Source organism: Mustela lutreola, chromosome 1 (genome assembly GCF_030435805.1).
Source record: "Mustela lutreola isolate mMusLut2 chromosome 1, mMusLut2.pri, whole genome shotgun sequence".
Lineage (NCBI taxonomy): Eukaryota > Metazoa > Chordata > Mammalia > Carnivora > Mustelidae > Mustela > Mustela lutreola.
In genome coordinates this window covers 182,503,326-182,647,504 of record NC_081290.1, presented here as the reverse complement: position 1 = coordinate 182,647,504, position 144,179 = coordinate 182,503,326, and the positions used below count along the sequence as shown (strand labels likewise).

Here is a 144,179-nt window from a genome sequence, read left to right as displayed (position 1 = left end):
AAATTAAAAACTAAAAACTAAAAAGCAATCCAACACACACACACAAAAAGAAATTGTGATTTTGCAGATGGTAGTTAAGATGAGATTATTCCAAATCAGAACAGGCCCTGGTATCCTTCTAAGAAAAGGAGTGGACACACACAGAGACACAGAGAGAGGAAGACCATGTGAAGAGATCAGATTGGCACAGATTCAAGCTAAGGAACATTAAGAATCACCAGCAATCACCAGAAACAGGGAGAGAGGCATGGGACAGCTTTTCCCCCCGAGTGTCCCGAAGGAGCCAATGGTGCTCAGCACCTTGATTTTGTACTTCTGGCCACCTAACCCGTGACAGAGTAAATTTCTGTTATTTTAGGCCACCTAATTTGTGGTCATTTGTTATGGTAGTGCTAGGAAACTAACATCAGATTTATTATAATTATTGATACAGTTGAGTTTGGGTCTGCCATCTTGGTTTTTGTTTCTTGATTTCCCATCTGTTCTTTCTTTTTCCTCCTTTCCTGTCTTTTTAATTTTTAATTAATATAATATTTTTTATTCCATTTTATTTCCTCTGTTGATTTTTTACCAGTGTTTCTTTGTTGTATATATTTAAGTAGTTGACGTAGGGAATAAAATATGGCTTCTCATCACAGTCTATCCAGAATTAATCTACCATTTCATACATAGTGACTAAATCTTACAACAATATTATATTATCAGCAACTCTTCTCATATCTTATGTGCACCCAGTTTCTGCACTTTCCTCTCCCCAAGCCTTCCATTTTATCTCCCTATTTTCTTTTCCCTTCTTTCCCAGGACCAGATGCTCTAATGGTAAGGCCATATTTTGTGTCATCTTACAGACGTGGGCGTATCTCTTGGTGTTGGATTTTTCCATGAAGTACCTAAGAATTTTCCTAAGAGTTAATCTGTTTAGAGAAGAGCGTGAGGTGATGGCAGCATCACCAGCACTCAGGTCAGGGGAGCCAGGAAGAACTGGATGAAACGGTCAAACCAGGATCACCAGGAACAGAAAGGAAGGTATGAGTGGGCTAGTTGGGGGGAGTGGTGAGGGCTAAGGCTGAGGGCCTTAGTGAAGCCTGAGGTCACTGGACCCCATGGGCCTCCCTCATAAGAAGCTTGTATATTATCCTGATCGAGATTTTTAAAACCACTAATGGAAATTAAACATGATTATTATTTGAAAACTTCACTGGTTGAGCCGTGAAGAGTCTGGCTTGTAAAAGAGTAAACACGGAAGAAGAGAACCAGTCAAAAGGCTGTTTCATTCTCCAGGAAAAGCTGACGGGAAAGATTAATTTCTCTGAACTTCCCTGAAATCCTGTCTCCAAGCTCCCTTTCCCTGAATCCAGCATGTAGTTAATAAGGGAGCCGTCTCAGACCAGGAGATGAAAGAGGAAATGGCCTGTTTGCGCCACAGCTGCAAAGTCAGCTGTCAGATGAAATAAATGGCCTTTACTTAAAGAGCAGAAGGAAGTGGTAGGATGGAAACAAAGATGAGCTACTTAGAAGGGCTAATTCCCTTCTCCCTGTGACCCCTCCAATTGACTTGGGCATGGTTAATGTGGCTGAGGCCAAATATTAGGGTTGCCTATTGGTTGCCTTGGCAATAGCTCATTCCAGCTTTTCTAAAGTTAAGGAAATCCTCTTCCAAGTTGCAAAGGCAATCCTTGAAGTATTTGGCTAAGATGCAAACTGTTATCAAGACATTAGAAAAGCTTTTTGTATGCATTTGAAGGAAAATCCTGTCTCTTTGAAGGTTTGCAGACCTCTTTTATGAATGTCCGAACTGGTAACACCAGACACTTCCCTTTCAGGAACTCTTTGCAAGGGGCCACTCTCATGGACAGAAGCTGGGGGGCTGAGAGAAGCGAGGGGTGACTATGACCATGAGCCCACCCCAAAGATTAGGGGGAGCAGTAATCTGGCAGAAATTGTGCCCCCACTCCCCACTTCCAGACCCTGCTCCCACAGTATATAAACCGCAGACCTGATCTGTCTTCCTGGACCCGCCCCCCGTATCCCAGAGCAGAGAGGCACAGGGGAGATGCTCCTGACATGCGGAGGGGATGGAGCTCATGCCCTGCTGCTGGCCAACTCAGGATGGCCCTTTGCTATGGTTTGTCCACACCACGCCATCTGCTTCACCTCCTTTTCCCCTTATTGCCAAAAACAGCAATGAATTTGACTAGGATTTTCTTTCGCAAGAATATTTCTCTAGATGCAGCCTGAGTTCAACCACCACCTGCCAGGCAGTGGATCTCAAATCTGACTACACCTGAGAAATACTACAAAACACTGATGCTTTGAGCCTTCTGCAAACTAGTTAATTCAGCATCGACAGGGAGAGGGCCCAAGCATCACTATTTTTTACAGATTCCTAGGGGGTCTGATGTGCAGCCAAGCTTGCGAACCAGTTCCCAAGGAGACTGTGTCTCAGTTGGGATGAGTGAGGGTGAGGGATGGCAGAAATACTGGACCAGGGACACCACCTGGATTACAGAGGAGGACTAGGACAGGCGATGAGCCAAAAATCAGCAAAATCAACCGGAGCCTGATTTTTCCCTACAGAAAACATACACGGGTTTGCTCTGCTCCTGATTTCCTTGTGGCAACATTTTTGTAGAAATCCGAGTCTGAGGAATCACTGGGTTCTATGCTTGGAAGTCCTCACAGGGAGCAGAGTTGGGCCAGTGTCTTCGTGGACCAGCAGGCTCCGGAAGGTGTACACAGGGAGCAGGGAAGAGGGAAAGGGTATGTCCCCACCTCCCTGCCACATTCTCCAAATTCTGCCAGCCTGGAGAGCAGGGGCACCTAGTGTCACAGTGGTGTCCCATGGCATCTGGATTTTAGAGGTGGAATGACCTCATGGTTTTGTGGCTCAGTCATTCTCAAACCTGGCTACACACTCGATAATGTAAGACACCAGAAAAGAGAAAAAATATCTCCAATTCAGACCCCAGACCAGCTGAAACAAAAACTCTAGTTGCCCAAGCAACTTTGCTTTTAAAAAGTACCCCATGATTCTAATGTGCAGTAAGAGTTGCAGACCACTTCTAGGCCTGTCTTCTCGTTGTGTAGATGGGAAAACCACAGTCCAGTGGATTAGACAACATGAGGCATTAGATCCATAGATGAGCCATTTTGGAAGAAACAAATCAGATCCTCATCGTGTGCTCTACACCAAAATAAACTCCAGCAACTTCAGTGTAAAAAAAAAGAAAAAAAAACAAAACTCAATCCTTAAAAAAGAAAACCAGAAAAAAAGTATATGTAAATATTCATCTGTTCAAAAAATTGTAAAGAAGTGCTTGACTACATTATTCAGGAAAGAACATGTGAATTCGACAACTGAAATGTCCTTTTTCATATAGTATATTAATGGGATTTTTTTAAAAGATGAATGCCCAGTGGTGTGGTGAGACGGGTGTTCACGCACTGTATTCGTCCTCTTTGTGAACTGTCAACTCATGCCCTCTCGTACATGCCTGGGGGGGAGTATTCACTGCTAAGCCTTTTTTAGTTACTTTGAAAATAACTATCAAAAACTTTAAAAATATTCTAGAGAGAGAATGTCCTATTAGGGTTCTCCAGAAAGTTGATAGAAAGTGTGTGTGTGTGTGTGTGTGTGTGTGTGTTTACACACATAAAGAGATTTATTTTAAGGATTGACCCACACAATTGTGGGGGCTGGTTAGTCCAAAGTCTGTAGTGGGCCAACAGGCTGGAAACCCACAAAAGAGTCAATGCTGCAGTTCCAGTTCAAAGGTCATCAGTGGTCATTAGTGTGCAGACCCAGGAAAGAGCCAGGGGTTGCAATTCAAGTCAGAAGCCATCTGCTACAAAATTCCCTTGCTTGGAAGGTCCAGTCTTTCCTTCCTCCCCTACTCAGGCCTTCAACTCCACATTATGGAGGACAGTCTGCTTTACTTAGAGTCCACCAATTTAAATGTAAATCTTATGCAAAAACACCCCCAAAGAACCATCCAGAAAAATGTTTGATCAAATACCTAGGCACTGGGGCCCAAGCCAAACTGACACATAAAATTAGCCATCAGAAATACATTTTAGAATTAAACCAACCAGCATTTGAATCTCAATTTTGACACTGAGAAAGTATGTGAATCTCAAAGCCTTCTTTCATCTGTAAAATGAAAATAATAATATAGATCCTATAGGATTATGTGAATGAAATGATCTGATGAACATAAAGTGCCTGGCACTTACGCATTTTATTATCTCCAGTCCTAGCTTTCTCTTTGGTATTCTGTGCTAACAAAATAGTCTGAAATATGAAAAAGTTGTATCATCAAAGGTGTTCATTGCTATACTATTCGTAATATTGAAAAACAGGAAATAATCTGAATGTCCAGCCATAGAAGAATGGCTAAAGAAACCAGAGGAGGAGAGAATACTAAACAACCATTAAAACTAATGGTTGCAAAGTATTCTCAATACTATAGAAAAATACACATGGAAAACAACAAAAGCAGGATGTAAGAGTCAGATACATTGTATGTTCTCGACTGTATAAAAAGGGGGCAATGAAATATTAAAAGAAAATACTCAAAATATTGTTTTATGATTTCTTTCTTTATTTTCCAATTCCATGTGCCTTCATGTTTTAACAAGAGGGCAAAATTAAAATAACGTTGTTTAGAAACGTGCCATTTCAGATTGCCCTCAGTGAAGACTTCTCTTCAGTGCGGTAGCACACTGGGGACCAGGAGCACCCTCTCCGTAACCTGGACCTTCTCACTCCAGCTGGGCAGACAAGATAGGCATATCTCAGGCTGGCTGCCAAGGTTCTTTGGAGGGTTTATTGCTAGACTCCCCCCAAGGGAATGCTCCAAATATTTTTTATCAGTTGGCTCCCTCATAGAGTGAGGCCACATTTCCCAGCCTACAGCCTATATAATGGTAGCTCTATTTTCTTGATTTCTTGAGCAAAAGTGAATGCGTGCCCATGCACATTAGGGCTGTCTCCAGTTTCCTAGCCTTGAAGGTGCAGTGGGCAGACAGAAATTTGACATCCAGAGTCCCTGGTAGAACTCTGTGGACATTAGTTCATGACCTATGCGCCCCACCCACAGTGCTGAGGGTCTAATTAGTATGATGAAGGGAGGCATCCAGCTAAAATTACCAAATCCTCCAGAAGACCGTGAACCCAGCACCCAGGAACTTAGATAACTGCTTGCATTGCCTCATCCCATGAGTTGTATGTGATCATAGAAACAAATTACTCACCCCAGAAAATCACAGACTAAGTAAGAGAAGATCAGGAAAGGAGAAAAGAGAAACTTGTGCTCTCCCTGCAATTAAATATGTATAACTAATGCATAAACTAGGATTAAAATTTTGTCAGTGTGACAAAAGCTGAATTTCTGCTTGGGATGGAAGATCAGGAAATGATTTGAGCGGCTTATTAATAATGTAATCGTGATCTTGACGGTTAGCATCATGAATGAGCAATATCCTTTCCCGTGGTGGGAGACCTCAAGCCAAAGAGAAATATGGGAGCGGGCCCCATGGCAAACCGGGTCTCCACATAGGATGGCACTGGGGTTTAGCAGTAGGTTGGTTGACCTCACCAGCAGGAGGGTGGGCATGGCAGTGAATGCTGCTGGCTGCAGGCACAAGGGGAAAGCAAAGTTTTGGGTTATTTATAAATTTGGATATAAGTCCCTTATCAGGGACATTGGCATTTCCTATCTTCCCTACAGTGTCCTCTTTCCTCTTTCGCGTATCTCTTCTCTTACCCTCTTCCTTCCCATTCTGACAAATCCCTCCACCCTTGGTTGCCTGGCACCACTTCCTGCTCAGGGTGTGGCTAGATAAGAGGCTATGTAATTAAAGCATATAGTGTACACAGCTCCCCCCAACAGAGGTATTCATTAATAACTGGAGGATTCTTTTAAAAAAAAACACATTTTTTGGGGAGGAGTCAAGATGGCGGAGAAGTAGCAAGCTGAGACTGCTTCAGCTAGCCGGAGATCAGCTAGATAGCTTATCTAAAGATTGCAAACACCTGAAAATCCATCGGCAGATCGAAGAGAAGAAGAACAGCAATTCTGGAAACAGAAAAACAACCACTTTCTGAAAGGTAGGACCGGCGGAGAAGTGAATCCAAAGCGACGGGAAGATAGACCCCGGGGGGAGGGGCCGGCTCCCGGCAAGCGGCGGAGCAACCGTGCACAAAATCAGGACTTTTAAAAGTCTGTTCCGCTGAGGGACATCGCTCCAGAGGCTAAACCGGGGCGAAGCCCACGCGGGGTCAGCGTGGCCTCAGGTCCCGCAGGGTCACAGAAGGATCGGGGGTGTCTGAGTGTCGCAGAGCTTGCGGGTATTGGAACGGGAAAGCCGGCTACAGAGACAGAGCCGACAGTAAGCTCGCAGCTCCGTGTTACCTTGAACCGGTCGCAGGCTCGGTGAGCTCGGAGCGCGGCCGGAGGTCAGGCAGACGGGAGTAACTGGGCGCTGTTCTCTGAGGGCGCACTGAGGAGTGGGGCCCTGGGCTCTCGGCTCCTCCGGGCCGGAGACCAGGAGGCCGCCATTTGTATTCCCGTCCTCCGGAACTCTACGGAAAGCGCTCAGGGAACAAAAGCTCCTGAAAGCAAACCCGAGCGGATTACTCACCCCGGCCCCGGGTAAGGGCGGTGTAATTCCGCCTGGGGCAAAGACACTTGAGAATCACTACAACAGGCCCCTCCCCCAGAAGATCAACAAGAAATCCAGCCGAGACCAAGTTCACCTACCAAGGAGTGCGGTTTCAATACCAAGGAGAGCAGCAGAATTCCAGAGGAGGAGAAAGCCAAGCACGGAACTCATGGCTTTTTTCCTGTGATTTTTTTTAGTCTTGCAGTTAATTTAATTTTTTCTTTTTCATTTTTTTTTTTTCTCGCCTTCGGGTAAAATTTTTTTTTTTAACTGTTACCTTTTTCTTTTTTAACGATTTTTTACTAGTTTATCTAATATATATATATATTTTTTTACATTTTTCTTAGGTGTTTTCTTTTTAAAAAAAAATTCTTTTCTTTTCTTTTCTTTTTTTTTTTTTTTTTCTTTTTTCTTTCTTCCTTTTTGAACCTCTTTTTATCCCCTTTCTCCCCACTCACGATTTTGGATCTCTTCTAATTTGGCTAAAGCATATTTTCCTGGGGTTGTTGCCACCCTTTTAGTATTTTACTTGCCCCTTCATTTACTCTTATCTGGACAAAATGACAAGACGTAAAAATTCACCACAAAAAAAAGAACAAGAGGCAGTACCGAAGGCTAGGGACCTAATCAATACAGACATCGGTAATATGTCAGATCTAGAGTTCAGAATGACAATTCTCAAGGTTCTAGCCGGGCTCGAAAAAGGCATGGAAGATATGAGAGAAACCCTCTCGAGAGATATAAAAGCCCTTTCTGGAGAAATAAAAGAACTAAAATCTAACCAAGTTGAAATCAAAAAAGCTATTAATGAGGTGCAATCAAAAATGGAGGCTCTCACTGCTAGGATAAATGAGGCAGAAGAAAGAATTAGTGATATAGAAGACCAAATGACAGAAAATAAAGAAGCTGATCAAAAGAGGGACAAACAGCTACTGGACCACGAGGGGAGAATTCGAGAAATAAGTGACACCATAAGACGAAACAACATTAGAATAATTGGGATTCCAGAAGAAGAAGAAAGTGAGAGGGGAGCAGAAGGTATACTGGAGAGAATTATTGGGGAGAATTTCCCCAATATGGCAAAGGGAACGAGCATCAAAATTCAGGAGGTTCAGAGAATGCCCCTCAAAATCAATAAGAATAGGCCCACACCCCGTCACCTAATAGTAAAATTTACAAGTCTCAATGACAAAGAGAAAATCCTGAAAGCAGCCCGGGAAAAGAAGTCTGTAACATACAATGGTAAAAATATTAGATTGGCAGCTGACTTATCCACAGAGACCTGGCAGGCCAGAAAGAGCTGGCATGATATTTTCAGAGCACTAAACGAGAAAAACATGCAGCCAAGAATACTATATCCAGCTAGGCTATCATTGAAAATAGAAGGAGAGATTAAAAGCTTCCAGGACAAACAACAACTGAAAGAATTTGCAAATACCAAACCAGCTCTACAGGAAATATTGAAAGGGGTCCTCTAAGCAAAGAGAGAGCCTACAAGTGGTAGATCAGAAAGGAACAGAGACCATATACAGTAACAGTCACCTTACAGGCAATACAATGGCACTAAATTCATATCTCTCAATAGTTACCCTGAATGTGAATGGGCTAAATGCCCCTGTCAAAAGACACAGGGTATCAGAATGGATAAAAAAACAAAACCCATCTATATGTTGCCTCCAAGAAACACATTTTAAGCCCGAAGACACCTCCAGATTTAAAGTGAGGGGGTGGAAAAGAATTTACCATGCTAATGGACATCAGAAGAAAGCAGGAGTGGCAATCCTTATATCAGATCAATTAGATTTTAAGCCAAAGACTGTAATAAGAGATGAGGAAGGACACTATATCATACTCAAAGGGTCTGTCCAACAAGATTTAACAATTTTAAATATCTATGCCCCCAACGTGGGAGCAGCCAACTATATAAACCAATTAATAACAAAATCAAAGAAACACATCAACAACAATACAATAATAGTAGGGGACTTTAACACTCCCCTCACTGAAATGGACAGGTCATCCAAGCAAAAGATCAGCAAGGAAATAAAGGCCTTAAATGACACACTGGACCAGATGGACATCACAGATATATTCAGAATATTTCATCCCAAAGCAACAGAATACACATTCTTCTCTAGTGCACATGGAACATTCTCCAGAATAGATCACATCCTCGGTCCTAAATCAGGACTCAACCGGTATCAAAAGATTGGGATCATTCCCTGCATATTTTCAGACCACAATGCTCTAAAGCTAGAACTCAACCACAAAAGGAAGTTTGGAAAGAACCCAAATACATGGAGACTAAACAGTATCCTTCTAAAGAATGAATGGGTCAACCGGGAAATTAAAGAAGAATTGAAAAAAATCATGGAAACAAATGATAATGAAAATACAACGGTTCAAAATCTGTGGGACACAACAAAGGCAGTCCTGAGAGGAAAATATATAGCGGTACAAGCCTTTCTCAAGAAACAAGAAAGGTCTCAGGTACACAACCTAACCCTACACCTAAAGGAGCTGGAGAAAGAACAAGAAAGAAACCCTAAGCCAAGCAGGAGAAGAGAAATCATAAAGATCAGAGCAGAAATCAATGAAATAGAAACCAAAAAAACAATAGAACAAATCAACGAAACTAGGAGCTGGTTCTTTGAAAGAATTAATAAAATTGATAAACCCCTGGCCCGACTTATCAAAAAGAAAAGAGAAAGGACCCAAATAAATAAAATCATGAATGAAAGAGGAGAGATCACAACTAACACCAAGGAAATACAAACTATTATAAGAACATACTATGAGCAACTCTACGGCAATAAATTTGACAATCTGGAAGAAATGGATGCATTCCTAGAAACATATAAACTACCACAACTGAACCATGAAGAAATAGAAAGCCTGAACAGACCCATAACCAGTAAGGAGATTGAAACAGTCATTAAAAATCTCCAAACAAACAAAAGCCCAGGGCCAGACGGCTTCCCGGGGGAATTCTACCAAACATTTAAAGAAGAACTAATTCCTATTCTCCTGAAACTGTTCCAAAAAATAGAAATGGAAGGAAAACTTCCAAACTCATTTTATGAGGCCAGCATCACCTTGATCCCAAAACCAGACAAGGATCCCACCAAAAAAGAGAGCTATAGACCGATATCCTTGATGAACACAGATGCGAAAATACTCAACAAAATACTAGCCAATCGGATTCAACAGTACATTAAAAAGATTATTCACCACGACCAAGTGGGATTTATTCCAGGGCTGCAAGGTTGGTTCAACATCCGCAAATCAGTCAATGTGATACAACACATCAATAAAAGTAAGAACAAGAACCATATGATACTCTCAATAGATGCTGAAAAAGCATTTGACAAAGTACAACATCCCTTCCTGATCAAAACTCTTCAAAGTGTAGGGATAGAGGGCACATACCTCAATATCATCAAAGCCATCTATGAAAAACCCACCGCAAATATCATTCTCAATGCAGAAAAACTGAAAGCTTTTCCGCTAAGGTCAGGAACACGGCAGGGATGTCGATTATCACCACTGCTATTCAACATCGTACTAGAGGTCCTAGCCTCAGCAATCAGACAACAAAAGGAAATTAAAGGCATCCAAATCGGCAAAGAAGAAGTCAAATTATCACTCTTCGCAGATGATATGATACTATATGTGGAAAACCCAAAAGACTCCACTCCAAAACTGCTAGAACTTATACAGGAATTCAGTAAAGTGTCAGGATATAAAATCAATGCACAGAAATCAGTTGCATTTCTCTACACCAACAGCAAGACAGAAGAAAGAGATATTAAGGAGTCAATCCCATTTACAATTGCATCCAAAACCATAAGATACCTAGGAATAAACCTAACCAAAGAGGCACAGAATCTATACTCAGAAAACTATAAAGTACTCATGAAAGAAATTGAGGAAGACACAAAGAAATGGAAAAATGTTCCATGCTCCTGGATTGGAAGAATAAATATTGTGAAAATGTCTATGCTACCTAAAGCAATCTACACATTTAATGCAATTCCTATCAAAGTACCATCCATCTTTTTCAAAGAAATGGAACAAATAATGCTAAAATTTATATGGAACCAGAAAAGACCTCGAATAGCCAAAGGGATATTGAAAAAGAAAGCCAACGTTGGTGGCATCACAATTCCGGACTTCAAGCTCTATTACAAAGCTGTCATCATCAAGACAGCATGGTACTGGCACAAAAACAGACACATAGATCAATGGAACAGAATAGAGAGCCCAGAAATAGACCCTCAACTCTATGGTCAACTAATCTTCGACAAAGCAGGAAAGAATGTCCAATGGAAAAAAGACAGCCTTTTCAATAAATGGTGCTGGGAAAATTGGACAGCCACATGCAGAAAAATGAAATTGGACCATTTCCTTACACCACACACAAAAATAGACTCAAAATGGATGAAGGACCTCAATGTACGAAAGGAGTCCATCAAAATCCTTGAGGAGAACACGGGCAGCAACCTCTTCGACCTCTGCCGCAGCAACATCTTCCTAGGAACAACGCAAAAGGCAAGGGAAGCAAGGGAAAAAATGAACTACTGGGATTTCATCAAGATCAAAAGCTTTTGCACAGCAAAGGAAACAGTTAACAAAATCAAAAGACAACTGACAGAATGGGAGAAGATATTTGCAAACGACATATCAGATAAAGGACTAGTGTCCAGAATCTATAAAGAACTTAGCAAACTCAACACCCAAAGAACAAATAATCCAATCAAGAAATGGGCAGAGGACATGAACAGACATTTCTGCAAAGAAGACATCCAGATGGCGAACAGACACATGAAAAAGTGCTCCATATCACTCGGCATCAGGGAAATACAAATCAAAACCACAATGAGATATCACCTCACACCAAGTCAGAATGGCTAAAATCAACAAGTCAGGAAATGACAGATGCTGGCGAGGATGCGGAGAAAGGGGAACCCTCCTACACTGTTGGTGGGAATGCAAGCTGGTGCAGCCACTCTGGAAAACAGCATGGAGGTTCCTCAAAATGTTGAAAATAGAACTGCCCTATGACCCAGCAATTGCACTACTGGGTATTTACCCTAAAGATACAAATGTAGTGATCCAAAGGGACACATGCACCCGAATGTTTATAGCAGCAATGTCCACAATAGCCAAACTATGGAAAGAACCTAGATGTCCATCAACAGATGAATGGATCAAGAAGATGTGGTATATATACACAATGGAATACTATGCAGCCATCAAAAGAAATGAAATCTTGCCATTTGCAACAACGTGGATGGAACTAGAGCGTATCATGCTTAGCGAAATAAGTCAAGCAGAGAAAGACAACTATCATATGATCTCCCTGATATGAGGAAGTGGTGATGCAACATGGAGGCTTAAGTGGGTAGAAGAATAAATGAAACAAGATGGGATTGGGAGGGAGACAAACCATAAGTGACTCTTAATCTCACAAAACAAACTGAGGGTTGCCGGGGGGAGGGGGTTGGGGAGAAGGGGGTGGGATTATGGACATTGGGGAGGGTATGTGATTTGGTGAGTGCTGTGAAGTGTGTAAACCTGGTGATTCACAGACCTGGGGATAAAAATATATGTATATAAAAAATATATGATTATAAAAAATAAAAAATTAAAAAAAAAAACAAAAAAAAAAACACATTTTTTCTATTATGAAAGATAACACTTAACGTTTCTGTATAATTCCTTACATTCCTTACTCTCTGCATGAATTTCATTTGAGTATAGTTGAGATGACACTGCATAAAGGATTGTGAAGCATACTTTGCTTTTTATTTAACGAACATCTTCCCCAAATTGTTATAGACTCATAGGAAAGATAATTTTTAAAGGTACATGTGATATTCCACTGAGTGGATAGACCATAGTTAAACTACTTCTTTGTTGTCATAATTCCTCTTAAGAATTATCTGAACTGGGCGCCTGGGTGGCTCAGTGGGTTAAGCCGCTGCCTTCAGCTCAGGTCATGATCCCAGGGTCCTGGGATCGAGTCCCGCATCGGGCTCTCTGCTCAGCGGGGAGCCTGCTTCCTCCTCTCTCTCTCTGCCTGCCTCTCTGCCTACTTGTGTTCTCTCTCTGTCAAATAAATAAATAAAATCTTTAAAAAAAAAAAAAAAAAAAGAATTGTCTGAACTTAGAAAAGTGATTTTAAGTCCTAGAAGTAATACTAGCAGCTGACATGTATTGAATAGTGACTAGATGCCAAGTATTGTAAGTGTAACAGTGGACACTCTGTAAGTGTCCTGTATGTATTAACTCATTTGATCCTTACAGCAAATCTTACAAGAAGAGTACTGCTGACTTCACTGCTGTTTTGCAGGTAAGGACACTTGGAAGTAGACACGGTGAGTGACCTGCTGGAGTTCCCAGCTAGGAAGCGGGAAAGCAGAATTGGTAAATCAACATGCTCTGACTCCAGAACTTGAGGTCTGGACTTCCATGAGATGGATGGGCAAGGCCAAGGGCTCAGGTCTGAGCTGGACTCATAGGTTCAGAGTTCAGGGATGAGGGCAGAGTGTTCAGCATGAGACAGGGAGAGAAATTCATGGTTGAGGAAAAAGAAAGTGGATGGGGAGAAAGAACGGAGGGGAGGGGGAAAGGGTCAAAGAATGATGTGGGAAAGGCCGAGAGAACTTCCCAGTTGTGCGGAAGCATGAAGTAGGACTTTGAAGAACAGGAGTATCTACAGTGGGTTTTTAGCAACAGCTTTAATGAGATAAAATTGATGTAAACTGTACATATTTAAATCAAACCATTTGAAAAGTTGAAACTATCACCACAGTCAAGATGGTAAATGGACCCATCACTCCAAAACCTTCTATAATCCCCACCAACCTAGGCAACCGTGGATCTTCTATCTATCACTATAGATTAGTTTGCATTTTCTAGAATCTCATGTAAATGAAATCACACAGTATGCACTCTTTTTTCTGTCTGGTATCTTTTAGTATAGTTATTTTGAGATTCATCCATGTTTCAAGGCATATCAATATTTTATTCCTTTTTATTTCTTAGAAGTATTGCATTGTATTGATACATCAAATTTTTTATCACTCACCTGTTGATGAACATTCAAGTTGTTTCCAGTTTGGGATTATTACACATAAAGCTACTCTGAATATCCCTGTTCAGGTCTTTGTATGGGAATATGCTTTCATTCCACTAGTGAAATGGCAGGGTCCTATTTTAGGTTTAACTTTTTTAGAAATTGTTTTCCAAAGTGGTTGTACCAGAAACCAGAATTCCAATCCTTCCACATCCTTGCCAACACGTGTGTTGTCAGTCTTTTAAATTTTTAACATTTGAAATGTAGTAATATTTATTTTGATTGACATTTTTCTAATAAAGTTAGTTGAGTATCTCTTCATGCATTTATTAACCATCCATGTATCTCTCTTAAGTGTCCACTAATATATTTCCCTATTTTTCTTATTGAATTGTTTTATTGAGTTTTGGGTTATTTATAAATTTGGATATAAGTCCCTTATCAGATATGTGATTTGCAAATGCTTTCTTCCAGCCTGTGGCTTGACTTTTCATTCTATTCACTGTTATCTTTTGAAGCAGAAGTTCTTAATTTTGGTGTAGTACAATTTATTATTTTCTTCTGTGAATCATTCTTTTGGTGTCATGGCTGAAAAAATCTTTGCCTAACTCAGGGTCACAAAAGTATTCTCCTATTCTTCTACAAGTTTTACAATTCTAGGTTTTACACCTACTTTTAAATTTCTGATCCATTTTGAATTCATTTGCACACAGAGCAAGTATGGATCCAGCATCATTGGTTGAAAAATCATCCTTCTCCCACCAAATTGCCTTTGTCTTTTTGTCAAAAGCAATTCACCGTATATGTGTGAGTCTGTCTCTGAACTCTATTTCATTGATCCATATGGCTATCTTTATACCAGTATCACAATGTCTTGATTACTTTAGATTTATAATACATCTTGAACTAAGAAATTGTAAGTTCTTCTTCAAATTGTTTCGGCTATTCTAGATCCTTGCATTTCCATATGATGTTAGAATCAGCTTTTATAAATTTCTACAAAACAAACGAAAAAATCCAAAGCCTCCTAGAATTTTGACTAGCAGTGTGTTAAACCCATACATCAACTTGGGAAGAATTGGTATTTTAACAATATGGTGTATATCTCTCCACAAAACAGATTTTTAAGTGTTACTGGTATGCCTTCACTTCAGTACCCAGTTTTTCAGTAAAGTCTCAAAGTTATAAATATATGCTTGCAAATGTTTTGTGATGTGTGTATATGTGTGTGTGTGTTTGTAAACTGTTGAGAAGGCTAAGTTTCATGTTTTGATCAACATGATAAGGGCCAAAGCAACATGCATAGAGCCAAAAGCATAGGATATGGGAAGCAGTGGAGCTCCACAGGCAGCAAAACAGAAGTTATTAGGTTGTGTTAGTATGTCATCATGTTATAGAAAGATATTACCTAGATCTCAAGGGCCAGAAATATTCCTAGTGACATTGGGGTCATAGACTGAAAACCTCTTCCACGAGAAAGAAAGCCCCCTCACCATGTCACCTCAGATCTGGAATGACAAGTGATAAAAATCTAGCCATCACACTTCAGAAAATCTGTTTTCTGATTTCTCCACATGAAATGAGGTTTTATACCATTGGATCACAGCTCGGTTTCCTATCAAGCAATGATACATGTGCACTTAGGTTTGAAAGCTTGCTAACTATGAAGTAATGGAAGACTTTGTCTTTTTTCCTCCTCCCATTTTTCTTTCCATTTATTCATTCATTTATTTATTTATTTATTTATTTATTTATTTTAGAGAGATGAAGAACATGAGCTGAGGAAGGGGCAGAGAGAGAGTGGGAGAGAACCCTAAGCAGGTTCTCTAATGTGGGACCTGATCTCATGACCCTGAGATCATGACCTGAGCCAAAAATCAAGTCAGATGCATAACTGACTGAGCCACCCAGAGACTCCTCTTTCTTTTTAAATTCAGGTCCCTTTCTGATACATCGATTGACATAAAAATCTTGCATTCCCCTAACCATCATCCTTCCAAGATAATGGTGGTATACCCTTGGAGGGTACACTCCTCTCACTTACCATTCACACAGAGTTGCACCAGCTTGCTTCTCAAGCTGTAGAGAGGACTATTTGACTTCTTACAGTTGCTAAATTTTTCCCTGTCTGTACTTTTTTATGTGGCCAGCCTCATTCTCAGCCAGGGTAAACATAGGACAAGAATTCTATTTTATTTTTGGTAATTCCTTTGCCTTGTGAGGAAATTTCTATAGCTACTACCTTCCTTGTGTCCATTAGCCACAGAGCCACAGAATGAGAAAATTTATCCTCCAGTGAGGAATTTGAACCCAACCTTAAGAGAGGAGCAAAAATGAGCATATAGACCCATCAGCCACCAAAAAGAGAACTATCCTAGCCTATCTTCATTTTAGTCCCTTTCTTCTAGGAATGGTTTTGCGTACTTGAAAAGGAAAGCTTTCTTCTTTTCCTGAGTCTTGTGCAGAATAGCCTTCCTTTAGGACAGGTGCTGTGGCATTCCTTGACCGTCCCCCTGCCAGGATCCAGAGCTTAACCTGAAGCCCACAGTGGAGCTGGATACTTGGAGTGCAGACCTGGTGCTTTCTGAACCAAAACACATGAGTTAATTTAGGGCTGTTGTCCTGACTTCAACTTATTCAACATTTGTGTCAGTGACTTGCCGGAAAACAGAAAATCATGGAGTTAGATAGTCAATGTGACAGGAAAAAACCAGTGCTCACCCAATATTTGTTTCCCAGACTCCCCTGAAGTTAAGTTGGGGTCATGTGACTGATTCTGGCCAATGGACAATGAGCTGGGTTCCTCCTCCCTCTTCTTCTTGGCTTGGGATCCCCTTGTTTCCAGTGGCCCTGCTGCAAGACAGAGGGGCAGCCAGACCCACACTGCACTTCATGGAAATGAGAAAGAAACCTTTTTGTGTTAAGTCCCTGAGGTTTATGGTTTGTCTGTTAGGGCAGCTGCCATTAATTTTGTCAGTGTAGTCCAGATTCCTAATGAGAGTGAGAAGCAGTCTCTTGGTGTAAGGCTGCATCAGGACCAGTCGGGCTGTCAGTTGTCAGGTGCTGCTAACTAAACTGCAGGGAGCCAGCAGGGTCACCCTTTTGCCTTAGATTTTTCTTTTTCTTTTTTTTTTTTCCTTCTTTAAGATTTTATTTATTTATTTGAGGGAGAATGAGTGAGAGAGAACATGAGAGAGGAGAAGATCAGAGGGAGAAGCAGACTCCCCAAGCAGCTGGGAGCCCGATGCGGGACTCGATCCTGGAATCCCGGGATCATGACCTGAGCCGAAGGCAGTTGCTCAACTAACTGAGCCACCCCAACGCCCTTGCCTTAGATTTTTCTGAACTAAAAATGACACTGAGCTCACAGACACCACCCAAACAACTATATCCAGAGATAGTGGAAGCAGCCTTTCTGTGAGTAGGTTAATGATATCTTCAAAAAGCATTTCAGGGGCGCCTGGGTGGCTCAGTCAGTTAAGCACCTGCCTTCGGCTTAGGGTCCTGGGATGGAGTCCCAAGTGGGGCTCCCTGCTCAGCGGGGAGTCTGCTCTCCCTCTCCTGCAGCCCCTCCCCCTGCTCATGCTGTCTTTCTTTTGCTCGTGTTCTCTCTCGATTTCTCTGTCTCTCAAATAAATAAATAAAATCTTTGAGGAAAAAACAAAAAGAAACAGGAGTTTCAGCAATCCCTCTAAACAAGATTCACCATGCTTTGGAGTGCAGATATGGCGGGGTAGAAACCTCTGCTGGTCCCCTGGCAGAGCCCAGATAGGCAGGCATACTGGTTTCCCATTCACGCCAAGGGGTGGCATCAAAACCTTTCTGTCACAGAGAGAAAGTGTGGCACTTGCCTGCTCACCACGGACAACCTCCAGCCCACTGCCAAGGAGGAGAGAGCAGCCTTCCTGCAGCAGAAAGACTGGAGGTGGTGTTTATCTGAAGCAGGGTGACATAATACGGTCTCCCTCAGAAATTAGAGCGTGATAGGAATATCAGCGACGCTACCAAAAATAAGTAAAAGAGTAAAGCTCCCCCTGGCTCCATGCTCACCAAGATTTGCCTCACAGCATCCCAAAGAACACATTAGGAGACTCCGTCAGGGTCGGGGTCCTCTTCAAGCGGAACCAATATTCATCTACGGAGAGAATTTGGAAGTTGCAGCTTGACAAGATTGCTCTCTTCTTGGAGCAGCGGTGACCCAATCTCTTTAGAACCAGTTGCTTAGGAAGCAACATAAGCTCTGGGAGAAAAGAAGAAAAGGAACCCTTGAAGAGCACATTAGTCTCAGAGTGGAAAAGGCATCCATGCCGAAAAGAAGGAAAAATACTCAGGACGGTAGTCTGCTCACCTTAGAACTCAGGTATTTTAGAATTCTTTCAGTTTTAGGATGCAAAGAACTTTTGACAACTTAGCTAAAAACGATAGCCTGATGTCACAGGATCAAGCAACAAGGCAGTCAAGACGGCTTTGCAGTTCTGTCTAGCTGCTGAAGTTCCTTATTGCTAAAGGAGACCAGTCCTGAAGGGGTCTCGGTGGTGTCAGAAGAGTGCCCAGAAGAGCATGCTGCTTTCTGCTGAGCCACAGTAGCTGGGTGGCAGGAAGACAGTGGTGGCCATGGCGACGAATGTTCGGGGACGGCCAGGCTTGGCTGTGGCCTGTGGTAATCATGGCAGGCATCCTGACCCAGTCAATCTGCAAATGGCCAGGGCAAAAGAATGTCCTATAATGTTGTCCACTGGCCCAGCCTTCTTAGGCGGTGACCAGGGTACCTCCGCTCACTGTCCCACCCCAGGGTCGCCTGCTGAGCAGGGTATCAGCTCATCGGTGGGCTAAGAAAGGTGGTTCAGAAGTTGAAAGACAAGAATGGCAACAATAAAAAAGGCGTTCCACTGTGTTTCTTTCCAGAACCAATTTTTGTTTATTTATTAGAATAGCTGCAGGTGAAGCTGCCAAAACCTTATAAAATATATTGACAGATGAAGTGATATTCTATCTGGGGTTTGCTTGACAATAAGCAGGGGGTGGCGAATGTTTATAGCAGCAATGTCCACAACCGCCAAACTATGGGAAGAACCTAGATGTCCTTCAACAGATGGATAAAGAAGATGTGGTAAAAATATACAATGGAGTACTACGCAGCCATCAAAAGAAACGAAATCTTGCCATTTGCAACAACGTGGATGGAATTAGAGGGTATTATGCTGAGTGGAATAAGTCAATCAAAGAAAGACAATTATCATATGCTCTCCCTGATATGAGGTCTTTGAGAGGCAGAGGGGGGGATTTGAGGGGCAGGGAAGGAAAAAATGAAACAAGATAGGATTGGGAGGGAGACAAACCATAAGACACTCCATCTCAGGAAACCAACTGGGGGTTGATGGGGGTGGGGGGATATGGAGAGGGTGGTTGGGTTATGGACACTGGGGAGGGTATGTGCTATGGTGAGTGCTGTAAAGTGTGTAAGCCTGATGATTCACAGACCTGTACCCCTGGGGCAAATAATACATTATGTGTTAATAAAAAAAATTTTTTTTAAAGAACCAGGGGATGGAGTAGGGGGAGCAGAGGGATGGCGGAGAGAGAGATGAAGCAGTGATCACTACGAGCTGGTATTTGTGGAAACTGTATTCTTATAGAATGGCCGTCAGGCTCAAACAAGCCAATGGGTGCAAAGTACTCAGCACATAGTAAGTGCTCAATAAACAGCTGCCATTATCCCCACTTCGCACTTGAGGATGTGATGCTTAGAGAGCTCAGAAACCTGCCTGAGGTCACATATCTAGGAAGCAGTAGAGCTGCGTCTCCAGATCACACGTCTGTCCTCCCAAAGCCCGTATTCTTAGCCTTTCTCTTCTCCTTCTATAGATCTCTTTCCCCTCTGCCCTTTTACATGTTTCTATGGTTTACTCCTACTTGGCCCCTTTATTCCCTTGCAAAGTTGCATCGGCTTAATGCCCCCCTCCTCTAAGAGCCCTGAGCGGACCCACATCTGGTTATAAAGACAAGCTTCTCAATAATTTAGTCACCTGACATCGAAGTGGTGGACACAGAATGAGGTGCTAGGGTTGCAGGGGTCAAAGACCCCGCCGTCCAGGAGATTCCAGTCGCAGACAAAGAGGCTAATCGACACAGAGGGAGCACCCACCACGTGCCCAGCTCTCTGGCAGGAGTCTCGACCAGGGCATTCAAGAATGTGGGCCATGCAAGTTCTCTCTCATTCAAAGGAGGATTCCAAGGTAGCGGTGAGCTGGAGAAAGCAGGATGTGGGGTAGTGGTAGGCGAGCCAGGAACCACGAGACATTTTGGTAGGTGCTGTTCCTGTGGTAGAGGCCAGGGCAGATGCTTCAGAAAGCAACGCAGGGACACCTCAACTGAGTCTTCAGGCACAGGAAGCCTGGTGATGAGGATGTGCAGTCTGTAGGGTCGCGTGCAGCAGGCACACTCGAGGTCTGGGGTCGTGCAGTGGGGTGGTGCGTGGGGTGGGGTATGTCTGGAGCCTAACATGTGAGCAAGAGATGGCGCAGTCCAGAGCAAGGTCACAGAGAGCTTCGTCTGCAGTTCTAGGGGCCCAGGCTCTGCCCCGCTGGCCTGTGTGCTTCCCAGGGTGACGGCTGGAAGCTGCTTTCCAAGTCCTACACCAGGCCTACTGCCTCGGTCTCCGGAGGACAGGCTTCGAATGAGCCGCTTTCACAAACCCTCAGGTGACTCTCAGGATAAGGCAAATTTGAAGAAAAATAGCCCGGAGGTGATGTTGGACAATGGAAGAAAGGGACGATCTTCTGTGTCTCCTTCTTGCTCACGTTTTATTTTTCCCTTTTTCTGAGGCTACAAGGGCTTGTGCTTACGATGCGCACCACCAGCTCTGCACTGCCCAGCGCAGGGGTGAGCTGAGCGGGTAGAAGGGGAAGCGAGAATGAGCCTGGAGGCGGGGAGGGGTGAACAGAAGTTTGTACGGGTCAGAAACTGGTGTTTGCAGCCATCTGGCAACCTGCAGTCGAACCTGGCTCTTCGCGGAGACGAGTATGGTCTCCTTCCCAGCGTTCCCAGGAGTACTGGCAAAAGCTTCCTCTGGGAGGCTGGTGAGGGTTTGACAACACGGATTCTATACAGGCTGCGTGTACGTGAGCCAAGGATGAGGGTTCAGAATGCCAAGTCAGTGTTGCTAAAGCTCCCAGTGATGGAAAAATGCTCCCTCTGTTAAGTGTTTTGGCCTCGGACAGTTCAGAAAGGATTAGAAGGGAATTTCACTGCAATTCGTGGTTGATACAAAAAAAGGGGGGTGGGGGGAGGAGCGGAGAGAGAAAAGAGAAAGAGAGACAATGCCAAAAAATGAAAACTCATTTTAGCTCTTCTATTAAAGCCAGATGTATTTTAGGCCCTGTTTCCAGGCAACTGCATAATGGTAATATTCTTGAATCCTTTTTTAAAAGATTCACAACTGTCAGAGTCAGTGAAGGTCAGAAGGTAATTATGAAGTAAGAAGCTGACATTCTTGAGGCAGGATCCCTCCAGCATTGAGCTGTGACGTTTTTGTACTTTAAATTCATCTTCAGGAACTGCAAGACCTTCCCTGACACATTCCCTGGACCATGCCCTTCTGGCAAGACCCCTGACCCGATCAAACTTGAATGTGACAGTGGCATTTAACCTCCGAAATCACCCATTGGGCTTTCAGAACCCTCCTCCCCATGCGCACAACCTTCCATGGGCCATTTAGAGGGTATAACAAACGTCCAAGACAAAGGAGAACGAAGAAGGTCCTTTCCAGCTGGAGATTGCCTGAGAGAAGAGTCCGACAGGCTCAGTCTAAAGATGAGACTGAACCAGAGACAGGAGAGAGGAAAGGAGAGAGAAGGATGTGCTGCTCGGTGAAGCCTCCTATCTAGTGGTGCCTTTTCTTTAGGTTCATTTATGCATTTGAGACGGGGCAGGGGGCACATGAGTGCGGGGAGAGACAAGGGGAAAGAGTCTCAAGCAGACTCCACACTGAGTGTGGAACCCATGAGGGGGCTTAATCTCACGGCCCTGAGATCATGACCTGAGCCAAAATCAAGGGTGGGATGCTAAGCCAACTGAGCCACCCAAGCACCCCTAGTGTTCCCTTTACTCTTCATTATGTGTGTGACCTTGGGACAAAGAAGGAAATTAACATTTATTGAGTTTTATTGTGTATACTATCATTTGAGTTTCATAATAATTGTATAGGGTTTATAGGCATCCCTACCTTAGACACGATGAAGCCAGGGCTTACAGAGGTTAAGTCTTTCTGGCCCCCCAACTTACTGCTTATTTGACCTTGGAGAAGGTCATGTAAGTCCACACCCACTGATGAGAACTGATGAGAATACCACACCTTGCAGGGTACTGTACAAGATAAATGAGGTAGCTTATGTGAACACCTAGCACAGTGCTGGGTGTTTGGTAGGCAAGTCAGAATTGTTTATCTCAAAACCCTCCAGCAGCTTCCATTCCACAGGGAAAAACCAAATCCTTACCATGGCCTACAAGGCCTACACCACCTGGAAACTCCCCTTCTCCACTCATTAACCTTTCTGACCTAGGCCTCCCCGGTCTCTGCCCACTCCCTCGGCCTTGTCTTCCCTGTCACGTTTCATTTCAGAAACCACCCTACTTAAAACAAGGTCCTTGGGGCCCCTGGGTGGCTCAGTGGGTTAATCTCTGCCTTTGGCTCAGGTCATGTTCTCAGGGTCCTGGGGTCGAGCCCCAAGTTGGGCTCTCTGCTCGCTGGGGACCCTGCTTCTTCTTCTGTCTCTCTCTCTGCTTGTGCTCTCTCTTACCCTCTGTGAAATAAATAACTAAAGTCTTAAAAAAAAAAAAAATCAGGCCCTAACCCCTCGCTCTGCCCCACTCAGCACCTTTATCCATCTTCTCTGTGTTATCCTCTCTAAAGCACTCACCATTGAAAAAACCCTATACGTTCATGTGTTTTCCATTTCTCCCACTGAAAAGTAAACTGTAAAGACAGTGATTTAATTGTTTTGTTTTGTCTTTGCTGAATCCCCAGTACCTAGTAGATGCTCAATGAAAATCTGTTAAATAAATAGGTGGATATTACCTCCTTCCCTTCCTTCCTCTTCCAAGGTCACACACTTTATTAAATCAGAAGTCTCTGCCCTTCCAAAGTATGGGGGAAAAAAAAGAAAAGAAAGAAAAGAAAAAACTGTAAGGGACCATGAAACACATTTAAAGGACTCCAAGACAAAAAAAAAAAAAAAAAAAAAAAAGTCCAAACCAGGGACGAGTAATGTTACTGGGGACCCTTTAGCCACACTCTTACTCCTTCCTGAGTTTGGAATATATGTTCACTGCGCATGTGTGTGTTCACATGGCTTGTATGCTGAGCACAAAGACACCTACTTTCCCGCATTTCAGTACCAGCATCTACTGACTGACTAGTATGTTTTAGGCACCGTGCTCTGGGCAGAATGATCCTTGGGACATGCTTATAGCTACAGCTCGGTGGCAGGGCAAAAGCCACCAGCCAATCTCAGTATGCTCTAATATGGTAAATGCTAAGAGGGAACCATTTCCTGGTGGCCCCCATTGGAAGTTCAGAGCACATCCCAGACAGGTCTAAAAGAGCACGAAGAGTTAGCCAAGCCAAGCAGAGGCAGGATGTGTTCCAGAGATCAGGTTAAGCAAATGCTGAGTTACAAAACTGCATGAGGTATCCAGGGAACCACAAGGATTTTGTGTTACTAGACCAGGATCTCAGGATCTCTTCTTGCTGTAGGAAGGGCCTAGACTTCCCTCGTGGAATGTGAAAGATCAAATTTGTTGTCTGATTGATCATCCTAGTGGAGGATGGTTCTAATCCAGGCTTGTTAAAGGTTTCTCACAACTATTAAAGCAAGATTTGGTGAGCTCTTGGATGACACTCCGGGCTTTTTCCACTTGGGGACAGGAAAGGATGTAGACCCTTCAGGAAGCCTTGCAGCCTGGAGGCCATCTTAAAATCAGGCAGACACCCGAGAGAAGCTGGGCCATCTACTCCAGTCCATGGTCAGTGTAGAGGCTCACCCCAGGTCTGGCCAGGCTCCAAAGCCCAGGTACGAGTTGTTAAGTAACTTGAACATCAAATCCACTGAAAGAGACCTATGTGGACATGTCCGAGCATTCTAAGTATAAAGTGTTAATCATCTAGGACTCAGCCAGCCCACTTCTCGGGCTCTCTAGACCAGAGTTTGTGAAATGAGAATCCACTCTTCTGCTCATGGCTTCATTCATCCCATACAACATGAAAAATAAACCAAACTTTAAATCCTCACAAACATGTAACAATCAGGAGATTTCACATAAGAACTTGGGTCCCAGCTTCTCTTGGGGGAAAAAAATCTGAAAACACCAGCCTGTCTTCCTATTTGGCAACAACTGGCTGGAGAGAAACAGCAGCTGCTGCCCACCCCACACCCCGGGTCTCTGTTCCCCCCTGGACCGGACATGCCTTCATATGCCAGTCCCTACATGGGGCTTGCCTAGGTGACCAGAAGCATTCCTCATCCAAAATCATAGCCCCGCATCTCCAGGCTGGTTTATCAGATGACCGAATTAGCAAATTCTTTCAAGACTAACAAGTTCCAATAAACTCTCTCCTGTTAATTACTCAGTGATAGTGTTTGGCTGGATGTGGAAGGCATCTTGGAGAAGAGGGACATACAGGTACTACAAAAAGGGGCCGACAGAGGAAAGGGCAGGGTCAGGTGAGGAATTAGGGGAGGCCGAGCACCCCTGAGAATCAGAATTCTGCTTAATATTACCCAGCTCCTTCAAGACCACAAGGCTTGAAGGAGATGTGTAAATGTAAAATGTGAGAGGGGGCAGGGCATGGCAGGGGGAGGAGCTAGAACGGAATTAACATCTTGGCAGGCCCTGTGAGTCCAGTAGGGAGAGACTCCCTCTCCATTTCAAGCCTCAGGGACAAGTGTCTAAAAGAAAAACATTCATAGCCACGCACTTCTAAATTTTATTACTAATTAGAACTTAACATGCTTGGAAGTTTTGAATGAGGTGTTAAGTGCAAAGTATGTTACCTTGGGCAGGGGTGAGCTTTTTCTAGTTCCAAACTACAAAAAAGTGAAGAGTAATGGAATGTTTCACCCAGATGGTTTGGCTCTTTGATATCTACAAACATTTTGAGAACACTTAAAATATTTTTCAACTTTTCTGTGCAGTTGCATTAGGTGATGACTGTTGGCTTACTTATTTCCTGTTTAGCTTTCCCTTTGCTCTCTCTCCAAACAACTTTTGGTTTGGAAGACTCGTGGGTTTAGAGTTGGACTTGCGGCATAAAAAACGTTGTGTAATAATGGAGACACACATGAGTGCCAACAGGTGGTTTCATAATCGAATGCCTTGTGGTAAGTTCTGTTATCCTGCTGCTTGGCATGTATTCTGGGCTTGAAAATGGGTATTTTGAGGTGTGCCCATGAGCCACATCAAGATGAGGCTCCGACCCCCCAAGGACAGGGTTTCTTGGGGGCTCCGGCAGAGCTCCAGGGCCGTGCATGATTCCCCCACAAGTGCAACCAGCTGGTTGGCTGAGAGCTGGTGCAACAGTCAGATGAACATTTTTGTTGCTGGTAGAGTAAGAGAAAACCAGGAAAGTCTGCTTTCTAGGGCCACGCTCTCTTTGCCCTGCACAATAAAAAAGAAACCTCAGTATTCTGAAGGTCTGGTCATTGAGCACTACACCATGCAGGACACATAAGCAGAAATCAGGAGAGGCGGGCACTGGGTCAAAGCATGCCCACCCCCCCACCCCCCGCTGGGTACATGAACACTTGATTTTCGGTTTCGTGATACTGGGCAGCAGTCTCACAAGAAATAATCATCTTGCCCTTCTGCAGAGTTCAACTATCTGGCAAAAGTAACAAAGACTTAAAAACACTTGAAAGTTTGTCTCCTCATCATCCTGATAGGAACTATAACCTAATAGGACTTTAACCTTGGAAGCTGTCGATGGTATAGAACCTATCTATCTGCTTTGCTTTATTTAGTTTAGTGTCTCATTTAACATAATTACGCTTATTAATCCAAAGCTCTAACCCCGGGATTTTCTCCTCTCAGGAGCCCCTGCTATTTTATCCCAGAAACCTTTCGGGGAAACAGTGGTGGGCAAGCCAGAAAGCCTTTTTGTAGGAGAGTCATTAAAAAAATTCAACTAGGGACACCTGGGTGGCTCAGTTGGTTAAGCAGCTGCCTTCGGCTCAGGTCATGATCCCAGGGTCCTGGGATCGAGTCCCACATCGGGCTCCTTGCTCCGCAGGGAGCCTGCTTCTCCCTCTGCCTTTGCCTGCCTCTCTATCTGCCTGTGCTCGCTCGCGCTCTCTCCCTCTGTCTCTGAAAAATAAATAAAATCTTTAAAAAAAAAAAATTCAACTAATATTGACTGACCACCTACTATGTGCCAGATACGCCTCAAGGCATTTGGAATATAACATGAATAAAAGAGATTGGATTTTCCCAAACCCCCTCCCCCCAGCAACCTGGGGATAAAAATATATGTTTATAAAAAATAAAAAATTATATTTAAAAAAAAGAGATTGGATTTTAATAAGAGGGAGGAGCTGTCACTTTTGATTTTGTAATTCAAATCTGATCTTAGGTAAACTACATCAGTTGAAATTCCTGAATACACAAAATTCCTTTCACTTGGTTGTACAGGACACAACTCAAAACCAAGTAGCCAGAGGATGCTACTTCCCCAGAGCAGAATTATGTTAAATGGAACCCTTATGGGATTATTAAAATTTTCTTCAAAGTGTTCTCTCTCATGCTGAAGAAATGGTTTCTCTCTCATGCAAAATACAGCCAATGACCATACTTGGAAAAAGTCAGATTGGGCTACCAAGAAATAAGTAAAAAAAATTTTTCTGAGCTTGATTAATAAAATATATTAAATTTCAACTTAGTAGGAGACAGGTAAGCTGATATAGAGTGCTATTCTCCCATTCAGAACAGGTTTCCATGTGGCAGTGTGTTTTGGAGTATTACAAGGAGATGTGTGGTTTGAAAGAACTGATGTTGCTCTAAAAAGTAAACAAGTTATATTTCCACTTTCAGCGACAGGTACTTTCCTTCTTTTACTTTTGTGAGAACTGCTCTTTATTTTTTTCTTTCAATAAAAAGGCATTGAGTTATCTCCAGCCCACATTCATAACTGTATTGTTATCTGCTTCCTTTTATAGTTATTACAGGCTGGAAATTTTCAACTTGTCGCTACTTCTCAAGGACTTAGCCATGGACTGTTTCTCTAATGTAAACAATTATAATAAAGCACTTTCATTTGAGTGCATTCATCAGATGGGTAGTTAGGCTTAAGATTACTCCCTGTATACATCTACTTTTTAAAAATAACTTCTAAATGGGTAATCAAAGAATCGAGCCCCAGACTGCCATTCCTACGTAATAAGAATTCCACCTCTGGTTCATTACCCACAGTCACGATTTTGTCGAGAAGTGATCATCAACAATCACAGTTTTACTAACACTTTCTGTGACACTCCACACAGTGCTTTATAGTTAAAAATGTTTACATGCATCATCTTTTAATTTAAGTAACTACACAACATTGTCCAGTGGATCTCATTACATGGACAAGAGAGTAGCTCGGCTGAGGTACTGGGCATAATTAGCTCTACTACCAGCTGTGTAACCAGAGGCTTGACTGCCTCAAGAGGTCTTGGTATTATATAATTTTGTAATAAAATTGTATCATATCCTATGAATTATAAAGGATTCTCATACAAATACATGGTGAGCACATATCAAAGATTTATTTAACTCATTAATGAGGGGACCAGCAGAATGACAAAGCTGGATCAAAGAAGGACCTGAAAAGCAAACACACACATACACGCAGCGGGAAAGAGTGCTGAAGGAGACTGCCCAGGCAGCCGGAGGACAGGATGAGACCCTACAAGGCAAGACACCATAACTCTCAGTTACTTTTCTACCAAAAAACAAAACAAAACAAAAAAACCTTTGCAACTTAACAATCTTCTCTAAGGTAATTAACATCTAACTTCAGATGGGGCACCACGGGGCTCAGTCGTTTAGAGTCTGACTCTTGATTTTGGCTCAGGTCATGATCTCAGAGCCCTTGGATGGCTCCCTGCTTCTCTCCCTCTCTGTTTGCCCCTCCCCCTGCTTGTGTGCACGTGGGTACTCTCTTTCTCTCTCAAGCAAATAAACCTTTTTAAAAAATAGTCTAACTTTAGAGGGACTGGATCCTAATCGCGAGTAAGTACTAAGTCAAAATTATCTTCCCTGGAGCCAGGGTCAGCAAACTTTTTCTGTGTAAAGCCCGACAACAAATATTTTAGGTGTTGTAAGTCACCTGTCTCTGTCATAACTGCTCAACTCTGCTACTATCAGATGAAAGCAGCCCGCGGCAGTAAGTAAGAGATGAGCTGGGCCGCGCGCCAGTAAGGCTGAGTGACCTAAAGCAGGTGGGCTGGATTTGACCTACAGGACAGTCGGCTAATGCCCCTGTCTCAGAGCATCAGGTGATCCTTGGTGCCCAGTTAGACATCCTCCAAGTACCACTTTAAAGTGAGCTGCAGTAGTAATCTTTTTGCTTTATTTTTAAGGTTTAGATAGTTTTTTTTAAACAGTCCCCAGGTCTTCAAACAATAAACCCCATGCTTTTCCCTCACAGCAAAGGAGAGCTACTTTGCTATCTCTTCGAGGTACACTCAGTCTTTGGAGTTCAGTCAAGAAATCAAGTTAAGACTCTATTAAAGATAGGACATTAAAATAAAAATATTAAGAAGAATGTGTTTCTCACTTTTCCTCAGTCTTTGGTTTGCTTGGTTTGGGAAAATAGTCTGTGAACTAACTATCCCTTTTCACTGTCTTAAGGAATCCTCATTAGGACCAACAGAAAGCCTGACGCTGATGGGAAATCACTGAGGCTTTGCGAAATACATGATGGCAGACACTCCCCAGATGGAGAAGCGCCCATCTGGAGGCTTTGTCATGATGGTGTCACGTGACTCAAGGGGCCAGAGACCATGTACCGCCTATAGGATCTCAGCAACTACCTACCTGCAAGATCCAAGACCAGCAGAGAGACCTGACTTTAGCCCATTCAAAAGCTTTTTCATTCAAGGTATGTTTAAAAAAGATGACGAGTTGAACAATCCTTCTTAATACAGTGGAAATTATCTGATCTCTCAGGAAAACCGGTGTGTCCTGATTTCTGTTCAAGTTGGAGTTAAGAGGCAGGCTCAGGACACAGGCCCATATTGAGCTCATGTGGTCTCATCCGTAACGGGAGATTGCCACAGAGCAAGACACTCCTTAGAAGACCAGGTTTTGTTTAACTCAAGTATTTATGATATACCTACTGTGGGGCAAATACCACCATAGAACCGCAGTTATCAAGACGAACACAACCCAGTCCTTATTCTGAAAAAGCTTTGTCTTATCAGGGGACAAATGTAGTAAGTGCTGCATGTAATAAGGCTACGTAATGCCAAATGCAGGAAACGCTGTAAAGGGCAGTCTGAGGCCTCGCCTCGGGCAGGTGAGGGAGGGTAAAGACTACTGGGTGAACCACGCTGAGGGGTCATGGTTTCAGCAGCGGCTCATAGAGGGAAGCAGAAAGGCATGAAGGCTCTGCTTAATTTTTTAACATCAAACCATGTCTAAAAAGTAAATGACAAATCCTACATCCAGGTGGTAAGATGAGCAGATGAGAGTCAAAGGAAAAGAGGAATGAGGACAATGATTAGATGATTTCTTACTAAGTTTCCGCAGGAGTAACGGGTCTCACTACAGAGACCTTTCCCATCCACTCCACTTCTCAATGGCCTCTGGTAGATTTAAATGGTCTTTTAACCCCGTTTCTGTTCTGTAATAACCACTCTGTGTCTGCAAGTGATCATGTCTTCCTCCTGCCAGCTGGTTTTCTAATTTTTAAGTTTCTAGAAACTTATAAACAAAAGAAAATCTGATAAAAACAACTTGATATCATGCGATGTGTTGACACATGAAAGGAATCCTGTTGTTGCTTAACCAAGATCATATTTCTATTCTTAAATATTTCTCTAATAGGAATCAAAGTTTGTGTATAATGTTTGAATACCTTTGAACAGTTTATACCTAGAATAAAGTTTCATGTACTATTTTTAGAATGTGCATAAAACACATTATTTCTAGTTTTTATAGAGTGGTAAGTTAGCCTATAAATAAGAAATCCACCTAACAAATTCTGATCCAAAATGTGGTTTGCCACAAAACTTCAGGGAGTTTAGGAGCAGGAAAAGCAATTAAAAGAATTGTAAAACAAGAAGAAAAAGATGAGAAAACATATAATGAATCTAAGTTCCCCCTAAGAAAACAATTTTTTAAGCGAAATATAATTATTCTGATAAATGCTAAATGACTAGGATAGAAACTACACAGATCACCATAATATTAAAATAGTCATTAAGAAAATAAGAAAGTTGTCCTTTAAGACAAAAATTAGACAATATTTTCACTGTGAAAGTTAGGCAAAAGGATTTCAAAATTCTTCGAATCATTCACATGGAAAACTAATTCAGTAGCTCTGAATTACATATGTAATTACAGGTTGGTTTTATTTGTGAAAACGAAATACAATATTAAGTGTTAGCATGTAACCAACAATTATACATACTATTATGCCAAAGGAAGCTGCCTTTCTTGATGGCAAAATGCAGAGAAATGTTAACTAAAATTACACAGAATTGAAAGGGAACTCACCATTATTCTCTCTGATTTTAACCAACTGTCAGGAAGAAAACTATTGGGAGTTAGAGAAGAAAACCAACGAACCATCATAATAAAGAATACAGAAGAATCTTTCAAAATCAATGTAAGAGCAAATTCCAGGCCTTCTTGAAACGTTCAGAACACTCAGAAGGCCAGTTTTCTCAGGCAGTAATGTGCCAGAAGCTAACCTCAAAGTAATGGTTACTGTGGTGGCTTTAAAGCACGTCTGCAAGTTCTCTGACACACACTCTTCAAACGAGGGGCCAGACTCAGTGCCTCACTGCTCATGAGAAGAGAGGCAGAAGTGGTGCTGTGTGACTTCCAGAACTAGTCACAGACAGGATGCAGCTTCTGCCTGGCCCCTGAGCAGCCCCGCAGGGTGCTGGCTCTCGGAAACCAGGCCCCAGCTGTGAGGAAGTCCAGACACTTTCACTGGATCACAATTCTGAAATCTTTATTGAGAGGCAGCGATAGTCTTTGAAATTAAGCGGTTTACTGAGCAATTAGTTTTGTTCATTTAATTATTGCTGTTGATAAGATATTCCTAATTTCTCTAGTTTCAGTCTGAACACGAAACGTGTAGTAAGAAGATACGAGTTCTAGTACGTATTTTCTCATTTGTCCTATGGCTCTAGACAAGCCATTTTTGATCTCTGCCTTCACCCGCATCTAAAAGGGAAAAATAATACCTTTTTTAAACCAATCTTACATGTAATTAGGAATAAGATTAAGGTGAAAATATCTTGCTAAAGTTGTTAGACAAACATAAGGTAAAATATGTAAGGTTCTATAATACTAACTATTTTCTAATATTTGATTTGCTTTTTGTAAGTGAACCAAAATAACAGTTGCATACTTTCAGAACTACAAAATGCAACAGTTATGTAAGGTCAATTAAAGTGGTAAAGCTAATCATAATAACAAACCCCTTCACCCATGTTCTCATGTAATTACATTAAGAAATAATAATTATAAAAATAGGTAAAATTTTGTGAAAATATTCCAATTCTTTCTGGCTTAGGAGTTCTTGCTCGCATCCACGGCTTGTCTGGCATCGGCCACAGCGTCAGGTACTCGAACTGTCATATTGTCCATAGCCTTTGTCAAATAGATTTGGCAGCCCAATCGAGATCTGCATAAGAGGGAGAAATTATGGTTTAGGACCAAGTGTGTTACTATTCATAAGGCAATGCAGTCGACCAGACATTTTCCTACCCAAAGCAATGAGGGATTTACTTACCTTTGAAATCTCCATTACATCGAAAGACATACCCAACCCTTTCAAAACTAGAGGCTACACGGAAATACAAGCGTGAGACGGAACAAAAAGCACAGTGTGCCAAAGCATGTTCGTCTTCAGTTTCTAGCATCTCCTACAACTACTGTGTTTCACTGAAAGGGCTGACAAGCAATGAAAATATCAGAAGGCACGACAGCGGGAAAGAGAACAGAGGTTTGAGCAACACCAAGAGAACGATTCATCAATTCCCCCCACCACCACCGTCCTCGAAACCATACGGACGACAAAAGAAAGGTACCCTTTTTAAAACCTTTAAAACAAATTTGAAATAAATACATGGACTTAAGTCATCAATTATCAGATGCATTTTTTTGCCACATTTTTAATATCTCTGAAATGGACATGTGTCTTTTTTTTTTTTTTAAAGATTTTATTTATTTATCAGAGAGAGAAGGGGAGAGAGCAAGCACAGGCAGACAGAGTGGAAGGCAGAGTCAGAGGGAGAAGCAGGCTCCCTGCAAAGCAAGGAGCCCGATGTGGGACTCGATCCCAGGACGCTAGGATCATGACCTGAGCCGAAGGCAGCTGCTTAACCAACTGAGCCACCCAGGCGTCCCGGACATGGATCTTAAAATCAACAGCATCTTACAATCACAGCTGCACTGGGAGGCGGCAGTCACATTGGAGCTGTGGGCTCAGTGACACTGTTTGATGGGCGTCTTTTCAACTGAGTTGTGGGAAGGGTGTTCATACTACAGGTGTGAACTTAACTACCATTCAAAATAAGTCCAAAGAGACTATGAAAGTTAAGAAACATACATAGGAGGACATAAATTTGGCATTAGTAAAGTAAATATTTGTCACTGGAAGAATATAATTCCATTTTCCTTTTTTTTTCTTCAGAATTACTACCAATTTTATTTATATTTTACTTTTTTAAACAGTGACCTACAAATATATGTCTAAATAAGTATAAATAGCTCTTTTAATATGCACAAAATGTCAAGTGATAACTTTATACCGGTATTTTAATCAGCAGTGTTTTTCTCTGTGAGGCACATAAAAACAATGTATTAGTGATCCAGTCAAACTGTCTACACTGTGATGGAATTCGGCATGCAGGTCTTGGTCTCATTCCTGTATCCATCCAGCACTTCCTGAGCATCTAAAGGCACCCACTGAATGTCAGTGGGTGTGCAAGGAAGAGCACCTCACGTCCCTCACTGAACACGCTGACGTGCCGGGGGCTGTAAGGAGGCAGCATCGGCTTAGAGCCGACCAGGCAGGGGTCCAGAATCCAGCACGGCACATGGCCCGTTTCCTAATGCCAGACATTAGTCTCCTAACCTAATCCTAAAGATGAAGAATAAGCAGGGTCCTCACAGAACTGCTCTGGGACTCAACTACCAGTGTCAGTATGAAATAGTGAACTTTCAATCAATCAGAAGAGATGAGACACATTTACAGATAATTAACATGTGAGATCGTGACCGATGCCACAGAGAGAGAAAGCCAGAAGGTCTGAGAAGAAAGAAGAAAGCACTTACTTCTGGCCAGAAGAGATGGCACTTAGAATGGGCTTTGAAGGATGGGGAGGATGTAATACTTAATAAAAGATAAAGTCATTTGAGGCAAAGGTAAAGGGATTCAAGGCATATTTGAGGCCATATGGGTTTGCAGCCTGGCTTGGCTACTATGCAGGGAGGGTGATGGGCTAAAACAGCCACCAGGCCACAGAGAGCTTTGAACACCAAGAGTTTAGGCTTTAACTAGTGAGTAATAAGGGACCACTGGGAAGTTTCTGAGCAAGGGAGTAAGTTTAACCAGAGGAAATACTGACTTCTGATAGAAATAATCCCCTTCTGCCAATAATTCATATTTGCTGATTACAAATAGCCTTGACCGTACTCAATTATGCCTTGAGCTCTGTCTGCAGGGCAGAAAATGTGTCAAGCCAATGTAGACCAATTCGTCTGACTGTGGCGAGTCCTAGAGAGACTGCTGGTTATTCCCAGTGTTCACATACAGACAAGATAATGCTAGTCTCCAAGGCACTTTTAATTTAGTAAGCAAGGGGCGCCTGGGTGGCTCAGTGGGTTAAGCCGCTGCCTTCGGCTCAGGTCATGATCTCAGGGTCCTGGGATCGAGTCCCGCATCGGGCTCTCTGCTCAGCAGGGAGCCTGCTTCCTCCTCTCTCTCTCTGCCTGCCTCTCTGCCTACTTGTGATCTCTCTCTGTCAAATAAATAAATAAAATATTAAAAAAAAAATACTTTAATTTAGTAAGCAAGACAGAGATGGAAACAGCTGTCAGTGAAAAGGGGCAGCTTACGGGAAGCGCAGTAAAAGGACAGAAGTGTGTTATGGGGACCCAGGGATGGTGGCTCCATGAAGACAAGGCAATGGTGCCTGCAGCTGTTTTCTCCCCTCTCTCCTCTACCTTCTTGCTCTAGGTCTACCCAGTGGACAAAATGTCTATACCTCCAGACCAGGAGACCAACTGCACAGTGGCCTTGATTTCACCCAAAGTTCCACAAAATTCTGACACTGCACAAACCTTGACGGTATGTTCTCCAGTCCCCTTTGCCATATATACGTGACAGTGGAAATACACTAGAGGGTGTGTTTACTTTACTCCTAAGGGTTGGTCTTCGGTTCAAAGAAGTAGAAGTTCAACAACTTTGGGGCCCAATATAACTGATGCAAATCAAGGCTCTGTCATTCTCTAGATGTGCGCGCAGCCTTAAGCAAATCTCGTAAAATTACACCTTATTTTCCTGCCTACAATATGGTGATGATACTGCCTAACCCTGGAGGTCAGAAAAATCATTGTCAAGTACCTAGGCATGATAGTAAGTACCCAGCACATAAATTGATATTTTTACAATTACAATGCTAAAAACTATCTAATGACTGCTTTCTCCACCAGACACTGTTCTAAGAGCATCACACAACAACCCAGTGTGGCAGGTACTATTATTATCCTCATCTTCCAACTACAGACACTGAGGCCTCTGTGTCCACTACCCCCTGGAAATTGGTGGCACCAAGCAATGACTATCACCAAATATGGACCCACAGGTAATTCCTGAATTTCTCTTTTTATCGACCATTAATTCCACAACTAGTTGAGTGATGCCCTATGGTGAATCAGGCCCTGGAGATACAGGAAAAAAGCGACCGGTAACCATTACAGTAAGTGCTCTATGAGCCCATGTATCACCAGTCCAGCAGTGATCACAGTGAAGAAGACTCTATAATAAACATTAAAACAACGGCGTTTTATCTTAAGAAATAAAGACATTTACACAGCACTTAACTTTAAAATACATACAGGAACCGAAAGAATTTCTTTGTTTGTTTTGGAACATGTGGTACCCCAGAAATTGTTTACATGTGGCTACTGGCTGTGAGCAAAATTATTTTCATTCCGGAGGTGCCCCAGTGTCTTATAACTGCTACCTGTGAGAAGCATTGTTCTCTTTCCCCGCAACAGTCACTGTGTGCCTTCTGTGCGCTACTCCCCAGCAAAAACAGGGGTCGACAGAGAAGATGGCACCTAAAGATGTGAAGGGGGATGGGGATGGGGCAGCTACCGGACACTTTGCTCTGAAGAGATCCTGTCTTCCCGGCTTCTCCTGCTGGGAATCAGTCTCACTGCCACCAGCAGGGAAATGAACCACCAAAGGGAATAAAGGGATTCGTCACCTCTAAATAAATACCAGTGATCTAAACATTTTTGTGAGGATTAAATAATATGGTTGACATTAAGGATTTTACAAAATTATGGTTATATAATATATACAATTTATGGCTATTATTATTATTACTATTATTTTTAATTTCTTAAACAGTGATTTTTCATGAGGGTCACCAAATTATAGTTAAAACCAAAGGCCACCTTAATTGAGTAATCCCTTATGATCTTGCCCCCCTGAAACAATAACGTAACTAACTAGCTCCTCTAACTCCAACTCAAAGGCTAGGTAATTTCTGAAAATCAAGTATCACTCAATATCACTTATTACTATAAATCTGACTACTTTAAAGAGGAATTCTACCTATTGTTAATATCAAGAACAAGCTCTAATTAAATCGAAGTGTATTAAGATACACTTAGAAACAGAACTATTCTTTTTAATATAGTTACCATTATATATTGTTTCTTTAAAACTTCTGTTCTTTCAAGTAGGTTAAACTTCCCATGATAATTTCATCCAATTATCAAATCTGTCCTTCAAGAACACCATAAAAAGCACTAAATTGAATCCCAACTCATTAAGTTGTGATAAATATTAATCCCTGGCATAAAAATAGATGAAAGAAGATTTATTAGGATCTAGAACTTATACCTCCTATACCTTGAATGGATTTTTTTTTTTTTTTTTTTTTTACTTTAGCAGAAAGGAAAGTTTCATAAAGGCAAAAATTTTAAGAGTGAGAACAAAAAGAAATGTCACATATTTGATATTCAGAGTTTGTGGCCGTTATCTATCTGTGCCTGGAGATCACTATTACATGTGTGCGTCTGGTCTCAGATAGATACAAACTACTAAAAACTTTAACTTCCCAGATTATTAGTATGGCTGAAGTAGTCCTATACTCTTACCTATCTGTTAGTCCGTAGGCCAGATCGAGCATGTCATTTTCCTCATCCGTGACTGCTTCTAGCTTCTCAAATATGTGCTCTTCAAAGATGAGGTGACAGGTCGAGCAAGCCAGGGTTCCCTCACATGCACCTAAGAAAGCAACAGACATTGAACACACTCCCCTACATTACACACAATTCAGATCTAGCTTGAACTGATTATGTCTAAATTTTAGAATCAGCATTAGCATACAGAAATGATAGGATCTTATTTCTGAATAATAATGAGATTTAGAGACAACCCTTTCCCTTTCCCATCCCCTCCGACCCAGGTGCACCCACACACAATTTGAAATCTTTCACATACGCTTTCAAAAAGGTTCTGGGCTAAGTGCTGTGAGGGGAAACACAAAAATCCACAATCTTAATATCAAAGAGCTTACAAATTAATAAACTCAGACATGCACACATACAACAACGTGTGCATTTTTAAATTTACGTAGTAATTTATATAATAGCTATCGAAGTTATTTACCTTTATTCTGGAGAACTCAACACAAATTTATGAAGCCTTATGCTATATGAGAGGAATGAGAAAGCAAGTAAACCCAAGTCTAAATCAAATTAAATATTCCTCTCTCTCGATCACTCTTTAAAACCAAGATAGAATCAAGTAAGTCATTTTAAGAATCATGTTGGTTTTAAAATAATGAGATAAGACTATTTCTCCCATCCTGTTTTTTTTTAAGTCATGAATTTGACAGTTAGTTTCTGAGTGCCTCTTATATGCCAGGCACTGTGAAAGGGAACTGAAGAGTCACGCGATCCGAGGAAACCATGACTGGCTCTGCTCCGCAGCATCCCGGTCCCACGGGTTCCCTAGCGTCTGCAGGATGGCCTCCCAGCAAAGCCACGCTGCGTAAGCAGGTCGGTCACGCAATAACTTCTGCTGCTGACCCAGGTCGAGCCCACACAGTCCCGGCCTTCTTTTCTCGCCTTAGCTATGTTGAAGCGTAACTGACCAAACTTAAGCTACGGAAGTGTGCATCGCGGGTTCAGCTCCAAGTACACAACATGGAAGGATTCCCCCCACCTAAGTCATTAATACACCCATCTCCCATATAGTTATCACTTTTTTTTTGGTGAGAACAGTTCAGTTCTATGGTCTTAGCAAATGTCAGTTCTATGACACATTATACATCAGTTACAGTCACCACGTTACACGTGAATCCCTCACACCTTATTCACGTACAGCTGCAAGTCTGTGTCCCTTCACCAACCTCTCCCTACTTCCCCAACTCCTGGCACCCACTTTTCTACTCTCTGTGAGAATTTCATGAACAGTTTATTTACTAAATCTTTCTGCTAAACAATAGCTTTCCATATATTCGAGACTGCTCTTCCCTCTCCAAGCTTAGCTACTTCAAGTTTGACTCACATACTAATACTCTAAATCCCACCCCCGGTCTGGCCGAGCTTATCTTCCAAAAATGGGGAGTCCAAAGGAGGATGTGATGAAACGGAACCATGCAGGAGCATGTTCTGGTTAAAATCCACCTGAAAATATTATTCTTGCTTGTTTTTTAAATAATTTTGAAGCCTTTACACAACCGTAAAGATTATAGGGTCCTAGGAGTAAGTTCAGTTTGATTTAGATTCTCTTTGGTCAATAAACAATACATAAAACATGTAACTATTATCAGTAACGCGTAACCTGCTTTATTTTCCCTTGAATGACTTAATAATCTTAACAAGAGTTGTTCCCTCATAATTTAAACATTTGTCATTCACACTTTATTATAAAAAAAAATCAAGAAGGAAATGAGAGACTTCCTTAAATGTTCATTTCTACTAAATCTGATTTAAAGCAGTAACAGGACTGAGTAGAAGGAGACCACACAGTGAAGCCCGGGAGTCCCAGGCGGGCTCTGGAGCCAGGCTCTCAGGCTTGCATCCCTGCATCCCCTTGAGCTACTTTACCTGCCACACCTCAGTTCCCTCAGGAGTGACCCTACCAGCCTCACACGGCAGTTGCAAGAATTACATGTGAGTGTTTACTTAATATACGTCCTTGCAACCATGACATACAGGTAAGTACACTGTTACCGTTATTATTATTAATCTTGTATTAATATTGTTATGTATTAATACTATTATGGAAGTTATAAGGAATCTTAAATAACTCAACTTCCTCTTTAAATACAATAGGAATTAAACCCAAGAAGTTAAATGAATAGACTAAAGATCATATTGCTAGTTAGAGATGAGTCACGGCTTCAAGTAAGTTTCCCAATGTTGAAGATAACTAGTTCCTGTGACTCCATAACCTAAGTCACCTTACTTAAATACTAAGTATATATAATCTAATAAACATAAATACAGGGGTGCCTGGGTGGCTTAGTCAGCTGGGCATCCAACTCTTGGTTTCAGCTCAGGTCAGGATCTCCGGGTTGTGGGATCAAACCCCGTGCCGGGCTCCACGCTCTGCATGGAGTCTGTTTGAGTTTCTCTTTCCCTCTGCCCCTCCTCTCCACATGCGCGTGCATGCTCTCTCTCTCTCTCAATATAAACACACACACACACATACACAAATTGGTTATTTGAGCAAGTAATTGACTTTTCTATTTTTGTGTAAATTTGGAACATTTCACACAAAATGTAAATGGATATATTTTACTTAAATGGGGGCAGGAGAGATATAGATAGATCTTTATCTGTATCTCAAATTCAAAAGCACAATCTGTAAAAGAAATTCATTAAAATTAAAAACTTGTACTCTGCTGATGACATGGTCAAGAGAATGAAAAGACAAGCTACAGAGTGGGATAATGTCCAGTAAAGGACTAGGATCCCTAATATGTAAGGAACTCTCAAAACTCATGCTAGAAGAAAAAGCAAACAACCCAATTAAAAAACAGGTAATAGATATGAACAGATGCTTCACCAAAGAGAATACAGAGATGACAAATAAGCACATAAAAATATATTCAAGGGCAGCTGGACTTAAACGTGTATATATGCACAACTCTAGGCCATTCAGAGCTTTCTTCGAGTTGTACAAGAGAAAAATTAGGCCATTCTCCTAGTTGACTTTGGAAAAAATGATGGCGATCCCTCCCCCCAAAAAAATCCCCAGATATTCAACATCTTCAATTTTTGGAGAAAACGCTGGTGAAAACCACAATGCAATACCACGATATGCGCACTAGAAACAAACTGTGCTACGTCCACACAACGGGATGCTTGTCAGCAGTAAGCAGGAATGAATTATGGGCACGAGACCACTTGGATGAATCTCAGGCCTTATACTGAGTGAGAGAAGCCAGTCTCAAAGGTTACGTACTGTAAGTTTATATTTAGACAACATTCTGAAAAAACTAAACTATAGGATGGAGACTCCTATAGTGGTTACCAAGGGTTAGGGATGGGTGAGGGTGTGACTCCAAAGGAGCAGCCCAAAGGAATTTTGGGGGTTATGAAACTGTTCTGTATGGTGATTGTGGTGGTGGTTACACAAACTTATACTGTGTTAAAATTCATACAGGTGTTTCCCAAAAAGGCAAAAGTCAGGTGCTTACTAGTTGGGGGACTACCTTTAACTACAAGACCAAGAACCTACTAAATTGGAAGAAATAACCATCATGAAATATTTTTTCTATGAGCTGAGAAAAGAACAAAAGAAAGGAGTAACTTTTATGAAATAGCCTCTTGTTGTTCTCACAGTTCTAAGCTCTTTTTAAAAAGTTGTGTATTTTCCTACGAAGTACTTTTTTCAGAGACACATCTTCACTAGTTTCTGTAAGGTCTTCCTGTTTTTTTTTTTTTTTAAATAGGACAGATTTTTAAATCTAAAAAAAAAACCTCCTCAGACTGTCTTATTATCTTGGGGGTCTTAAAGGATTGTTTCTTCTAATCGTGATTCATGAGGTCTTATGAATTATAGATGCAGAATTTTTTTTCAAAAGTGACACTTAGAGCACAATATGACCGTTCTGTTTAGTACAATGTTAGCCGTCTTAAACAGGCTGAGTTGATTTCATTCTGCGTCTACGAGTGTCTGTTATATTTGATTTCCTCCCAGTCCAAGGAATAAGAAAAGCACACCTGTTGACAGACAAAGTTTGGAAGGAACTGTAAAATATGGGGTGATCACGAATATAGTGCATTGACGTAAAGAGTAAATATGGGACTAGAATGTATTATAGGAACTTAGCTTGCAGGAACCTAAAGTTTAATCTTCTGCATATACTCAACGTTTGTCAAATGCTTGTTAGAATCCTCTTCAGCTCTGAGTTTGGCAACTTAAGCAAGATGTGGAAACAATTGGCAAGTTTCCTGAGAGGGCAATGAAAATTATACTAGAGAATGAAAATAAAATCTTTAAGAGAAGGTTAAAAGAATTCAAGTTTCCTAGGGAAAAGAGTTGAAAGTGTATGTATGAAGAGCTGGAACATGGCTGGTGACTCTTCGTTTCATTTGACCAGGTGGTGCAAAAAGGAATGTCCCAGTTTTTCCAGAGGGATTTACTGGGTATATGAACTTTTCTCTCCTTTCCAAGATGACTGAGACCATATGTACGCACCCTCCTCTTCCCTGGGCTTTTCTCACATTGCACCTTTCTGGCACGCTCTCTACCATTTGAAACATTCTTATTTTCACTCCCTTTCTAGGACGGGATCTCTCTCTACTTTCTTCCATCTTCTTACCCTCCCCCTGGTGAAATCCCATGGTTTCTGTTTCTGTCGTCCCCATCTCAAATCCCTCCTTCACAAAGCCACCAGTGAGATCGGTCCAAAATAAGACATGCTGCATCACCTTCCTGCTCAAAATCCTTTAGCAGCTTCCCGTAACCCATTGCAGAGGTTCGCAACCACCATCTCTCCAGGGGCTGGACGTGGGCGAGGACAGGTGGACAGACAGGTGTCCATAGCCCCTTCGCCACTCTCATCTCTGTGGCAGCTACCATGAAAGACAGTTGGTTACCTGAGCATGTGAGTTACCCACCAGTGTGTTTTCTTCCTGCCATTCCCCCTGCTTATGCTCTCTCTGTCAAATAAATAAAATCTCTTAAAAAAAAAAAGAAAGAAAAGAACATCCTCTCTTCATTAATTGCTTTCATACCTTGGCCATAGCTACAAACTGGAAACAATCCAAATATCCCTCAAGGGATGAAAGTGTAAACAAAAAGTAGAATATCCATAAAATGGAATATGAGTATTATTTGGCCCTAAAAAGGAATGAAGCACTGATATATGCTACCACAGAGATGAACCTTAAAAATAGGATACTAATCATAAAAAGTCAGTTACAAAAAAAAAAAAAAGAAAAAGAAAAAGAAAAAAAGAAAAAGTCAGTTACAAAAGACAACTTCTGATTCCACTTACATGTAATATCCAGAATAGGCAAATCTATAGATAGAAAAAGATGTGATAGTTTAAGGGACCGGAAATGGGGGTTTGGGGAGTCATAGCTAAAGGGTATAGATAGACTTTCCATTTGGAATAATGAAAATGTTTTTAAAATTAACTGTGGTGAGGGACTGAGTGCAGCAAAATGGACAACAAAGATGGGCCTCGGTCACACCCCACCCTCCACAACAACTTGGCACTGTCCACAAAATGCCTCTGTGGGAGCTGTGGGATCCAGTTGGGGCTGACACTCCAGTGCAGCCTGAGGATGAGGAGTTGTTTCAAGAAGATGCTGCCAAACAGGCCTGCTTCCCTCGCCTCATCCAGCGTGCTGAGTTTGAACTGAACGCTGGAGGGCAGCACGTGGCAAGGAAGTCAGCAGTCAGGGCTCGGAATGTATCAGAGGGATGTGACTCTTACTAACATGTGCTCTAGCAGGAGGCCCACTGAACACTGGGGATGCCTCACCCCCAGATCTACCCAGCTCATGCATAGATACCTCAAGCAGTCCACACGTCTCACCCACACATCTTCCTTCTGACCCTGTGGCCAACTCCCCAAGCACACTCCCAAGGGCATCAAGAGTGAGCTTGTGCAGATGACCAGGAAACATTTTCATGAAGCCAGCCTGCATCTGTGGGCCTGGGACAGGCCGCCCTTGGAAAAGGGAAGTTGTGAGCACACAAGCTGGCTCTGGAGAATCCAGAGAAGGCACAGAAGTTTACGACTGTGCCACAGGAGGAAGCAAGCGTGCAGGTAAATCGACTGAAGGCTCCCCAAAGCCTGAGAATCCCTAGCAGGGCTGACAAAAACTTCCCTCCCAAAGTCGGTCCACGAAGAGTAGAGGAGGTGACTGCCACTGCAGATGTGAAGACAACACCACGAGACTTTGTAGAACATGAAAAATCAAGGAAACACAATGCCACCAAGAGAACACTAATTTTCAAGTAACTGACCCAAAAGACAAGAACGTCTGCTATTTACCTGATAAAGAATTCCTAATAACTGTTTCAAGGAAATTAAATGAGCTACAAAGAAACATAGAAAGACCATCAGTAAAATCGGGAAAATGACGCATGAACATGGTTAAGTATAACAAAGAGCCAGAAATCATAAAAGAGAACCAAACAGGAATTCTGGAGCTGAAGAGCACAGTGAAAGAAATGCAAACGGAAAATGCGACAGAGACCATCCACGACACAATGGCCCAGGCAGAAGAAAGACCGCAGATTAGAAGATAGGACCTTTGAAACTATCCAGAAGGAAAAATGGAAAAAAAAAATGGAAAAGAGTAAGAAAGCCTATGTGATCTGCTGGTGTTTTGAACATCAAAACAAACAATCCACAAATTCCTGGGGTCCCCAACGGAGAAGAGAGGGAAAAGATGGCAAAAAGCTTATTTTAAGAAGTAATGGCTAAGAAACTTCCAAAATTTGGTGGAGTTGGACATGCAACTTCATGAAGCTCATAGGTCCCCAAACAAACTCAACTTCAAGAGATCTTTTTCAAGAAACAATATAATAAAACTGCCAAAAATCAAAGACAAAGAAAGAATCTTAAAAGCAACAACAGAAAAGCTTATAATTTTCAAGGAAATCCCAATAAGGCTAGGAGTGGATTTCTCAGCAGAAACCGTAGAGGTGGGGTGCCTGTGGCTCAATCAGTTGAGTGTCTGCCTTTAGCTCAGGTCATGATTCCAGGGTCCTGGGATGGAGCCCCATGTCGGGCTCTCTGCTCAGTGGGGAGCCTGCTTCTCCTGCTCCCTTTCCCTCTCCTGCCGTTCTGCCTGCTGTGTGCACTCCCTTTCTCTGTGTCAAATAAATGGATAAAATTAAAAAAAAAAAAAAAGAAAGAAAGAAAAGAAACTATAGAGACCAGGAGGCACCAAGATGACATATACAACATGCTGACAAGAAAAACTCCAACCAAAACATTCTGACAAAGCTGTCCTTCAGAAATGAAAGAAAGACAAAGACTTTCCCAAAAAAGTGCTCTCTCCAAAATAAGCTTTTTTAAAAATAATAATAATAAAATACACTTAGGTGAACAAACATTTCAAATAAAACTTTTTACATTACTATGTCCACCTTTCAAATAATCGAAAATATGATATATTTAAATATATATATAAATATACTTAAAATATGATTATCATAGATGATAATCAGACTTAGGGACACATTATAGCCATACTGGTATTAGCCCCTGGCACCAGCACTTTATCAGTCATCCTTGCCTGGTTATATAACAATTTTCATGAACTTCAAGGTATGCACACTTCAGTGCTGCTTTTATTTTGGTGGCACTCTGGCTACTGATTAAGAGTTCTCCTAAATTAATAGTAATACGTATCATGACAGATTTTTGGCTTTTATCATACCTTTTTGTCACATCTAAATTCTATTCCAAAATAACTGATTTTCAGATGCATTTTTCAGCACTAGCACTTAATGAATGCTTGGTTGAAACCGTTATAGGCTTTAAGAAATATTAAATTATAACTAGAATTTAAAACATCACCACTATATATAGTCAACAAAACCACACCAACATTCTGATTTCTACAAACAGCAGTCTACATGATAGTGACTGAAGATGGCATCACTTTAGCTACAATAACAAATGTAAAATTAACAGCTGACACAGCCTAGCTCCTGGAAACTATGGGATTCTTGACAAACTTTCGGTTTTCACAGTAATTCTGATTTTACTAGAGTAAGACCCTTAACACCGTTAATCTACAAAATTTCATTTCAAGTTCACATAATTTCAAAATTACCTTAAGAATAAGTAAGTATGGCTATTGGCTAATCTCAAGATTGGTAATAAATAAAATTTCTCCAGACTGAGTTTGGGTTTTGTTTGGTTTTAAGCGGGGGTGTGTGTGTGTGTGTGTGTGGAGAAAATCTTAAGCAGGCTCCAGGCCCAGCATGAAGCCCAACACAGGGCTCAATCCCACAATCCTGAGAACATGACCTGAGCTGAAACGAAGAGTCAGACACTTAACTGACTGGGTCACCCAGGTGCCCCTGGCTTGATTATTTATTTAACAAAATTCTTGCCATAATATTAACTCCCAGAAAAAAGAGATCTACAGACTATTGTTCCTTTTTTTTCATGTAATTTGTGTGTTTGCCAATAGGAAAAAGATCATTTTGCGTACATATGCACACAAATGTAGCTTAAATGACTATTTTGTGGAGATGATGCTAACAAGAAAGACTGCCCATTCAACCTAATCCCTTTCCCCCAAATTTCCAGAGGATAACTGTACTATTATATATTAAAAATATGATATTATATATTATATTAAAAATATATTAAAATATATATATATAATATTATATTAAAATAAAAATATGTAAGTATAAAATCTAATTTCCCAGAGTAAAGTTTGATCTGGCATAGCCAGTAATGCAGTATAACAATAGGGAATCAAAAAACATGATAGGAATACACATAGATTTATGTGAACATGATCAGGATCTCCAAATTTGAATAATTTCCCTCAAAAGAAACATGAAGGAAATAGATAATATAGCGGGGGGGGAAAAAAAACCAAGGTTTGAGGTAATAAACGAGGTCTGTTTGATCAGAGAGGTATAGCTGCCCCCTAGTGACGAAATATTATAATATACTCTGAAAACCAATCCTCCAAGAAATATAGATCAATATAAAAGTTGGAATTAACAAAAAAAAGTTGAAAATACACATGCTTATAAGTGTGTTACTTCCAAAATTTACCATTTTTTCCTTTTTACTCATATATGCTCATTACTTCATACAGTGAGGAATAAAACAGGAATGATTTTATCCTCCATCACAGGCTTTGAGGAGGAAGCAAATGAAGGGACAGACACTTAACAGGTTGTGATACATGCAGTGAAAGACAGAAGATGCTGTGGCAGAGAATAAAGGGCTCAGGGCAGAGAGAGGAGTCCGACTTCAGCCTGGGTGGTTGCGCAGAGCATCATTGAGGAAGTGACGTAAAAACTGAGCCGAGGCAGATGAAAATCCCGTGTACAGGAGAGAGGAGAGAGGGGGTGTCCCAGGCAAGAGAAACATGTAAAGTGTGTATGATGTCTCAAAGCAAAATTTCTGGATGAGGTCAGCTCTTGAGAAAAGGCCAGTGTGGCTGCAGTGAGAGAAAGAATAGTGAGAAATTCGGGAAAGGAAGAAGGGTAGTGGGGCTTCCTAGGCTGGGGTGAGGAATGTGATTTGTATCCTACGTGACACGGGAAGTTACTCATGCTTTGCCGTCAGGGGACGTGCCTGGTCACCCCAAGTGCAGGGCTCAAGAGCAGGAGCAGGTCCACACAGTTCCCAGCGGGCAGCGGCCAGCCAGCCCCAAGCCAGTGACCGCGGGGAGGCGGGCAAGTGTATGTTGGAGGCACAGCGGACAGCGGCTGCTGACAACACCAGAGGCAGGGGGCAGGGGAGAAGGAAGAGCCAAAGACACTCTCCAGTTTCCAGCTGAAACAGCTGAGTGATACTCACGGATGGCAGGTGAGACCTGAGGAAGAACTAGTTTCGGTGGGGAAGAAAAAAATCAAATGCTATTTAGGTATGCTGACTTTAAAAGGCCTGTGCAATTTCCAAGAAGAGATGTAAGGTAGAAAGGTAAGTTCCAGGCTCAGTGGAGGGGGAGCTAACAAGGTAATTGCAAGAATTTATGGACATCAACATGGGACTTAGGGTCACAGAAGGGATGAAATCACCCAGGGAGAAACTGTAAAAAGGACTGTGTACTTGGTCAGCCTCCCCTGAGTTGAACTACAAGGGCAACACTGAAAAAATCTCCTTATTCTACGTTAGGAATCAACCAAATGGCTGCCCCAGACTTCCTGACCTCATTTCCTTCATCTTTATTCTAGAAAGTGGCTTAGGCTTAATTCTATCTTTAGTGAACCTGGTTTAGCTTACCATAAGTTTGTATTTACATGCCCAAATTTCTGGACATGTTCAGGTCATGGATCTTTAAAGTTTCTCTCCAGAGACCACATAAGTGAATGCAGAATTCCCATCAAACTACTAAAGACTGTGGCATTAAATTTTCTATATTCCTAGAGTAGCAAGGGGGAAGATTCTTCAGTGGTTACCTCAGCGGGGTGGGAAACTTTTTTTTTTTTTTTTTTTAAGATTTTATGTATTTGAGAGAGAGGGACCACAGTGGAAGAATGGGTAGAGGGAGAAGCAGGCTCCCCGTTGAGCAGGGAGCACGATTTGGGGCTCAATCCCTGATGATCTGAGCTGAAGGCAGACACTTAACCGACCAAGCCACCCAGGCATCCAGGGAAACCTTTTTCAATGTATTCTTGAAGTGCTCTGTAATGAACAATGAACCTGTATTAATAACCATGATAACTACAGTAGCTAATGTTTACTTTAAGCACTTGCTTTGATTAGCTCATTTGATCTTTCCAGAAGTCTCATGAGGTAGATACTAACATTATTCCCACTCTACCCTCAGTAAAACAAGAAGTTACGTACATAACCCTGGGTCACAAAGCAGGTTACTTGACAGAGCTGAGAATCAAACCTACGCACAAAGATTCTATTCTTACCCAACCAACTAATGGCCTTCAAAAACAATTTTTTTTTTTATTGTGACTCAGTGTGAACTTCATTCTACACCATGACCCAGCACACATATACTTTGTAAAATAGCTCAACAAACAGTTCATGAAATAATATACCTTTGCAAAAGATCTTGTGTTTTTATATATTCTGTTCTTTCTGATTTCCTTAAAATGCTTGTTGGGAGCTACTAAATTGGTTTCACGATCCACTAATACTTGCAACCTGCAGTTTGAAAATCAGCATACTGCAACACATGGTCAATAATAATGATATATCTTCAAATTTTTAATTTTTTTAAAGATTTTATTTATTTATTTGAGAGAAAGAGAGATCACAAGTAGGCAGAGAGGCAGGCAGAGAGAGAAGGAAACAGGCTCCCTGCTGAGCAGAGACCCCGATGCGGTGCTCAATCCCAGGACCCTGGGATCACAACCCAAGCCGAAGGCAGAGGCTTTGACCCACTGAGCCACCCAGGTGCCCCCCTCCCCATTTTTTTAAAGATCTTCAAAATTTTAAAAGATACCTTGCAGTATCTTTTAAATACTTATGTTTTTACTTATCTTTACAATACTTATGCTTGCTTTGATTTAGAAGGAATTAATGGAGGGCACCTGGATGGCTCAGTGGGTTAAGCCGCTGCCTTCAACTCAGGTCATGATCTCAGGGTCCTGGGATGGAGTCCCACATCGGGCTCTCTGTTCAGCAGGGGGCCTGCTTCCCTTCCTCTCTCTCTGCCTGCCTCTCTGCCTACTGTGATCTCTCTCTGTCAAATAAATAAATAAAATCTTTAAAAAAAAAAAAGGAATTAATGGAAAGCAACTCAAGAAAATTATCTACTGCAAATAACACATTTATAATGCTTTGAGAAAAGATGTGGCTTCAAGTAACAGAGGTTGCAACTCATTTAAGTAAATGTTTAGTTTTCTTTTTTATGATTTTTTTTGCTAACCAAGAAAACACACAATACCTCATCAGAAAACAGGCAAATAATTTGAGCCATTTATAAAACAAACTCTACTAGGCAATTCTATCCCTAGAATTTATTGTGAGATTATAAAACATATACATAAAAAGTATTTCTGAGGATGTTCACCTTAAGTTTATTTTGAATAGTTGAAAATCGGAAGCCACCTAAATGTCCAAAGAAAGAGATGGATAAGTCATGTCATATCCATATAATAGAAAAATATGCATTGTATTTATTTTTTTAAGATTTACTTATTTTTTTGAGAGAGAGTGTGCACAGATGCAGGGGCAGGGAGGGGCAGGGAGAGGGAGGGAGATAATCCCAAGAAGACTCTCCAACGAGTACAGAGCCCGATGCGGGGCTCAATCCCACGACCCCGAGATCATGACTTGAGCCAAAACCACGAGTCGGACACCCAACAGACGGCACCACCCAGGCGCCCCCAAACTTTCTAACAATGTTTACAAAAGAACACTTAATGTCAGATATTTTCTCATAGAATATGCAATGAGGAGAAACCCAACGCGTTTAGAACCAATCATCTTTTTTTATGCAAGGGAGGCATAGAACTCAAAACTCCAGCCGAAACTAACTTTCTCAGAGAAATGAAGGCCAGGAGCGGCAGGGCAGGGGGGCTGGTCACTCAGCCGACCAGCAACACCTGCTGCAGATGCCGCATGGCACACCCAGCGGCACGCCCGCCGCTCTCACACCTCCTGATTTCCAAGAGATTTTTCTGAGCTTAAAAATATTTTTTCGGGGCACCTGGGTGGCTCAGTGGGTTAAGCCGCTGCCTTCGGCTCAGGTCATGATGTCAGAGTCCTGGGATCGAGTCCCGCATCAGGCTCTCTGCTCAGCGGAGAGCCTGCTTCCCTCTCTCTCTCTGCCTGCCTCTCCATCTACTTGTGATTTCTGTCAAATAAATAAAAAAATAAAATCTTTAAAAATATATATATATTTTTTTTCTTTTTAAAATCCTATTTTCCAAGCACTTTGGCTTATACAGTCTTTACTCCTCGACTAACGGCCAGGGCGATTGTTGACCATCTTAGGCATTAGGTCACGTTCAGCTTCCATCCCACAGTATCCAGCCTGGGGGTGGATTCCAGCACCACGCCGTCACCTGGTGAGTTAGTGAGCACTGCTGCGGGATATTCTGATTTCCATTTTTTTCCAACAGTCTAACAGTACCAAGTCTCAGTGCTGCTGTCAAAGATCAGGAAACGCTTCTGTTTACCTGCTCACGCGGCAGCCCCTCGTGGCTTTAGCACAGAGACGGGTTATAATTCACCACGACTGTCAGTTTTTCAATTAAGTGAATCTTTTTTTTTTTTATTTAAGATTTTATTTATTTATTTGACAGTCAGAGATCACAAGTAGGCAGAGAGAGAGGAGGAAGCAGGCTCCCTGCCGAGCAGAGAGCCTGATGCGGGGCTCGATCCCAGGACCCTGGGATCATGACCTGAGCCAAAGGCAGAGGCTTTAACCCACTGAGCCACCCCGGTGTCCCAAATTAAGTGAATCTTAAAAATGTGGAGACAGTCACACAATTTCAAACACTGTGTCGAGTACGAAACCTCAATAGTTTCATATTGCTCTTATTTTATCTAATTTATGTCTGCAAAAAATGTAACCACGATACAGGTTTTAAAAAGCATAGCAATGTCATTAGTGGTTGCAGAGATTAGAATAATGGGTGTATTTTCTATTTTACATGCTTATTAAATTTTCCAACATTTTCTACAATGAAATGCACTGATTCTTTAATCAGAAAAAAAAATGTTATTTTCTGTGTTTACACTTACCCCAATTTTTTAATTGTAGTAAAATATACATAACATAAAAAATCTACCATCCTTAGCCATGTTTAAGTATACGGGTCAGTGGCACTAAGTACTTCATTAAGTTGTACGACCATCACCACCAGCTATTTCCAGAAGATATTCTTCAGCCAGATTCTCTCCTCCCATTAGTCTCCAGCAACTTCTGTTCTCCCCTGCCTCTCTGAATTTGCCTCCTCTGGGTAGCTCACGTACGGGGAGTCCCAGAGCACTTGTCCTTTTGTGTCCAGCTTACGCACTTAGCACAATGTTCTCACGGCTCATCCTGTTGCAGCTGATATCAGAACTTCAGCACTTCTTATGCCTAAAGAACAGTCCAGTCCACATATATACCACATTTTGTTTATCCACTCATCTGCTGGTGGACATGTGAGTTGTTTCCACCTTTCAACCACTGTGAACACTGGTGTACCAGGATCTGAGTCTCTGCTTGCAATTCTTCTGGGGATGCCCTAGAATAGCACAGCTGGATCACACAGTAACTCTGTTTCCCTGAGGACCGGCCAAACTGCCGTCCACAGCAGCTGCACCGTCCCCGTTCCCAGCAGCCCCGCAGCAGACCCCCACTTTCTCCTTCTCCCTGCCAACACCTGTTCTTCTCCCCTTCTCCTGACAGAAGTCATCCTGATGGCCCTGAAGTGGTATCCTCATCACATACACAGATTTTTATATAATAAAATAGACTAGTGCAAATATTTTTAACACTTCCCTAATGTCATAATATTCTGAAGACATAATATTGACTTAAGCATTATGAAAGTCCTATGAGGGGAATACTATTATTGCCCTCATTTGATTTTTAATGAAAGTGAGGCACAGGAACACTAGTGACTTACTCAAGTCACAGGTAGTAAAGTAAATCACTGCATTTACTTGGAGCAGTTAAAATAGAGAGAAGTAGAATAAAGATGAGAACCTCACCATCAGATCCAGAAGCGACAGCCACACTGTCTGGCTGAACATCCTCTAGGACCTTTCGCAGTGCATTCTGAAGAATCAAACGCAACTAAAAACATTGTGTTTTCCACTGATAAGCATCTACCTATGTGATTATACACTGTAAATGCTACTTCTAACAGACACATACTGTACTTTAGAAATGCCATTGCAGACTTACAGAGTTCCTGTTGTTAGATCTTTAGGTTGTCTCCTCTAAGTTTTTTCTTACAGACATTTTTAAGACACATAACCCATTCACACTGTCCAAAACTCAAAAAGCATAAAAAGTTGTAGAATGAGGGACACCTAGATGGCTCAGTGAGTTAAGCATCTGCCTTCAGCTCAAGTCATGATCTCGGGGTGCTGGGATGGAACCCCACATTGGGCTCCCTGCTCAGTGGGGAGCCTGCTTCTCCCTCTACCCCTTCCCCTGGCTTGTGAGTACTCTCTCTCTCTCACTCACTCATTCACTCCCTTTCTTTCTCAAGTAAATAAATAAAATCCTAAAAAGAAAAAACGTTATAGAATTAAAATCTTCCTCCTACCAACAGATAAGCACGGATATTTGGTTTTAAGACTCCTTCCAGAGACTTCTTTTCTTAGAAAGAATATATAATATCCCACTGTATAACTTACACACCAGCCCTCTATTGATGGGCATTTGGTTGTTTCAAATCTTTTGCTGTTACAAGTATCTCTGCAGTAATAGCCCAGTATATAGGCCTAGTGCATATGATCAAATTTGTGCAGAAATTTATAAAAATCAATTTACAGATCACAGGCTCCACATTAGCTTTCTCAGAGCTCTCAAAAGTTCAGCTTTCTCAAGGGCACGAACGTCCATCATTTCATTTACGTGTCCCCACTCAGAGCAGCAATGGCCTCCACACATTCTGATGTGAAGATGCCAGAAAACCTCCATGTCATTTCCCTCAGCATTCTGAACTTCTGTAACAGCTGGTGTAACGTCTTTGTCCGGTAAGTCTACCGCCTCGGCCTCCTTGGGGGGAGCTTCGAGTGTGGGCCACACTCTCCCATTTCTTTTGGTGCTTGAACTTTTTTTACTGAAAGTGGACACTGGAGATAACATGATGTAGCAACTGTGGAAATGAAGGTCTCCACCCTGTGACCCAGGTTTGCTGTTGCTCCTGGGCACTTTCCTGTTCTAATTCTCTCAAGTCTGTCTTCCTGGTTGTGTGCACCACTGAGGTCTCTGCTCAGTTAGCTTAGTGGTCAGCCAGATGCCCGAGCAGGGTGTCCTTCAGAGCTTGGACCAGTGAGTCTTCTACCCTTTGCCGACAAGCTTGGTGTGTGTGTGTGGTGTGCTCCCTCGACATTCAACTAGCCTACACGTCTGTCTCAGCCCTCACCGTGCAGGACCTGACGGGGAGCCAGGGTGAGAGGCTAGGATGCTGTCACGTCCTTCTTGGGCACGAGCAGGGTCCTGCACGTGTGCATGGCCCTTCCAGATCCCCAGGGCATTTCAAAGCCCGCTATGGACATCTTGTTCCCCACATCTTCCTTCTAAATGTTTGGCCGGGCTCGCGCTTGCCCAGCTGGTGTGTGAAACAGCTGTAGGTGATGTTTCAGACTAAAGGCACAGGGACAGAGCTCCCTGCACAGAGCAGTCTCGGAGGCAGGCCAAAGAACGATGCCCTGGGATGGAGCTTTCCTGGGAAGCTGTAGGACTCATGACCGTGTTCTGGAGATGGGACTTCCCGAGGAATCCAAATCCCATCTGCCCGGCGGCTGCGAGGCTGCTGGGCTTCACAGCTCCTGTAGCTCTGAAGCTGCGGAGTCTTAAAGTGACTGCAAGAGTGGGGAGAGGATGAGGAAAGGCCAAGTTAAAATGCCACAAATGCTACTATTCTTACCAGGGTCAGCGCTGGGCTCAGCACTTCACTTCCGATAGCCCTTTGAATCCTCAAGAGCCCCGTGAGGCCGGAACCTTTATAATCCTTTCTCACAGAAGAGGAAATTGGGGCATACGGATTTTTGAGTGGCTTGCTCCAGGTCTCACGGCCAGTAAGAGATGTCTTAGTGCTGGTTTGTGAACCATAAACTGATTCCCCAGTCTATTCTCAATCACTGTGTGCTGTACCACTTTTCATTTGTGAGAGAAAAAATCAGAGAAACTAAGTTGAGTTAAAAGCATAGCTGAATGCGGGGGTGCCTGGGGTTGCTCAGTCATTTAAGCATCTGACTCCTGATATCAGCTCAGGTTATGATCTCAGGGTCGCAAGTTCAAGCTCTGTGTTGGCCTCCATATGCTGAATGTGGAGCCTATGTGAAGCCTACTTAAAAAAAAGAAAAAAAGAAAAAAAAATTTTTTAAGATGTTACTGAATAAACTCATGAGGAAGGCGAATTATAAATTTTATAGAATATATATTTTACATAAATTACCAATGAGTTCTTTCCCTAAATTAGTCATTCTTTTTTTTTTAATTTCTTTTCAGCATAACAGTATTCATTGTTTTTGCACCACACCCAGTGCTCCATGCAATCCGTGCCCTCCCTAATACCCACCACCTGGTTCCCCCAACCTCCCCGCCCCTTCAAAACCCTCAGATTGCTTTTCAGAGTCCATAGTCTCTCATGGTTCACCTCCCCTTCCAATTTCCCCCAACTCCCTTCTCCTCTCTAACTCCCCATGTCCTCCATGCTATTTGTTATGCTCCACAAATAAGTGAAACCATATGATAACTGACTCTCTTTGCTTGACTTATTTCACTTAGCATAATCTCTTCCAGTCCCGTCCATGTTGCTACAAAAGTTGGGTATTCACCCTTTCTGATGGAGGCATAATATTCCATAGTATATATGGACCACATCTTCCTTATCCATTCGTCCATTGAAGAGCATCTTGGTTCTTTCCACAGTTTGGCGACCGTGGCCATTGCTGCTATAAACATTGGGGTACAGATAGCCCTTCTTTTCACTATATCTGTATCTTTGGGGTAAATACCCAGTAGTGCAAAGGGTATTCATCCTTTCTGATGGAGGTATAATACTCCAAAGTGTATATGGACCACATCTTCCTTATCTATTCATCTGTTGTTTGGAGACATATCTTGAAAGAAGTTGCTATGGCTGATATCGAAGAGGTTACTGCCTATGTTCTCCTCTAGGATTCTGATGGATTCCTGTCTCACGCTGAGGTCTTTTATCCATTTCTAGTTTATCTTTGTGTACAGCGTAAGAGAATGGTCAAGTTTCATTCTTCTACATATAACTGTCCAATTTTCCCAGCACCATTTATTGAAGAGACTGTCTTTTTTCCACTGTATATTTTTACCTGCTTTGTCGAAGATTATTTGACCACAGAGTTGAGGGTCCGTATCTGGGCTCTCTTCTCTGTTCCACTGGTCTATGTGTCTGTTTTTATGCCAGTACCATCCTGTCTTGGTGATGATCACAGCTTTGTAGTAAAGCTTGAAATCAGGTAACGCGATGGCCCCCAGTTTTATTTTTGTTTTTCAACATATCCTTAGCAATTTGGGGTCTCTTCTGATTCCATACAAATTTTAGGATTATTTGCTCCAGCTCTTTGAAAAATATTGGTGGAATTTTGATCTGAATGGCATTAAAAGTATAGATTGCTCTAGGTAGTATATACATTTTAACAATGTTTATTCTTCTGATCCAAGAGCATGGAATGGTCTTCCATCTTTTTCCGTCTTCTTCAATTTCTTTCATGAGTGTTCTGTAGTTTCTTGAGTACAGATCCTTTACCTCTTTGGTTAGGTTTATTCCCAGGTATCTTATGGTTCTTGGTACTATAGTAAATAGAATCGATTCTCTAATTTCCCTTTCTGTTAAATTAGTCATTCTTAACCACAGTGTAGATCTGAACCCTGTGCAACTATTTACAAGTCTACCTGCACAACTTTGCCTCTCCCTGTACTACTTAGGATGGAAGGCAGACGTCTGCATTTTTCAAAGTTCTGTAGAGGTTCTGAAACTCAGTCCCAGCCAAGAACCAGAGCATTCAACTAAAAAACTCCTTAAAATTAGAACTGTATCAATTCTTTCTGGGGCAGGTATTCACTCAGGAAGGACATCTCTTAGGGAAAACGGTAGAAAGGCAAAAGGAAAGGGAAAAGCAGAGGTTTGGGGGTGAGAGACTTGAGTCCTAGACCTCCTAACTGCTCCATGTATGACCCCAGAAAAATTAATTTCCCCGAACCTCATTTTCTTCATCTATAACATAGAAGGTTTTAAAAGACAAGTCTACTTCTTAGACTTGTTACAAGAACAGAAAACGTATGCTGGAATGTTGTTTGCACTCAAATGGCTGTTGTTATGATTAACCTGAACTGATGTTAGATGTAAGAATTCAGCAAATGTGACGCACTGTCAATTCTGAACAAAATCTACTCTGTGAGGCACCTGAGCAAGAGCTCGTAATCTCATACGGGAGAGGGGAATCCTCCCTAAAGAGGAAAACCGTGATGAGTATTAACACAGGCATATTTATTACACGAAGGGAAAATGGAGGAGACATAATTCTGATCTGGAAGGGCTCTTAAAAGTGCAGAGTGAACAATGCCTTGAATGAGTCATAGTCAGATATACTCCTTGGGCCTTTCCTGTGGACCAGTGGTTCACAAACTTTAACATACATCAAAATCACACAGAGGACTGTGAAAACACATTGCTGGGCTCTACTGCAGCCTTTCTGATTCAGAAGGTCTAGCACGGGGCCTAAGGATCTGCATTTCCCAAGTGACATGAAGCTAATGGTAAAAGGAACCCCCTTTGAGAACCATCTCTCCAGAGAGAGAGAGAGAGAGAGAGAGACAGCGCTTGAGCAAAACTCCCAGGTGAAAGAACTGTGTGTCCCTGAGCCATAGGAAGGCAGTTTCTGGAACATCTGCTTTGAAGGCAGTTTCTGGAACATCTGGAACATCTGGTAAAGAATACAGTCAGAGCAAGACATAAAAACTTTCTAACTAAAACATTTCCTTCTCTAACAAGAGGTAGATAAACTGCCCTTCCAGGCAGGGGAACAGACATTCAAGACCATGTGGTGATGCAGGTTAGCTGGACATGTTGCGGTGACTATTTTGTAATACATACAAATATTAAAACAGTATGTGACACACCTAAAACGAATATAAAGTTAAATGGCAATTATAGCACAGTAAAAATAAAATTTAAAAAAGAAGTAACTCCTTAACTCACTTAAAATAATGCATTAGCTCTATCAATACAAGAGAGCAGCAGTCAAACCCAAACTGAGGGACACATTTTATAAAATAATGTACCAGTGCTTTTCAAAAGTACAAGGTTGTGAAAAATAAGAAAGGACGAAAGAAATGTCACAGACTGAAGGGAATATGGACATATAATACCTAAATGCAACGTGGCCTCCTAGATTGAATCCCAAAACGAAAGACAGTTGGGAAAAAACAGGAAAATTCTATTAAATCTCAAGTTTTTGAGTAACTGAGTCAACATTAACTTTTGCGTTTTGATTACTATACCACAGTAATGTAAACTTTAACATTAGGGGAAGCTTAGTGAGGATTATATAGAAAAATTCTAAGTTGAAGGTATTTCCAAATATAAAGTTAAAACCAAAAGAATAAGTCAAAACTACTCCTCTGTGATATGACATTCATGACCTCTAACCTAGTGTCTTTCAACTCCAGTTGCTACCCCCAGCTTAGTGGCACACAAATCATCATCAGTAAGGGAATGAGGCAACAGACTTCGGGGCACATGGTTAATTCAATGTACAAAGAAGAAAAATGCAGTATCACTCATATTCTTTATAAATGAGAATTTAACACTAACATGTCATGAATTTTAGTATTTTACTTAGCATGCTAAAGGTTAAAATTCTACAAAAAAGCCCCCAAAAGTTGAAACCCATTTAATGGTTTCACTTGTAAATTTTAAGGAATGTCCCATACTCACCAAAACCATCAATATCTAGATTATTTTCGATCACAACATCCAGGAGAGAGTCACCAACTTTTCCTTTGGCTGTTAATGTCTCGCCGTCACGGTTTACAAAGTGAACTGTTATTTTATCTTCTGAGCTGGAAAGGAAGCAGTCCTTTATTACTTTTAGTCATTTCAAGGGATACTTTAAAATATTGTTTTCAGGGGCGCCTGAGTGGCTCAGTGGGTTAAGCCTCTGCCTTCGGCTCGGGTCATAATCCCAGGGTCCTGGGATCCAGCCCCACATCGGGCTCTCTGCTCCGAAGGGAGCCTGCTTCCCCCTCTCTCTCTCTGCCACTCTGCCTACTTGTGATCTCTGTCTGCCAAATAAATAAATAAAATCTTTAAAATATTGTTTTCAGGGCCACCTGTGTGGCTCAGTCGGTTAAGCGGTTGCCTGCGGCTCAGGTCATAACCCCGGGTCCTGGGATCAAGCCCTGCATTGGGCTCCCTGCTCCTCAAGGAGACAACTACTTCTCCCTCTCCCTCTGCCTGCTGCTCCCCTTGCTTGTGCTCTCTCTGTCAAATAAATAAATTAAATCTTTTTTTTAAAAAACATTGTTTTCAGAGCCTGTAAGGCCAAAGAAAATAGGGTGTGCGTCCATGGAGGTGCACCCACGCACACAAATATGTTTTCTATAGTATTTTCTTTCCTTTCCACAGCTTATTTGAGAAAAAGACATCACAAAGCTGAGGTATGTCTATCTCTCCACCTACCAGAGAGGAAGCTCAACCCACCACCTTAAAGGAAAGAGCAACCACATTTCTATTAAGGCCACATGTTGTGTCACCCCAAGGGTCATGGTCATAGGTCACAGTCACATGACAACATTTAGCAATCCTCATCAGTCATTAAATCTATGTTGCTCTCCCACAGCCCTCTTAAAAGCAATGTCTCTATGTAACATCTCTAAAAGATGAGAGCTTGGTCGTGGAGCACTGGAAAAAGGCCCTTCGTTCTGGGGTCAGTACGACACCCGTCACGCAGGTGTCTGGTAGGCCCTGTGGCTGTGAGGCAGCAGTCCAACTGTTTCCTGAGCATTTAAACATCCTCATCATGTACTCAAAAATCAAAGGGACTAGTGTAGATCTGTGTGTGTTTGAATCCATGAGAGGATAAATAAAATGCTCCTTACGCGTTTCATTACAGGATATTATGGTACCCACCAGAGTTAGCTGACTGACTTAAAGCACTTTCACTTCTCACAAACATCACTGAACAATCTGGGAGAAGAAATTCTGTTAGAACTAGAAGCCTGTCATCCACCGCCGGTCATTTTTTAATTTTTGCCTCACAAATGAAAACATGTACTTCAGCTGAGAAGAATTAGTTGCAATTTTCACTACCGCCAATAGATGGTAATAATCCATCAAAGAAAACTTTTGTGTAAGAAAAACCCTAGAATTATAGAATCCCAAATTTTCAAGTCCAATGATCTTATTTAACACATGAGGCAACTGAAAGCCCCTTTCAGATAATGCCCTCCCTGATAATTCAATGCTGAAAAAAGAGAATTGTATGAATTAAAAATTATCACCTGTGTATGTGTGTGTGTCCAAGAGAGAGAGATAGAGAGAGAGAGAGAGAGAGAGAATGTCCCTCCAAAAGGGCCAGTGCTCTCCAACTTCTCTTCACAGTCAGAAAGTACTTTTGAAGTACTCCTGAACGTTAGTCCTGATTTTGAACTAGGTAACCGCCACCTCCCCAAGGCAGAGTGGCTGCGAATGAGGATACAGGGCGGACTCTTGGGGTTAATCCAAGAACACAGACAAAGAAAGAATGTAGGAGAACTGACCTCAGAGATACTCAGGACACGGAAAGAGAAGGTTCTGTTGACCATCTGTACAAGGAAGACTGAGAAAGACGGAAGAAACAATATTAAGATCTGCAGCTCAGAAAAGGAGGGCTCTGGTTTAACCCAGAGTTCACAGTGGTGGAGCAGCCTTGGGGAAGATGGAAATGAGGTCAAGTCTACACCTGTTTTAATTGAGCTAAAAGAAAAGAACCAGAGAAGACTGTCCAGAAGCCAGATGGAAATACGGGTCTGAGCCCAGCACCGCAGTCTAGGGATCTGAGAAGGACAGATGCCCGGGAGCTAAAGGCTGCAGGAAGGACAATAGCAACAATCCCATCCCCGACGTGCACCACTGTAAGCCAAGGTTTTACCACTGCTGCTCTTCTGGAGCATTCTACAGCTAAGCTTACAGCACGGAAATGTGACATCAGACTCCTCTTCTATAAAATCAGGATAACATGTAGATTCCAGTTTTAACAACGGAGGCCAAATACCTAACACAGAGGAGCGCTCAACAAACACAGATTCACAACTTTAAGACCTCAGTCCTTTTGTTGCTGAAAAGCCTGAAGGGCCATGTACTAAAGGCGTATAGTGCACAGAAAAAACCGCAGAGTGAGAGCAATGAAAGGTCTGCTGAAGGCTCGGAAAGGAAGCAGAAATGGGAGAGGAAGGGTAATCTGCAGTTGACAGAGCCTGGAACCCAAGAATCAGATGTAGGCTACCTCTGCGGCTCTGACACACGCGCGTGAGATGACCGTGGGAAGCCGCCCACTTCCTTGCTCAGGGACAGGGAGATGCAGGCAATAGTGACTTCAGCAAGCAGCTGAGACCATTCAAGGAAAGTCTGTGGAAACTCTGGTCCTTAAAGCACCATACACATGTACGTTACCCAAATACCTCTTTCCGACTGCTATTAGTCATTGGTATTGGTGGGTTTTATATTTTCCCCCCAATTCTAAGAACTCGCCAAAAGCCCTCAGCTGTTCCTCAGGGTAAGAATTCACGCACTGAGAAATATGGTCCTTCTAAATCTTCTACCATCGTCAATTAGTCAGTCAGCACCACACGCATCTCTTTTCTTCATTTGTTACCTTTTCCTACTGCCATTTATTCTGCTCGGCCACAGATGTTTTAAGGAAACTGTGAGGGGTGGCCATGGTAAGGTCGTGACAGACTTCTCCTAGAGAGGGAAGTGATTGGCTGCTGCCCACCTTTTTACCATGGTGGTGGGGGGGCGGGCTTGGGGCATTTGGTCCCGGGAAAGAGCCCCTTTTAGGGCTCCCTACTTCCATAGCCACCCTAACTCTTCCAAATGACTCCTTGGGCTAAAGATTTCTCAATTCTTATGGTGTTTGCTAAACACCTAGTTTGCCAGCTACTTAACATGAATTTGTATCCCCCACCCCACCTACCTCCCAGGATTTTCTTGAGAGTGAAGTACAAGTTTTGTGATAGCCCTTTGGAACCAAAATCACAACAAAATATGAAGTATTGTGTCAGGGTATTTTGGAGCAAGAGGAGTTTTTCAACTCTGTTATTGATAACTTAGCTACACGCGCAACTTCCCAAGACGGAACTACAGCCTCTAGGCTGCTCTGTCCAGTGGAACAGATCTGCACCAGCAGAGATGTTCTGTACCTGCGGCGTCCAATACAGTAGCTGCTGGCCCCACGCAGCTGCTGAGTACTTGACATGTGGCCAGTGCAACTGGAATGCTGAATCTTTTCACTGAATTTAACGTAAGTTATCTTAAAGAGCCACATGTGGTTAGTCATATCCAAACTGGAAAACACAAGCCTCAGATAGCAAGACTTGGAAAATCTAGCTGTAGCTCCAAAGTCTGCAATACGAGGCACAAGGCCATCCACTGAAACAGGGCCAAGGTGGGGAAAGGAGGATTATGAGGGAACAGAACAGATGTGCTTCCTTCTAAGACAATTTGTCTAAGCAAGTTCAAACTTAGTAAGTAACTTAATAAGTAACTCCCATTTACAAAAGCACTCATGTTCCCTTTAAATACTGGTTTTGCAAATATGTTCGATATATGTCCTAATTTATACACGATTTTTCAAGAATGCATCCATAGCAGAAAGCAAGACACACGCATGTAGAGAGGTCAAGGAAACAGGGACAAAGTAATCTGGCTTGCCTTCTCCATTATCTCCCCCACAGTCCACAAAACAAAAATTTATTGAGCACACTCTATCTAACAGGATTAAAGGGGGCAAGATGATTAAGTCCTGGTCTCTGTTCTCCGGGACCTTATCAAGAAGAAACCAGATAGGGGTGCCTGGGTGGCTCAGTGGATTAAAGCCTCTGCCTTCGGCTCAGGTCATGATTCCAGGGTCCAGGGATAGAGCCCCGCATCGGGCTCTCTGCTCAAGTGCGGAGCCTGCTTCCTCCTCTCTCTCTCTGCCTGCCTCTCTGCCTACTTGTGATCTCTGTCTGTCAAATAAATAAATAAAATATTAAAAAAAGAAAGAAAGAAAGAAAGAAAGAAACCAGATAAGGCAGTGGACAACACTCTGCCTCCAGTTCTTGCATCCTGCTGGGGGACAGCAAGGACCTGCATCACACACGGCCCCACCACACTGCTGCACTCTGAAATGATGAGTACATTTTAATTATAGGACATCGCAGGGGGCTGTGTCTTTGAAAAACCAACATGCCCAAGAATATAAAACTTCACCATATTTGGGGGAAATTTTGTCACTTCAACATATAATACACAACACAACACTGTGGGCCTCAGTAGCTACAGTTCACGGGGGGCCTCCCCTGAGCCCTCCCCAGTTTGCGAGGCACAAAACTACCTGTACTACCTGACTTAGTCTTCAAATAACTGTACGACGCCTACACTAGTGCTATGCCCCATTTATAAATGGGGAAACTGAGGCCTACAGTGATGAAGGAAGTTAGGCATTAAGGCCAGTTTAAAACCCTGCCTTGCCAACCCCAAGGCAGAGCCTTTTAGCCCGGAACCAGCTCGGAGAGAGCAGTCAGGGCAGTACCGGGAACAGAGTGGGTGTTTTCCAAACAGACATTCATTTCTCTGCCAGAGAACCGAAACAGAATGTCCCAACAGGGCGGAGGAAAGGCCCAGGACGAAAACTGCTGGCCAGGACATCCGTGGGGAGCATCTTATGAAGGTCACTGCTGGCTCCGTTCAAATCAAAGGTCAGCGCCCAGCCAAACCCCGGGAGCGGGCCGCGGCAAAGCGCACGGTTTTCTGGAGGACCCCAGGAGGTGCGGGGAGCGGGAGAGCCTGGGTCCCGCGGCCCCTATTCCCGCAGGCGTCAGCGGGACACAGGGGAGACAGGCCCGCAGAAGCGCTACGGGCCGGGAGGGCCGAACCGCGAGCGATCGCGGACAGGGCCCGGGACGCTGGCGCCCGAGCAGAAGCAGCGGAACGGGGAAGCCCACGCCGCCCCGCCGCGGCGCCCGGGACCCCCGCCCGCATGCGCACGCCGCGTCTCACCTGCTCCGCGCCGGCGTCGACACGCTCAGCGTCCGGGGCAGCCCCCCCGCGCTGCCGCCCCAGCCGGGGGCCGCGCGGGGTCCGGCGACGAGCAGCCAGCGACGGGCCGCGCTGCCCAGGGCCGCGGAGGCGGCGCGCAGGAGCCGGGCGCCCCCCGCGGCGGCCATAGCCGGTGGTCACGTAACGACCGGAAGCGACGGCAGCGGTCGGCTCGGCGAGTGCGAACAGGCCGCCGCGCCGGACGCCCGGGGTTCCGCGGGGAGGAGCGCGGCGGCTGGGGGTCCCGGCGAGGGCCTGCTCGGTGCGGCGGCCGCGGGCTGCGCGCGCCTTCCGGGTGACCTATAAACCCGGCGGCACCCCGAGTGCAGCGCCTCCCCCTGCCGGTTCCCACGCCTCCCGGGCGGGTGTGGCCTGTCGGGGGCGGGGCTGAGCGCGGGGGCGGCGCCCCTCGCGACCAGGTTGGCCTGCACCTTGCGGCTCCTACGGCGGGGGGCGCGCCGGAAGCCGGAGCTGGGAGAGGCCGGCGACGTCGCACGGGAAGGTACCGTAGAAGGACCGGCAGGTAAGGAAGCCACCGCTGCTGTTTCGCCCTTCTCTCGCCTTCTCCCCGTTCAAAACAGAACAAAACCCAGTGTGGGTGATTATCATCCTGGAGTTCAGGTTAGGGAAAAAAGGAAATTCTGGGCATTGTCAAACGAGGACAGTAGGAAATTTCACAATGCCAGCAGACGTGATACACAGAGGAACAGTTATGATTATAAAGGGATACTGGAGAAAGCCGGTATTAATTCAGGGTCAATAAATGCTCGTTCAGCCCATGAAATCCACGAGTTTGGAAACCTTTTGATGAACTGTGTTTTTTTTAAGGGCTTCTACAAAATGCAAGGAAGATGAACTTAAAAATACCCGTTATCATGATTGATACGTTGTGGTGGAAAGAACGTGGGCTTTGAGGTCAGAAATAGCGATGTTCAAATCCAAGGTCTGCCACTCCTGAGCTCTGAGACCTTGAGGGAATTATTGTCAAGGATCAGAGTTCCCACCAAAACACTTAAACACTGATAAGATGTTCCAGTCTTCAGGGCCATTCTGAGGGTTACAGAAAAAAAAAAAAAAAAAAAAAGTACAGGGAATGGCAAAATGCGTCACAAATTTTAATGTGACAGCTTCCTGGGCCCCCCTCCCTAAAGCCATCTTTAAAGATGCCAAAGGTCAAAGTCAAGCAGATATTGCGGATGTGCTTTACACAATAAAAGATACTTTAAAAATTAATTAAATGAATTAAATAGTTATTAAATATTTTAAAATACTTTAAAAACTATTCAGAACAAGGAAGTCTAGACCTGAGTAAAGTTTCTCGAGACACTGTGTGCTGGGCCTTGAACCTGATGGCAGAGAGAAGGCAGTCATTTGGCTCCCAAATTGCCTAAATCTTCCCTTAAAGAGAGAAATTTTCAGGCTGGAAAGGGACCACAAACCCAGACAAGTTAGTCGGAAAGAGAAGGTTTTATTTGTTTTTTATTTTTTTTTAAAGATTTTATTTATTTATCAGAGAGAGGGCAGGGAGAGAGCGAGCACAGGCAGACAGAGGCAGAGGGAGAAGCAGGTTCCCGGCTGAGCAAGGAGCCCCATGTGGGACTCAATCCCAGGACGCTGGGATCATGACCTGAGCCGAAGGCAGCTGCTTAACTAACTGAGCCACCCAGGCGTCCCAGAAAGAGAAGGTTTTAAAAGAACAGTTAAGTTTTTTTTTTGTATATAAGAGCAAATCTTCAGACTGAGATGAATTCATCTGTAGGAAGAAAATGGGAGGGGCGGGGAGCACAGATATTCTTCTGCCAAGAAATCCAGTTCAGCTGGGTTATGGCACATGTGGTAGTGTGTATACGTTGTTCCTCTTAGTAACCCCCATGCTACCAGCCACAGGGCCTGGAGCATATCAAGTGGGCAGTAAATATTTGTGAATAAGTGAATGTTGTTGTGTAACTTCTGTTAGTACCATCATGACAATTCATGAAGCAGTTACATGAAAATTAAAGATGGAAATAACGTTCTCCAGATTTTCAAAGATGGGTAAGTCTTGATCCCAAAGATTACAAATAGCTATTCAGCAGGATTATAGAGGGGATTTATAAACATGTGGTCTCTGAACACAGATTTAAAAAGCAATATGGAATTACCGAGGAAGAGCTTTTGCTTATGTATTTGTCCATCTTATAAAACTCCTGGGACTCCTGGGTGGCTCAGTTGGTTGGGCATCTGCCTTCGGCTCTTGATCCTGGGGTCCTGGGATTGAGCCTTGCGTCTGGCTCCCTGCTCGGTGGGGAGTCTATTTCTCCCTCTCCCATCCTTCACCGGTGCTTGCTTGCTCTCTCTTTCTCTCCCTCTTTCTCTCAAATAAATATAAATTAAAAGAAAACTCCCATTCCCCCGGGCACCTGGCTGGCTCAGTCTTTCGAGCAGATGACTCCTAATCTCAGGGTCATGAGTTTAAGCATGACCTTGGGCATGGAGTCTATTTAAAAAACAAAACGAGACAAAACAAAAGAACCTTGCATCCTGCCATCTTTCACTCCTGTCATAATTTTGAAGCTCTTTTCAAATTCTGTTTTTCCCATGAAGTTGTGCCTGTTTATCCCAACAGATAATGTTGCCTAAGCCCTCTGTCTGTTCTTGTAAAACTGACAGTACCTGTTATTTCAAATAGAATAACGTTCATGAGGGGGCTTCGCAAACAAACGTGTCATAAAAATTCAGATTCGGTGTTTGTTGAGTACCTGTTCTGCACTTCGTGGTACCGTGTGCCCCATTGCACATACTTTATGGAGCCCCTCTAAACAGAAGTCCCCCCTCAAAGTCAGGATGCTGTCTTAGTCATCTTCATATTCCCAGCACCCGGCCCATTGCCGGGCACAAAGCAGCCATTTAATAATGTCCCCGTTAAGAGTATTAGGAACTTTTACAGTGTGTATCTCATTTCCTGATCACAGCAACCCTGTAGCGTAGACATGCCTTTAATCAATAAGTGCCTTTGATCAGAAACTATTTATTGACATAAGCAGTGCATTGACCACCAAGCTAGTACTAGACACACAGCAGTGAATAAAATCATCCCTGCCCTCTTATTTTACAGACGAAACTGAGGTGCCCAGTGGTGGCTTTCTTGGAATCATACTGCTAGTGAGTTGTAGATCCAAAGTTTAAATCTAGGTCTTCCTGCTTCCTCTTCCCAAGTCCAGGGCATAAACACAAAAAATGATATTTTTATTTTATTATATTTTATTAAATATTCACATATATAATTTTATTGTGTGTGTGTGTTCTTTTTTTGAGACAGAGAGAGAGGGACAGCGAGAATGAGGGGCAGAGAAAGACAGAGAATCTCAAGCAGGCTCCGTACCTAGTGCAGAGCCCGACATGAGCCTTGATCTCATAACCCTGAGATCATGACCTGAGCCGAAATCCGGAGTCAGACAGTTAACTGACTGAGCCACCCAGGTGCCCCACTTATCTTATGTCATTAATATGTATTTACATGTCATATGTAAATGTGACTGTATTCAATAGTAGATGCTTAAGATTCTACACGGTCCACATAATTTAGGGATAAGGTCAGCAGTTCTCTGAATTTTTTAGAAGGAAAATGCGACCTGAGTATATTTCACCCCAAGTAATTACTCTACCCCCAGGTATTTATTGCTAAGGTTGATGATATTGGTGTGTTTCCTAAATTTAAAGATATAGTTGGTATTTAAATTAATTGACCTTCCTGTCTGTAGTCTTGTCTTGCTCTAAAACATCCTGTGTACTGCTCCGAGGCTGATGCCATTAAAGTACTGATTGTAACACCTGGGTGGCTCAGTTGGTCAAGTATCTGCCTTTGGCTCATGTTGTGATCCCAGAGTCCTGGGATGGAGCCCCATATCACACCCTGCTTCTCCCTCTCCCTCTGCCACTCCCCCTGCTTGTGCACTCGCACTCTCGCTCTGACAAATAAATAAAATTATTAAAATGATACTGATATGATTGTGTTACTTTCTTAATGAAAATCCTTGAATGACAATTCATCCCCATCTATTAACAGACTAAAACAAACTGCTCAGCTGGACACACAACTCCCCTCAACCTCTGCCTTCTACTGCCTATCGGTCCCGCATTGTGTCCTTCTTCCCCGCAGGTTCTGTTGGCTGCCTGAACCCGGCTGACTTAGAGCTGGCCTCCAGGACTCCAATCCTTGGAGGAACCATTCTCTGACATAGGTGCCTTTGGGAGCCTTACACACTAGAAATCCCTCTGTCACAGCTTCAACTTTAACTGTTATCTGCAAGTAAGGCTTGGATCAAGTGACTCGGTCAGTTTCCGGTCCTGTTTCTTTGTTAAGGTTACTTTTTATATACTTTTTAACTTTTTAATATGTTCTTCAAATGTTAATAGTTGGTTGTCTTTTTTTTTTTTTTTTTTTTTTTTTGGTCTTTTAGCCGCTTGTGATGAATAATTCACGTGGGGTTGCAAAATACAGGTGTTCTAATCCTGTCATTCCTTCTCCATTGATCACCCATCCTACTCCTATAGACAGATTGGCCTTCATACTCCTACAGACAGATCTGAAGTAGAACCTGTATGGGAAACACAAGATAAATACTTTAATGTTTCCCTTTATTCATCTGCTATACTTAGAGTTTATTCATGTTCTCTCTTTATTCAAAAGCTTGTTTTAAAAAGTTATAATCTTTTGGGGCACCTGGGTGGCTCAGTTCGTTAAGCATCTGACTCTTGATTTCAGCTCAAAATCACGATCTTAGGGCTGTGAGATTGAGCCACTTGTCCGGCTCCACACTGGGCATGGAACCTGCTTAAGATTCTTTCTCTGCCCTCCCCACTTTATTTATTTTCTTTTAAAGATTTTATGTATTTATTGTTTTTAAAGATTCTATTTATTTGACAGACAGATTACAAGTAGTCAGAGAGGCAGGCAGAGAGAGAGAGGAGGAAGCAGGTTCCCCACTCAGCAGAGAGCCCGATGCGGGGCTCAATCCCAGGACCCTGAGATCATGACCTGAGGCGAAGGCAGAGGCTCCAACCTACTGAGCCACCCAGGCACCCCAAGATTTTATGTATTTATTTGACAGACAGAGATCACAAGTAGGCAGAGAGGCAGGCAGAGAGAGAGGAAGAAGCAGACTCCCCACTGAGCAGAGAGCCTGATACAGGGCTTGATTCCAGGACCCTGAGATCATGACCTGAGCCGAAGGCAGAGGTTTATTAAGCCACTGAGCCACCCAGGCGCCCCTTCCCTCCCCACTTTTAAAAAAGTTATAATTTTCTAATAAATAGTATATTTCACCAAAATTTTCAAAATCTGTTGGCATAAACTTTTTCCCTAGTGTTATCTTTTAAAAATTTTTCTGCTATAACTACATTTCATAATTTTTATATTATTTTCTGAGTCTTTTGTATTTCTTATATTATTTTCTGAGTCTTTTCTCTTTGAATAATCATAGCAAGAGTTTGTTTATTGGTCTTCTCAGATAACAGCTTTGGCCTGATTGTCCTGTGCTATATCTTTGTTTTCTAATCTTATCCTTTATTTTTAAGTGGTCTCTACACCCAGTGTGAAGCTCAAATCCGAGATCAAGAATCACTTACTTAACCTACTGAGACTTCCAGGGGCCCTTATTCATTTATCTTTATGATTTGTTTCTTTCTGCATTCTTGGGATTTACCTGTTTTTTCTTTTTCTAACTTCTTCATCTAGATACTTACTTTATTAATTTTCAGTTTAGTTTTTGTAAGAAGTATTTAATTTCTCGACGTATTTAAGTTTCCTCTAAGTAGTGTGTTTGGTTGTGTCAAAGAGTTTGAAACGTCATATTTTCTGTATTACTTGGTTTAAATATTATCAGATTTCCATGCTATTTTTCCTCTGATGGTGAGCCATGTGGAAGTGTCATAAATGTGTAAATATACAAAGGTCAGAGGTCAGTAACACCGCAGAAGCAAAGATCAATGAACCTGAAAACACAGCAATAGAAAGTTTCCAGAATGACATTCAAAGATAAAAAAGACTAGAAAACCATAAGACCATGGCATCATTGGGCTGTTGGATGATATCACATGGTCTAACACACTTCTGTCTGGATTCCCAGAGGAGAGAATGAGACTGAAACGAAGATGTTTAAGACCTTTTTACACCAACAAAAATTAATAGAGCTCCTGCTGTCAGACTCCCTGAACTGCTACAAGGAGGCTGTTTAGTAGGCAGCTTCCGACAGGGCTCTGCGACCCCACCTGCCGGCGTTCCCACGGAGGTGTGACGACCCCCCCCACCGCCCCACCCCCCACCCCCGCCCCAGAGCATGGGCCAGACCTAGTGATCGCTTCTGACAAATAGAACACAGCAGAAATGATGCAGTGTCCTTTGTGCCTTGTGTTTCCAGAGACTGTGAATTGTGTCTTGCTGGTTCTCTTCCTCTGTTGCCTTCCTTGTTTACATGCTTTGGTGAAGAAGCTGCCATGTTGGGGACACTCACATGGCAAAGAACTGACCACAGCCTCTAGCCAACAGCCAGCAAGGAACTGAGACCTTCATCCAGTTATCCAGTCGTAAAGACGGGAATCCTGTCAGCAGCCATTTGCGGGAGCTGGGAGGCAGCTCCTTCCTCAGCGGAGGCTTCATATGACTGTGTACCCACCCAGCACCTCAACCATGGCCTCTGAGGCTCTGAAGCAGAGGGCCCAGCCCAGCCGCTCCAGATCCAGAAACAGAAAATAAATGTGGTTCCTGTTCATTCCACTTTGGAGCAATTTGTTAGGCAGCAATAGACAGCTAATATAGTGTTCTTCGAGAACCGTGAACTTGAAACCAAAAGGAAGGACTAAGAGGCAAGAAGAAATGATAAGCAGAAAATTAGCAATCTTAAGTAATAACTGGTTGTAAAATAATAACACCAACTATGGTCTCATGAGAAGAGAAAAATAAGAGCAAGGTAGAATTCGTTATTGAACCGGCATCTAATCAGCAATAAGACCAAAAGTGTTACCGACGCAATCTTCTCTCCCTTTCTTTTCGGTAACAGGATATCTTGTGTTTTAGCTGAACACATGTCTCACAAGCCAGAGGCCGCACTTCCCAGCTGCTCGTGCAGGTGCGTGTGTCCCTGTAACAGCTTTTGCTAAAGCCCTGCAGGTAGAAGTGATGTGTGCAACCAGGTAGCCTTTTTAAGGGGAAGCTCTGTGTTTTCCCTTCTGTCCATTTTCCTCTCCCACTGGCTGCAAAATGGCAACAACCAGGGTGATCACGTGAGATGCAAACACAGAAGCTAAATCTTAGAGATGACAGACGGTCAGAGCAGGTCTGCCAGCCTGGGTTCCCTGAGACCGCGTGTGGCAGAGTTGCCTCCCAGCATCGGTGCTGCAGCCCCTGCACTGCGAGCCCAGCCCGCTCCTGAAACACTTCACGGGAGAGCACGGGAGAGAACGTAACACCGATGCCGCGTAAGATACTTACTTGAAGAATTCTTGTTACTGCAGCGTAGCCTTGATCCTGACAAATACATCCTTAAAGTTCCAAAATAAAGAATGAAAGAAGGGAGAAAATCATTTAAAGCATGGTTTTTTTTTTTTTTTTTTTAGATTTTCTTTTTTTTTTTTTAATTTATTATTTATTTGACAGAGAGAGATCACAAGTAGGCAGAGAGGCAGGCAGAGAGAGAGAGGAGGAAGCAGGCTCCCTGCTGAGCAGAGAGCCCGATGCGGGACTTGATCCCAGGACCCTGAGATCATGACCTGAGCCGAAGGCAGCGGCTTAACCCACTGAGCCACCCAGGCGCCCTAAAGCATGTTTTTTTTAAAGAATAAAATGAAATCTTGAAAATAAGTCCCAATATATCAGAAGTAAATGAATGAAATACACCAATGAAGAAGTAGACTTTCGTCGAGGATGCGGATATTCTGATTCTATGACATTTGGAAGAAATTTATCAAAATTATAAAAGATATAAAAGGATAAAAAGATACAATCAAAAGATAGTTTGCCCTATTGCTGTCAAATTAAAGGGACATATTTAAATTCAATTAAATAGACCAGGGAAAATGCATTATAAAGGATAAACATGGTCACTAAAAAAATACTAAGCATTTAAATCAATTTGGAGGGCGCCTGGGTGGCTCAGTGGGTTAAGCCGCTGCCTTCGGCTCAGGTCATGATCTCAGGGTCCTGGGATCGAGGCCCGCATCGGACTCTCTGCTCAGCAGGGAGCCTGCTTCCTCCTCTCTGTCTGCCTCACTCTCTGCCTGCTTGTGATCTCTCTCTGTCAAATAAATAAATAAAATCTTTTAAAAAAAAAAAAAAATAAATAAATCAATTTGGAATGTCTAGCAACTCTAAACTTACAAGTATCTAACAACATAGCATATATTTATGAATATAGGTATATTTACATAATAAAAGTATTATATAAATAAAGATACATATTTTTATCTATATGAATAGATAGAAAGTTTCTAATTGGATTTACATATATGTTAACTACCCTGAGATATTTACAGACTTCTGATACTTCAGTGTTGGCATATTTTGTTTTCAGGACTATACTGTAGTAGCGGTCAGTAACATAGACTGGTAGTGCTTTAATCACACTGTTATTACTGAAAAAGACTCACTGCACAATGTTAATTCATTTTCATTCAGTTTTAAGTTGGAGAAAATGGCCAGAAATTCTTTCAACTCTACAGTTTTAAAAAATGCAGTGAAGGATGTTTTTAATTTCTGAAATTTGGGCCAAACTACTTCTTGCCAAAATAGTTTCCAAAGATCTAGTTTCACAAGGCATGAAAGTCCCTCAGTGCACTTATACACCTCTGTGTGAAGCAGAGACAGATTGAGCATTGCCCTTGAGTGATACCAGTGACTTGATTTTCCAATAGCTCAAATCAAAGATCATTTGATTTGCCAATAGCTCAAAAGTCTTCTTTAGCCTCGGGCCTGGACTAAGTCATCGTAAATGTTTGTAGAACAGCAGATTGGCGTATTGTGCACAGGGTCCAAGTCAGGAGAATATATGGTTTATGGAACTGTTCATTCACAATGTGTCACTTTAAATTTTTTAGTACAAAACACTCAGTAAATGGCCAAAAGTTCTATGTCTTTGCAAAAGATTGCTACCTTGATGTAATCTTTTGCAACCATATCAAAATGATTATGTTACTATTCTGTAGGTCAGATTTGAAATGGGACTCCCAGGGCCACATTCCTTTATAGAATCTGCAGGAGAGAATCTTTTCCTTGTCTTTTCTGGCTTCTAGGGAGCCACCTGGAGTTGTTCCCCCCCCCCCCCGCCTTTATTTGAGAGAGGGTGAGAGCGAGAGAGTGAGCATGACCAGTGGGAGGGACAGAGGGAGAAGCAGAGTCCCTGCTCAGCACAGATCCTGTCACAGGATTCCATCCCAGGATCCTGGGATCATCACCTGAGCTGAAGGCAGGTGCTTAGCCTACTGAGCCACCCAGGCACCTTTAAAAAAAAAAAAAAATTTCCCACTTACATTCTTGGGCTCACTTCTTCAAGAAACCAGTCAATATCTGATCAGCTGGTTGAGTCCCGATATCATCACATCCCTTGAATCTTTCTTTACCTTTTAAAACATTTATTTATTTATTTTAAGTTATCTCTATCCCCAACGTGGAGATTGAACTCAGGACCCAAGATCAAGAGTTGCATGCTCTTCAGACTGAGACAGGTGCCCCTCCCTGAACTTTCTTTATCATAGGAGAAATTTTCGCTTTTAACAACTCATGTGATTTGTTGGGGGCCATCTGGATGATCCAAGATAACCTCCATTCTCAAGGTCCCTAACTCTAATCACATCTGAAAAATCCCTTTTGCCATATAAGGTAACAGATTCGCAGGTTTCCAAGAATTAGGGAGTGGCCATATAGATGGACCATTATTTTGCTCCCACATTTGAGTTTAAATATCAAACAATTTCAGCATTAACTTTAACCACTGGAGGAGCCTTTCCATCATCACTCCTAATTTCTGGGCTGATTCTGATCACTGTTCATTAATTAAGGTTTCAAGATTTTCTTCAACATAAAGAAGTAAGACGTATTATGCCTACCATTGTGCCTATCAAAGATTTTGCAGTTACTAAAATGTATTACAAGAGAATAAATATGGTAATAGCTAACATTTATTGAGTGCTTACTCTATTCCAATACTTTTCTAGGTGCTTCACATGTTTTGAGTTATTTAACCTTCACAAAAGCCCTGTGAGGTGGGTATCAGCATCATTACCATTTTACTGAGGAATGAAGTTTGTTGAAGTTTCCATTTAAATTAAATGAAGGTTTAGGGTGTTATCAAAAGAAATGATACCAGATAGCCTTCAGTATAGTGGTTTTTAAAATATACAAATACAGAAAGTGTACCACGTATTTTATATTATGTTCAGTCAAAAATGAACCTTTAGATCTGAGAGAAAAAATAGAATGGAATCTACACATTTTCTTTTCTTTGAATCTGAAAGAAATGCACATGCCAGCGTGTGTGTGTGTGTGTATGCGTGCGCATGCCTGTGTACATGATTATGTGTGAAGAGAGAGAGTGACTCAGTGTAGAAAGGGGTTTCTTCGGTTCTTTTTTATCTTGTTCCTACCATTTTTGCTCTGTGATGCCTGTTCAGAACATTAAATGTGTATTTCACCCTTAGAATTAATAGGCAGATACTAATTTGGAGTTGTTAATATGCTAGTGTTGGGGAAGAAAGATTTTACTCTATCTATCAAGGTTCTTCTGACTGATCTAAGAGTTAAACTGACATGCAACAGATCAACAGGAAAAAGTCAAGTTGAATTTTGTTTTACAGGGAATCCACAAAGACATAAGATTCCAAAGACAGTCAAGTGAGATATATATATATATGTCCTCCTGAACTAAGGAAAAGGGAGTAAGGGGTCTGGAATTTCAGAGGCAAAGAAAGCAATCCACCAGAAGATGAGAAAGAGTAAATTTTTGGGGAACAAATGTTTTTCCAAGGCCATTCAATAACAATGAGACAAAAAGAGGACTTTGACCAAACAGACCTTGCTAGGCTACTTCCTGCCAACCATACCCTGTTCATATGACAACGTGAGTATCTATGGTGATGGTTCTCTTCCTAGAGCAGGTCCACGATCTAAATTCTTTTAGACGGTAAAATTTCATCCTGAGTCTTTTAATGAAGAAGCTTGAAATAATTGGCATGTCACAATGGCATATTTGGGGCTGGCTTGCCCTTCGTTCCTGCACAGACCAGACTAGAATAAAAAACAAGAGTTAAAAAAAAAAAATCAGTTAACAGTATTGTGGGATAGGTTAAAGCTAGGCTCCAGTAGGGCAGCAAGTGATTTCTTTGGATTAAGATTGAGTAACTGGAAAGCAATTGCCAAATTTCTTTAGATAATTGACTTACAGCTTTGGGTTACTAAAAATTTTTATTCTCTTCCAATGTCAGTCATCACTTAACAGGAGTTTCTGAATATTACTGTGCTGTCTAGCCTCAGATTGGGGTCTGCTGTGAAGAATCCATTTCCATCAAACCTTGCTTTAAATTTTGACCAGCTTTTCAACTTCCCAACTCATTTTAAAAGCTTTATCTTTGAGCAGATTAAAATCACTCTGCCTCCCATTTTCTGTAACAGATAAATGGTCTGTTAAATAAAAATTCAACACTTGGGGCGCCTGGGTGGCTCAGTGGGTTAAAGCCTCTGTTTCGGCTCAGGTCATGATCCCAGGGTCCTGGGATCGAGCCCCACATCGGGCTCTCTGCTCAGCAGGGAACCTGTTCCCCCTCTCTCTCTGCCTGCCTCTCTGCCTACTTGTGATCTCTGCCTGTCAAATAAATAAATAAAAATCTTTTTAAAAAAATTAATTAAAAAAAAATTCAACACTTGACAACACAATGTTGGTGAATCCATGGGGCACAGACACTCTGCTATGCTCCTGGTCGGTGTGTAAAATGGTCTGACTTCTGTGGAGGGCAATATGATAATATTCATAATATTACAAAAATCGTTTACCCTTTAACCCACGAATCCCACTCATGGGAGTTTGTCCTGTGTGTGTAGCTATATAATATAAAATGATGTGTGCCCAGTGTTACTTATTAGCATCACTGTCTGTATTAGAAAAATAGAAAAAGTGTCCTTCATTCAAAAATTAAATGAACTATGCTACTACCCTGCAATGGAATAATACGCAGCTGAAAAAAAAGTAAATGAAGCTCTTTGTGTACTGAGGCACAGTGATTTCCAAGATGTATTGTGAAGTGAAAAAAACAGAGTGAATATAATGTATCATCTTTTGTCTAAGAAAGAGGAGAAAAGGGGCACCTGGGTGGCTCAGTGGGTTAAAGCCTCTGACTTCGACTCAGATCATGATCTCAGGGTCCTGGGATCGAGCCCTGCATTGGGCTCTCTGCTCAGCAGGGAGCCTGCTTCCCCCTTTAAAAAAGGGGGTAAGTATTTGCATTCGTATGGCTTGAACTTGTATAGATAAACCCCAGAAGGATAAATAAGAAAAAAAGAAGCAGAACAGTAGGGATAGGGTTGACAGGGTCAAGGAAAGACTCCTCAGTGTGTGCCTCGTGATAGGGTTTTAACTTCTGGACAATGCCAGTGCGTTACCTACTCAAAACAGGGTAAAACAAAGTAAGCAAGTCTTTGAAAAGAAAACAAGAGTCCTCTTTCCATGGTTCACTGATTTTTCTGAGCATGTTACACTTTTTGATAATCTTGTATATGAACTCAAAGCATTCAGAAGCCGGAACAAGGAGAAAAATGCAACATTTCTCCTGTGAGAAAAAATTCAGAGCCAGCACATTAAAGAAAGCTGGATCCAGAAGAGCTTAAAAGGGCAAAACAGCATCATTTCCTAGCCAGCAGGATCTAAATGGTACTTAAACATCTGTATACATTGAGAAAACTTGGACCCCAGATGTTAAGTGACTTGTCACAGTCACTCAGCTAATTTATGGAGAAACTGGGACGAGACTCTCTGGACCCCTAATGAACAATGTCAGTACTTCTGTCTTTACATTGCGATGCTGTCTATTAATTACAGTGATTCCCTTTCTTTTTTTTTTTTTTTTAAGATTTTATTTATTTATTTGACAGAGAACACAAGTAGGCAGAGAGGCAGGCAGAGAGAGAGAGAGAGAGAAGCAGGCTCTGCACTGAGCAGAGAGCCCGATTCGGGGCTCGATCCCAGGACCCTGGGATCACGACCCGGGCCGAAGGCAGAGGCTTTAACCCGCTGAGCCACCCAGGCGCCCCACAGTGATTCCCTTTCTGATGCAGTAAAAATAACGCGTGTCAAGTGCTCTGAGCATTTGAATATATATTAAGTGCTTTGACCATCCCATTATATGATCATAAAGTACTATAGTGTAGTAGTTAAGATCACGGGCTCTGGAGTTAGACTTTCAGGCTCTGCTCATTTCTTACTTGCTGTGTGATCTTGGACAAAGTACTTCTCAGGTCTCTGTTTCCTCATCCATAGGTTGGGAATACAGCCGTCCTCACCTCGGAGGGTTGATGTGAAGAGTAGATGACGTAACACATGTAAAGGACTTAGCCTGGCACCTAATATGTGCTCCCTGAGTGTCATCGTCATCATTGCTTTTATTTTACTGATGGAAATCTGAGGTGGGCGAGAATGGTTGAGTACCTTGCCCAAGGACACAGAGGCTGCAAGCGATGGGTCAAGAATTCAGTCTAGGTTTTCTTACATTAAATCTCGTGCTTTTTCCATCCCTAAATAATTCATAGATTCCATGTACTTGATTTTCCTCTAACTATACCAGTTTTTCCTGCTTTGACGTGCAAATCAGTCAATATGAACCTTTGCACACCAAAGAAAAGGTAATAGCCCAATGTTTTTGGATGGAGAAGAGAAAAAAATCTCATATGTGCAATCAGATATGATTTTGGTGTCATCACCGGATCTAACAGATTATAAATAAATATTAATTATTTGGGGATACCTGGATGATTCAGTCGGTTAAGCTTGTGCCTTTGGAATCAAGCTCCACGTCAGACTCCCTGCTCAGCGAGGAGTCTGCTTCTCCCTCTGCCTCTCCTCTAGTTTGTGTTCTCTCTCATTCTCACCCTTTCAAAGAAATAAAGTCTTCTTTATATATATATATTATATATATATAATATATATATTTATAATATATAAATATATAAATAAATATATAAATATATATATATATATATAGAAGACTTTATTTATGGGGCACCTGGGTGGCTCAGTAGGTTAAGCCGCTGCCTTCAGCTCAGGTCATGATCTCAGGATCCTGGGATTGAGTCCCTCATCGGGCTCTCTGCTCAGCAGGAGCCTGCTTCCCTCTCTCTCTCTCCCTCTCTGCCTGCCTCTCCGTCTACTTGTGATTTCTCTCTGTCAAATAAATAAATAAAATCTTTAAAAAAAAAAAAAAAGAAGACTTTATTTGTATATATATATATAAATTATTTTGTATATACTAACATATTCCTTGATGTCTATTTGGTGGTTAGAAAAGATTTTCCTCACATAAGGAAACCAACTTCATTCAGATATATAAATATATAATATATATTATAATAACATAAATTATGTAATACTCGAATATGAATTATATATATCTGTATATAATTTTATACATATATACTCTATTCTATATACTATAGTATTATATATAATTATATGTTATATATAATTATGTTTATATGTAATACTATGATTATGTATATATAATTTTTATATAACACAGTAATATATCAACTATGTACCTATATGGTATATAGTATATAAATATACATATAAACATTTGTATGTTTAAAATCATCTTAAAATGATTGTGCAGCCGAGTAATATTCTGTTATATATATGTATATACACACATATATATTTATATACACTATATATACACTACATTTCCTTTTTTTTAAAGATTTATTTATTTATTTGACAGAGGAAGACAGCAAGAGAGGGAACACAAGCAGGGGAGTCGGAGAGGGAGAAGCAGGCTCCCCGCTGAACAGCAAGTCCGATGCAGGGCTGGATCCCAGGACCCTGGGATCACAACTCAAGTGAAAGGCAGACATTTAATGACTGAGCCACCCAGGCGCCCCTATCACTACATTTTCTTTATCCATTTATCTATGGATGAATACTTGGACTGTTTCCATATGTTGGCTACTAAAAATAGTGTTGCAGTAAATATAGGGGTGTATATAACTTTCTGAGTTAGTGTTTTCATTTCCTTTGGATAAATACCTAGTAGTGGAATTACTGCATCTTACGGTAGTTCTATTTTTAATCTATGAGGAACCTTCATACTGATTTCCACAGTGGCTGCACCAGTTTGCATTCCCACCAACAATGCATGAGGGTTCCTCTTTCTCTGCATCCTCGCCCACACCTGTTGTTTCTTGTATTTTTGATTTTAGCCATTCTGACAGGTGAAGGGTGATATCTCATTGTGGTTTTGATTTGCATTTCCCTAATGATGAGTAATGTTGAGCATCATTTCACGTGTTATTGGCCATCTGTAAGTCTTTGGGAAAATGTCTGGTCAGGTCCCCTGCCCATTTTGTAATTGGATTACTTGGTTTTTTGGTGTTGAGTTGTGTACGTTCTTTATATATATCGGATATTAACCCGTTATTTGATAAATCATTAGAAGATATCCTCTCCCATTCAGTATGCTGTCTTTTAGTTGTTGATGATTTCCTCACTGTGTGAACACTTTTTATTTTGGTGTAGTCCCAGTAACTTAATTTTGTTTTCATTTCCTTTGCCAAAGGAGACATATCTAGGAAAATGTTTCTACAGCTAATGTCGAGATATTACTGCCTATGTTTTCTTCTAGAAATTTTATGGTTTCAGGTCTCACATTTAGGTCTCTGTTCCATTTTGAGGGTTTTTTTGAGTGTGTTTGGAGGGATTATTATTATTAAAGTCAGACTTCCACTCCATCACTTCATGAGTCAAGGTCATCACTGACCTCCACAGTGACCTTCTCACTGTCAAGTTTCAGTCCTCTTACTTCAGGGTCAGCAAGCAGCATTTGTCATGTCAATATTCTTCTGCAAATGCTTCCTTCTCTTGTTTTCAAGAACACGTTTCTTGGTTCTGGTCCTTCTGTCTCCTTTGCTGGTTTATCCTCATATGCCCAAATCTAAATGTCCCAAATCAGTTTAAGGACTGGTCCTCAAACCTTCTATTTTCCCCTCTTTCTGCTGGGAGATCCCATGCAGGCTCCTGGCTTTAAAATTTATTTACCTAAAATAATTATTTACCTAAAATAATTTATTTACCTAAAAATTATTTACGCTAAAGCGTAAATTTATACCCAGCTCAGTCCTCTGGTTTTCTTAGGCTGAAAACCTTGCAGTTATCCTTGGGGCCTTGCTTAATCTCTCATCCCACATCCTGTCATGTAGTCAGTAAATCCCATCATTTCTACCCCTAGGATGTATTAAAATTAGGCTACTTCTAACCCTCCATCTGCTACCACCCTAGAGGCAAACCACCATCTTTTCTTGCCTGGATTGTTGCAGTTGGCCCCCCATTGAACCTCTCTGCTGCAGTTGGCCCCCCATTGAACCTCTCTGCTTCTGCATCTGCTCTCCCTGTTGTTTCTTCTCAACACAAATTTTATTAAAAATTTATCAGATAATGTCATTCTGTCCCCAGCTAGACCCCAAGGCCTCACCTTTACTTCTCATCTCCACCCACTTTTGTCCCACATTGTTCCTTAAACTCTTCCCAGCATAATGTATCTCTTACCTCAAACTGAGGACCCCCCCCCCCCAGACTCCCCTCCCCACCAAAGCAACCCTGATGGAAATCACAACTATCCCTTCAGCAGTAACTCCTCCCTGGAGGGAGCACTCCAGCAGCCCAGATCACCCAGACCAGTTTGGGCTCGACACCAGACTCACACCTGCCCAGATGGACCATGGAGAGATGGACAGTACTTTTTACCTCATTACCATACTGAAATCTCCACCTAAGGAGGAACACAAGCCTCATTTATATAACCTACAATTTATGCGACTTCTAGGCCTGTATCCTTAAGGTCCTTGTGTGACCTCACACACTTCTCCCTACAATGACTGGGCTCCAGGAAATACTCCTCCTAACCCTACATAAAAGGAGTCACAGGGAGTCACGGCTTTGGAAATTCTTCCCCGGATCCCCTTACTTGATGCAAATATTTTTCTTTGTCCAACAACTCCATCTGGTGTAGTTTCTATATGTGACTCACCAACGAGCTAAATCCTGTTGGTTCTGATACAGTTCCTCTGCTCAGAGTACATGAATGGCTTCCCAGCTCATTCAGTGCAAAAGTAAGATACGATGGCTTACGAGACCCGGTAGGACCTGTCCGTTCTACCTCCCTGACTGCACTTTCTACCTCTCACCTATTTCTTTCCTGCCCCTTTTCATCAGCTCTTCCCTCTGCCTGAAATCAGGCTTTCCCTCCAGACAGCTACATGCCTCCCTCCCTCACTTTCTTTAGATGTCTTTTCAAAGGTTACTTTTTTTAGTGAGGCCTTTGCAAACCATAAATAGCAACTGCCCACCCCCATTCCCTATGTCCTCTTCCCTGCTTTCCTGTGCTGTACAGCATTTATTGGCTGTCTCACACATTTTCTTTTAAAGATTTTATTCATGTATTTGAGAAGGGGAGAGAGCAAGCGAGAGCACAGGAGCAAGGGGAGGGAGAAGCAGGCTAGGGGCTCCATCCCAGGATCCCGGGATCATGACCTGAGCCCAAGGCAGACACTCCACCAACTGAGTTATTTCCTTATTGTCTGTCTCCATATCTACCCTTCCCCCACCTTCCAGAACATACTCTTCAGAAGGTTAGCAACTTTAATGTACTCCCAGTAAGAGTGGAGTAAATCCTCTGATTTAAATAAATCAACGTTTGCCCATAGGAAGCATTTAATAAATATTAGCTGAAAGGATTAATGAACTAAAGAAGCTCACCCCTAGACTTGAGGGTAGAAGTAAAGTGAAACACCCAGAAATGCAAATCCAAGTGTTAGAAATATGTGGAGAGCCTGGTGGACCCAATGTCCCTGGAATAAAGAGGTCCCAGGGACCAGAAAGCCACATAAGCTATGTGCAAGACCCAGGTCAGCCCCTGGGATTCTAATAGTGGTAATAATTATCAATGGCAGTTTGCCAGAAAGGCAACTTTTGCATATTGAAAAGAGTAATTGAGGATCAGTGAAAATCGTTAAAACGACAAAAATTTAACTGAGTAAAAAAAAAAAAAAAATTTAACTGAGTAGTTTAAAAGATCAAATTAACTTTATTGAATGATTCATGAATGGGACAGTAGACCATCTAGCAAATAGAAAGGAGCTCTTTTGAGCTGGGGAAAAGAAAAGGTTTTTAAAAGAGGAAAATACTAGCAAAGGATACATTGTTTCAGGCAATGTACCCCTCCTAAGCAGAGCAGAAGCTCTATCAGTAAATTTCCTAGTACTGACCAGGAAATTCATGTTGGCCAAGAAAGGGTACATGCCTGGGGGTTGAAACTGCAGTTAGCTTAGGCATAGTTAAATCTTGGTTTATGTATTCACATGGAGCCCTTAACTAAGTGACTCCATTTTTTATTAAGATTTTATTTTTAAGTAATCTCTACATCCATGTGGGGCTCAAACTCACGACCCTAAATTCAAGAGTCACATGCTCTACTGCCTGGGCCAGCCAGGCACCCCATAAGTGACTCCCTTTCAAACCTGTGGTTTTCTTTTAAACAAAATGGAAGGTTGCAGCTTCTATAAGCCACACTAGCCAACGTAATTAATTACTATTAAGGGACACTGGGAAAAAAAAAAAAAAAAAGCAAATGTGTTCAGAAGGAATGATCAGAATCCCTTTAAACTCGTTCTGCTGGGAAATAGAGCTTAACAGAGTCAAAACTAAGTACCATGTTCAGGGAAAGTGTATTGTTTCCACTTCATTGAAGATTGTGGACAAAGCTGTAATAGACAAATTTAGGCAGCACTGGTCGTTTTCGTTCAGTAGATGGAGCCAGAGTAGAAAGGAAGCAGTCTAGCAGGTTGCAAAACCGCACAAAGAGGGATTTGAAAGTGGGATTCCTCTGTGGATTCCAGCCCCAGAGCCCATTAGGTGGCCACCTAGGGCTGGCGCCCGTCGCCAGTCAGTTGACCAGGGAGGTGGACAGTCTCTTTCGGAGCCGACGATGTTCGTGCCTCTGCCTTGAACAGCTCTTGGCTCCACTTGCTCATTCTCATGCTTCGGGTGGCAGTGAAGCCTTCCGTGGCTTTCCTCGCAGAGAGAGGTCCTCCTGCGACCCCCGAGCCATGCATCCCGCTTATTTACTCCTGGGCTAACCAACCTCTGTAATTACACTTTGTTTCCATGATTATTATCTGCTTTTCCTGCTGGAATGTAAGTCCTGCATCCGCGGATGCACACCGTCCCCCACCGTGTGTTCAGCACCCTGCAGACAGGCCTCTGCAAGTGGCGAACATTTGGGAAATATCTAGTAAACAGATTAACTGGAATTCTGGGTTGTATGAAGTGCCAAGCACTTTGCCCAGGTTTTCACATACGTTTTCTCCCTTTTCTCTCATGAGAGAAACATTTACTGTGGAAAAACTGAATCTTCAGGAGGGCGTATACTTTGTCCAAGGTCCCATAGCAAAGCTGAGAATTAAAACCAAGTCTTTCCGATTGTAAAATCTCTGCTGGCACCTCAGAACTTTCATAAGCAAACATTTTGTAAAGCAAGCGGTAGTGTGTTACAGTAAAGTTTCCACAGGAGAGCCAAGGGGGTAAAGTAGGAAACGCCAGGCAATTGCCCGCAGCACTCAGTTTTGCAATCCGACCTTAGCTCGTGTGCCAGGCACTGCATAGAGTTCAAAGCGAAGTATGCTTTCTGAGACTGGATGCAAATTTAGAGGAGACGGCGTAGGCTCTTCTCTTTCTACCTTCTCCTCTCCTTCTTTGTCCACAACTCATGCTTCCTTCCAGCTGACCTGCTCCTTTCTTCACTCTCTGGGCACACTCAAGAAAAGGCAAAAAATTAGACTGTGAATATATCATTCTAAGAAGGAGGATCCAGTGTTGGACAAGTGTAAGGTAGTCACACTTATACAAAGAGGGACACATAGAAGGTATGAGAAGTAACAAAGTAGAATGTAAAAACATCCAGATCACCCGTAAAGAAGGATCTGGGATCCTGAGATGGAAGTGTATATGTGGGTGGGAGACAGGCATTCAGGAGTGGAAGAGAGCAAGACTGAACAATAATGACCCACATGTAAAAGAAATCATGTGAAATAGGGAAGCAGCTTGTGACATTAGTGCTCAGGACAAAATGTGATTCAAATTCTCTCATTCCGTCAATAATATGAGTGTCACAATTAAGACGAAAACTAACAAGCGAATACAAAAAAAGACCCAGCTTGAAATCACAAATTTTTAGAAATAATACTCGGTTTGCATCTCCTAGCACTGCTATATAGAAAGTGACTCATACTTTCATGCTTTCAAAGTCCAGAAAGGAGCTGAATTACGGTGCTTTAATGCAAAACAATTACCCTGGCATACTCCAAATTTTCCTTAAATAAGTGGAAAGAAGGCCATGACGGGAAAATCCTCAGCCATAGTCTGCACAGAAGCCCCCCGGGAGGCAATTGGCTAACTGCCTCGAGGTGTAGCCAAAATGGGGTGAAAACGTGAACACGTTGCCCTTGTTTCTTAGGTTCATGTTGAGGACCAGCCAGGCCTTGGTCCCTGGGAAGTGTGATGGAGTCCTAGCTTGCCGCATAGGGGCGTAGCCATAAGGTAAGCTGGTGCCTTGACTGTCTCATCCTGCTGCCTGACTGCCTGAGGCGTGGGTGTTCTCATCAGCCCGGGAGTGATTCTGGGGAGGGGACTCTCTTCTCCATGCACACTCTCCAGAATCCAAAGTGAGCAGAGGCAGCTTCTCTAAAATGATATCTAGTTACTACTTTTCATTTTCTTAAAAGGTTTTTAAAATTCATTCATTTGAGAGAGACAGAGTGCGAGCGCAGGAGCAGGGGCAATGGCAGAGGAAGAGGAAGAAGCAGGCTCCCCACTGAACAGGGAGCCTGACGTGGAGCTTGATTCCAGGACCCTGAGATCAGGACCTGAGACGAAGGCAGAGGCTTCACCGACAGAGCCAGCCAGGAGCTCCTTGAATGACTTTTTAAAGGGAGGAGGAAAACCAGTCTGGCAAGAGGAAGGAAAATTTAAAACAACGAGATTAGCCCCCTTCACATCACAGTTTGCCATCTCAAGCAGCCTCTTAAAATGTCATCGCAGTATTTGTAGCTTCTTCCTATAGGTGGCAGCATCTGCGTTTTAGGGGACACCATCAGTCTGCGGAGCTTGGAGGATCAGGTCAGCAATAGTGGTTGGATGTCTTACTTTTCCTTTTCGTAAGAAAAAAATTCTTAAAATGTCTATTACATTTATAAAATGCATGACTTTGGAAATGTTCCTGAGCATTGTGTTCAAAAAGCAGGTTACCAGTCTGAGGGGATGTGAAACAGGCTGGAGAGAGAATTCTGGCCATGAATGTGGACAATGACTTATCTCTGGGTAACAGGGCAGTTAGTAAGTGAATTGTTTTTCACTTGGTACCTTCCCAGATGGTCTCCAATGAGCATGGGTTTTGTCAAGACCTCTTTCTCCTCCTTGCTGTCAGAGTCCTCGGGCCCTGGGAAGCTGGAGATGGTGGGGCCTTGGGTATCCAGACACTTCTGGTCTCACCAAGCTCTTCAGTGTCTTAACTGTGGAATGAAAATAATGCCAGAGAATGGGACTCTTGAAGCAGAGCTTGAGAGGTAAAGGATCTTTGTAATCCTCCCCAAATCCAGAAGCAGGTTTACTGTGAAGCTGATAAAACTTAGACTTCAAGGCCTGCCCCTCACTGACACTGATCCCTTTCAAAATGTTCTATCCCACTCAAATTCCTGATTTGGAATTACAGGGCCCAGAAATGACCCCGTTACAGAACCTACCAAACCCAGATCTCCCACTGGCAAAGCACACCAAAATACTCTTGGACGACTTTTTTGCTATCCTTGTGTGAAACAGCCTAACTCTTATGCATTGAGGGGGCTGGGGGTGGGGTCCCCATAAACTCCCCACCAAACTGGGAGGCCAAGCCTCAAGCACCCTGTACCTCATTACCTAGCACGTGTCTGGCACATTGCAGGTGTCCGGAAGCCATTTGCAGCACTGTTAAATGGCAGTGAATTTGCACAGAGAAGTCAGAGTCTGCCTAACCAATTTCTTACTCATGGAGCCACTGAGGACTAGGCCTTGTAGAACTGTTTCTGGTGACCAGGAGAAAGGGTGCTCTGTCCTACGTAAACAGGGCCATGGAGATGACCCCCATCCCCAGACGAGCCCTGGGCGCTAGTGAGTGGATCTGCCGAGTGAGTTTTCATGGCGGTACAACGCAGGTAGACTCTCTCCCAGGAAAGGGCTCTGTCTCCCCTCTTTGAAAAGATGCATCAGCATTTTTGTGACACAAAGAAAACAAATCTAGTTATATGACCTAAATCTCTCAAACACAAGAAAGCAAATGGACATGGGTTACCAAATGAGAAGAGTGAAGAAAAACCTCAGCTGCCACATGACCCCGCCCTTTCACTTCTGGATATACACACCCAGAAGGAAGGAAAGCTGGGACTCGGATGGATGTGTACACCACGTTCATAGCCACATCGTTCGTAATAGCCGAAAAGTGCAAGTCACCAGTGTTCACCTGCAGATAAGCAGATAAGCAGAATGTGGGCTATGCATACAATGGAATAGTAGTCAGTCTTTTTTTTTTTTTTTTTTTTGAGTTTTTTATTTATTTAAGTAATCTCTGCACTCCACAAAGTCAATGACCCTGAGATCAAGAGTTGCATGGTGTTCCGACTGAGCCGACCAGGCGCCCTGGAATAGAATTCAGTCTTAAGGGCGCCTGGGTGGCTCAGTGGGTTGGGCCGCTGCCTTCGGCTCAGGTCATGATCTCAGTATCCTGGGATCGAGTCCCGCATCGGGATCTCTGCTCAGCAGGGAGCCTGCTTCCCTCTCTCTCTCTCTCTGCCTGCCTATCTGTCTACTGTGAACTCTCTCTGTCAAATAAATAAATAAAATCTTTAAAAAAAAAAAAAAAAAAAAAAAAAAAAAAAAAAAAAAAAGAATTCAGTCTTAAAAAGGAATGAAATTAACACATACTGCAGTGAACCTTGAGGATATTACACGAAATAAGGCTGTCACAGAAGGACAAATACTGTAGGATTCCATCGATCTGAGGTATCCAGAGTAATCATGTAGAGACAGAAAATGGAATGGTAATTGCCAGGGACAGGGGTAAATAGGGTGTTGTTTAATGGGTTCAGAGTCTCAGTTCTGGAGACGGTGGTGGGATGGTTGCACTACAGTGTGGTTGTACTTGAAGCCAGGGACCGGTACACATAAAAATGGTAAATGTTATGTTATTATATATTTTATTATGATAAAAAAGCCCATGCCGAAAGACCAACCAGATGGAACAAGGAATTAATACTTTTCTTTATTTTACCAATATCTTAACAAGACCGGGTTGATTATCTATTACAGAACTGTTCTCAGGGCACCTGGGTGGCTCAGTGAGTTGAGTTTCCCACTCTTGGTTTTGACTCAGGTCATGATCTCAGGGTTGTGAGGTGAGGCTCCATGCCCAGCAGAGAGTCTGCGAGGGATTCTCTGTCTCCATTTCCCTCTGCCCCTCCCCCTTTCTCTCTCTCTCTCTCTCTCTCAAATAAATCTTTATTACAGAACTGTTCCATAATATAGATGTGAATTATTTGTGAAATGTTAATTGCTAATATCAGATGAAGCCTTACTAAGTGTCAGGAACTGTGCTAAGGGAATTGTGTACATTATCTTAATTCTCAAACCCAGGCTGTGTTGGTACAGGTACTATTTTTATGGTCATTTACAAGTTCAGAAAGTTAAGACTTAGAAAGTTTGAAGGCATTTGCCTGGAAGGCAGGATTAGTGCCTGGTAGACACCAGATTCAAACTTGGATTTACTACTGGGAAGCATATTGCTAATTTCAGAGTTTGGGGTCTATTTGGCTTTTTTTGGTTTGTTTGTGGTGTGTGTGGGGTGTGTGTGTGTGTGTGTGCGTGCACATGCTTAAGAATTTACTTATTTATTTAACAGAGAGAGAGAGAGCACAAGCAGGGGGAGCAGCAAGCAGAGGGAGGAGCAGGCTTCCCACTGAGCAGAGAGCCTAATGCGGGACTCGATTCCAGGACCTTGGGATCATGACCTGAGCCAAAGGCAGATGATTAACCAACTGAACCACCCAGGTGTCCCTGTTTCTTTTTAATAAAAAAATTTTTTTTTTTTACTTTAACACTTGCTTAAAGAATTTCTAAGGAAAGGAATCTGAATCAGGAGACTCCAAATGACACTGATATACCTGGAGAATAGAAGAGTAGAACAGCCCTTCTTTCAGCATTATGCCTGAAACAATGCCTTGAGGGAGCGCCTGGGTGGTTCAGTCACTTAAGCAGCTCACGTCTTATCCTCAGGATTGTGAATTCAAGCCCTGCATTGGTTTCCACACTGGCTGTGGAGCCTACTTAAAAAAAACGTAAAGCGGCCCCTCATATGCACTATGGAGTTGGGGTATTAAAGTCGAAATCCAAGCATGGGGGAACTGGAAAAGCATCGGTGAGCAAATATTCCATTATGGATACAGATTTTTAAACTTTTTTGTTTTCAGGTTTTATAATTGTAATTCCTGACACATTGTTCAGTAGTAAGGTTTTTTTAATAAGCATAAACTGGGCAAAACACTGAGACCAACTAAAGAATTCAGGGATTGTATTCTGGTGATTTATAGAACCGCACCTTCCCCCAAAGGATTGACTGGATGTGTTATTGTATCTTTTTAAGTGTGTGTGTGTGTGAGAGAGAGAGAGAGAGAGAGAATACCTCTCCGACCTTCCACATCCCCATCAGAGTAACAGAAAAGATTCTTTGAAGAGTGAGATAACAGCACAAGAAACAAGAAAAAGCGTCATCAGCAAACCAGAAGTCTTGAGAAATTTCTGAAAGGGAAAAGTCAGATAGATGACTGATGAGAAAGTGTAGAAAACTGTAGGCCTGGGCACAAGAACTGAGCACGTGTCTTCCCAAGGGAGCCCCAGAGGGAGTGCCTGCCCAGAGGACAGGACGAAGATATGATGATGGGCTGTGGGGCCATCATCAGTGGCAGTGGCCTCATTAAGGAGCGGTATACAGCCCTCTGCACAGCTGGGCCCCTTTCTCTGACCTGTGTAAACAGAGCTTCACAGCTGAGACTTTGCCCTCAGGCTAAAAGCCGGCTGTCCTCCGGAAGGCAAGCTATCAGCTCACAGAGCCTTCTTGGTGAGGGTTGTGTGGTCTGGAGGGGATACTGAAGAAATTATTATTACTTTTTTAAGATTTTATCTATTATTTGACAAGAGAGAGAGACACAGCGAGAGAGGGAACACAAGCAGGGGAGTTGGAGAGGGGGAAGCGGGCTTCCTGCCGAGCAGGGAGCCCCTTGTGGGGCTCGATCACAGGGCCCTGGGACCCCGGGACCCCTGGACCCCTGGACCCCGGGACCATGACCTGAGCCAAAGGCAGATGCTTAATGACTGAGCCACCCAGGCTCCCCAAGAAATTCTGCATCTCTGTAGTAAACTCAGCCTGGAAATCACCAGACTTCAAATGCACCTCCACCCCCCAACCTGGAAACCTCTGGGTTCTGGGATCTCGGGCTTGTGCTTTGCCCACAGGAAACCCTGCCGGGAAGCCCTCCGGTCCACAAACTCCACCTACTTAGAAACTGCTGTGTTCTGTTGGAGTGAAATAGCTTAGAGAAACAAATGTAAACCCCTCCAGGAGGAAACCCACATCAGCTACTGATACTAAATTAAGGTGTTTGTGTAGTTCCTCATTCATTTGTATAAAAGGACAGCAGGGAACCTCAGACTTGGGAGAAAAAAAACAATACAAAAGGGAAAGCCTTAGAAAAATAAATAACTGAAGCTGGAGGAAAAAGATAATCCAAGCAGTTAAAGAATAAAACAATAAAAATAACCCTAGTGAATGATGCACGTGTAGATCACTCACATTCTTAACACCTGTGTCAGCCAGTTAATACAATTACTATTTAAAACCATTTCAGTAAGAGCAATAAAAATGCCAATTCATATCAGAAGAATTTATAATCTGCGTACTTTTAAGACAATTATAGTTTGCAATCCGACAACATGAAAGAGTTCTTGGAAAGTAAAAATCAAAATTTCAATGGGATTTCTAAGTGGTAATATAAATACAATAGAAGATCCAGTTGGTTACCGGAAGTCGAAGTAAAATGACATGAAATATGAGAAAAAAATAAGATGCATGGAAGTTAGCTCTAAGAAATCTAATACTTCTCTAAAGGTGATTCCAGAAGGTATAGGGGACCATGGAGAAAATGAAATTGTCAAGAAAATAATGAAATAAAATTCCTGTACACACAAGAGTTTCTAGATTGACAAAACCCACTCATTACAGAGCAGGAAAAGTGAAGAAACAAAAGTACATGTAGGCAGCATGGAAAAATTTTAGAATTTTAAGAACAAAAAGAAAACCCTAAATGCTTCCAAAGAGGGGGGTAAATAATCAGACTGTGATTGCAATTTCTTCTCAGCAATATGAGTCACCAGATCATTTATAAAACTCATGTATATTGAGTGAATACTGTGGGCTAGACACTGTTCCAGGTCCTTGTGATGATGTATCGGGAACCAGAGACCAAAGTCCTTCCCTGGTGGGTCGTTACCAGAATGTTTTCCAGGTTCTAAGGGGGTACAAACAGATCTTTGAATTCTAAATTTTGCCAAACTTCTAATCAAATTTGAGGCCATTTTGAGGCATTCAAGATTCCTTACAAAACAAAACCAAAGCTCAAAGAAGACCATTTTGAGACATTCAAGATTCCTTACGAAACAAAACGAAAGCTCAAAGAAGTAATCCAACAAATTGTAATCCAAGAAAGTAAACAGGAAGGATGCCATCTGAGTATGACCCAAAGGAAGTGAAGAAAGCAGGAAGAGGAGGAAAGGACAGGAGGGAGAAAGGATCTCTTAGTTCTTAAAGTTCAGAAGACTCTCATTTAAGCTGCAGAATTGCAATTGAATAACATTACATTTCCTTCTCAATGGAGGTTCATCCACACTACTCAGTTTTTCATAACAGAGGACCTATGTGCCTGGCACTGTGCTGAGTGCTTTATATAGATTAACTCTTTTTTTTTTTTTAAAGATTTTATTTATTTATTTGACAGAGAGAAATTACAAGTACACTGAGAGGCAGGCAGAGAGAGAGAGAAGGAAGCAGGCTCCCTGCTGAGCAGAGAGCCCGATGCGGGACTCGATCCCAGGACCCTGAGATCATGACCTGAGCCGAAGGCAGCCGCTTAACCCACTGAGCCACCCAGGCGCCCCTGGATTAACTCTTTTAATCTTCCGAAGACTTAATTATAATAACAGAGCCAAATATAAATATAGTAAACCATGACCACGTATATATGGAGAGATGTCTGTGTGTAAATCTATCCATAAAACAAAGACTTAAAAGTAGACCTCTTGGGTGCCTGGGTGGCTCAGTTGGTTAAGCGACTGCCTTCGGATCAGGTCATGATCCCGGAGTCCCGGGATCGAGTCCCGCATCGGGCTCCCAGCTCCATGGGGAGTCTGCTTGTCCCTCTGACCTTCTCCCCTCTCATGCTCGCTCTCTCTCTCAAATAAATAAATAAAAATCTTAAAAAAAAAAAAAAAAGTAGACCTCCTAAGTGACTAGGAATAAGAGCATCTTGTCTAACTAAATAAATCCAGAAGAAGTTTGGGTATTATTTAAAGTTACAAAGAATAATTTAAAATACAGTTTTTAGAGAAATTAGAAATACAACTGAATTATAAATAGTAGAACTAACACAAGTTAGGAGGTAGAGGCACGCATGCGTGGCTCAGTCAGCTAAGCGTCTACCTTGGGCTCAGGGCATGAGCCCAGAGTCCTCGGGTGGAGCCCCACATTGGGCTCCCTGCCCAGCTTCGAGACTGCTTCACCCTCTGCCCCTCCCCCCGTGCTCTCTCTGTCTCTCTATTGCTCTCTCTCAAGTAAAAATCTTTAAAAAATAAAACAAATTAGGAGCTAGAGAAGTTGGAAGTGTAAATATTCTTCCTTATCTCTCAGACAGAAATCAGTAGACACTTTCTAAAGCTGATAAATGGAGAAACAGAACTATAAGCATATTCTTTTAAATTATAGTAGTGACGGCTACAGTAGCTGTTAACAATGCCCGTGTGGAGAGCGTCAGCCTGGGCTACAGGGTATAGAGGTCACATTTATTTTATACTCTTCTGTACCGATAACATTGTTTTCTTATTACATGCGTATAAAACTATAAACTAGCATCGAGCTACTTCAAGAATAGTAGATACAATCATTTTTAAAAGAGTGGAAAAAGCCTAAATGAATCTTTTCCACAACTACAGCAATAATATTTAACACAGCATATGTAATTCAAAGAGGAGTTGCTTAGTCACCATTGCTAAATGTTTACAAAACATTGTAAGGAAAAGTGTCTCAGGTCAAAGAGAGCTTCACATATTAGCTACTTGACTTTTTTTTTTACAATTTTATTTATTTATTTGACAGAGAGATCACCAGTAGGCAGAGAGGCAGGCAGAGAGAGAGGAGGAAGCAGGCTCCCCGCTGAGCAGAGAGCTGGATACAGGACTTGATCCCAGGACCCTGAGATCATGACCTGAGCCAAAGGCAAAGGCTTTAACCCACTGAGCCACCCAGGTGCCCCCTACTTGACTTTTTTAAGTTGAAAAAGTAAAACCCACTCTCCATCTTTTCTAACTGTGAATTTGGAAAAAGTTACCAGTATCATGTGTCCTATCCCTGTTGATCCTACAAATGGCTCGAAAACTGATGAACTAAGGACTTTGAACTTTCAAAAACAGGAATTCATCACTGAGGATTAGTCCTCTGTCAAAGCAGAATAAGATACCATAGTTAATATTTATTTATTGAGCCATGGAATGCAGTGGCGTAGAGGACAGAAAGTCTGTCTTACCCTGCTCTGTCCCCAAGCAGCCTGGTGACCTGGCCAGCACTTCATCTTAGTTCCTTCCTGTGTGGAGAGTGGATAAAATACTCTCCTCGCTGCTTCACGTTGTTGGTGTGAGGGTCAGAAAGGATCAATCAAAGGAAAGACCTTTGAAATATTACGCCACGCACTGAAAGATTATAATGTTGGGCGCCTGGGTGGCTCAGTGGGTTGAGCCGCTGCCTTCAGCTCAGGTCATGATCTCAGGGTCCTGGGATCGAGTCCCGCATCGGGCTCTCTGCTCAGCAGGGAGCCTGCTTCCCTCTCTCTCTCTCTCTCTCTCTCTCTCTCTGCCTGCCTCTCCATCTACTTGTGATCTCTCTCTGTCAAATGAATAAATAAAATCTTTTTAAAAAATTACAATGTCATTATCATTTGGATGATAGACCTTCAAAAATGGAAAGAACTTAGAAACTATCCAAATTTCTTTCATTCACAGTTTCATTTTCTCATCTGTCACTTGCTTAGAACCCCTGCATATGTTAAGTCTTACAGTAGAATTTGAACTAAAAGTATATTTTTCTGAGCTACATCCTCTTCTAAAATTATAAGGAATCATAGGCTCTTCATGCTGCAAAGGGTTACCAGCCACCTCGTGTTTTAATTCCCTTGTTTTAAACATGAAGCAATATTAGCCAAAGAACATACTTGGGCTAAGATAAACACAGGACAGTGAACCCAGACCCAGGGTTAAAAGCCGGTCCCAGATTCCCAGTCTATATCCGTTTCCACGTCACTGCCAAAGCAAGAAATAAATGGCCATTTATGGATAATCACAGTTAGTAAAGGTATATACTGCCCTGACTTGAGTATGCTAATTTTTTCTAACCATTCTCATAATATTCAAAAAGATGTTCCTTTCCTCCGGGCACCTGGATGGCTCTGTAGGTTGAGTGTCTGCCTTCGGCTCAGGTCAGGATCCCAGTGTCCTGGGGTTGGAGCCCTGTGTGGGGCTCTCTGCTCAGTGGCGAGTCCGCTTCTCCCTCTGCCCTCTGCTGCTCCTCCTGCTTATGCAAACTCTCTTTCTCTCTCTCTGTCAAATAAATAAATACAATCTTTTTTTTAAAAAGTTCCTTTCCTCAAGCAGCAACTGTATAACAAACTGAACAACAAAAATGTAAAAAAATGAATGAAAAAAATTTTAAGTAATTATACTTAAAAATAATGTAAATACTCAAATCTATGCTATAAATAAAACTATGTTTGAAAGCTATCAGAACAATTAGGCATTTAATAGTCACGTTAATTACCAACATTTCAGTAAAACTTGCTTTCTTTTTACCCTTCACACAAACCCACAGAGGAGAGGCCGAAGATATAAATGGTTAAGAAGACAGGGTTTTCAATCAAGATATGAGTTTAAGTCCCAGCTCTGCCCTTTACTAGATATATAGATTTTGAAAATGTTCTCAACCTCCCTCAGCCTCATTTCTCTCCTCTGTGTTATGGGAACAGTAATGATTGTTTCATAGGGTTGTTGTAAAGATTAAAAACCCACATAATTCAATAAATGGGACTACTCGTTATTATTTGGGATTTTTACAGGGGAAGAAACTAGAGCTCATAGCAATTGTTTGCTCAGCTAATAAGCAGTGGAGACAAGACAGAAATCTGGGTCTTGCCACTTTGTTATTCCCTGCTGCCCAGCGTCTATACCCAGCACTTTGTGAACCACACGGGAAAAATCCTCCTCTGACCCCACGGCCCGATGCGCAGCTTTTCCACAACCAAGAGAAAGGTTCTCCTCCTAAGTAGGACAGCCCTCTCAGCCAGTTTCAGATGATATGGCCTCCAAACGGATGCGTCTCTTTTGGTGCCTGCCAACGGGAGTCACTTGATTCTTTCAAGTTCACAGCCCTCGTGTGCTGGAGAGGAGGTGGGGTGGGCGTGCCTGCCCATCTGTGTCGCACAAGCCTCTATTATACTCTTGTCCCTCCTCACTCACCCTGTGTCCTGTGAGGAGGACGCACATGCCATCCACTGCCCCCCACCCACCCATGCCAGGCATCTCCGGCCATGATTGGGAAGGCTGAGAGGGTCCTTATCCTTCTTCATCTTGTTGTCTGGGTGCTGGCTCTTCAGCATTCAAATCCTCCCCAAGCACCCTAAACTTGTCCCTGAGGGGCCTCATGCAAATTTGACTTCCCCTGCCCTGGGCATTAGGAGTCCCCATCTTTGTATTTGTGTAGCTCTCAGAGCCCAGGGTGAGCTGAACATTGTTCTCATTCCATGAGTGTTTGCTGGAAAAAAGTTGGAAGGAAGAAGGAGGAAAGGGAGGAATCCGTGGTCTTGTCACACTAGAGTTTCTGGAAAATGGTGTAACAGTGAGGTCACCTTCCTAGTTCCAAAGCTATTTATGGTATTTATATTTTTTAATCTATCTACTTACCTGTATCTGGAAGTATGGATAATAGAGAAATCACTCGGGACGCCTGGGTGGCTCAGTTGGTTAAGCAGCTGCCTTCGGATCAGGTCATGATCCCAGCGTCCTGGGATCGAGTCCCACATCGGGCTCCTTGCTCAGCAGGGAGCCTGCTTCTCCCTCTGCCTCTGCCTGCCATTCTGTCTGCCTGTGCTCGCTCTCCCCCCCCCCTCTGATAAATAAATAAAATCTTTAAAAAAAAATTCTTTAAAATAAAAAAAAATAGAGAAATCACTCTAATTTTAGTCTCAGAAGTCATACTTAAAATTTTGGAGTAAGTGTATGTGTGTGCTTGTGTGTGCGCATGTGCGTGTGTGTGTGTGTGTGTGTGTGTGTGTAAATTGGGGTTGGACCTTAGCACAGTGAGAGCTGAACTGCAAATAGGAGTGGACTCCGGGAGTCGGACTTGGAAATCCAAAGCCCTGAGTTCTTACAGATACGCCTCCAAGCTTCTGTGTAAACCTGGTTGAGTCACACTCACAGAACTGTTAAGACGGAGGCAATTCTAAAGGATGTCACTGGTACAGAACTGTCATGGGCAGTGATGACAATGTGTTCTGAACAGTCGGTTTTTTAAAGACCCTTGAGAGTGATTCATGCACTATCCAAATCTTCTCAATGCTTATTGGTCTTTATGGATCCTGTTGTACCATTTGAGTCTTATCTGTTTGTACTTTATCCCTGCATCAATGAACACTTCTAGAATTCATGACTTACGGCTGTGCTGCCGTTCATTCCCACTAATCCTGTTTCTGACGTGACTTTAGAATCTGTTCCCGGCCTCTCTGCTCACACCCTGACTCCCCTACTCTTTCGATAATTCTCGCTGAGACGCAACAGCCTCCTAACACTTACATCTACATTTTTTATGATCATTCTCCATTATGTCTGCTCTATTCTAGGACATTTAAATAAATTCAGGCGGCCATGTAGCTCTGAGAGCGAACAAAAAGCTCAACTGTTGGCTGTAGCTGGCTTGGCTGTTTCCTTAAACATTCTCTGGTCTCCGATCTCTTGGCATTCTGTTCCAGCTCCTAATACCAGTTGCAGAGACTCCAGGCTTTGATTACCTAGGATGGACGTGATTCTCTTTCATGCTGCATTCTCTTTAACCTAACATCGTTCCCATTCATAAGCCCATATCTGCAACCGAGGCTAAAAATTACTTTCATTGCCCCATTCTGGCTCTGACGGAGTCATTTTAGCCCATCAGCCTACTCATCCTGAAAAGAACAGGCAAGAGTCTGTCGTTAACGTGTTGTTCCAACACTCAGATTGTAACGTGGTTCTCTCTGATTCTAGTGCCAACAGCAGAATGTTAGTGTGGTTGTCCGAGGTTTGTGACTTGGCTGGTATGAGGCACGAAGGATCTTTGGCAACAGAAGGCTGGGTGGGAAGGAAACAGAAGTCAGCTCTTAGGGAACACCCCCCAGTGGGATGGACGGTAGACTGGGGGGAATTGACCGAGCATCGCAGGCTGGCCGTAGGGAAGATGAGATGAGGCACAGGCAGGAGGGCTCACCAGTCTCAGCTACCAATCCAGAAGCTGTTGCTTCTGCCACAGCAGCCAGCCAGATTACACTCTTCAGGTTTTTATCTTAAAAGGCATACACAGGGGGTGCCTGGCTGGCTCCGTTGGTGGAGCGAGTGACTCTTGACCTCAGAGTTTTGAGTTCAAGCCCCACACTGGGTATAGAGATCACTTTAAAAAATCTTAAAAAAAAAAAAAAGCATATATATAAATAAATCCTTTCTAGAGATTCTATTCATTCCTTTGGTAATTAGTTAGGCACCAATTGTATACCAGACATTGAGTAAACAGTGGAAAAGGAAAGCTGGCTTTCCTGACTTCCTTGGCAAGCTTTGTTAAATAACCATTTTTCTTTACTGTCTTATCGATATTCGAATGGGTTTTGGACCAGGAGATGTGTCTTTTAACCAATGCATTTATGCAAACAGTCTCAGATGGGCCACAAATATGTGGCCAAGATAATAACATTACAACCTTCATTCCTGCTCTGGAATAAGGATGCAACCTTTCAGTAAAAGAAATCCTTCATAGACAAATAACAAAATTACACATTGGTGGTTTCTGGATGTTTTGAATTTTCCAATCAGTTTTTTTTCAACTGGTCATCCCTCTATATTCAGTTCAAAAAAAAAAAAAAAATCCCAACCTGGACTCTTGGATAGTTAATCATCACAAGACAGTTTTCAACAATACACCCTTGTGTTTATGCTGTCAGGAATACTCGATGACCCAACAAAAAATGATTACATTTTGTTGAACTCGCGTCTTACAGCAGGACTGATAACGAAACAAAAAACTAGTCTCTTGAGAAGAAACTAGTTCATACCCCTAAGACTCAGTGTCCAGTGAGAGAGATCACTTCCATAAATAAAGAGCCATGTCCTATTCTTGGCTTGGAAGACACACATTGTAAAGATGTCCCTTTTTCCTAAAACCAACCTACAAATTTATTATAGCCCAATAAAAACTCTAGTGGAATCTTTTTGGAACTTGGCAAAGCAGTTTTGGAGTTTGGAAGAATAAAAACATATAAGGAAGATCCAAACACAAGGGCTTTCTGGAGGACTTTGGCAGTCATTGAAACTGCAGTATTTACCGCTGACATATACTGCTTTAGGGACAGGTAGATGATCGATCAAACAAAATGCTGAGCACAGGAGCAGATCCAAACAGGAACAGGATTTGGTTATAGCACAAAGTGGTGAAAAGAAATGTGTTACTCAGACCAGACATCATGGCTAGTCATTTGGGAAAAGAATAAAGCTGGATCCCTGCCTTGAACTTCCAATTGAAATAAGGATTTAAATGTTTTAAAAATCACAAAGCACTGAAAACTCTTTGATGAATGTTTTTATGATTTCTTAAGGGAAGGGGCCTTTAAGCTGACACGAGGCTCCTCACTGCGAGTAGTACTGGTGTGACAGATACGCCTCCTCCTCCTGCAGGAGCTGGGGGCCATAGGTCCTCTTCCAGCCCAAGCGTCATGGCTTTGAGGAGGGGTGTGTGGGGGGAACACCCCGTGACTTGCTGACGAGAGAAGAAAGTGTTCAAGACTGGATCTTACCTGAGACACCCGCACTAGTGCAGCTACTGCTGTGGGTCCACCCACATAGGGAGGGCCTTGAAGGACAATGGGCAGGAACATCTACCCACGGTTAACACTCCAAGCAGTGCAGGGGAGGCTCGGTCAGTGGAGTGTATGACTCTTGATCTCAGGTCATGAGATTCCTTCAAAAATGAATTGATTGTAAGAAAAGAAAAGAAAAATGGTATTCTTAAAAAACAAACAAAAAACTCTAAGGGCATCGTCTTGCCCACCTTCCTGGAAAGAGCAATGGCCTTAGAGTTTAGAATCCAAGGGGACAAAGGCTTCAGTCAAGGAACTCATTCACAATTCCCCTGAATTGGAAAATTAAGTTCTTATCTTGCCATTTTTTTTGGCACACAGAAAAGAAAGTTCAAGTGTAGGCTCGGTGATTAATTCTGATTATAAAGGGAAGGAGAGGTACTGTAGCAAATAGTAATCCCCCGACACACCCCGTCATGATCCCACGGCAGTGTAACAAGCCAACAGGACATGCTTAGAACGCCACATAGCGGGGCACAGGTCCCTTGGGAATGAAAATTTGGGTCACTCCAATGAGGAAAGAGCCCCGACCAGCTAAAAAACAGACAGAAGGCAAAAAATCAGTTTTGTTTTTTCAAGATAGTATGAATGTATTTTGGCTTATGAATCCCAGGAAGTAGATTAACTAACACGTCAGTGTATTTCCATTTTAACCACAAAATCTGCTCGAGGTTCAAAGAGGAAGACCTTTTTGTTTTGGTTATGAGTGGTTCTGCAGGGGAATTCATACCACCTGCGATTTTTCATCTTGCTCTCTCTCTCCAACCTCGTTCAACCCCTGCCTCCGGGCCCCGAGAGCTCTCTCTCCTTGCCCCACAATACTTTGCTATGGGGCCTCTCAGTTGGCCACATGAGTTCCATCTTTATACATACATCTTGTGCTCGTACCCCCCTTCTCCTTCCATGGCTGCTCATCTAGTACTGAGGTACTTCAGGGTTCAGCCCAGCAGGCCTCCTTGAAGCCTCGTGAGTAGATGCCCCATGGAACTAATGGCATCCTTCCTACTTTGCTCAGAAGTACCTAGAACACCCTGTTGGCATTGTGGATTCGTGTTTGTCTCCGCTTACCAGATTTACCACTAAAACCCCAGGGTTTGGCACCAAGAAGAGCATATAGTAGGTGCTCAACGGTACTTGAGAAGTACATGGCTGAATAGTCAGTGTTGGGGCAGGCTGAGAATGAATAGGCTTCTAGCCCAGACTTTATTTATTTATTTATTTATGTTTATGATTTTATTTATTTGTTTATTTGAGAGGAGGAGAGAGCAGAGGAGCAGGGCGGGGCCCGGCCAGGTTGCTCCAAGCTGAGTACAAACCCCACCCAGGGCTCAGTGTCATAACCCTGAGATCATGACCTGTACCCAAACCAAGAGTTGGACGCTTAACCCACTGAGCCACCCAGGCACCCCTCAGCCACAGACTCTTAAATGGAACAAGTATTTCTCTAAATTGATTCTACCTTAAAGAACTAAAACTGAGATACTGAAGCACTTAGAAAGAGCCAGAATTCATTCTATTCTCTAGAGCATGTAAAATGTAACTATTTTTCAGACCCAATATTTAAGGGGGAAAGGTTAGGTTGGCTTCCGGGCCTGTGGGTCCAAAAAGACAACTGGTAACAACCAGTTGGCCTTTTGCCAGCTTTGACTCTGACCACGTGCCTGTCCTCTCCTGGTTAAAGGGTAAGAAGAAGTTGTAGAAACACAACAGGGAACTCCAGTGCATTTTTCAGGATTGGCAGCTTCTGTGACCATGAAGGCTTGGAGGAGTTCCGTATTGTTGGTGTAGGTCACGGTTTGCGTCTGCATTCCAGACTTCCATCACTCAGTGATTGACTTCTTCCTCCCCCTAACATTTTCCCGAGGTATGATAATCTGTTTGTAAACGCACTGTGTATTAAGAGCATGTACAGTTCTGGGAAAGCTCCACCTTCCTTCTTTCTTCTCAAAGGCGGTTTTTTCCAAGGGGCCCATTTTAACCCACCATCGTTGTTGGGGTGTACTGACCATGGCAGAAGTCTTGTGATTTCTCCAAGTGGTCCTTATTTTTCCCTGAGTGTATTTCAGTCATTTTTGTATCCGGTTGGCCTGTCTAATTTGAATGATGATTTCTGCCGGGCATGGGACTACTCATATCCAGCTTTCTGCTCGGGGTAGTGACTCACTGAGTCGGATTTTCATTCCACAAACTCAGAGCAAATTAGGTACCAATGGGGAGCTACATTAAAGCTTTTGGGATAGGAGAAGTGATTTTATGTACTAAAGGAGTAATTTACCAAATGTTCCTTAGTGATCTGAGAAAAAAAATTGCCGAGCTTCTCATAGCATTTGATTTGTTTCCAGGAAGTTAGTCAAAGGGAGGATCTGAGCTAATATGAATAAATGGATGATCTTAGATCTTACCAGTTCTCAAAGCACTGATGTGGCCTAATTCAGTGAGCATGTAAAGAAAATGTGCTCAAAGACACAGACCTGGCTCTCTGAACACTGAAATTTGCTCTGTTTTCCTCTCCGAGGAAAATAACCCAAGGAGAAATTCTGTTTGCCCCTCATGACTTCTCTCGGGGTTAGTTTTTTACTTTACACACCAAATGATAGTGAAAACGTGCACTTTTAATCTCACATTACCACACACCAGGCCTCTCTTGTCATCGTGTACTCCTGAAGCACGTTCGCCATTTTGAACTTAGAAAGTCAGTATTTGTCACGTTGAAAGAGGAGTCCTCTAATGGCTTCATCAGCCCTCCCCACCTCTTCACAATCACCGACAAATCTTCACACAGTCTACAGCCTTAGTGGAATCTCTAGTAATCAATTGCTTTACAATAATCTGAACAGAATGGGATCCACCACAAATATCTCTGGTGCTCGCTGTGTGCCAGGCAGTGAGCCAAACACTGCAGATAAAATGGTGCCTGAAAGTAGCTTCATCCTTACATTAATGAAATTTATACTCCAGCTGGAAAGATGGACATAACAAGTCTTCATATAATAAATGTCTGATCAAAACTCTCAAACATGTCTAATCAAAACTCTGAGAGTTTTGATCCCACTAGGAAACTGAATCCATTTGGATGGAGGTCAGTCTTACTGAGCTTCTCAAAAGTATTTGATATAGTTGATCACCCCCTCCTTTTATATACATTTCTTCAGTTGATTTCCAATTCCAGTTATACTCTAAAATTTGTAATCTCTAAATTCATTCATGAGTCCCACATTCAGTTACAACCCTGGTCATTTTTCTAAATTTGACACCCATATGTCTAACTGCCTACTCGGCATTCCTTCTCAGATGTGTATTAGCATCTCAAACTAAACGTGCCGCAAACTGAATCCCCTTTTCTACTCCACACAAACCTACCTCTTCCCTAGTGCTCACTATTTTGCTAGACAGAACTCCTATGCATTCAGTGATTAGGCCAAATATCTTGGAATTGTCCATAGCTTTCTTTTTCTTTCCTCCTCCTCATTCAACTTAACAAAAGCTCCTGTTGGATTTTCTTTCATCCTATAACACAGTTTCACCATCTCCCACTGCCCTCATCACCACTCTCTTACTCCAAGACACCATTTTCTATCATCTGGATCATTCTAGTGAATTCCCACCTGACCTCTTTGATTCCACTCTTGTTCTAATCTCTGTACAGCAGTCAGAGAGAACCTTGTAAAACATAGGTCTGATTATATCATTTCCTTGTGTATATCCTTTTGATGGCTTCCCGTCACACTTGGGTAAAATCCCTACCATGGCATGTAAGGCTTTATGTGATCTGCCTTTATGCCTTTATGCCTCCCTGCTCACCTTCCCTCCTACTCTTCCGGGTATTCTGGAGTTTGCTCTGTACACTCCTACTTTGGGATCTCGGCATTTGCTTCCGTCCGCCTAGGATGTTGCTCACCTAGACATCACGATGGCTCTTTTCTTTAGTTCAGTTCATGCATGTCTCTGTTCAAATGTCAACTTTCAGAGAGGACTTTCCTTGTTATTAAATTAAACTACTCAAACAGCACTCCCTCCCCATCTCTTTCTGTCAACCCTCTTGACATACTTTGTTTTCTCTCTGGTTCTTATCACCCCCTCACTTTGTGTGTGTTGTGTGTGTGTGTGTGCACGCATGTGCGCATGTATATGTGCTTGTCGTGTGTGTGTTTATTTTGTGTCTCTGTTAGGATGTAAGACTCAAAAGCACAGGAAGTTTTGTCTTATTCACTTTCGTATCCCCGCTGCCTGGAACGATGAGTGTCTGGCACACTGGAGGGATTCTTCACATCTAGGTTGCATGAATGAATGTAATGATGGTAAAAAGGCAAATTGCAGGGGATGATAAGGTAGCATACGTGGACAGAACACAGAGTGAGGCATCAGGGAACGAGGTGGATGCGCATTCTGGAGAGCATTTCTAAACAGAAGAGGCCACCGTGCTAGGGTGGATATCAGAGTTCTCTGATAGTCTCAAGATGGTCACACACCCTCCTTCTGAGCTGACCCGTGGGGGGTAAACATAAAAGCTCTATTGAAGAGAAATGTTTTTCATGTATAATTTGGTTTTACTTTTTCCCAGAGAAATGTGACCAGCAGTATCCCATTTATCTGTGTGACAGATCTGGTAGGTAGTTGGACAAGAGAGATGAAAGGAGCGGGAGCGGAAAGCAATAATGGCACTTTTGTCTTGGTGAAAAAGCCGTGAAACAGAGAGAAGTCTTGTGACATACCCGGCATGATAGCAGCCAACTAGACATGTCATTGATCCTCCTCATTTATTACCGATCTCTGCCTCCAGGCCCTGAGGTAGGGGCGGAGGGGGAGAGAAGCTTCTGCATCTCTGTCCGGAGTGGATAGGTTTCCTGTCTCCTCAGCCCAGACTACCACCTGCCATTCTCCTCACGACTCCCACAGGTCTAAAGTGAGGCAAGCAGGAGAGGTTTAAGGAGAGAGAAGGTGCTCTAGACGTTGAATTGATAAATTAGTTGGTAAGAGAAAAGGGAGCAAGAAAGCAGGTTCTTCTGAGTGAATTCATGTGTACTCACGCCCAGGTACAAGTCCGTGATTTGGGCGTCTGTGAAGGAAAGGAACGCAGTTAATAGCATGAACAGAATTGAAATGTATGGAATTGGGACACAGTCACATGGAGAATTACCTAAGTTTCTCAGCCTTTTGTGTTTTTAATCTTAGTGACCTCTCAACTGTCAGATAGTTCATATTTATGTCAAAGTATCTTTTCTTAAAGACTATGAAGAAACTGTATTCGTCAGGTACAACTTTACTGACATATCAGATTTGATTGTGTCACTTCCGTTTTCCCCCTGCAGTCTGGGCACACGAGAAGGTCAGAAGGACCGTATCAAACAGCACCACTCTGACTTGGCCCACAGCAGGCCTCCATTCCGTCTGTTCGGGGGAGGCCATCCACAGATGTGATGCCTGTGGCTAGAGCACAACATCTCTCATTCCCCCTCTTTCCGCCTCTGATATGCACCTTCAGTGGCCCTCTGTGAGCTTCTCTAGCTCAGTGTCCCTGTGACCGTGCCCTGTTTCACTCCCAGCCCTCTAAACCCCACTCTTCTCTGGACTCCTGCCCCCAAATTCTGAGGCACAGAATGTTCTGCTCTTTTTTTTCTGTAGCCTGCCAGTGTAGCGGGAGGCTGACTCGCAGGGCCTGGACATCCCATTTATGTCATAACACGGCCCAAAGACCCGGATGCTGTGTCCGAGAAGGTCACTCTGCCTTGCTTCCTACTCCTCAGGAAAGATGACAGGTTATGGAAGATAATGGTAAGTGGCTCCTGAAAAGCCTTTCCAAAACCTCCTGTCTGTTTGTGCCTCTCATTCGACAGCCTGAAAGGCAGCATCCTTGCTTTCCATCTTTCCTTGCATCCAGAGAGGCCCTGCAACCCGGTTCTGGCCCATGGGGCACACCTGGGGCTGCTGGTCAAGGGAGAGGGGGTGATAAGAGAAATTCTCTCTTGAGTGTAGAATTGATGGCTAGACCTTCAGTGTCATCATGTAACCAGGAGAGAAAGGTCAAAAGAATCAAGTACATCAACCTGACATCACCAACTTAGAGAACCAAGGCCAGCACTTCTTGTTAAGTGAGAAAAATAAGCTTCTGTCTTTCAAGTGTCTATAGGTGGTTTTCCTGTTGTTTACCGGTGAACGTAAGTACATGGGTGCTGCCTCACCACATCACAGCCCCCTTTACAGGCTTTGTAAGCAGAAGCTTAGGACCTTTTGGTCACCATGAAAGAGCTAAGATGTTTTATTTTTTAACATAGGCTAATTGGAGGCTAGAGCTGAATTATTTAAGAAAAGGGAGGGATCTAATATGGGGAAAGATAAAGAGTCCCAAGATTGGGAAGAATGGGAAACCATTAGATCCTACAAGAGTGGGGCCTCAAGTGGCTCCAACCCAGTGCCTCAGAGGGGCAGGACCTCAGAGGGGTGTTATCTGTGTTACCAAGTGCCGCAGTCCAGAGAGTGAAGATAGGATCGTCTATAGCTAAGTCTGTGGTTAATAAAGAAGTTCATCATAAAGGTATCTGTCTACCCATTGAATGCTTGGAGACAACTGAGGAGCAACTGAAAATGGCATCATGTAGTAGTAGAAGGAGTAAGTGTAGCTCTGGCAACTGTGTAGACTAAGGGCCAGGCCTCCTGGACCTACAGGTTCTTACATTTTTGTGCGATCTGATTGTCTGTGGAGAAGTGATGGGAATCATGCCTGACTATCATTAGACTTTCCATCTGCCCTCAAACATACAGAGGGGATTAAGCTAGACTTCATTTTTTTAACCTATGTCTTTATGTTTAAGTTAAGTTTCTTGTAGATAGTATATTCGTGGTATTCTTGGGTATTGTTTTTCTGTCTAATCTTTTCATTTTATCCAAGTAATTTTTGTGATTTTAATAAGTGTGTTTAGGCCATTTGCATTTAATGTAATTATGATATGGGAATTAAAATTTGCCATTTGTAGTTGTTTTGTTCATTCCACTTTTGTTCATTCCATCTCTTTTTGCCTTCTTTTGGATTCCTTGAGTGTTGCATTTGGGGGAGCTTCATTTTAAAACTACTACAGACTTACTAGTTTTTACCTCCTCTTAAAAAAATGTTAGTGCTTACTCTAGGATTTAAATATGCATGTCTAATTCATAAGTGGCCACTTTCAAATACTGTTATAGGACTTCATATATTGTATAAGGGCCTTACAACAGTGTATTTCCAATTCTATTCTTCCATCCTTTGGGCTATAGTTAGCATACGTTGAACTTCCACATATGTTGCAAAAACAAAATATGTTGATACAACTGATCTTTGTTTTATATAATCAGTTATCTTTTAGAGAAGTTAAGATAAGGAAAAAAAAGATTTTTATATTTACCTTCACATATACCAGAGGTCTTCATTTCTTTGTGCAGATCTGAGTACAAAATAGTATCTTTCTAAAGTCCATAAAAATATTTTCCTAAAATTGTATAAGGAAAACCTTACATCGTCCCAGAGACCGTTTGTCAAGGTCCATAAAAGACAAGAATTGATATCCAAGTTGCTCCTTTTTAATGTGTGTGTACATGAGCTGGCGCACTGCGTAGCTGACCATTTCTCCTCTTCGGAAGAGCTCTTTTGTATGGTCATAGTTGTGTATGTCAAAATATCTATATTCTGGCCTTTCCAAAGTTCAAACTTTAACTCTTTTGGACATGTCATTACTGTCACAAACTGAGTGTACAAATTACTTGGAACACGTATTTTGACTGTACTGCTTAGATCGCCATTTGTGGCCTATTTACATGTTGATGCCAAATTCCATTAAAATGGCCTATGTGCTAAATTAAAAGTCAGTTAAACAAGGCAGAGTAATTTTAAAGTCCTGAAAGTCCCAAGATCTATTGTTAGATATTTAGCAACTGAGATATTTCAACATTATTCCCAAACTTATAACACTTGTTATGTGAACTGCCTCTAGAAAGTACAATACAAGGAGAATGCAGCGGTGTCTCTAATGGAGACCCAGAAGTAGGTCCTTGTCAGCCTTGTGTTCCCTCATTCTTTGGCAGATGGCAGATTTGCTTCCTTGGAATATATTTGAGAGAGAAAGTAGCTCCTTACAGGCCATAATTGTTATGGTACAGTGTTTGCAAATATAGAATTCACATCCTTTTGCATTTATTTGGGTTTTGTGGTTTATTTTCGTGTTGCTTTTGTGTGTCTCCACATAAGTCATCAGTCTTACTTCAAAAGTAATAATATTTGTCAGAAAAGGTATCTATGTATTTTAAAATATCCATGTCCTGAATTAATGGTCCAAGGAGCTGTCCAGATTTAAAGTGAATTTTTATTTCTTTGTCTCCATTTTTGGGGATCTGTGTCAGAAAGGCCAGTGTCCTACACAGAGTTCTCAGATGGCCTGTGCTCCAAGTCCTAGCTCCTGAGCCCCGTCTCCAGTCTGATCCAGTCACGACTTCTGACGATGTCTTGCCCAGGTTTCGATCACAGAATACCGTCCACTGGGTGGCACATAAAAATTAAGCAGTTATTTCTCACAGTTCAGGAGGCTGGAGGTAGAAGGTGGGCGTGCCAGCGTGGCTCTGGAGGGAGTCCTCTTCTGGGTGGCCCACGGCTGCCTTCTCACTGTGTGGCAGGGCCGGGATAGGAAGCAGATTTTCTCGTGAACTCTATGAGGGTACTGTTTCCACTCACGAGGGCTCCACACTTGGGACCTCATCTAATTCCAAGCAGCTCCCAAAGGCCCTATGTCCCAAGACCCTCACAGAAGGAAGCACATTTCAACACATGGTTGGGAGAAGGAGGACACAAACATCCGTCCATAACAACAACAAAAAGTGACTGAGAGCCTAACAGGTCAGAGCTCAGGAGTCCAGTCACTTGTTTGTGTGTGGAAGGGGAGAGGTGCCGTGACTGCCCAGGTCTGGCCTCCACAAATGCCAGGGTTATCTACCCACGCTAGCCCAGTGCATGGGGAAGCTTCCAGCTGGTTCTTTCCATCCCACCCTGGGAGGGGGATACACCTCCTTTACCATCAAAAAATGCTTTTTTTAAAGATTTCACTTATTTATTTGACAGACAGAGATCACAAGTAGGCAGGGAGAGAGAGGAGGAAGCAGGCTCCCTGCTAACCAGAGAGCCCCATGCGGGGCTCGATCCCAGGACCCTGGGACCATGACCCAAGCCGAAGGCAGAGGCCCCAAACCACTGAGCCACCCAGGCAGCCCCAAAATGCTTTTTTGGTGATTGAAAAGGCACTTCTGTTTCCTATCAGATTTTATTTCCTATTAAGGAACGTTCTCAAATGTGGGATAAGCCAGAGGTTGTGGGGATGCGGATATGAAGTAAATGCTCAGTTCTCTCCATTCCCTCCCTCCTCCAAGCTGGCAAGTGGCGTCTGGGAGGCTTCTCGCGTCTCAGCCTCAGGTCCCAGACATTCACTCCGTGCTGCGTTGGTTGACGCGCTGTGGGAGAGGAATGGCCATCTGTGGGGAGTAGGAAAGAGGAGGAGAAAGTGATGTCTGTTCCTGAACGGGAAGAGGTTGGGAGTTTGTAGGACTATCTGGAGAGGGGGTGGCTCTGATCTAATGGCCCACGGTTATCCGCTGCCTGGACACTGGCTCTTTTCTTTTCTGAAGGTCCGGAATATCACCAGCCAGGGCCCTCCAGTCTGGCTCACTGTGACTCCATTATTTCCCGACAGGCTTTTCTTCCTGATTTGATCCTGGGTCAAAAACATATGGCACAGACCACAGTGGCCCTCAGCTACCTGGCTTCAAGTCACCATCGCTATCTCCTGCCTCCACGGCTCATTGTCAATAAATACATATACAGACCATCTCAATAAACAAACTTGATTTGGATTTTCAACTTCAAAAAATTCATTTTCAAGAGCAGGACTAGGTCAGCCGTGCGGAAAGCCCCCGCTGACACTGACACAAATACGGAAAGGAGGATTAGGGTTGAAGTGAAGCAGTTTTTCTGGAGCCAGAATATTCTGGTTGCACACACATGTGTGGATGAAGGGCACAGTGTCTGGGAAGAGCCTGAGAATATGTTCTGAAGATTTGCGACCTTGGGTGATTGAAAGACAAAAAAGTATCTGGCCAGACCTGATTTACCGCCATTTACTGGGCAATTGGTCAGTGACACAGAAAAGAATGTCACGGGGTTAGAGGACACAGAAGAAGCCAGCTTTGCTGAGTCTATAGACCCCTGCTCGTGCAGTCTCCACCCCTACCAACCGTCCCTCCGGCTCTCACTCCACCTCTGGCCCCGAGTGGACAGCAATGCCGGTTCCACCCACAAGTGTTCAGAATGGTGGGCTGTCCTCCAGATTAACCATGAAAGGGAATGCAAAGCCCCAAGCTCGGACTACTGAGTTCCCGCACAGACCTGTGATTCCTGTCTCTAACTACCAGTCCCTCGTCCCTCCTCATTTTCCAGCTCTCTGGGCCTCAGACAAGGTTGTTCACCTGTAAACCCCATAGAGCTGAACAGACCATTTACCTTGAACTTTGAGAAGAGCTTAGTCCCCAGCTCTCAACCACCAGAAACAGCTCTGCCTGCAGATGGCAGGGGTCTCTCTCTACCCACAGCAGTGTTCCCATGGGAAGTGAGAGAAGGGCTCTCACGGCTCATGTCCAATTCTTGGAGTCACAGCCACTTTGTTGTAGCCTCTTACAGCTGCTGCATGTCCCATACTGATGAGGTCTGTTGTCCTTGGGCTGCAGCCACCTCAGCCGCTGTCGCTCCTGGAGTTATCACAAGGAGATGCCCTGTCACTCCCTGTCACATCAGCTCCGCCGGCTCCACAGTGATCACATCTGCCACCATCCCCTCGGCAGCAGTCCCCACCTGGCTCCGGCACAGACTGCGGTTCACCTTAGAGCCTCATCTCCCTTCACACAACAAAATAAATATTTTGTGAGCTAAAGGTGAAGTTTTAAAAAGTGAAGTACAGAAATAAATAAAAAGAGGGGTTTTGGTTAAATATGATAGACTGAGCAAAAGGAAAGACTTACTCCATTCCACCCACCTGCCAAAGACAGGTCTGTCACCAGGCTGCACTGTCATCTCTACAGCCTTTGCTGTCTGTTGCCTGTTTTTTTTCCCAAATAATTGAGAAGTAGAATAACCTCCGTGTCCCTTTTCATTTTTTTTTAAATATTTGATTTATTTTACAAGTAGGCAGAGAGGCAGGCAGTGAGAGAGAGAAAAGAGGAAGCAGGCTCCCTGCTGAGCAGAGAGCCCAATGCGGGACTCGATCCCAGGACCCTGATATCATGACCTGAGCCGAAGGCAGAGGCTTTAACCCACTGAGCCACCCAGGCGCCCCTGTGTCCCTTTTCTAAGAGGAAGGTGAGAGTGTTCAAGTTGGAGGGTTTTTCTCATACTGGATGATGACATTTCTGCATAGGGAACTATGATTTATTACAAGTAAATTATGTACTGGAAACACTTAGATCACAAATGAGGCAACTTGAAATAATAATTCTGATGAGAGGCTCTCTACTTCAAAGACACGTCATCTATTCGACTCTTCTGAAGCATGGGCTCTTCTCAGCTAACAAGATCTGAAGCAGTTTGCCCAGAGGGGAGAGGCTTGGTAAGCGGTGTTTCTTCACTGAACCCCTTCAGGAGGGGAGACAGGCTGAATAACGCCCCAAGGCCCAGGCTCTGGTCAACACTAAAATTAATATTCTTTTCCTTAACATTTTAAAGACTTACTGAATGAAGAATAACTTCTAGAAGTCAGCTGGGGAGGAAAAAAGAAGAAACGAGAAAAGCTGATTGGAAACCCTTCGTGCTGAGGCCAGATTGTCAATGGATGGGCCTCAGCACAAGTAGGGGTGCCACTGTGTCTCTGGGCAGCCCCCCAACATCGGCGGGTGGAAGTCCTGTGCTTAGAGCTGGTCAGTTTCGCAGACTGGAAATCCTCCAGTCTCTGTCTGAAGGGTATATGATAAGCCTGACTCTGCGAATTCTGGGCAATCCCACTAATTATTGTTGAGACTTCAACTTGACCCCCCCAAAACATGCCTTTTTCAGCATGTGGTGGGTCACCCCCACTTTCAGCTATGCCTCGTGTTCCAGAGTTCAAGGCCTATCTGGTTCAGTTTCTCCAGAGAGTGAATTACACCCCCATCTTATGCAGAGGTGAGGGAGGGAGGGGTCCCAGGGGAGAGGACCAGATGTGGCTGTTCCACCTGCGCCTTTCTTCCAACTCTCCTGCTGTCAGCCCAGGGCCACACCCCTGCCTTCAAATGTTGCTGAAGACTGCACGCCTGGATCTTTCTGGAACTCAAGGGCAGAATCTGTTTCACTTCTTTTTACCTTCTCCCTGTAGGCATTTATAAACGATTTGACTGCATGCTCAGGAGAAAAGCCATAAGTCCTTTCTTTTGCTCAGTCTATCATGTTTAACCAAAACCCCTCTTTTTTTTTTTTTTTCCTGTACTTCACTTTTTAAAACTTCATCTTTAGCTCATTAAATACTTATTTTGTTGTGTGAAGGGAGATGAGGCTCTAGGTTGAACCACAGTCTGTGCCGGAGCCAGCCAAAGATGCATCATTTATTCTGCGTCCCCTGTTTCTCTCTTGTTTGTCACACACAAGGGAGCTGAGTGTACTTTGCCTGCAGAAATCAGAAATGGGATCATAAAACATACAACATTTTCTCTCATTTTCTGAAGTGTTCAGGCAGGTAAGGACATGTGGAGGGAAGTTTTGGAAACACCGGAGATGATTCATGGGACCGCATGAAGGGGTGACTGTGGATGTAGAGTGAAAAATAAGGCTGATCAGAAGAGCTTGTACTAAACATTAAAGGACATTTGATGCCGTATTAAAAAGTTGGCCTTTATGTGTAGGACCATCGGGTCACAATATAATAAGGTAAGCATCACATTTTAAGACACCCACGAACCACCTTGGGAGGACCTGAGTAAGTGGCCTCATAGTGGTTTCCTTTCCAGTTATATTTAATAACTCATTTCTTCAGCTTTTACTCTCCCAAGACACTTTTTTGCAATTCTCTCAGTGTCTCATGTGTCTGTGGTTTTTACTTCTTTTTGCATCTGAGTGGGACATTGAAGCATTACTCATCTGCGATGTGCCACGTAAGCTGTCCCCTGACTGACTGGGGAACTACACAGAGGCACAGAGACGACCAGAGAGGGCTCAGTGGAAAGCAAATCCAGGGGACACAGGACAACCGGCCTAGCTTCGATTGTTCTCCTGACCCACCACGGACGGATCAGCAGAGTGTGGGAGCCTCACAGCCTTGGGCAGTTTGACAGCAACCTCTGCCCAGTTTGCTGGCTGACTCCTCGGCTATGCAGATCTCCAATAAACCCTAGGGAGTTAGGCTGAAAGAAATTAAAATTACAATTAAAATCTCAGCAGACATGTCAGCAGCTGCATACTCTGGGGAAAAGAAATTCTGTAGCACTAAAAAAAAATTGTCAAAATTTACAGTTGCTACAACGTATTAGCTAAAATGTCCAGTTTTCTAAAAAAAAAAAAAGAGATGTGCAAAGAAACAGGAAAGTGTGACTCATCCTTGAGAGAGAAAAAAATAGTTGATAGAAACTGACTTTTAGTGAGCCCAATGTAGGCTTTATCAGGAAAAGATTTTGAAGCAACTATAACAAATACATTCGTATAAGTAAAGGAAATATTATGACAACAATACAACTACTCAAGGATATCAACAGAGAAATGGGAACACCAACACACACACACACACACACACACATACACTCACATTCTAGAGTTGGAAAACACCACACTGACGTTTTGAAAAAATCACTAACTGGGCTCAACACCTGACCTGAAGATTGCAGAAGGAGATATCAGCGAGCTCCGAAGAGAGCAACAGAAATTATTCCGTCTGAAGAACAGAAGGAAAAACAGATTAAAGGAAAACAAAGAGAGTCTCAAAGACCAATGAGATAACATCAAATATCTAATAGGAATTCCAGAAAGACATGAAAGACTGAATGGAGCAGAAAAAGATATTTGAAGATATAATGGCCAAAAACTTCTCAGATTTGATGAAAAACATTAACCTGCAGATCCAAGAAGCTCAACTAATCTTAAATAGGATAAACAGGAAGACGTCTATGCCCAGGCAAGAAGAAACTCTTGAGGAAGGAAAACTTACAGAAGCTTTTCTCTTTGTCTCTGTCTTGGTGTGGACAACTTTGTGACACTTCATGTTCAAAGAGTCAAACAGGTGGAAAGCAGAAGAGTGGGAAGAGATACATAATGCAAGCGAACGATTTGGTAGTGGACTGGATAGATCAGTCAAAATATGCCTTAAGAAATGTATTTATGTATTTCTTATGTATTTCTCGTGCCCTTGGGTTGATAAGTGAATCATGATGTAACACTGTAAAAGGATAATATCTAAAAACAGCCCCAAAATGTGTGAAGCAAAAACTGACAGAAGTGGGGGAGAAATAGACAATTCGAACAGCTGCCACTGGAGATTTCAGTGTTCTTCTCACCGTAATCGATAGAACAACTAGACAGAAAATCAGGTGAAGATACAGACGATCTGAACAGAGCCACCACCCAACTTGACCATATTGATATGTTGAGAACGCTCCACAGATGGTGACTTAGAGTAAAATTTAGAAACTGGGCTATATTTCACCCAAAAGGTAAAGCCTAACAACCCACTCGAGACCAATCAACTAAGCAGAAAGGACAGAGCAGAGCAGGACTTGCAAGGCCCAGAGTCATAAAGATTGACTGGGGAGGCGGTGCTGCACATGACCGTCTGAAGACCAGGGGCAGGGTCCTCACGGGTCAGGGAGGGAAATGCTTTTACTGCTTAGAAAGAGAAGCAAAGCTGGACCAGTAGAATCTGGGGAAGGTGGGGGTGGGGTGAGAGAAAATCAGTGGCGCCTCAGGCTGGAGCTGACAAGCCCAGGGCCCATGGCAGAAAACGGACACAGAACCAAGCTCCAGAAGGAACCAAAAATCCTTCCTGAGATTTCACTGGAGATCATTTGTTCCAAAGTATCATTGTTGGGGGGGGGGGGAGGTAGCAAAACAACAAAGTAACTTTGGGCCAGAAATCTGAGGAGCTCAGGCCAGCCTCTCCCCTATCTGGCCAGACAGTGTGGAGGCCAGGAAACTGCACCAGACCTCAGCGAACCCCGCCAGCAGAGCCAAGCCAACCAGCCTGGACCTCAGTGAGATTGGAAAACATCGATGTAAACCTATCCCTTTCTCTGCTCTTCTGTTTGCTTTCTTTTCCTTCAGCCTTTTGTTTTGTTTTCATTTTTAATTCCAACCAAGTCCCAGCTGAACCAAGGGGAAACTGATTTCCCACACCTCAATCAGGCTAAACAGTGGCAATGCGTTGGAGGCCACACGGTGGCCACCGTGGCCGTGGCCGTAGAGCAGGGAGCCTGCGGCTGAGAGCAAAGCAAGGAAGTGGGACAGAGAGGGGTCCCGGGCTGTGGGACCTACCTTCCTTCCTAGGGATTTCTACCTTTCCTTTGCGATTTCCCTGGAAGTCTGCGCCTGCACCGTGGCCTTGGGCACGGGGCCTGTGACTTGCCATTGTCGGGGCAGGAGAAACAAACAAAGGATGGCCTCTGTGGAATTGTGGAATGTTTATTATTCTAAAGAACAGCATCTGTCTTCTCTCACAGGAAATCCTGTCGTCATATCTGAGAACGGCCCCCGTAATAAACAGTCTTCTGTGCCTTTATTTTGTTCCGACTTTATTGAGGTACGATTGCTTTATCACATCTGTAAGGTTAAAGAGTACAGCACGGTAATTTGATACAAGTGTATATGGAGAAATGATCACCACAATAAGGTTCGTCCCTCATGTTCAGCTGCAAGGTTTCCGGAAGCATGTGAAGGTAGGTGACCCGTCTGAGGGCACCCACCCGGGGGCAGTGGCTCACTGAAAAGCGGGGCCCACAGTTGTTCAGGCTGTTGGCCTCGTGACCAGACCCTCTCATGTGATCCCAGTCCTGGTTCCGGCCCTGCCTTTCCTCCTCCTCTTCCCCAGGGAGTGAGGTCGGGGACACAACAGCCTTGAAGAGAACAACGGACTCAGAACTTCACGGACACATATTGCTGTGACCTCCTGGGATGTTTAAGAGCTTGGAGGAAGCCAGAGAAAGTTCTCACTGGCGGAGAGTGCCCTGATACTCAAGAGGGACACACGGCCACTTGCACAAGTTTAAGGGACATTTCAGAAGTCTGTTCCTAGCTTTAGAAAAAAATACATTTTCTTCCTTTGCGTTAAGATTTTATGTATTGTCTTCCCTTAATCTCTTCTGCAGAAAATAAGCAAGTTAAGTATGACATGAACAAAAATTTATTATTATTTTCTGTGACTAATATGTAAATACTTACGTTCCTACTTCCTGTCTTTCCCTTCGTTACTTTTCATTTCTGTGCTCACTTTTCAGAAGCTTTCCAAAGGGAATTTAGGAACTGATCGCAAGCTTTATTTGTCTTCCTATTTTCATTGTTCTCCTTTGCAGTCTAGTTTGTAATGGAGATTTATGCACCCAGATCAAAAGGAAACACACTTACAAGTATATATGGGATAATCTGCACGCTGATGTTATCATTGTTTTATAAACCCACATTTAGAGATTGTGAAGATGCAGTTTCGTGGGTTAGAGTCTCACTGAGAAAATCATTCCTAGTCCTAAAAAGGGCAGAACTGGAGGATTTTGTGATTAAAATGCAAAGAGAAATTTTGGCAAAAGAACTTCCTGAGCCTGGTAGTACAGAACTTACATGGTCCAAAGACCACAGGACACAATGAAATCTTCATCTTGAGAAGACCGAAGCTGGCGAAGGACTTCTGCAAGAACTTCTCAGGTCCCTTTTTGCTTTAAGGTTCTATAATTTTGTAACACTGTCACCAACTCTGTGTGCTAGACTCTTATTTTACGTTTTAACTAAATATGACTTCCTTTAAATAATAATAATTCGTATTTTAGTGAAATCTAAAATGATTCATTGCCAAATTAAAAAAGGGAGGAAATGTCGCCACCAAAGAAAATGAAGCTGACCTTACTGTTCTACGGTTTTGTAAAACCATTCCACCTGAAGGAAAATTGTAATATTTTCCTCTGTTTACAAATAGCAGACGCTTACCAATTACGTGTGAACCTTGCAAATTTTATCAAATGTGTGTTTACCACACAAATGAGTTGTCGTTTTGGACAAGGAGAGAGAGACGTTTAAGCCTCAGACTTGATAAATGGCAGAAGCCCACGTAACTGCTAAAAACCAGTCTGACAGGAATCTGCAACGATAACAAACAGAACAATGAAGGTCCACTATCTCAGAGTTCACAGAAGAATGGCTTGGCTCCTGGCCAGGTGGATAATCAGTCTATTTTAGGGTAAATCGCACAAACCAATGGACTTTTTCAAATAATATTAAATTAGGTGTGGCTGTCTTCTTTCTTTCTTTCTTTCTTTCTTTTTTTTTTTTTTAAAGAGGATTTCCTGGCAATCTGCCCAGAAGTTATGATACTATCTTTGTATATTTTCATTAAATGGTACATAATGCACCTATGATAAGAAACAATGGGTCTTTGGTATCAGCTTTTTTATTCTGGATGTTTGTGTAGTTTTATTCTCAGTGGTTCTTTTGACTTCATTAGTCTACCTCAAGGCTGAATATACCTTAGTCCAAGTCCCTTAAAGTACATCCATTGTGATGCCGCATCAGCACGAGCACAGTAAGATTGCCGCGATGCCTCTGTGGCGGATTGGCCTCCACTCAGAGAGGTGTGCGAAGGAGAGACAGTGCTGCTACCCGCAGAACCTGAGGTTCCCACACACGTGTCTTTGAAACCAAATATCTGTATTTATTAGCACATTGCAATAATTGCTGCCTAATTAACTTCTCTTCTTGTCAAAATATATCCAAGCTAAAATTTTGTTTGTTGTGGGGAGAAAATGATCCTCAAACTCAAATCACTTAAGATTCTATTTATTATTAAAGCTTCCATAGAGCTGTGAATTTGTTTTTTAATACTAGGAAGAATATTCATTTTTTACTAGTTGGAGATACTATAAATCCATTGAAAAATTTACGGAAAGGGTAAATTTTCAGTCAGTGAAACGTTGGCCCTTCAGCTCAGGTCATGATCGCAGAGTTCTGAGATCAAGACCCACGTCAAGTTCCTTGCTCAGTGGGGAGCCTACTTTTCTCTCTGTCTGCTGCTCCCCCTGCTTGTTTAGTATCCACAAATGAATTGATAGAATCTTAAAAAGATATTTGCAGAAAAATTAAGACATGATTTACTCATATGTATTTGGTACAAAATTTAAGGTTATATTAAAGTAATTGCTCAAACTTTGTTTATTTAGTTGTTTTATTTGTTTATTTACTTGCTTATTTATTTAAGTAGGCTCTACGCCCAATGGGAGCTTGAACTCAAGACCCCAACTGAACCAGCCAGATGCCCCATTAATTGCTCAAACTTTAAATAATGCTCAAAATGTTTAAAAATCCAACATTCCTAACAAAACTCTCAGCAAAATACAAATAGAAAGGAATTCCTTCAACCTCATAAAGGACAACCTACAGCTAACATCATCATATTTAATGGTGAAGACTGAGTGCTTTTCCCCTAACACCGGGAATGAGACGACAATATCTATTCTGAGTACTTCTATTTAAGATAGTACTAGAGATCTTCAGCTTTGCAATAAAGCAGGAAAAATAAATAAAAGATCAAAAAAGAAGAAGTAAGGCTATTTATATTCGCAGGCAACATATGGTTACCTATAGAAAATCCTATGGAATGACAAGAAAAGTTGCTAAAATTAATAATTAAGTGTAGCAATGTTACAGATACAAGATTAATATATAAAAGTCAAGTATATTTCTATATATAGTGAAGAACAATCTCAACTTGAAATTTTTTAAAAAATCAATGCCTTCTTTAATAAAGCATCAAAAATATTAAACATTTAGGGATAAATCTGACCAGACATGTTAAGACCTATATGTCAAACAGTGTAAAACATTACTGAGGGGTGCCTGGGTGGCTCAGTGGGTTAAGCCTCTGCCTTCGGCTCAGGTCATGATCTCAGGGTCCTGGGATCGAGCCCCGCATCGGGCTCTCTGCTCAGCAGGGAGCCTGCTTCCCCATCTTTCTCTTCCTGCCTCTGTTGTGATCTGTTTCTCTGTGTCAAATAAATAAATAAATAAGTTGCTGAGATAAATTAGAGGGGTCTTAAATTATTGGAGACATGAAGTGCTTTCATAAAATAGAAGAATAAGTTAAAATATCAAGTCTTCTGAAATTGATCTTTAAATTCGGTGAAATCCCAATCAAAATCAAGATTCCTTTTTTCTGCAGTAGTTCATAAGTTGATTCTAAAATTCATATAAAAATGCAAACTACCTGGGATAGTCAAAACAAGGAATAAAGTTGATAGATATACACCATTTGGTTTCAAAATTATTATAAATCTGCAGTAATCAAAGTTGTGTGGAATTGGCATAAAGTAAACATTTAAGAAGAGAGTGTCCAGAAATAGATGCAATTGGTTTTCCACAAAGTGCCAAGATAATTCAGTGAAGAAAGGAAAATTTTTCTTAATAAATAGTACTGGAATAATTGGATAACCATACCCCTCAAAAATGAACCTCAGGGGTGCCTGGGTGGCTCAGTGGGTTAAGCCTCTGCCTTCGGCTCAGGTCATGATCTCAGGGTCCTGGGATCGAGTCCCACATGGGGCTCTCTGCTCAGCAGGGAGCCTGCTTCCCTCTCTCTCTGCCTGCCTCTCTGTCTACTTGTGATTTCTCTCTGTCAAATAAATAAATAAAATCTTTAAAAAAAAAAATGAACCTCAAACCTACTTCACATCTTAGGCAAAAATTAACTTGAACTGTATTACAGACCTAAGTGTAAAATTAATCTTACAGTAATTCTAGAAGAAAATATAGGAGAAGATCTTAATGACCTTTGGTTTGTTGAAGAGCTCTTAAAAACAATACAAAAAGCATGAAGTGAAAAAGAAAACAAATTAGTAAGTTGTACTTCATCAAAATAAAAAGATTTTGCTCTTTAAAAGACTGCCCTGAAAGTGAAACAAGAAGACACAAACTGGAAGAAAATCCTCAGAAAATCTTTATCATACAAAGTACCTTATCTAGTATATCAAAATATCTCTTATTAACTAGTCAGAAGAGAACCCTTACTTAAAATGTGCAAAACAGGGGTGCCTGGGTGGCTCAGTCATTAAGTGGATGCCTTGGGCTCAGGTCCTCACCCCAGAGTTCTGGGATCAAGCCCCACATTGGGCTTCTCTGCTTACCGGGAAGCCTGATTCTCCTTCTCCCACTCCCTCTGCATGTGTTCCCTCACTCGCTGTGTCTTTCTCTGTCAAATAAATAAAATTTTTTAAAAAAATCTTTAAAATGTGCAAAATAATTGAATAGACACTTAAGCAAAAAAGATATATGACCACACATGAAAAGGTCATTGTGAGCCATTAAAGAAATACAAATTAAAATTGTAATGAGATATCTTACACAACCACTAGAGTGGCAACAATTAAAAAGACTGACAGGGTGCCTGCGTGGTTCAGTCGTTTAAGCGTCTGAATAGCTCAGGTCATCATCCCAGGGTCCTGGGATGGAGCCCTGTATTGGACTCCCTGCCCAGTGGAGAGCCTGCATCGCCCTCTTCCTCTGCCTGCCACTCTGCCTACTTGTGCTCTCTCTCTGTGTCAAATAAATAAAATCTTGGGGGAAAAAAAAAGATAAAAAGACTGACAATATCAAGTGTTAGTGAGAATAGGAAGCAACTAGAATTCTTATATGCTGCTGATGGAAGTGCAAAGGGGTCCAACCACTGTGAAAACCCACTTGGCAGTTTCTTCATTAGTTGTTCCTATAATATGACCCCACCTTTCCACTCCTGCCCCAACCACTCTACTCAAGAGAAACGAAAGTACGTTCTACACAAAGATTTATGTACAAATGTTCATGGCAGCTTTATCTACAATAGCCAAAACTTTAAGCAACTCAAATGTCCATCAAAATTGGATGGATAAACAAATTGTGATATGTTCATATGGGAAATACATAACAGCACGAATGAATCTCAAAGTAATTATTCTAAGGTGAAAAAAGCATGGCCAAAAAAAAAAGTTTCTGCTGAGTTCATTTACATAAATTACATAAGTTTACATAAACTCTAGGAGATGCAAACTAATATACAGCAACAAAATTTCCAGTCATTGCCTGAAGGTGAGTTGGGGGAAGGGAGAAAAGGCACAAAGAAACATTTGGGGATGATAGTGTTAACATTCCTCATCCACATTGTGGTGATGGTTTCATGAGAGTATAAATATGTCAAAACTCATCACATTTTATATCTTATACATATGCAGTTTATCACATGGAAATTGTGTTAATAAAACAAAAAATAATGCTTTGTTAAACACTGTTCTTTTTATTCTGCCCAGTCTGCTTACGAATAAAACCATGTTAGCAATCCAGACTTGCATCGCTTCCCCCAACATTTCAAAATTCTATGCTTTCAGTAGTTAAATGATAGTTACATTGTTAAGTTAAAATGATATTTAAGGTGTCAAAATGTGGTTTAATGATTCTTATTAAAAGTTACTTCAGAAAATGTGGAAAATATTTTTTAAGTATTACGTATATCTCTTACCACTTTGGAGTAACAGCTGCTATTTTTGTTTTCAGACTTTTTCATGCATATATATAAACATAATAATTTCTTTTAATTGGGATTATATTGCATGTCATGTTCTGTATGTAGCATTATATTACAAACATTTTTACATGTAATTGTCAAAATGCAATTTTTTTCTCTTATGTAATAAACAATACATTGTAATGGGTATGCCACAATTTCTTTAACTTTCCTTGTTTGGGGACATTTATGTTGTCCCCAGGATTGCAGTAGTATGTATTTGGCTGTGTAAACATCTGTGTGTGTATGTGTGTGTGTGTGTGTGTGTGTTAAACCATTTCCTTATTTTTCAGTATAAGCTCTTAGAAATGGATTAATGACTAAAGAGCAAGACTATATTGAGGACTCCTGACAAGGTGTCCAACTGGCTTTCAGCAACATGGTACCAACTTCATCTTCACTGGAAATATATAACAGTATATGAGAGAGCTTATCTTACTATATTCTCCAAGGTGTTGAATCTTACAGTGCTTTTATATTTTAACACCATTCTCCCCCTCTCATTGTTAAGGAAACAAGGAAATTCCTTGAAGGAACTTATTATTTTCGTATGACATCCTTCTTAAAATATATGAGTCAGCTTTTCAGAAAAGTAAAAACCAGTGTATCACTTTTATGAGATGAGTAGTGGAATTAACATTCATTAACATTGCATTACAATGCTTGTCAATCTCACAATTTTTCTTTTGCTAATATACAAATTACCTGCTCTAAATAGTCTCTGATTCTGATCCATGATCACATAAAAATTTTGTAAGATTTATTTTTTTAAGTAGGCATCATACACAGCATGGAGTCAGCATCAAACTTACGACCCTGAGATCAAGACCTGAGCTGACATCAAAAGTCAGAGGCTCAATTGTCTGAGCCACCGAGGCACCCTTAAAAGATTTTTAAGGCCCGGTTTGTGAAATGGTGAATTCTTCTTTCTTTCTCATGTAATGTGTTTGGCTTATTTCTTTTTCACTTAATGATAGGTCTCCAGTAGAAACTGTTACCTGGTAAGAAGAGACAATTACTTAGCTACAAATATCAAGTATAATTTTATAGACTGAATAGTTAAAACCGAAGACTTATTCTAGGATCTACAGCCTGTTTAGATCCCTCTTGTAAATAGATATATTTTTTAAATATTTTATTTATTTATTTGACAGAGAGCGAGAGCACAAGCAGGGGAGCAGCAGAGGGAGAGGGAAAAGCAGACTCCCCACTGAGCAGGAAGCCTGATATGGGACTTGATTCCAGGACCTTGGGATCACAACGCAAGCCGAAGGCAGACACTTAACCAACTGAGCCATCCAGGTGCCCTGTAAATAGATTTTTAGATACATCTATATTTAGATAAATCTAAAAAATAGGTTCCCTGTTTTTTAATTGTGTTATATCAGAGACAAAACTAAGACACAGGTTAAGTGCTAGGGTCTTTCTATTTTCGTGAGTTCTACAGAATGCTGAGCCTTCTGGTCTTTCTTTGATGATTCTGACCTTTAACCAAATGACTGATGTGCTCCTGCTGGTCTAGCACCAATGAGTGGTCTAGCCTCAGATAGCCTGTGAGGCAGTAGGGCCCTTGGTCCTCAAGATAATTCGGGCAGGGCCAACATCTAGGGGTCAATGTTAAATCAGCTTTCAGTGGGTATATTCAAGAAGAAAAGTGGTAAAGAAGCAGACAAAAAGTTGTACTGTTTGAAGCCAACGAGGGGTTCAGTGTGCTGTGAATGAGGCCTACAGGAGCCTGTCCAGAGGCTGTGATTAAAGGTGATTTAAAGATCAATAATGCATATTCGCTAGATATTGCAGGATGTTATCAAACTGTGTTGAGATGATGACAAGTGGTAGGGAGAGGCTACGTGCACATCTGTTCCAGCCGGTGCCTGGATGTTTGCAGGTGGAGGTGGCTGTTAGCTTCTGAGTCAAGAAAACAGGTGGAGAGTAAAGCCGCGACCCAGGAAAGACACTTGGACGGGGAAGTTACTGTCAGAACCACCTGACATGACCTTGGGCATGAAGAATGGCTTGAGGACAGTAAAGAGGAGCAATCTTGAGTTTTCTTTGTAATTTAAATAAATCTGACTTGAGGCTTCCTCAGGTCTCTACGTCAGTATCCGTCCGTGTCCGTACTTTTCCCCACGCAGGCATCTGGAGGAGACTGGGGGCAGTGGGGAGAACGATGCCTTCTGCATCAAAGGAAGCGGGTCTCAGAGGTGCCAGCCCTGCGAGGAGATGAGAGGTCAGCCGGGTTGTCTGGATCCAGTTTTTACCAAAATGATGGACCAGAGAAAGAAGGAACCTTAGACAGTCTGACCTAGTTACATTTGCATTTTCCCAGGAAAAATGAGTAAGTGGTGGAACGGTCACACTCTTAAGGCTGCTTCTAAGTTTGAAATTTCTCTGTGATGTTATTTCAGCCCCGTATATGCTTTTCTTCTTTTGAAAGCTGTAAAATTCCTCAGAAACACTTGGAGTCGTTTTCTGGCGCAGAGAGGAAGAAGGCGGGAGAAACAATGACACTGCGTTCAGGGCTGAAAAGAGAAGAAAGCTCAACTGGGGAGTGCAGGGCGATGCTAGAAGAAAGCCAGGGTCCCACCTGGATCCTCTGGGAGAAAAGGATGAAAAAGGGAACTGGCTTGGCAAGGAGACCTGTCCCCAGCCATCTGCACATGCAGGAGAAGCTGGCCACCGAAGGCACTGCACGTTCCCAGGCAGGAACGACGGGTGGCACTCAACAGCGGAGAAGAAAAAAATCATCAGATACTGACACGTTCTTTAAGATCATGAAGTTGATTTTTATTTAGGGGTGCCTGGGTGGCTCAGCGGGTTAAAGCCTCTGCCTTCGGCCCAGGTCATGATCCCAGGACCCTGGGATGGAGCCCCGCATTGGGCTCTCTGCTCAGTGCAGAGCCTGCTTCTCTCTCTCTCTCTCTCTCTCTCTCTCTCTCTGCCTGCCTTTCTGCCTACTTGTGTTCTCTGTCAAATAAAAAAAAAAAAAAAAAAAAAAAAAAAAAGATCATGAAGTTTACTTTCCCCAAAGAATCTTTTTAAAATCCCACACTGATTTGGCAACTTTCTCATTATCATGCCCTGTGGCACAGCAGCACGTAAGGCCCGGGTGGTTTCCTGAGGGGAAATCCCGATCTCCTGGATTACATAAAATAAAAACATAAAAGAAGAAGGAGAAAAAGGAGCAGAGGTAGAAGAGGAAGGAGAAGGAGAAGTACAACCTTCTAGCCACATTTGTTGGGAGGATCCAGTGACTGGGCCTCTGAAGCTCTTCGCGGATCCCCTGGCCTGGAGCAGGTGTTTGCTCAATGCCGTCGTTGCTTCTACTGACATAGTTGTGCGAGTATCTCGGGATTAGGCGCTGAGTACCCAGGGCCACACTGGCTTTGTCGGGGAGAGGGTCATCCAAACTCAGTGGAGTGTGGTGGAGACTGCTAGATGTTTTTTGCATCAAACATCTCTTAGGCGATGCTTGAGATCTTTCAGCCTCCTCTGTCTCAGACTTTGGCCTCTTGTCTGGGCCCAGCTGCTGCTGGAGTGTACCAGCTCTGCCCGTCTTCTGACTTCACGCAGATGCCATGTGATGGTCACGCCCCTCAGGACCTGTGCCATTTGCGGGCTGACTCCCCTTGCTGAGGTTTCCCTGTTGTGGAAAGAGTCCTTAAAAGAATGGACATGCCCTTTTCTTTCTCAGAGCATGAGCAGGGGGGAGGACCAGAGGGAGAAGCAGACCCTGCTGAGTGTGGAGCCCAAGGCAGGGCTCGATCCCAGGACCCTGAGATCATGACCTGAGCAGAAGACAGACATCTAACCAATGAGCCACCCAGGCACCCCTAAGAATAGATAGGCTTTTCTCTTTTTTTTTCCCCCTCCTGGTTTTGATGTGAGCATGATGGCTGGAGCTAGGGCAGCCCTTTTGGCCACGAAGTAGAAGCCGTATGTTGAGGACGGCGGAGCGCAAAGACAACAGGAGCTGGGGTCACTGCGGAATGGGCAGGCAGCACACCAGGTCTAGACTGACTATCTGGATATGATTTTGAGAAAGAAAAGTTTCTATCTTTTTAGAAGACTATTATGTGGGGTTTTCTGTCACTCTCTGCTAAGCTGAATCCTAACTATTCAACTAGAAAATAGGCCTTCCATACGAATGAAATGAAGGGAAAGGGAGAAAAAACATCATCATGTGTGAGTTCAGAAGCATGGAACAGCGGCACTGGATCCAGACGTCAGTGTTTTTACCAACATCACATTCTATCATCTCTTCTAAATTGAGGGTATGCGAGCCAGATGCCCAGTGACTTGGTCACCTTTGAGATAACAGAATACTGACATTCCAGACTAGCAAAAAGCAAACAAAACACTCTCCATCCAGAAAGCTGACCTGTCAGTGCTTCTCATCTATGTGTGTGTGTTTTTTTTTTAAAGATTTTATTTATTTATTTGACAGACAGAGATCACAAGCAGGCAGAGAGGCAGGCAGAGAGAGAGGAGGAAGCAGGCTCCCTGCTGAGCAGAGAGCCTGATGCAGGGCTCCATCCCAGAACCCTGAGATCACGACCTGAGCCGAAGGCAGCAGCTTAACCCACTGAGCCACCCAGGCGTCCCGCTTCTCATCTATGTTAATGTTTGGTATTAGTCGCAGTAGTATTTACTGTGGGTCAGGCTCTGTGCTGAGCTCTCCAAATAGAAAACCCAGGCAACCACGCTCTGTGAAGGAAATGTCTGAGAGGGTCAGAGCACTGGCCTGGGATTCCAGTTGAGAAGTTTACCAGCATCCTGGCTAAGACAGTAGCCAAGTTAGGGAGGAGGGGGTGGGCTGTAAGACTCCTTAAGAGATGATATTCACAGGACTTTATGACTGACGGAAGCAGAGGCTGAAGGGGTTCAGAATTATTCTCAGGTTTCTAGGATGGAGGTCTGGCTAGGAGATGGCTTCACAAATTGAGAGGGAACACACACGAAGGAAGAGAAGGAGAAGGAAGGGGGGAGGATGAGGCTTAGCAGAGAAGGTAGAGAAGATGATGGGTTCCACCCTGGGCATGTTGAATGTGAGTTATCCCTGGGCACCAAGGAGAGATGGAAACAAGAAATGAACAGACGAGCCTGGATCTCGGGGAGAAGGCTTGGTTAGAACACTTGTGGAATGATTTTGTAATGTTTTGTTTGTGACGTTGTGCTTCCCAGTAGACTGAGTTTTGTGGGGGAGGAATAGCCTTGCTAATCTTGTATTCCTGGAACTTAGAACTGAGCCTACAACATAGTCAATGCTCTATGAATGTTGGGGCAGTGATTGGCAGTAAAATAAATGAATGAATGAATTTCAATCCATCAAAAAGTTACACATTTTTGTCATCTCAAGTTGCGACTCCATATATGTTCGAATGGAAACATGTTTACAGAGCTCGGTTGGCTGCAGAGTACCATGGATGGGGTCCATTGTGTTTTCATGAGCTTCTGCAGGCTGGCCTCAGCACAGAGCCACCCTTCAGTTATGGCCACAGGAAAAAAAAGAAAAACACCTTTCAAATTCCAAAGAAGCTGATAGCATACCTTTGGACCAAAAGGTCCTTCACTAGTTGGGAAAATTGTTCTTTTGGGTTTTTTCCCCATGAAGAATTGTCCATAGCATCTAGCAATGCACCTGGAAGCACCGACTCACGGAGAACTGAGAGGAGGTCAGAGCAGTGGATTGTCACCACCGCATGCGTCAGGGCCACCTGGTCACCCTCTTTTCAAGTCAGAGCGTTGTGCCCAAAGAAGGAGTTTTGAGGACAGGAACAGAGGCACAGCCCAGTGATTTGGAAAATATTCCCAAGACTAATAAGTGGACTAAATCCAGGACCCAAGCAGATTTGCAAAGGGCCTACAGTTTGTCCTCTTCCCCCCTTTCATCACCCGTAGTTATCAGTAACAGCAAAGGATTTCCTGGGAACAGCCAATTCTGATTCAGACCATCTCCAGCTTTTCTGTCATCATTACATAGATGTTATTATCGTCTTGATGAGAAAAGTATTCATACATTCAATTACTAACTTATTTTTTTTCTTTTCTTTTCCTGAAGTATATAGAAGCTCCCCCAGCATGAGCCCACTGAAGTCTCGCTCATGCCTCTGGGTGAGGCTTCTAGAATGCTCTGTCCATGAATGAAACTGGCAGGCCACAGGCTGCCTGGCAGGGATGAGGACGGACCGCAGTGACTAAGTCATTAATTCCCATGTTGTGTAAAAGCGATTTATAGTAAAAGTTGCTTTTGAACTGTTTTGAGTAATGGCGGGTTGTATGCTTTGAGGCTCTCCAGAGAAAAACAGAACCAATAGAGAAATATATGAGAAGATGTATTATAGGAATTGGCTCAGGCAGTTATGGAGGCCAAGAAGTCCCATGATCTGGGGTCTGCCAGCTGGAGAGCGAGGGGAGCCAGTGGTATCCTTTAGTCTGCGTCTGAAGGCCTGAGACTCGGAGTACAGTGGTCTGTCTCCCAGTCCACGCCTGAACAAAGGGGCTGCTGGCGTAAGTCCTGGAGTCTGGCGGCCTGGGAACCAAGAACTCAAGAAGAGTGCAAGAAGAGAAGATGGATGTTCCAACTCAACAAGAAAGAGAATTAGCCTTTCCTTCACCTTTTGTTCCATTTGGACCCCCAAGAGATTGTGTGAGACCCGCCTACACTGGTGGAGGCAGCTCTCTTCCCTCAGTACCTGGAGCCAAATGTTAACCTCTTCCAGAAACACCTTCACAGACATGCCCCTCGAAATATTTTTTTTTAAAGGTTTTGTTTATTTATTTGACAGAGAGATCACAAGTAGGCAGAAAGACAGACAGAGAGAGATGAGGAGAAGCAGGCTTCCCACTGAGCAGAGAACCCGATGCGGGACTCAATCCTAGCCCCTGGGATCATGACCTGAGCCAGAGGCAGAGGCTTAACCCACTGAGCCACCCAGGTGCCCACCCCCCGAAATATTTTTAACCAGTTATCTGGGTACCCCTTAAACCAGTCAAATTGACAAATAAAATTAACGATCACAGATGTATTTCAGGAAATAAGTGGCCAAGTCCCAAAGTAAACAAACCCGTGCGAGGACTTCATTATTTTACTACAGTAACCATACCTAGACATTATAAACCATTGGTGTTGCCAAAAGCAATATTCAAAAAGTATGAGTGATTTTCTCTGCACTTAATAAATGCATTGTGTTGGGACTCAGACTTGAGTACACCAAATTGAGAGCAGCAGATTGTAATTAACATGAGATTTGGAGTCAGGAAATCTAGATTTTAGTCTCACACTAACTTCTTGGGTCATTTCATTCATTCAGCAAATATTTATTGAATATCATATAATGCATCGTGCTAAGTGCTAAGACACAAGAGTGAAAAGAAATTGACATTGTATCCACATTTATAGACTGGTGGTCTAATAGGACAGACATCAACTTTTTAAAAATCCGTGAATTAACAATACAACTGTTATGAAGTCCTACAAAGACAAGTCACATGAAGGTTGTGCCAGGGTGGCAGGTGGCCCGTGCAGGCTTGACTGGGATTGAGAGCTGAAGGATTATCCGGTGTCAACTAGATCAGTGGGGCAGAGGGAGCTGTATATGCAAACTCCTAGTGGCCCTGAGAGAGGACTGGCATATTCTAGGAATTATGCATGGTCAGAATGGCTTGAGCTTGGAGAATAAACGCAAACCAATGACCAATGTTAGGAGGTCAACCAATGGGTCTGGGGAGAGGAAATGGGAAGCCGATGTGAGATAGTCATAACTACGTTTCAGCGCATTAATGCTGGGTTCAATATTGGGAAATAATTCTTGGGGGCACGTGAGCTGACATGAGAAGACCAGTTGCCAGCCTATTGCTGGTCCAGGAGAGAACCATCGTGTGATCTGGTTGGAGGTGGTAGAGATGGGAAAGATGAGATTGAGGCAAGAGGAGGTAAGAGCCGTAGGATTAAGGAATAGGTTGGGCATGAAGGAGGTGAAGGAGAGGGCAGTGTTAAGGAGGGCTCCTGTATTTCTTGTCAAGACGGAATAATGGAAGCTCCCAGACTGTGAGCTCACAAACTCTGCAGATCCTCATTTCTGCTTCTGCGAAGTGAGGGGCAGACTCTTCTTTGAAGTCCTGTCCAGATTCAAAACTATTTGACTGTATTCCAGAATTCAATCACTTTTTGAAACTAAAGATGCCCCAATTTGAGTGGAAATCCTCATAGATCAATGCTTTAGTTATCTGTCGTTACATAAAAATAGTGCCCAAGCCTTAGTGACTTAAAACAACGTTACCTCATGATTGCTGTGGGTCAGGCAGTCCGGAGCTGCTGAGCTGGGTGGTTCTGGCGTGGGGGGTCTTTCAAGGGGTGGCATTCAGGTTCTTGGCAGGGGCTGCAGTCGCCTGACCGTTTGCCGGGGCTGGAAGAGTCATCGGGTTCCACAGTGGCTTACTCACGCGGCTGTTCGAGGAAGGCCTCAGGTCCACACTGGCTCCCGGCAGGAGGCCTCCAGTTCCTACCATGGATCATCTCCAGAAACTGCTTGAGCTTCCTGGTGATGGGGCCTCTGGTTTGCCCCAAAGCAGGGGATCCCAGAGAGAGCCAATGAGGAAGCTGCAGTGCCTTTTAGGATCTTGTTTCAGGGGTCACATACCATCATTCTACTTTTCTGTTTGTTAGAAGCAAGTCACCATCTAGCCCACACTCGTGGAAGAGGGGAACCAGGTCCCACCTCTGCAGGGAGGGGTATCAGGGAGCCCACGGATGTATGTGAGAACCACCACAGAAGAGCTTTAAGTCTCCTACACAAGACCCTTCATGAGGGCCGGACACCTTTCCTCCAATAATAAATAATAACTGTGGTATTACATTTAACTAAATTAAAATACAACTAAAGGGTTACAAACTAGAAAACAGCTGTCTAGAATATTCAGTGCTAAAGTTCTAAAGGGTGAATATTTATTCACTTATTTACTTATATGTTGGGGCACCTGGGTGGCTCAGTGGGTTGAGCCTCTGCTTTTGGCTCGGGACATGATCTCAGGGTCCTGGGATCAAGCCCTGCATAGGGCTCCTCTGCTCAGCGGGGAGCCTGCTTCCTCCTCTCTCTGTGCCTGCCTCTCTGCCTGCTTGTAATCTCAGTCAAATAAATAAAATCTTTAAAAAAAAATACTTATATCTCTGTCATGAGAGAAGGACAAAGCTTACTGAGTCATAAACAAATGGATATTTGGGTCAAGTATTATGAAACACTATGAAGTGATTCTCTGTACACAATTACTTTCTGTATAGGTCATTAGATACATAATAAATTCTAGAAATTACTTGTTATATATGAGAACCAAATATTTTACGGGTGAGTCAGAATCTGAATCAGAGTTGAAGAATTTTAGAGCTTGAAGAAAGTATACAGATGGTCAGTCTAATCCAGCTCCCCATTTAATAGTAGAGAAAACTGGGAGTTGATAGAAATTTTTTTTTAAATTGTTTTTTTTTTTTTTTTCCTAGAGCTCTCACACAGTTAGTGGGTGGAAACCACTTTTGATGGGGTGGCCATTTCCCAATAATATTGGAGAGGGGAGTCAATGCTCTTTGAGATCTTCTGGTCCTGAAAATCCCTGAGGCCTTCAGACAAGCTCTAGGCAAGAGAGTCAACATTCTCCTACAACAGGGGTCACATTCTCCTTTAACACTCTCTGCAAGTAAGTTACAGACTAGCTCATCGCATCTTCCAAGGTCATTTAGCAACTTGTTTGTAGGAATTGGGACTAAAGCCAAGGTTAGGAACTCCCTCATTTAGACTCTCCACTCTTGTTGCTTACCTCTGAAATTCTATTGCCTTTTATCACAAACTAACTGGCTTTTCTGTTATACAAGCAGAAAGGATTAAGTAACAACTTTTACCTTGTCATCGTTGAAGAGTAATATGCTCATATCTGCAAACACATTATGAATTATGTACTTACGTAATTTGATCTTTGATAGAGAATAAAGGCAGGAGCAGACCTGCGGTTTCCCTAGTCTTCCTTTCGGTACGTTACCCATCAAACTTCTGTTGACTGTACTGAAATTTTATAGCTTATATCAGCAATTAAATTTGTATGGCCTTCTAGGCATACAAAGCAGATGATAAGACAGTTTTATTTACTTTGTCTCTTTTTACTGAGGGCCATTATACTGGAGAGCACACTGTGAATATGTACTTAAATATGCAGGATAGTGGAATCGGGTATGAAATACCACAGTTCATAATAGAAAAGTCTATTTTGTGATTTTACATCTTTATAGCTTTTAAAAAATAGTGAATAAATTTTTAATGGAAAAATACATCAGTATATAATGATGCTTAGATTAACTTAATATCTAATATTTAATATTTAAATCCTTGATTTGAACAAAACTGTATTTTCTGAAGATGCAGCTAGAAATAAAAGGCCTGTTTTAAAGATGTTACTGATGTTCATTTATTCAGTGAGAATTTATTGGATGTCTCATTCGCTGTAGCTCTGATTTCCAGTTACTGAATATATGCTTGCTCCTAGATTACCCATAGAGACTTCAAATCAGCATTTCTGTAACTTGCCTAATTATCTTCACTGCTCCCTTCTACTTTTTTATACTTCCTATTTATCTTAATGGTAACCATTGGAAACCCTGACATCATTTTCACATATTCTTTTCTCTTACTTCTTGAAGCCTATCTCCAAAAAATTTTTAAAAAGATTTTATTTATTTATTTGACAGACGGAGATCACAAGTAGGCAGAGAGTCCTCTCTGGCCTGGACTTTTACAGCAAAACTAAGGTGTCCCGGACGATCTTACCGATCACTGAGACACAGAACCACTCTTCCAAGTCATCCACGTGGCTGCCTGTTACTTTACTAACACAAAGGGGAACCCATTATTCCCCTTCTGACTACCTTATATGGATTCCTACTTCCTTTAGGATGAAGGGCAAATTCTGATCTTCACAAGCAAATCTCAACTTACCTTTCTGGTCATAAACATCCTTATCTCAATATCAACCCTATCTTGCTATGCAGTCTTCAGAGTTGATTGCTTTTTCCCTCTTCCCCCTTAGGGATCCCTCTACTCACGGGTTCAAACCACCCCCCCACCCCCCACCCCCTACACCCCACCCTGCCCTTCCTCTGAAGGACTTTCTCTTCTCCAGGCAAAGTGAACCACCCTTCTTTTTTGTCTCACTTGATGCGATGGGTCTATCTTTATTACAGTTCATATGGCGCAACTGTTTGTTTGCCTTTCTCATTACAGAATCCAGAGGGCCGGAGACTAGTCTTACTCAAACTACCAAGCGGCATGGAACTCAATGTTTATTCTAGATGGGAAAGCCTTCCATTTACAAACCACACTTGCAAAAAGGAGTTTTCTTCAAGAAGGAATTTTATATGTGCTAGTGAGATAAATGCTTTGTAACTATCATTGGACTTCTAGAATCCAGAATTAGTATGTTATGGTGGAGTGCAATCAGATTGTAGCATAGAAGAGTTAGTAATAGATTGAAATAGATTGCTTTTGGTCTTTTTTTTTTTTTTAAGATTTATTTATTTGAGAGAGGGGTGCTCTCAGGACTCTGAGATCATGACCTGAGCTGAAACCAAGAATTGAACGCACCACCCAGGTGCCCCTGGTCTGTCTTTTTCATGCATATTAGGTAGGGGTTATATGAATTTTTTTGTAACTACTCATAATATCATCAGATTGTTTTTCTGAATGAATGTAGTTTCAGCAAATATGTGAACCTTCCCCCTTGAAATCTGAAATGTTGGGATAAAACTGAGAAAGAAAATTTTCAATTAAGTCACTCATATTTCATTAAAGATGCATATATTTGATGTAAGGAACAAAAGAAAACAATGATGTGTATAGATGACAGTTACACTGACCCCTGACTATAAAGTTCTGCCGGTTCAGTTCATTAGTTTTTCACAGAATAACCTCACACTTAGGAAACAGTGGCTATGCTGCTTTTGTGTCATTGATGATCCACACTATAGTAAAACTAAATTTAAATAATTGTTTTATACTGTAAAAGTAAGAAAAAAAAAAACCCTGAAGAATAGAATAAAGGAAAAAAAATCCATAGAAAACTGTGCAGCCAACCCTGGGTTTCAATCTTTTTCGTTTTCCTAACACTTCATACTGTTTTGTTTTTGTTTTGTTTTGTTTTGAGAGAGTGTGTGGGCATGGGGCATGGGGAGAGAGGCAGGGACGGAGGCAGAGACAGAGTCTCAGGCAGACTCCCCACTGAGCACAGAGCCTAAAAACCCTGAGATCATGACCTGAGCCTAAAACAAGAGTTGGACACCCAACTAAGTGAGCCACCCAGACCCCTCTTCGTTGTTTCTTTTAAACATATATGTGATCATAATGCATGGATAGTTTTGTAACTTGTTTCCTCCCTCTAATACTACAAAAAGTACCCATGTGATACACATCACATAAACATTTAAAGTCCTCACCCAAAATGTTACAGAGCATATATGGTTACCTTTAAGATACTTCGTTTCCAAAACAAACAAACAAACAAACAAACAAAAAGAGACTTCGTTTCTGTGTTTAACTTTTGCATCTTATAAATACTATTGTGATCTACAGTTTATGAATAAAGCTTTTGCTCTATTTTGGATGACTTCATTCAGGAAGAATTCCAGATATGGGATTATGGGTTACAAGAGGATGCACATTTTTATAGGTTGAATCACTGTGCCAAATTGCTTTCTAAATAGGTTGTTTCAGTTTACACTCCCACTCACAATGTCTGAGAGTACCCTTTTTATCTCACCACCCTTGAATGTTATCTTTTACTTAAATATTTACTAATATGATAGCCAACTGAAATGTCACATTTTCTGGTCTGTTTGTAGAGTTTAGGATAAAATCAAGGCTCTGGAGTCAAATATAACTAGGTTTGGTCATTGCTCTGCCACTTCCTGGCTGTGTTACAGATTACTTAACTCCTTTGAGGCTCTTTATTCGATGATTTTTTTTTATTTTTTTTTATTTTTTATTTTTTTTATTTTTTTTTTTTTAAAGATTTTATTTATTTATTCGACAGACAGAGATCACAAGTAGGCAGAGAGGCAGGCAGAGAGAGAGAGAAAGGGAAGCAGGCTCCCTGCGGAGCAGAGAGCCCGATGCGGGGCTCGATCCCAGGACGCTGAGATCATGACCTGAGCCGAAGGCAGCGGCTTAACCCACTGAGCCACCCAGGCGCCCCTCGATGATTTTTTTTTAAAAAGGGGTCAATGCTAATATTGACCCCAAACACAGGGTTGTTGTAATTATCAAAAGAGATGCTCATGTGAAAAGCCTGTTGCTCTAGTGCCTAGCATGTGACAAACGATAGGGAATCCTTTGTTTTTATTGCAAAAGTATGTAAAAGTGTGTATGTTGCATACTTTTGCTTGATTAGTGTACTCTCCAGGAATTTACCTAATACTTTGACTATCTTTACTCATGCAACTTGATTGTGGAAGGTTGAACAATTACCTGCCTGATCCTTGCACCCTGGGGATAAAGTCAGGGAGTAATCTTTTAGTTAAGAAAAAGCACACACCTGGTTCCCATCCTTGAGGAATTTGCCATCTAAAGACCTTTAACTCAAAGGGTTTTTAATTGTTCAGATAGGTCGCAGAGGGCAATGGGGGAGACTCACTGAAGCTGGGATGGAGCTTAGTGAACCTAAGTGAAAGAGTTTCTGGAAACGCTACCCTCTCAGGGAAGACAAATGCTAACGCAGGAAGGATAGGAATTATTTGTTCTATAAAAGTTAAGTACACTCTTGAGATTTTATTTGAATCTCAAGTTTGTTCATAAAAGGTAAACTACAGGAAGACTGCAAACGGGGCAAGCTGGACCGATCTGGTTTTGTGCACTACCGTTCATGTTTACTCCTAGCAGGTGTTGCTCTTTGAATCCCAGAAGACACGGAGAGGATGGGAGAACAGAGACTAGGAAGAGTCTGTCTAGTCCCAACCACTGACTAAAGAGAGCGGCCTGGGGTTAGGCGAGGACCAACTGTCTAACCTCCAATTCTAGGATAATTTAGGTTTGGCTGCTTTTGGGGGGCCTCAGTTCCAGTTTTTCCTTCTTGGTCAACTCCCCCCCAAAAATGTCGGTGGTAATAAAAAATGATCAAATATCCTTGTCTAAAGGATAAAAATCTGCACTCGCGACTGGGGACATGACCATCGAGGTTTTGGTGGAGTTATCCGAAAAAGCAAGTTTTCCTAGTTGGGTAAAAACTGCTACAATCATTAGACACAAATTTCTCTAAGATAGGTCGGTTTCCGTCTCCTGGTCCTGGATTCTCCAGCTGAGCGGCCAAGTCATACCCGATCGGTTCAGGATCCCCTCCGGGAAGAGGAGTCCCTCCTCGGGGGCGATGGAAACGCCCTGGGCGAGTTTTCTGGCACCAGCGGGAGTTTCAAGTTTCCACTGGCGGGGGGGGTGGGGGGGTGGGTTGCGGCGGGCGCCCTCACAGCCCGCGTCCCTGCAGCCCAGTCCCGCCAGGAAGGGCTTCCCGCCGCGCTCCCTGTAGGAGGCCCACCCTCGCGCGTCCCCACCCCGCTCCACGACCCCCGGCGACGCGGCGTGCGGCGGTCCGGAGCGAGCGCGGGGGGCGGGGCGCGGGCGGCCCTCACGGCGGCGGCGGCGGCGGCGTTGGCGCTCAGGCCGCGGCGCGAGGCCGGCCGGCCGGCAGGGGGAGGCGGGGGGCGCGGGGCAGCCCCGCCTTTCCCCCCGAGGAGCCGCCGGGCGGCCATATTGCGGAGCTGTCTGCGGCGGTGGCGGCGCCTCTCGTCTCCGGCGGCCCAGCGCTTCCCACCGCCGCCTGTCCCTCCTGCCGCCGCCGCGACGCCCGGCGCCGCCGCGCAGCGCCCCAGCCGCGCTCGGGGCGGGAAGGAGCCGCTCGCTCTCAGGGTAAGCCGCCGGCGCCCTCCCTTCCCCCACCCCTGTTCCCCAGGCGGCGCCGGAGACGCTGAGGTGGCGGCGAGAAGTTGCGGGGCCCGCGCTGTCCGGCGGCCGCGCCGCGAGGGCCTCGCGCGTCTCTCTGTTCGCGCCCCGCGGGCCGCGGCGCCGCCGCTCTAACGGCCCGGCGGGCCCGGCCGAACCTCGGGGCAGGCGAGAGCGGCGGGGCGCGGCCCGAAGCAGGCGCCGCGCGTTTCTGCTCCGCTCGGGCGCGCGGGCCGCCCTCGGGGTGGGCCCTGGACCCCCCAGCTCCGCGGAAGCCGCGGCTTCCCGCCGCCTGGGCGCGGCCCCAGCGCGGCCTGGCCGGTGCCTTCAGGGGACTCTGAAAATCCAGCCCGCGCGGGTAGAATTACGTTTTGCAGTCTGTGTGGGGGGATTTATTAGAACTTCTTCCCCAACCCACCGCCCCCCCCCCCCCCGGCCTCCCGTTTGAAAGTAAGGGTGTTGAATTACTAGAGAGCGTGCGTTCTCCCTAGTGGCAAGAGGGATGTTGCATTCCGGGGTTTGGGGCGCGGAGCGGCTCCCGGCACCCGCACCCGCAGGCCGGCGGCTCCCGGCCGGCCCGCTCGCTCTACCTGCTGCTGCTGCTGCTGCTGGGGCTGCGGCGGCCTCGGAGCCGCCCAACTTTGCCCGGCCCTGCGGGCAGCCCGGCCTGGGGTCTCAGACCCCACCACCCAAGTTGAGGACCTTACGGTCCCCCCCTCCCGGGACGGCTTCTCAACTTCATTTCCGGGCTCCCTCCGAAAGAGGGGCGCTGGGTTCTGTCCGTTCAGTGAGGCGCCTCGCTTCCCGTACAGGTACGGCAGGATTCTTCAGCCCTTCCCAGCATTTGGTTACCCCCCCCCACCCCCCACCCCAAGGAGTGGTGGTGATTAATGAGATTGGGAATGTGAAGTCAGTTTCACCAGAGATAAATTTAAAAATAGAGTTGAGAATGTGTAGAGGACGTTTTAATCAGTCCTGTGGCCCTAAGGCTGGCATGATGCAAATGTAAAAGTCGACGATAATCAGGGTTTATTTGATACAGGAGTACTTGGACATCCACATTGCAATCTATTGTTTCGGAAGCATACATTTTTTAGAACACTAAATACTCTTTTATATTTCAGACGGAGCTCTGAATAAACAATTGCCCCGTTCATTTGGCTGGGTAAATAAATAATGGCCTAATCCATTCCTCAAAACAGCATTATTAGATTTGAGAAGAGATTACTATTCAGGATTGCACTTTAAAAAAAAAAAAAAATTTCAGAACTCCGGTGTGTTTTATCTTTCGGAGACTAATAGGATAAAAATGTGGCAAATGACAAAGGGTAGAACACTCCTTTTGAAGTTAATAATAATGCTTTAAAAAAGGATTGTCCTGACTTTATTTCTTTGCTTAATCACTTTTTTATGTAGGATGGAATTTAACAAGCAGTTGATATATTATTATTAAGGAATGAATAGATACACATTGCAGTTCTTTACAGTTTTATTTCAATGAGGCAAAATTTGATTATGACATTTAGAAATGTTAAATTCTTGTGGATTATACATTGTTTTGTTCCTGCCTGTAGCCCTACACATGGAAGATTGTGTAGGAGAGACTCAGAAATATTTGTAGAAAAAGATAATTAATTTTGATGTGAGTAAAGTATGTTGAGTCTTTTGTTTTTAGACTTTGTCATTGCTTAACTGGAACTTAAACTGATTATTCTTTTTCCTGGTGGTAAGAGATGACAGACTTGGCTCTTCTCTCCCTGTCAGTAGTCTCAGGGAGGGGAGCAAGGGTTGTTTCTTGTTGATTGCTTTACCATTAGGAAGAGCAGAATTGGATTTTATTCATTTTTATCTTTGGCATTTTGTTGAAATGAAGTCTTTATATATTTTTATTTTAATTTCAGTTCTTAATCTTTTAATATAATTTGTGTAGAGTCTAATTAGAGTCTCCAATGTGGAGTGACGGTGGGAATCTTGTTTTTTCATCCATTTTTAATTTAATGCATTTTAACTTAGGCCATTAAAAATGGCAAATTTTAACCAATGTTTCCCAAAGACCAAAGCCTAAAAAAAATGTGTCCTGTGAAGATTGCGAAGACTGAGAGACTGAGCTGTGCCAGTGGAGCATACCTGATAGGGTAAAACTAACATAATTTTATTCTACTTCTGTGAATCTGGGAACTCAAAGAAGGCACCCTGTCTTCGAAAGGTTGCGCCTCCAGCAGACCAAAAGCTAATGGACACTTGGTCACTACCCCGATGGTACCCATGGGGTGATAGACTCAGGGGACCTGGGTTAAGTTGCTGTGGACTCCCCTCTTACAAGGTTATTTTAAGCCTTGCAGTGTTGTTACTCATGGCTGAGGTTCTTCCAGATGGTCCCTTATTTTTGCAATCAGTGAAGCTCACCTCTTCCATGATCGAAGTGTCCAGTCTGACCAGAGAGTTCCTTAGTTTTTAGCCTCTTTCACAGACTCCTGCTTTTCTTACTTATTTAGTTCTTGGTATATTTCTTTATTTTAATTTCTGTTGAACATAAATATTAAACCATTTTTAAAGACTATAAAAGTAATACACTTTATGACAAACGTTAAAAATCTAGAAAGATGTAAAGGGAAAATAAAGTCTCTTACTCCCCAAAACTACCCCCCCACCTGTTTCATCATGTTTTTCGTAAGTGATAATTGATATTAGCACTTCCTTCTGTACGGAAAATGACAATACTTATGCAAGGATGAACCTATACTTTATCTCGTATTTGTGATTTTTAAAGTCTATAAAAACAAGGTTATTTTGTAACAGACTTTGAAAGGGTATTTGTTTATTACTGTGTTAAACATTAATGTTTCTCAGATTCTTATCAGTTGAATGAAATCACACAATGGGATTTCCTATATGAAATCACACAGTGTGATTTCCTATAATCTCAGTGTGTTTACGTGTTTGTGCAAATTTTCTTGCTTAATGATTGAAGGTGAAATTCAATTTTTGTTTTCTCCCTAGAGTATGGCATATGATTGGTAGTGGAAAGTGGTGTCCTTTGAAAATACGTGTCTTTATATTAGGAACTGATTGGAAAGGAAAAATAGTCCATAGGATTTACTTCTTTCCTCATTGCATTTAATACTGAATTCTAGCTTCAGCTTCCTGGAAAAGAAGGGTTCGGTCAGGTTACAAGTTGTATAGTTTTTTTCTTTGAATAACCAGTGTAGAAATACTTGCAGATTTACTAATTTAAAATACTTAGTTTTATTCAATAGGTAGATGTTATAAATGTGCATATGCATGTTTTGTATTGTTTTTCTGTTATAATATGTATTACTCTATAACAATTCTAAATTGCATTTTGCAGATGTTATATTTAAAGTAAGGTAATGACTTTTTTTTTTTTTTTAACATCAAGCACTCTAATATATTTGAGTAGAATGCTCAAGACATGCTGGGTTACTTTTCTTCCTAATTTATATACATTTGAAGTAAACTGTTTTTGAGTTTTAGTCAAGTTGATTTGTTTGAGAAAGATACTGTCTTTGCTTTAGTCATTTAGAGGAGAGGTCAACGAACTAGTTGGCAGGCCAGATGTGGCCTGCTTTCCTGATTTTGTAAATGAAGTTTTATTGGAACATAGAAATCCCATTTGGTTACATACTATATATGACTGCTTTTGTGAGCTGTAACATCAGAGGCCATATATTTTGCAAAACCTAAAGTTTTCATTCTCTGGCCCTTTACAGAAAAAGTTTGCCAACCACTGATTCAGAGGAAAGAAACCTTGTTGAAGGAGTGTCTTAGGTACAGTATCAAAGAAGGAGGTAGCAGCACATTGTTTTGTTTTCCCCCCATGATTATAGAATTTGTAAAGTTACAAAATTTTAGTATCAGTAAGTGTAACAGATAGTTTTTTCTGAGTTGTAGGTAGTCTCTATGGGCTTTTGGGACCTTAAATTTTTCTTTAATTTGTGGAAAATTGAAGTTAAATAAGACTAGCTGCAATGAAACTGTGAAGTGAGCAATCTTTTTTCAAGGACTTCTGTCACGTAAGATACTTTGGCCTCAATAATAGAAAATTCTCAACCTGGCTTAAATACTGAGGAAATGTATGATCTTATATAATGAAGTCTGGAGGTTCAAGAATAGCTCAGTGACATCAAGGACTCCTCTTTACAGTTCTCTGCTCTGTGGTGTTCCCCCTTAACCTTTATAGTAAGACTGTTTCGTCTTGTTACAATCTGGCTCAGCAGCACTCGCATGCCATCCATACTGCAGTGCTCAGAGGAATGAGAAGGACTCCCCTTTCCAGAAGCCCCCCAACAGATGTCTTCTTAGTTGCATAGGCTGGGATTGGGATATATTATTCCATACCTAGCTAGTCACTGGTAAGGGTAGTGGGATTGCCCTTTTTTCTTTTCTTTTCTTTTTTTTTTTTTAAAGATTTTATTTATTTGTTTGACAGAGAGATCACAAGTAGGCAGAGAGGCAGGCAGAGAGAGAGGAGGAAGCAGGCTCCCCGCTGAGCAGAGAGGACGCAGCCAGCCAGTCCCGAATGAGCACCAACATGTGAGGGCGCCCACTGGCCTCCAGGATCGGCTCGTGCCCTGCCTGCCCCCATCCACGGCCTTGACACACAGGCTCCCACGGCTCACCCGCTACTTGTGGAGGGGCCTGTGTACCCCTGTGGCCCCTGCTATGCAGGGCCCCCCGCAGGGGCATCCAGGTTCGCAGCTCGATTCCAGGACTCTGAGATCATGACCTGAGCTGAAGGCAGAAGCTTTAACCCACTGAGCCACCCAGGAGCCCCTTGGGATTGCCCTTTCTTATGATTCTCCTCTTACTAGATTGTTTTCCTTATTCATATACCAAGTGTTTTGAATTCTTTCTTTCTCCCCACCCAAAGTCACATCCAGTACTGATCTGTTATACATAATCTGGCATGAATATGTCAGTTCCTATCTTCTTGGGTACTACATTTATTTAAATTAAGAAATGAAAAGCATTGATTTCTGCTAAAATACTTAGAAGGCAGGGGTTGACAAACTGTGGCCTGTTAGCCAAATGCAGCCTATTCCATTTTTATAAATAAAAATTTATTTGAACACGGTAGTACATTTGTTTACATATTATCTATGGCTGCTTTCATGCTACAACCCCAGAGTCATTGCAATAGAGACCATATGGCCTTGGAAAACCTAAGAAGTTTACTTGCCCGTCCCTTTTAAAAAAGATTTTTATTTATTTATTTGAGAGAGCAGAGAGAGAGCACCAGCAGGGGGAGCAGCAGAGGGAGAGGGAGAAGCAGGTTCCCTGTTGAGCAAGGAGCCTGATGCAGGGCTTGATTCCAGAACTGAGATCATCAGCTGAGCTGAAGGCAGATGCTTATGAGACTGAGCCACCCAAGTGCCCCTTTACCTGGCCCTTTAGGGAAAAAGTTTGCAGACTTTAAGATAACAAAGGTACATATATACTTCTGTGCCAAATACTCTCTGTATTTGGGGAGTAAGATATTGAGAACTTCACACTAATGGTAATATAGATGTGCTGTACCATGAAGTGTGGTCACTGCCTAAATGCTCTTGTATGTAGGAACGGGAGTTAATATTTAGTGCATCAGTGTTCTAAGCAGAGTCTTCTGTGATGTGAGATTTGAGTGTTGTTTCCTACTTTATTTTTAAAATTTTCCTATTGTTTGTGTACGTTAACTAGTAACTTTCAATAAGTTGAGTAGGTGTTGTTTATAACCAAAAATCCTGGCTAGTGTATGGAATGAGCGGGCACATGAGTGCAACAAATAAAAGGGAGAATGGGGGTACAGGAAATGTCAGCCATGCTTAATTGAATCTGGAACCGGTTGGCTTTTACTGAGTGTGTAGGGCAGATTAAACTTTGTTAGCCATCTTCTGGACTCCTGATATTTAATGATAGAACTGGCATATAACCTTATTGACTGCATGAAAGAGTTTTGTCCAATTTAAGAGATATTTAAGAAACATAATTACTTTATTTCGTCTTGAAAATAAGCTGCTTTAAAGTCCGGTGTTTGGAAACCTATAAAGCGTAGAATGACATGTGAGAATTCAGATCATTTTGGAACTTTGCTTCTTTCCTGCTGCTAAGGTGACTTACATGAATCTGTTTTTACATCTTTGAAAACTTACTATATTAGTTTTTGGTGTTTTCGTAAGTGTTAAATGAAGTACTTGGACTGGATTTAGCTTTCTTAGCTTTTAGCGTTTAAAATTTATCAATGCAAATGGTAATGTATTGTTTTTCTACCCACCTTGGGAACAATATTGATAAGGTGTTCCTTTGAATTTACAGATTTCTTTTAGAAGAGAATCTGAATTCAGTGTGAAGCTTTTTTTTTTTTTTAAGATTTTATTTATTTATTTGATGGAGAGAGAGATCACAGGTAGGCAGAGAGGCAGGCAGAGAGAGAGAGGAGGAAGCAGGCTTCCCAATGAGCAGAGAGCCCAATGCGGGGGCCCAATCCTAGGACCCTGAGATCACTACCTGAGCCGAAGGCAGAGGCTTTAACCCACTGAGCCACCCAGGTGCCCCAAAGCTTTTGTTTTTAATACTGCAATTCTGCTTTATATTTTAAGTTTTAGAAATTTGCTTTGCATTTTCAGTAGCATGTAAAAATTGCTCGAAAATATTGAATATTTCATTTCCTTGAAAATATCTTTGAACAAAAATCACTTTCTACATAAGCAAGTACTTAATACCTTATTTGGAACTGCATATCACCCTTACAGGAAACCCATTTACAGAGGTGATTATACCAGTATTATTTTTTAAGTCGGCTCCTAGCTGGGTGTGGGCTTGAACTCAAAACCCTGAGATCAAGACCTGAGCTGAATGAAGTCTAGAGTTGGACACTTAACCAAGTGAGCCACTCAGGTGCACTGTGATTATACCAATATTAACCTGTACCTTATAATGTTTTTAGAGGTAGTCTTTTGACCTGAAAACAACAGAAGAATGAGCTTTAGCTTTTTGAAAAGCTCTTAAAATTGTTTGAGATGAGCTTAGCTAGAATGTCAGAAAAAAGGCAGAATAGGAAAGCCAGAAGAGCCCTAGGACTAGGGTTTAAAAGGACTTCTGATGGTTAACTAGCTTTATTACTTTGGGCAGGTCATTTATCTGAATATTAAATTCCTTATTAAAAGAATGAGGGATCCTATCTTGGGCAGAGGGAAGAGAGCAGTTATTATGAAGATTAGGTAATAGATGTAAAAGTGTCTAGAGAGCGAGTATTCTACGGATACTTTCTTCATTCACGAGCCTTCTTAATTTTGCCCTTCATTTGCATAATGGAGCTAAAATTTTTTTTGCCCTTTTTGCTTCACTTCGGGAATGACATGGCATTATGTAGCTAAAGGTGCATTAATATTGCTATTAAATTCAGTATTAACACTGAGCTGAAAATACAGTATAGTTCTGTGTATTGTAGAGGTTTTAAACCTGTGTCTGAACTTGGATAGGGAAAAATGTTGCATCTTTTTAACATGTTTTCTTCCATTATTAGTGTAGGGAACTGGTAGTATTAGCAGTACTACCAATAGAAATTGTAGATATTTTCATAGTCTGTTACTGTTAGAGAAATAAACTCATCATTACTTAGGAGTTTAATCATTAGATCCACTTGTAAATACTTTTATTTAAAGATTAATTAAGCACAGATATTACTGTGTCATAAATGTGTGATTTTAATATTTCGATAATTGCATTCCAATATAATTGGAATTATGCAATGTTAATATATTTTATTTTGCACATTTTTAAAATGCTTTTCTAGGAAAGGCTTCACAAGCTTCACCGAAGTGCCCGTCCAGGGGAAAAGTGATTAAGAACTTTTTTATTGTAGATGTTGTTATTGTGTTGGTTTTTGACTTCCAGAGTTACCTTATTAATTTAGTTTATATTTCTCTTTGTCACACTGCTTCCTAATTCCCCAGTAAATTGGCAAAGGAATTCTTTTGTAACTTTTTGGTCTGTGGAGAAGTCAGAGTTGGTTCAGAGATTGCTTCTGTGTCTCAAAAGACAGGAAAAAAATTATAGTTAGGCATGGAGGAAAAGGAGATCTTAAGAGTAAAATTAGGCGGTGTGGTATAAATTATTGAAGCTTCAGTATAGGCCAGTATGGATTAGACTTAACACCTGTTTTACCACCTGGCAGGTGAGAAGAGCCTGTTGTGCCACTGACTTAATAGAGCTCAGGGTGTTTAGCATGAGGCTGTTTTTCCATTGTTTGTGGTAGAGGGGAGGTTTGAGGGTCACCCTCAGAGTTAAAGGACAAAGAAGAGAATGTTTCATATAAATTCTTTATCTGTAAACATTGTGTGTATTTTTTTAAGATTTTAATTTATTTATTTGACAGAGAGTACAAGCAGGGGGAGTGACTGGAACAGGGAAAAGCAGGCTCCCTGCTGAACCAAGAGCCAGATGTGGGGCTCCAATTCGAGGACCCTGGGATCGCCACCTAAGTGGAAGGCAGATGATTGACCAACAGAGCCACCCAGGCACCTCTAAACATTGTATTTAGAGTACATAACCATACAGTTAATTTTCTGGCAATGGGGAATGTGTATGCTCTTAGCGTCTTTTAAAACTACTTGTTGAGTATGTCTTTGCCTTGATTGTGCTTCCTTGCTTCTGGGGGAATCAGTATAGCAGAGAGATTTAGGGTAAGACCACTTTAAAAAATTTAGGAAGAGTAGGGAGGCGGGAGTAAATTTTTTCTCAGTAATTATGTATTATGAGGGCAGATGGGAGAAGAGTTGATTGGTATTAAGTGTCGCTGATATACAATGGTTTAGGTGATTATATATTATCTTATTTTTTTTTTAAGAAAAGAAAGAAAGGAAGACTCTGACAGTGATTTCAAGATGAATCAGTTAAAGATGGAAACCAAAGACGTATCTCGGTTGTCTTGGTATCTTAGCTCTTTATGTGACATTTTATTAAATTGTCCATTTTGGTACTAACAAATGGCTAGTTTCAGGAAAAAAGAAAAAACATAACTAATGCAATCGTGTAAAGATTAGAAATGTATTACTGAGGTTAAATATTATTTTAGTGTTAAGTGTTATATATTTTTCAGTAATAACTAAATACATATTTACATATACATATACATAATACACATACATACTAAAATATATATTTTTCAGTAATAACTAAAAACACAGCAGGATCCTAAAAAGATTTAAAGTGGGATTCTTATATATGTCATATAAGCTCATAAAGTGAGATATAACCAATTTAGAAAATAAGACCCTGATTATTAAGTGGCCAGTTTGTTTTTCAAGATATTTGTAAGGATACCTGTGTTTTACATAATTAAAATGAATGGTTACATAATCACTTATCCTAATGTAAATGTTTATACAATTTGTCATAATACAGAGAAAACCTGTAAGAGTACATCATGTTATCAGAGTTTCAACATTGTAATTTTAATCATTGGCTTTTATCATGAGTACTGCTGAGAATATCTTGCTACAGATTACTTTCTTTTGTATTTCTTTATTTCTTTGGGATATATTCCAGAAGGAGAAGTTCCTTTTCAGAAAAAAAATTGAGCTTCTGTTAATATTGACAACTTATTTCTTAGAAACACTGAGCCAGTTTATGGTGCTACCAGCAGTATTTATCTATTTTTTTAGCAATACTGCTTCATCAATATTGGGATGTGTAATTATTATTTTGCTAGTTTAATGAGATATAATCAGTAATACCTTAAAGCCATTTTGATTTGTGATTTAAATCAGCACAGTTGTGCATTTATTTTGTAAAGAGTTTGTAGAGAGTTTGTGTTTTAACCATTTACTGAGTGGGGTCTGAGTGATAATCTTTGTTTGTTTGTTTGTAGTGATATCTTTATATATATTTATTTACTTTCCTTAGTAACTTTTTGTAGTGACTATTGGATATTTTTCTGTTCCATTACTTTTATTTTGCTATTTATTTTGTTCTATGGGTCTAAGGATTTTAAATAAAATATATTAATCTGTTTTCATCATAAGGTATGTATCTTAGTCATTATTTTCCTCAAAAATTTGAATTTTTAAATTCTCTTTTTGAAAAAAGATTCATCTACTTAGATTTTATTAAATATTATGGTGAATTTCTAGGTCTGACTTCAGTTTATTGGAATAATTTTGTTCTTTCATTTTAAAGAAAGTGTTTTTCTTATTACAAAAGCTCTACTTTTTTATTTTAGAAATTTACAGATTCATTTTAATTCATAGAGACTTGATATTTTGGGGTATAATCATACTAGTCTTTACATTAATACTGTAAAAAAAGAAATGTGATGATACTGTACATGTGGTTTTATAACCTGCCTTTTTAGTAGTTTGTAGGTATGTTCCCA

The 144,179-nt window shown here is 42.4% G+C and overlaps 2 protein-coding genes, 3 long non-coding RNA genes and 1 other non-coding gene across 7 annotated transcripts in view; 3 read left to right on the top strand and 3 right to left on the bottom strand.

The window, feature by feature from the left end:
* Positions 1-30,325: 30,325 nt before the first annotated feature.
* Positions 30,326-62,604, bottom strand: FDX1 (ferredoxin 1). The gene is made up of 4 exons (XM_059179931.1): positions 62,295-62,604; positions 56,991-57,115; positions 36,353-36,482; positions 30,326-31,637 (listed from the first exon to the last, which is right to left on the bottom strand). Exons 1-4 carry the CDS (start codon positions 62,459-62,461, stop codon positions 31,523-31,525), a joined length of 537 nt encoding a protein of 178 aa, XP_059035914.1. The 5' UTR covers positions 62,462-62,604; the 3' UTR covers positions 30,326-31,522.
* LOC131835575 (uncharacterized) lies at positions 31,648-36,359 on the top strand. Of its 2 annotated transcripts, XR_009355245.1 has the most exons (4): positions 31,648-32,039; positions 34,197-34,307; positions 34,473-34,595; positions 34,673-36,359. It is a non-coding gene; the product is annotated as an uncharacterized LOC131835575 (long non-coding RNA). The 2 variants fall into 2 exon arrangements; XR_009355247.1 differs by lacking the exon at positions 34,473-34,595.
* Positions 62,605-62,736: 132 nt separating the features above from the next.
* Positions 62,737-124,351, top strand: LOC131835563 (uncharacterized). Its single transcript, XR_009355234.1, has 5 exons — positions 62,737-62,856; positions 102,724-102,873; positions 119,996-120,150; positions 120,977-121,179; positions 121,279-124,351. It is a non-coding gene; the product is annotated as an uncharacterized LOC131835563 (long non-coding RNA).
* Positions 105,485-112,708, bottom strand: LOC131835569 (uncharacterized). The gene is made up of 3 exons (XR_009355238.1): positions 112,589-112,708; positions 107,612-107,856; positions 105,485-106,587 (listed from the first exon to the last, which is right to left on the bottom strand). It is a non-coding gene; the product is annotated as an uncharacterized LOC131835569 (long non-coding RNA).
* A 548-nt stretch (positions 124,352-124,899) lies between the features above and the next one.
* Positions 124,900-125,032, bottom strand: LOC131823025 (small nucleolar RNA SNORA52). Its single transcript, XR_009350474.1, has one exon. It is a non-coding gene; the product is annotated as a small nucleolar RNA SNORA52 (small nucleolar RNA).
* An 8,503-nt stretch (positions 125,033-133,535) lies between these two features.
* Positions 133,536-144,179, top strand: part of RDX (radixin) — a 92,089-nt gene continuing 81,445 nt past the window's right edge. The window contains exon 1 of the mRNA XM_059179918.1: positions 133,536-133,774. The gene's annotated coding sequence lies outside the window, so the exon portion shown is untranslated. The remainder of the gene's footprint in view (positions 133,775-144,179) is intronic.

Bases quoted from the DNA above. Each gene is read 5' to 3' on its own strand.
- FDX1 (XM_059179931.1), bottom strand. From the start codon at position 62,461: ATGGCCGCCGCGGGGGGCGCCCGGCTCCTGCGCGCCGCCTCCGCGGCC. The intron at 57,116-62,294 runs GTGAGACGCGGC...CTTCCTTTCCAG, and splicing joins TCGACGCCGGCGCGGAGCAG to CTCAGAAGATAAAATAACAG. The intron at 31,638-36,352 runs GTAAGAGTATAG...CCTCTTATGCAG, and splicing joins GCCTACGGACTAACAGATAG to ATCTCGATTGGGCTGCCAAA.